Here is a 142,747-nt window from a genome sequence, read left to right as displayed (position 1 = left end):
CTGAACTTTGACTGCCCTTGGGCTGCCTCCTCACTCCATTTTCTCAGGACATGGGGAGTCACTGAAGAACCCACCTTGGGGACCTTTCTTTCTTTTACGTTTTCTAACTGGATTTTGCTAGTGTATTCATTTTTGATTCTGGCCATCTTACTGACCTCTTTCATAGTCTCATTAGTTTTTCAGTTGATTCTCTTGAGTTTTCTGGATAAACAATCATATCATGAAAAAATAATGATAGCAATTTCCCCTCCTTCCCAAACGTTATGCTTTTTATTTTTAAAGTACTATCACGTTGGCTAGAACTTCCAGAACAATGCAAACTAATGGTGGTAATAACAGGCATTCTTGTCCCACTCTGAGTTAAATATGAATACCTCTTGCTGGTGTTTTATTGCCAAGCATGATGTTGACTGTTGGTTGCAGACGGATAGTTTTTATTATGTCAAGGAAGTGTTCTTTTATTTTTATTATACTAAGACTTTTCATCGGAGTGGATGTTCAATTTTATCAAATGCATTTTCGGTGTCTGTTAAGACGGTCACATAACTTGTCCCCTTCTGGTAACTGACATCATTAATTACACGGACTGATGTTCTGATATGTAATCATCTTTACCCCATTGCATTTCTAACGTAGCCATCTGTAGGATGGGGAGGAGATCCATTGCCAGAAAGAAATCTGGCAGAATAGCAGATCTGCATTGTGCCCTGAGTCCCATGGCTGTGAGCATGTTCACGCTTTGGCCCCCCATATCCCCTAGTCCAGGATGCAGATTAATCTAGGCCGGCCCACTGTGATGCCCACGGGCTTGAGCTGGGGCTCTGGAGGGCTGGATAGGGTGTCAGCTGGTCCCCGAGGGATCTTCTAAAGGTCAGTCGGATCAGATGACTCCCCTCAGTGTCTCCTCATTGTCTTCAGCTGAAAACCCAAGCTTCCAGGTGCATTGCCGAGGCCTCTTACAATCGGCCTCTGTCCAACCACCCGCCTCCCCCGCTTATAACTCCATCTCCTCCCCTCCAAGCACACAGAAATCCTGGCAGGTGGCAAACCCATGTCTCCTCCTGGGCCTCTGGGACTTCTCACACGCTGCTCCCTTGCCTGAAATGCTCTTCCCACCTTCCTTCCTCAGGCAGGACTCATCGGTTCCTCCAGGGAGCCTTCCTGCCCGGCAGGCTGGGTTAGGAGCCCCTCCCCCAGTGCCAGTCCCGGCCATGCTCACTGCCTCTTTGGTACTCACCAGGTGGAAGGTAGTCTCTCTGTGCACTGCAAACTTCAGGAGCTCCAGGAGGCCGAGGACAAGCCTATTCCACCCGAGGTCCCATCTCCCAGCCCAGAGCCTGCCCACAAGTGTTGCTCTATCAGCCCTGGAGCGAGCACACCTGTGAACACACTCATGCGCTCACACTCACGAACGCACACCCCTTGAGCCCCCACCCCACCTGTGACCCCCGGGGTTCACTGTCCCGTCTCTGACAGCAGTGAGTGTTGAGAGGCCCTGAACGTTGAGAGGCAGTCAGCCTTGTTTCCTTCTCATAAACAACAACGTAGTGCAGTGTCAGGGCCCCAGGGGAGAGTGCTCTCCCCCCACCCCCAGCCAAAGCTGCTGCCATTGGAGACGCAGGAGGGGGAAGCCAAGTGGGCCCAGGAGGGACCAGATGACTGGGGGTAGATGGGAGGGAGCGGGCGGGAGGGCCTCTGATGGGCCATGTTCCCCTGGGTTTCCTCGCAGCCTAGATGCCGGTGCCTGATCTGGGCCCCTGCAGAAGCGCTACCTCTGCCTCTCCGCTGGGCCTCAGGCTCCTCCTCCCACGGTCTCCTCAGCCCATTCTCCAGAGGATCCATTTTCAACCCTCTGCCTTCCCCCAGCCACCAGGCGGCCAGCTAGAGTTCTAGCCTCTTGGGACAAGCTGACATCAAATGGAGGGCTGCTTGGCTGCTAAGGCCTGGGTACGGTGGGGCAGCCCAGACCTGCCCCCTCTCTTTTGCACCCAACTTCCCCCAACACCCCTCCCCAGCAATCCTGAGTTACACAACATACTCCTGGACAGGAATCTAATGAGAGGTCAGGTGACATGGCTTAAAGCATGTCAGGTCTTTAAGACCTGGGTTCCGATTCCATCTCCACTCTTCACTAGCTGTATGATCTTGGGCATATACTTAACCTCTCTGAGCCTCGGTTTCTTCATCTGAGGAGCAGAGTGCCCACCTGTAGGGCTGTGGTGTGGATTAAATGAAATGACTGACTGATTGGAAAGCACTCAGCCCAGTTTCTGACACATAGTAGGACCTCCATTAATGTTAGCTGATACTATACATTACAGGTCAGAGCAGGCTGGCCCGTAGCTGTGACCTCACAAGATGTGACCTCACTCACATGCGGGTGGAGAAAGGAGTCAGAGCCCACGGAGGAGTAAGATGTCAAGTTGCTGAATCCCCCTCCTCAGCCTGGGCTTGCGTCTTTTGAGGAGCTGTCTGCAAGGAGTAATAATTTCAATCACAAAGACCCTGATGCCTGCAGTCAGGTCTCAGCCTCTGCCCTATGAACATCCTGGCAGGATCTTATTTATTTATTATTAATAAATTTATTTATTTATTTATTTTTGGCTGCATTGGGTCTTTGTTGCTGCACGCGAGCTTTCTCTAGTTGCGGCGAGCGGGGGCTCCTCTTCGTTGCGGTGCGCGGGCCTCTCATTGTGGTGGATTCTCTTGTTGTGGAGCATGGGCTCTAGGCGCGCAGGCTTCAGTAGCTGTGGCACGTGGGCTCAGTAGTTGCAGCTCATGGGCTCTAGAGCGCAGGCTCAGTAGTTGTGGCGCACGGGCTTAGTTCCTCCACGGCACGTGGGATCTTCCCGGACCAGGGCTCGAACCCGTGTGCCCTGCATCGGCAGGCAGACTCTCAACCACTGCGCCACCAGGGAAGCCCAATAATAGCTCTTGAGTCAACCTTCTCTTGAAGAGAAGTGAGAACTGAAAGGATGGCCCTCTCTTTCCTCCCCTCCACCCTCTCCCTCAGAGTACTGTGGATGCAGTTACGAATGATTGAGCGGTTTGGGGGGTTGCAGTGGGAGAAATCGGGGCCCAGCTCACATAATGAACCCAGTTACTCCTCCTCCCTGCAAAGCCTTGCTCTGCTGTTCCTCTGTGGGCCCCTGGAGGCCCCCCACGCCCCTTGCTGTCAGACCCCTGGAGGGAGAGTATGGCTTCCGTCCTCCTAGGCTGAACCAGAGGGCAGAGGCCAGGAGGCTGTGCTCCAGCTGGAGCAAAAGCAAGCTGGGTTCAGCAATCCTTGCCCTCCTGTCCTGAGGACAGAAATGAGTGTATGGGGGCTGTAGGCTGGGACCCCTTGGGGCCCCATCCTCTTCTCTCTTCGTCTAGTGGGGGACACAGTGTAAGAAGTAGCGCCTCCAGAGAGGAACAGAGCCAGGGAGGAAACCTGAACCCTTGCCAGGGGATCGTTTGGCTTGGAGCTCAGAAGACTCCAGGGACCTGAGAACTGCCTTCAAAGAACTGGAGGGAATTGGTTTCTCATCCACAAGTCTTCAGCGAGGCCCTTCTCTGCCAGGTGCTGGGGACATGTGGTCCAGTCTCTATGGAGCTGCCAGTGTGGCAGAGGTGATGGATGGGAACATAACTTATGCCACTGTAAGGCAGTGTTTCAGGGACGGAACCACCAGGTGTGGATAGAAGTTGTAGGAGGCAAGGACTTGATTTGCCTGAATCAAAGCTAGATGGGTTTCCTGGTTCCCAGAGGTGATGGTGCAAAGACTGGCCTCCAGAGTTGAGCTTGGCCCTTGAGTGTTTATTCAAGATGGCGCCCAGGCTCCTGGGCACCCATCATCCTTGACTGTGCTTCCCATATTTGGGCCCCTGTGTGATCTCAGGGTGTGTCAGGTGGCCCACTGGGGCTGACCTCCCAGGAGTCAGAGATCTTTTTCTCCCTTTCTTCTAACTGCCTGACTGCCCAGAGCTGGAGGACCATGGCTGTCCCCACAGCTGTGGGATGAAGGTCTCGGGGCTACACACCAGCATCCTGTCCCCTGTCCCCATCCCCAGGGAGATAACCACCAGCCTCCTCTCCTCTCCTGTCCACCCCTCCACCTGGGTTGAGTCCTAGACTTCCTTAGGTGATTGAAGAGTGCTTTACGACAAACACTGCTGTGGGGTGGTTTCAGACCAGTTGATGTGATACTTGAGCTTTCTTAGTGTGCTAGAGCTGGGTTCCACGTACATGCACACACATGTACTCCTAAACACACACACTCACACGCATGCTGGCTCCCACGGTGAGGGCCCCACTCTTTATTCAAGGAGCGGTCTCGGGTGTCTGAATGGATGCTTGAAGACTCTGTCTTTGCAATTAACACGCTGCTGCAGTATTATTAGCCTCTGATAGGCAGGTCTGCCTTTGCCAGAGACTATAAATATGCGGGGCCAATGACTCAGCAAATCTGTTGCTATTTTTCTTGCAGGTCCGTGTTGGATCTGTGTCTGTGTACACCATGGCCCCATCTCCCAGCAGCTCCCATGGCTTGTATCCATGGAAACGCAGTCGTCCCCAACTACAGGACTCTGGCTGATAAACACTGGGAGTCTCCCCAGCCCCCTACCCACCTTGGAGGGAGGGCATGGACCACGAGGACTCCCACCGAGCCGGAGGGTGGCATTGATGGAGGAGGTGCCACTTTCTCAGTGGCTTCGAAAGGCAAGGCAAAGGCCGAGCCTCCAAACACTTCCCCTGCTGGTCTGTGGTCAAGGCCTTGTCACCTGTTCAAGGCAAGTGGCCTGGTGGGGGGACCCTTACCGAGGCCTGGGCCCTCACGGGAGTGAAGTTGGCAGGGCGGTTCCTGAGAGCTGTGGGCAGTGTGGCACGGGAGGCAGGGAGCAGCTGCTGCCCTTGGCAGTGGGGAGCACCGGTATATGGGAGAGGGGGCCTGGGGAAGTGGGGAAGGGGCAGCGGTGCTGAGAGCAGGGAAGAAGATCAAATCTGGTGTAAGACCTGGGGGCCTGGTCTCCTGACCTTGACTCTGTCAAAAGAAGCTGTGGGACGGAGGAAAGAGCATGGGCTTTGGAATTCCTCCCTCCCCCTTCCCTCCCTCCTTTTCTTCCGCAAAGATTCACGTTCGCTCACTCTGTACCAGGCCCTGTGCTGGGCGTGGGAATGCAGAGATGAATCAGAACCTAACCCTTCTCCTTGAGGGCTCACAGTCTGGGGGAGAAGACAGATCTGGTCAGCGAGCTCAGGGGTCCTGAACGTCAGGATGGACCAGCGAGGCACAGAAGGATGGGCAGAGCCGCTCCCAGGGCCAGGAGAGCCATCCTTGGGGAGCTGCAGCTCATGGAGCTGCCAGGAGGATGAGGCAGGGTGGGGGAGGTGCTGGCAGGAGGCAGAAGACCTTCTGCACAGATGGGCACCTCTGGCCGGTGGGTTGATGAGAAACTCACACACGGAGCTCTGACTCTGGCTCCTATTAGTAGCGTCCCCTTAAGACAGCGACCTAAGCTCTCTGGCCTATAAAACGAGAAACTACAATACCTACCTCACTGTGCTGGATGAGAATTAAATAAAGCAACTGGCCCCAATCGAGTGAACATTGATTGTACGAACTATATACCAGAATGGTCCATGGGCCAGTTACTTTCTTCCCTTTGGAGCCTGTTTCCTCGTGTCAACTGAGGAGGCTGGGCCAGGTGATGTCCAGAGACCCAGCAGCTCTGACTTTCCCTGTCCTCAGTTTCCCCATTTTCCAAAAAGGGAGAAGAAGTTTCCACCAGGTCTCAGAAGTGAAGGAATGGGTCATGGAATCTTTCAAAGGCCATTGACAGATATTTATTCAGCGTGGCTGGCTTCTCCCCCTGCTTAGGGAAAGCAGGGCCAGGCTGATGTCACAGCTGCCACTTCTGTGGGATGTAGGGGAGCAGGAGACCCAGGCTTCCCCTCAGAACATCCAGGGTGGCTGGAGGGACTCACTGGGACCTGCAGCCGTGGGACAGCAAGGCTAGGTCTCAACACTCCCCCCTCAGCTGTTCTCCCTGCTTCTCTGTCTTTGTCTTTGGGGAAAGAGGAGGACTCGAGGTCTGGAATCTGAGTTCTAAGGATGGTCTGGCCCACCTCTGGCCTCCAGACCATTTAGGTCCTTGTTTTTTAAGCCCCAGGGAGGCTGGGGAGCCAAAATGCTTGAACGCCCGCTTTGCCATCCCACAGTGAAGTCATACTGACCCTGTGAGGGAACTACTATCATCATCCCCATTTCATGGAGGAGGAAACTGCGGCTGAGAGTTTAGGGACTGGCGCAAGGTCCCCCAGATGCGGGTGGCAGAGCGGGGATATCCATCCAGGTCAGCGTCACTCCGGGACTCAGGCTCTCTCTGCTGCTCTGCACCCACCCTGCCCGCAGGAACTCTGGTAAAACTCCTCAAATCCTTTGGGAAGCAGAGAAGATATAAATAGCACGTGAGATTGGGAAGTGAAAATAGCAAGTTGCAGAACAATACATACAGGATGATTGCAGTTATGTGAGAAAACAGCCTCGGAATGACACGTGTAGTTATGTATAAATGTGTATGAGAGTAAATGCACAGAAGTAGGCCTGGAAGGAGGTCTTTGCTGCTGTTTGAACTGCGTCCATCTTTGGGTGGGGGAGGGGAGGGGAGGCAGAGGGGCATGATACCCTATCGTTCAGTATATTTCTGAACTTGTTCAGTTTTTACTATTACAATGAGAGTGTATCCACGTATCACTTGCGCGATAAAAACACTGTACACAGGAGGAACGCTTCTGCCCGGGGTGACCCATCTCCCCACGCCAGGAGTGGTGGTGCGTGAAGGCTGGGGCAGGTGGTGACCTGCAGGGGTGGCCGAGGTTAACAGGGGTGAGCCTGACAGCCCAGGTGAGCCAGTTCATGGGCACTTTTCAAACAGACATGGTAGCACAGGAGACTCCATCTGTGCTTCATCTGTCTTTCGACAACTCGGAAAGCAGCCCCTCTACCCATTTTATAGACAGGGACCCTCAAGTTTAGAGTCAGCTTAGCCCGAGATCAGAGAGCTCCACTGCTGTGACTTGGTTGGTTAGCACAGCTCAGAGAATCATGGGCTTTATCTTCAGACAGGCCTGGCTTAGACTTTATAGAGTCCATCCCAGATTCTCTGAGCCTCAGCTTTCCTATCTATAAAATGATACACCTACCTTGAAGAGTTTTTGTGAGGGGAACGAGATCCAATGTGCTAAGTGGCTGTCACCCAACAGGCTCTATTCATGGTGGTTCCCCAGCTCTCTTTTCTCTTCGTCGAAGGGATGCTGTTCTGATCTCAGCATGGTGCAGATAACACACGGGCCTTGGTCTGAATCCTGGTCACGTAGAAACAATCACCGTACAATGAGCACATGCTGGGTGCCAGGGATCATGCCAAGGGCTATACCTACAGCTCCTTTAATCCTAACCCTGCTCCGTACCTCTGAGATCGGCACTAATTTACAGATGTGGGAATTGAGGTATCAAGGTTATGCTGGCCTCATAATGACTTGGAAAGAATTCCCTCTTTTTCTATTATTCGGAAGATTTTGTGTAATAAGGTTATTTTTCTTAAATATAAGGTAGAATTCACCAGGAAAACCATCTGGGCTTAGAGTTTTCTCTGTAAGAAGAGTTTTTGATTACAAACTCCATGTCTTTAGGAATTTTAGAAGCATTCCTCTTTTCTATTTCTTCTCATGTTAGTTTTGGTAAATTTCCTTCTCCTTAAGAAGATAGCAACAATTCCTGCTGGGCGGGATTATTGGGCAGAGTGACTGAGTTACTCACCCCCTGTGTGTAGTAACTGAGCAGCATGCCCATCTAGGTCTGGAACACATTAGGTTTCCTGACATTACACTTGGGCATCCTGATGTCTACCCCTCCCTCCATCAGAGCCTAAGAGGACCAGGATGGGAGCCAGGGCCTCCCCGTTGGGTAGGGGACCTGACATTTTCTAAAATGCCAGAGAGACTTGGGTTAGGGCAGAAAGGCCCTGAAAGGTTGGCACACGAGGCTGGAGGGGTGTCCAAGGCCTCGGACCACCCAGGGAGCCAGCGGAAGCAGAGCACTCAGGACCTCCACATCAATGGACACAGCAGCTCTGGTTTTGAAATGCTGAGTGCCCAATGGTGCTCAGGTACTCAGCTAACGCTTATAGAGGGAGAGAAAGGACATAAGAGAATGACAGCAGTGGTGGGGAGGGGTGCAGGAGCGGTACAGAGGAAGGTTTTTGATCCAGAGGAGGGAGAGGGGTGAGAGTTTTAGGGCCTTCCCTGTCCATCAAGCTTTCAGGGCCAGATGGTTACAACCACAGGGGATGCCCCCTGCCTCTGCCTCCTCCCTGATCCCCAGCTCCCAAATCTGAGTCCTGGAGGAGATGATTAAAATTGCAGGCCCAGCAAGGAACCCCACGACCACCCCTCCAGCTTCAGATCCTGGGCAATGTGGGGGCCTGCATTATACCACCCTCGACACTTTGCCCTTGACTCTCCTTCCTCACTGAACAACAGGGCTGAGTGGGGGTGGGGCAGAATGCCCAGAATGAGAACCTACTTTGCTATCTTGGCTCCAGGCTTATATTCCCTCCCTACTCTGTGAACCTATAAGAAGCTGGGCTTATTGCTGGAAGTACCCATCCCTGAGTCCAGCCTTTTGGGGACTGTCCCCAGGGATCCCCTATGCAAGGATGTTCTAGGCCCAGAGCTGCTCCACGTGGCATCAAGATCATAAGGAGAGCTCAATAAACCCTGAACAAAGGAATGAGCAAAAGAACGATGCCTCCCTGGATGACTGGAACACCTACTATATGTTCTCAGCATGTAAAGGTAAAAAGACACCTGGTCTGGTGAGGGAGGCCAACATACACAAGTAGCATCACATCTTTGGGTGATAAATGCAGTGCTGAATGTGGCTCAGGGTATTGTGAGGGCACAAAGCAAAATGTCTAATCCATCTAGGGGTCCAGTAAAGGTCGGGGGGGGGGCATTGGAAGAGGTAGCATGGGCTGGGTTTTGAAAGATAAATAGGAGTTATCCAGGAGGTTGGTAGAGCTGGGAGAGGGTGCAGGGAGTAGGAAATGCACGTGCAATTACCAAGGGGAGTAAGAGACCACGTGGTCGCTGATCTCAGTCTATTAGTGGAATTACTGACACTCAACACTCAGATTTCCAGGTCATTTCCTGCTCCAGGAGGGTCCTGGACTCACAGTGCATTGGAAGCTCAAGGTCCTGACCTCCCCAGCAAACACTAAGCTCAGACGAAAGACATCCCTTTCTACCTGGGCTCAGCATTTCTAAACTGGAGGAGGGTGGTATAACAATTAAGGATGGCCGTAAGTAAAAGAAAACCTAATAGTGTCCCAACACATAAGGTGTGGGGGGGGCAGGAGGGTATTTGTTCCATATAGCAAGTAGTTCAGGGATGGACAATTCAGGGCCACTGTGAAAGCTCCACTAGGCTGTCCAAGCCCCAGGCTCCTTCCATCATCCCCTCCACTATCCTTAGTGTGAAAACCTGTCTTATAGCTTGTTGACTCATAATAGCAAGATGGCTGTAGCAACGCCAGACCTCTGTCCACGTTCCAGGCAGAAAGAAGATGGAAAGGCTAAAGGGCATGCCAGCTCTGTCCCTTTTAAAAAGAGCACCCGGGAGCCCCACCCAGTGCTTCCCTTACATCTCATTGGCCATAACTGGGTCACACGGCCATCTCTAGACCAATCACTGGAAGGTGTCTGGGGAGAGAGGGGTCGTGGAGGGGCCTGGATCAACTGGCCAACAGTGTCTGCTACAGGTGGGCGTTCACAGCGGCACACACAGCCCTCAGCCCCCAGACATGGGAGCCAGCCGGTTCAGAAATGGCCTCCTTAGAGCAGTCATTCAACCAACATTAATGATTGCCCTGGATCAATTAGCGACTGGGCCCTGGAGCTCAGCGGGAAAATGACATTTCAAATGACGTCGGTGGGTCCTGAGCCTGCAAACATCTTTTTCTTGACTTTGGAGGAAAGGAGTTTGAATAAGGCTAGCCTCAAAACCCCACTTCATCTGACCAATAATGAAGTGGCTTCCTTTAGAGGTTGAAGAAGGCGTGCAGACCAGCAGGGGTAGTAGAGTTACCCATGAATTGGATGTGGCATGATGGAGGGGGCGGGGGGTCACTGTTCTCCCAGCAACGTCAGCCCCCCACAGTGTCAGAGAGCCCAGGCTACCGCCCTGCCTAAGAGCTCCTCTTCCCACCAATGACCTGACACATCCTTACCCCTCAGAGCCCTGAGCCCAGGAGGCTACTTCCGATGTTATAGCATAGCAAGGTCCTTCAGGTCCTCTCCGTGGCTCCCCCACCCAACCTCAGAGGAAGAGCACAGACTCACTCTGGGTCTGGCAAGAAATGCCCAAGGCTGGGCATCAGAAGGCCTGTGTGACCTTGGGCAAGTCAGTCAACCTCTCTGGGCCTTTAGTGACACCTTGTGGTGGCATCTGCTTGAAACCAGAGTGCCTGAGTGAAAAAAAAAAAACCCATATTTTCCTCCCACCGTTCCCTTCCACCATGCCCAGGCCTGTCTCACCACTTCCAGCACATCTGATCCAGCCCTTCCTGTCCACGTTAAAATGAAACGCCCTTCCACAGGGGAGCAATCGCAGCTCAGTCCTTCCATCTGGAGTTATAGATCTCAGAGCTCAGTGCTGCATGGTACTTTCACCAGCTCTGGGACAAGGATGCAGGGGACTTTTGTTGATCACATGAAGTCAGAAAATCTCCCCATTTTCCAGAAAGAAAAATTGAGTCCATAGCCAAGTGAGGCCTTGCTTGAGTTACCAGCCTCAGCTTCCCATTCTCTTTCTTTTCTGTGATGGGCATAGGGTCTCACTCAGCCCAGAAGTAGCCAGGAAGAGTTCCATGCGTGTGTGTGTGTGTGTGTGTGTGTGTGTTGCCACACACCTGGGGAACTTCCTCCTGGGGCTCCTGTAATAAGATAGGTTCAACCCTGTGTGAAGAAGGGGCCCTAGTGTTCAGCCTTTGAGATGAGGCCCCAACCCAGATGGTTATCAGGCTCAGTGTTCTTGGCTTCCGTTCCACCTTGTGAGGCCAACACCCTCTGCTTTGCTCTCCCACCATCCAAACCTGCTCCTGCCCAGAGATCTGCTGGTTAGAAGGGATCTAACAAAATCACTCCTAGAAGCAGCTGTTCATGACTAATAAGGGTGCCCAAAGGGGACTGACGAGTTGAGAAGGGCCTTTTAGGCCTAGAGCCAAGTGCTAATGGTGGAATTTCAAACCAGGTCTCTGTGGCCCAAAACATTTTCTCGTCCAGCCTGCCAGTCTGACCTGCTGACACGAGAAGGCAGTTTTGGGCAGGAGAGAAAAGCTGTCCTGAGCAATCCACATCCACACCCAGTCACCTGGGGACTATAGGAGGGGGTTGGGGGTTAGGTAACTGGTGGACAGGGCTTGGGGACTTGTTTGGGGCCTGCAATGGCCCAGCTCCACATCATCAAGATGAAGGGTAATTGAGTAGCTGCTCTGGGCAAGGTACTCACTACTTGAAAGTTGGAGGTTGGCCTGAAACCCTCCCATTAAATGTGCACATCCCTGAGATTTGAAAGTCCCTCAAAAGGCAGGGAACATGTCCAGGCCTTTCTCTGGCTGGAAAAAACCTGTGGCAACCACAGCAGGTCTGTAAAGGCACAAACATTATGTCACTTAATCCTCTCCAGCCCCGTGAGGTGGACATCATCATTACCTCATTCCACAGGTGAGGAAACTGAGGCTCAGAGAGGTGGGGCTGATTCCTATTGCACCAGGTCAAGAGGCAGGGCAGCTGGCTGCCTGAGGTCATGGCACAGGCCTCCACCTTATCCCTGGTCAGAGTCTCCTGTGCTGGACTTCAGGAACCCCCTCCCTGTCGTAGGAAAGTCAGGAATGTGGGCTTTTGAGGTCAAGGTTCGGCTCCTGGCACTGCTACATACCGGCCCCTTCTCTCCACCCAACAACACCGCTCCTAAGGCCTGTTCCTGAACACTCGGTGGCTCCCTATCAGCTGCAGCCCCTGCCGTCACCCTTCCCTCCGCCTGCTCTCCCCATGTCACTAGGCTCAGCCTGACGGGACACTCCACTGTCTCAGCGCCACTGCGAGCTGCCCTCCCCTCCATCCTCACATTGGCCTTCCTGCCATCCTCCCATCCTTCAAAGGCCACTCCTCCAGGAAGATTTCCTCTGTAATTGGGGCAAATTATTTAACCTCTCCAAGCTTCAGATTGTACCTCTGGAAGAAAATGAGGGAACGACAAGAATCTGCTTCAGAAAGGGCATGGTGCGGCTTTCACTAAAGTAGATACCACCTCCCCGGGCCCAGCACGGTGGGCAGCCCACGCCCGAGGGCTCAAGCTGAAGGAGCTGCTTCAGCCTCTTCATTCATCATTCTGCGGATGGGAATCTGTGGTTCCCCTTTCTGAGCTCCCGGAGCACCCTTGGTCCCTGTCCTGTGCTCTGCTGAATTAGAAGAGTCATTTGGGGGCATCTCCCCCTCCTCCTGGCCTCCTCCGTGGCCTCATCCTGAACCTCAAGGCCCAGGACAACATAGCTTGCCCCCTTGGCCATCAGAACACCCTGGGAGCTTTCCTCCTCAGCCCTGGGCAGCAGACCAGCCTCCTGGATATGTGTGTGTGATGGGGTGGGGGCAGGGCCTGGGCTGGGCTCCAACCCCCTTCCCAGCCCCGGTGAGAACGCTCATTATCTCCCTTCCATGTGAGCTAGGCCTTGGGGTGAAGCCAGCCCTCAGCCTTTGATGGGAGGAAGACTTAATTACCTTCAGAGGATAATGAGGGCAGATGAAAAGCACAGCCAGGCTCTTCCTCCCCAGCGCCTCTCCCCAGCCCTGCCCCAGCCTGCCCCCACTCCCACCTTCAGCTCCCCTCCTTGGACTCAAGTGAAGACCTTGTACGCTGGTCTGCAGTAGGATCCGGGCAGCCATGGTCTTCATGGGATGTCCAGATCACAGGGACCGCTCAGTGCCTGGAATCTTCCGTTAGCACTTCCTGGGGGGCGTATCACAACGAGTGCTCCTACCCAATATGGAAGGAGCGGTCAGGATGTCCTAGATCCTGGGGTCCTTTGGAGGAGGAAGTGACAAAGCCAGACATGAGGGTTTCTGGTTTGTATGATGGAATCCTGTTGGAACAGGAAACAAGGGACAAGTTTCTCAGAGGAGAGACTGGGTGGGTCATGGGCCTGCCTCCCTTGGGGCCTGCAGCTTTCTTCTGTCCAGTGGCCCCAGCACTCATTGTGCTCTTGGCTTGAAGTGGGCAGGGAGGAGGGGAAGGGGAGGGGAAATCGAAGGTGTCAAGCTTGTCGAGTCAAGAATGACGAGAGGGAGGCGGGGACATGAGTAGAGAGCATCCTTGCAGAGCAGACCCAACATCCTGGATTATTTCCCGTGAGTGGCACTGGGTGCTATACCTCGAGCTGGGGGCACTCCTCTGCTCTTCCCTCAGACATGTCACCGAGCTCAGCCCAAAGGAGAGGCCCTAACTGTGTGCTCTGAGCTCCAGTGCTGCATACAAGGTTGGGAGGGTGTTGTTGAGACTGAGGCCAGCCGGTCCTCCTAGCACCGGCACCTCCAGAGCAGGATGGGTGGAGAGGGGCCTGAGGGAGAACTTCTGCCTGAAATTGTGCCCGCTCCCATCCTGGTGCCTGAGCCCCCATCCCTTAGTGCTACTCCATTCCAGAGAGGCAGTTGGAGGAGTGGGGGTTTGGGGCTGCTTGGGTACAGGGCCCATTCTGCCATTGACTGGTTTTATGACCCTGGGCAAGTCACTCTACTCTTAAGCCTTAGTGGCCTCATCACTAAAATGGGGATTGTAACAGTATCACATAGGGGGTCGTGATGAGGATTAAAAAAGATAATATATGGAAACTGCTTAGCATAAAGCCTGGCAAAGTGCAAATGCTCACAAACGTTAGCTATTCTTATGGTTGGCATCATTAATCCCACTGGGCAGTGTTTCTCAACTTTAAAAAAAATTCCAGGCTTCCTTGTAATAAGCATACAAACCTCAAACTCCTCTTGTTAATGGTACAGGACTGAAAATGTCAAAGAAATAAAAGGTTGAGGCAAAAACAAATCAAAGCACTTATTATGTGGAATACGCCTTTTCAAACTAAAAAGCACCGCCCCTCCCCACACACACAACCAAGGCTCACACTGGGGGCAGGGGATGGGGGAGGTGAGAATAGCTTGGGCTGGATTTGTGGGGCCTTCAGGCAAACCAGAGAGAGGCCAGGCAAGGGCCCTGGAAGGGAAGGTGGCAGAGGGCCTGGAGCCCAGGGCAGCTCCCCTCTGGCAGGCGCCTCTCTCCCCTTGCCTGCCCTGCAGTGGCCTCTGGATCCCAGCCCAGCCTCCCAGCTCAGATAGCGATGACTTTGAGGGAACAGAGGGAACGCTTTGGAATACAAATACCTTCGAACCCTCAGATCCCAGCCGGTGCCCCATTCTCATGCTAATGTGAGAGAGTTTAGAAATAGCTTGAAGGGGAAATTGCCCATGGTAGGAAACCCACCCCAAGCCTGGGCCCTGGGCACAGGGCCAGGGTCTCTAGGGTCTTTTCCAGCTTAGCCTCCTAGTACCCAGCTCCGGGATCCAGCCCTGCACCCAGCAAGTCCCCTGGCAGCTGGGTAGCTTCTACAGCTCAGGGTCTGTGAGTGGGACGTCGCCCCTTCCCAATCTCCCCATGCAAATAAATAACAGTCCACTTAAGGGTAACACCTGCCTTTCCCCCACCCCTCCTGTGCCCGAGGTGCTTCCTGCCTCTAGTTATCGCTTGTAGCTAGAGATGAGCCCATGGAAATGAGCTCATAGAAAGTGGCACTTTGCCCCAGATCTTGCAACTGTGGTGCCAGGATCTAAATCCAGGTGCGCGCATCCCAGGACTCCAGCCCCAAGGTCTTTTGCCTCCCCACTGTGTTCATGGGGCTGGTGGCCTTGGTAACCTGGTGAGCCACAAGGTGGCATCAGGGAGACCAGGTAGGTGATGGGGGTGAGGGTTGGCACAGGCTGAGATCCAGGCCCTGGGAGGTACAGGCATAGGCAGGACCCAGGTTCTGAAAGGGACCCAGAGAGGTGGCTCAGGTCCAGGAGGGGGCCTCCTGCAGTGCTAAATCTGAGTTCCCAGCCCAGGCCACGCTGGGGTAAGAGAGCAGACAGAGCTGGGCAGGAACGCTTAAAGGGATTGAAGTGGATTTTAGAAAGGTGATCTGCTGACCTTTTACGGGGTGTGCTGTGGGCAGGCCCTAGACCTAGACAATCCTTGCCTACTTCTCAGCTTGCTGAACTCCTACTTATCCTTCAAGGCCCAATTCAAACACCACCTCCCCCGTGAAGCCCTCCCTGACTCTTCCTAGGTAACTCCCTCCTCTGTACTCCCACTTTCCCAAACCTCTGTGGCATCACTTAGGTTTGGCTCTGCCTCCTCCCCTAGCCTGAGAAGTCCTTGAGGGAAGGATCCGTACCTGATTCATCTCTATGACTCCAGCATCCAGCACAGGGCCTGGCACTCAGTATGCCTCCAGAAATGTTTGTAAAATGAACGAGTGAGTGGGCAGGATGGTTCCAATTGAGGAAGGCTGTCATCTCCACTCTCGTCTCCAACAAAAGGAAGCAGGGAGGCACTGCCCAGCATAGCGGATCTCTCTGTGCCCAGCACGTCTTCTCTGCTCATTTCTGGTTTCAGCCACAGCTGCAGTGCAGGGTTCCGGGTAAGCACAGGCTCACTCTATGCTGGCCATGTTCCCACTAGAGCACACCCCGGAGATGTTCACTTTCTGCCTCAGGGCCTTGTACGATGCCAGGGAAGCCCGCTTGACCTGTGAACAAACACAGGCTGAAAGTGCAGGGGAGCCTAACATGCTCTGATCACCCTCAACCAAGGTAAGACGGGAGCCACCCCGTAACTGCTCCAGCTCCCTGCCTTTCAGGCAGACCGTTCTGAAGACTGTGCACTTCTCAGGGGCCAAGGCACACGGGAGCCTCCTCTCTGCCGTGAGGACCCTGCGGATGGTCCTTACGTCGACTGTGCCTCTTTCCCTGCTTGCTCTCCTGCTCTCAAACTTTCTGCCCCCAAGTTCTTGTCTTCGATTCTATTTTGGAGAAAGCCCTTCTCAAGACAGTGAGCTACCCAGTAGAAATGTCTTGACTGTGGACTCTCACTGTGCTCCGACCCTGATTCCAGGGGCTTCCTGTCCAACAAAATCCATCGTGGGCTTCCAAGGGTTCTCTGGGGTGTGTGTGAGGCTCCATAGAGGAGAGTTACTCAGGGAATTATTTCCTGAAATTAAACTTCACGGTCCCCGAGGGAGGCAGTGAATGGGGCCCGGTGATGCTGGGGTGGGGTGGGGAGGGGGAAGTTGTTGGGGGTTTGATGGGAAAGCCGTTTTGCCTAATTGTATTGTACACATTAAACCAACAACTACAAGAGCAAAGGCGGGGGTGGGGTGGGGGGTAGGGAGAGACTGAGTAGAAATATGGCTGGAATGAGCTGGCAGGGAGGGGAGGGGTCTGAGGATTCAGTGGGAATAAAGTATTGGGGTTTAGGGATCCCTTGGCCAGGCAAGGACATCCCACCCCACCTCCGGCCAACTAGGGCATAGAGAAGATGGTAGGCAGAGGACAGGAACTGGGACTCAGCTGAATTGGCCATCTACTAAGGCCAGGCATGTACCAGGTGCTTTGCTGGATCCCACTCACTTATAAGCTACTTTACATGCACAAATCTGTGAGGTGGGCACTATTGGAATCCTAATTTCCCACGACGGAACTGTACAGAGAGGCAAGTGACTTGCCCAAGGTCACACAGGTGTTTAACAACCCCATCCACCAACAGCTGGGGATGAGCAGTAAAGGGGGAGAGGGGAATAGAGGCCATACCCCTATGGAGGGTGAGGGCTGGAGACAACTTTTGGAGGATCTGTGATGTTGACACAGACCCCATCCATGCAGCAAGCCAGCCACCCAGTAATGAATGCATTCATTTATTTATTCATTCCATCACTTTCTCCAACATCTGGGCCTACGTAGTTCTAAAGACAGAACATGGCTTTGTGAAAGGAGAAGCCTGGGCCCTTGTGCGAGGAGGATGGAGAGTTCTAGGAGGATCAGAGGTATCAGAAAGGCTTCCTGGAGAAGTGGGGTGGGACTTTGAATGGGCTACTTTCCCTCTCTGGACCCAATATGCCTCATCCAGAAAACAGGAAGTGACATCCCTGCCCAGCTCCCTCCTTCTAGGGGCTACTGGCAGGATCTGGGAATATCGGAGGGTGTGCTGGAGAGTTTGGAAGGCTCAGAAAAGCACGAAGCCTGGAAAATGTACTTGGCTTAGCCTGGAGAGGTAAAGGCCACGAACTGTGGGGAGCATAGGAGGGTACCTCTCTCTGCTAGACCTGCCCAGTGTTCCTGGGGAGGGACTCTTGGGACCCTTCTCTCTCTGATCAAGTAGGCTAGGCTCCCAGTTGGCAGGACTCAGTTGGACAGACACAGCCCCCCTCCCCGCCCATGTTCCTGCTGTGCCAGCCACTGCCATGCCAGAAGCCTCAGACTCCGGGCAGCTCTGACCCAACTTCCTGCCAGCCGCCTGCCTGGGGTGCCTCCCAGGGCCTGACTTCCAAGATACAGAGCTTGATGGCTGAAAGGACCCCATCTGGATCCTGAGTCTCCATCCAAACTCCCAAAAGTCCCATCAGCATCTCACATGGCATGAACATCCCCAATCCTTTCTGAGGAGGTTGCGATCTCAGTATAGGTCTCACGGGTCCATTGGCGATGATCTGCTCAACAAATGGTGGTGTTGGCTGTTATTCTGAATGGGGTGGTCATCCATCAGAGCTCAGAGGGTGACCAGGTGTGGGGTGCGGTGTGACCATGTTCAGAATTCAGCCGGCAGCTGCTGTCAAAAACTAATGTTTCCAGAACTTTGACTTTCCTTAGAGCAAGGTTCCAGGGGCTCTGGGACTACCTGCTGGGAACAGTGTAAGGTAATCCTTAAGAGAAGGGGCTGTGGAATCAGACAGGCTGGGTCCAAATCCTGGCTCACCACTTGCCAACTCTCACTTGGGCAACATCCTGGACTCTAAGCTTGAGTTGCTCACCTGTAAATGAGGATAAGGATATGTGCCTCGTAGGCTGGGAAGGCTGAATGAGATGAAAAGCCGCTGGCTCTGAGCCTGGCACACTGTGTCAGGAAACGTTAGCCTCTGTTATACACACGTCCACACACACATGTCCGCATCATTGTACAGGAGTCTCCGGGGCTCACCACTCTACGGCTGGCCCCACCACTGCCCTCCCGATTCAGAGGAGGGTCCGAGAGTCAAAGGGTCAGCCCGCCTGCTCAGCCCTAGCCAAGAGAGCCACCGAGTCCTGGGGACCTTAGCTGGAGGCAGGAAGGCTTGCGGTAAGGAAGGTTTCGGGGCAGGAGTCTCACTCCTTTGACGACCCTCAACTTTTCTCCAAGGCTTGGGGAACTCTGCTTGGCTGTGGCCTGTGCTCTCTGCGGGACACATCAGCCCTGCAGCCCTGGCCCCTTCAGTTGCCAGTTCTGAGCTGAGGACCCCAGGCTTCTAGACGGCAGCTTGCTGGGTCTCCTCCCACATGCCCTCTCCCACTTGCTGCCTGGGCTCCACAAGCCTCTTTCTCGCTTTGCCCCTGGCTGGCTATTCAGCCCCTCCATCACAAGATTCCAGGATTCTTTCGTTCTTTTTGGCTTCCTCTTTCCTCCCCCTCTCCTCCATTTGGATGTTTTCTAAGAGGACAGAATTCCAACCACCAGCCAGCCCTCCCTGCTCCAGCCAACAAAACTGATCTCCTCTCTATTTTCCAAGAGGAGAAAAGGGCTGAAATCCAATGGGGGTGATGGGGATGACACAGGTGGGTTGGCAATAGAGAGCTATGAGAAGCAGGAATGAGCTGGACCTGGGGGGCTCCCTTGGGACCTGGGCCACTGATCTTGGGTGGCTTAGCGGCTATCTTGTCAAAAACAAAGGATATACTCAGTCATCCCAGATCCCCTCTTCCTGTCCCAAGACCCCAGTCTAATCAGAAAAGCATCATGGATTCCAAGCAAGAACACTAGGGACAATCCCAGCCCTGCATCTTCCAGGCTGAGTAGCCTGGAGCGAGTGACTTAACCTCTCTGTGCTCCAGTTTCCTTATTTGTAAGAATGGGCTGCTGTGGGGAGTAAACAAGCACTGGGCACAGGACCTAGAACATGGCAAGTCCCGCATAATTGTTAGCTATTATTATCTGCGCTGGTAGACCCCAAATGTTTCTGACAGCCCACTCCTATCAGTAAAAAATTTAAGGACACCTCCAGTATATATAGATATGAATTCATTCGTAAATTATATGCTTGTATTTCTGTGCTAATGTATTCTGTTTGTTATAAAATGGATACAAAATAGTAATTTTAAAAGGATCAGATTAAAAAAATCAAATATAAATAGAAGTTCTATAACTTTCTTTCCACACTCCAGTGAATCCTCTTGTGCCCCGCCGCCGGGAGCAGGAACAGTACTTTGGAGACCACTTCATGTACTAGCGGCCTGCGTCAATTGTAGTGATTTGGGCAGCAGCCCTTTCAGAAAAGCTTCTGCCAGGGCTGATGTGAGAGGGGTTGCTCCGGGGCCCCCACGTGGGAGCCAGGGAGTGCTAATGTGGGTGATTAAATCATTTGCAAGAATCCATTTAGAACAGCAGCCGTGTCTAACATGGGGTGTGATGACTGCCTACTGCTCCACAAATAGAAAGGTGGCCAGGGAGGCCGTTGGTGGGACATATTCCAAGGGCATGGGGTAGGCACAGGCAGGCTCACCCTTGCTACTCGGTGTCTTCCTGCTGCAGTTAGCCCCCCAGGCTCTGAACCTGCTCGTGCAATGGATCAGTCTGGCCCTTCCCCGCCCAAACGTAAAGTCCTCTCCTGCCTCTGAATCAGTCCCTCCTCTTCCAGGAGGCCATCGCTGACGGCCCTTTTCTCGTTAATCACCCCCTGGAACAAGTTCTCTAGGTTTGAATCTTCCTCCCTCCCTCCCTCTCTTTCTCTTTCCTTCCCTTTCTTTCCTCTAATAACAGCTGTGCCCCCAGCCTGGCTCTGTTCTGTGTATGCCATGTAAAGCGAACCTGTTGTTTTTGCTCTCCCACCACCAGTTCCCCACTTTTCTGGAAACCATAGCCATCTTTTCCTTTTGTGAAACTTCCCTTCTCTCACTTCAGTCTATGAGGTCCGGGTGGAGTTGACCTCACCCCTATGCTTCTAAGAATGGGCATATCACTCAGGCCTAGCCAATTAGAGTCACAGTGGTGGTCACATGATCCATCCTGGTCCAACGAGATCCTGCTCTGGGACTCTTACTGGAACCACTGAGAAAGAGGTGCCCTCCACCACAATTGCTAAGTTAATAAATTGGGAACTACTGGGGACTATTTGACATCACAAGGGGAGGTGGCACAGAGGAAATCATATGGATTCCTGATGACCTCAGCTGAGCCGCTGATTCAACTATTCCTGAAACTTACTCCTTTATGTGAGCCAGTAAAATTTTCATGCATAGACCATTTCGTGTTTTTTTTAAATCAAATATACCTGACAGTTTTGACCAAAACACTCACTACCTCCTGTGATTGTTGTAATCTTTTCCCAACCAGTCTCCCAGCTCCTTCCCTTGCCCTCTCCAGTCTACTCTCCACACTGCAGCAGGCTTAACACCCTGTGTCCTCACTGTGGCCTTTAAGGCCCTTGATGACCCGCCTCTCCTTACCAATCTGACCTCGCCTCTTGTTCCTTTCCTCTTCTCTCATTCTGTTCCAGCCACACCGGTCTCCTTGCTGCTTCTCAGCAAATGCTGGGCACACCCGCATCTCTGGGCCTTTGCATTTGTGGTTTCTTCTGCTTGTTATAGCCCTTATGCCTAGATGACTCTGAAGACTTACTCCATGACTGCTCTTCCATCTCATCTCAAATGGCACGGTTTCTGATCAGCCAGTAGCACAGAGCAACCTTCTCACCCCCTCCTCTCCATCCCTCCCTATTTCCTTAGCCTACTTTATTTCTCTGTAGCACTTGTACTGAATTGCTCAATTGTTTACTGTCTGTCTCTGCCAGCTAGAGTGTATGCTCCAAAAGGGCAGGTCTTTGCTTTATTCACTGAGGCATCCCCAGGCCTAGAACTGAGCCTAACACACAGCAGGTGCTCAGTAAACATTGGTTGAATGAATGTGCTTCTATTACTGTCCCATGAGGCTGAGCCCTGTCTCTCCTTGGCCTCGATCTCCAGGAGAGGGGCTGAGGGCTCCTCCTCCATCTCTCCCGCTGGTCGATCCATCAAGTTATGGCTGGTCCCCTTCCATCCTGCATTCTCCTTCAAAATTTTAGCACATTTGTAATTACTTGTGTCGTGGGGGATGGGATAGGGAGAGTCTTAAGTGCTCAAAACAAGTTTGTTAAGGAGACTCCAGACAGCACTGGTCAAGGCAGTCCCTTCCAAGGTATCCAAGTCAGTTTTGAAAAAGCAGGCAGCTGCTTTGCTCCCTAATTACCAGCCTTACTATGGACATCCTCAGAAGATACCTCTTTCCTAATTAAAACAGCAGGGTGATTGCAGGCTCTGAGCGGCATCCTGTACCTCTCCTGGCAGGAGCTAGAGGCAGGCAAAGGTGTTTCATTAGAAAAGAATTGAGGAAGGGGGGCAGTCGTGGTGCCCGCCACCTCCTAGAAGGGTAATTTGGAGGCCTGCAATTTAGATGCAAAATGAAACAGCAAATACAAGAATGAAATAATTAAGTCTCTGATCTGTCTCCCTATCTCAGGGCCCAGGCCTCACCTGGCCAATCCTCCTCCCACTCTCTCCTGCGTAGCCATAAACTCCAGCTAAGAGGCAGCTCTGCCGAGCACCTGCTCAAGTAACCTTTGGCCTCCCTTTGTGAATAGGCAGGTGGTGGCTCAGGGGTGGCCCTGGGACTATGTGGAGTCCCTCTCCTTCCTGAAAGACATAACACCTTGGCCCACACCAGCCTCAAGGTCTTGGGGCTTATTTGGCTTGTTGGGGTTGCTGGATGTGACACGGCCCACTTATTGCATTCCCAATAACCCATTCTCTCCCTTTTTTCTTAGTAAGAGAACCTTCGTTTTATTCCAGGTAGCAAGATACCCAGCTGGAAGACTACATTTCCCAGCCTCCCTTGCACCTAGAGGTCACCAATGACATATAAGCAGAAGTTGTAGTGTGGACGTTTGGAATATTCCTTAAGCGGAAGATAGACAGATGACACATGCCCTTTTACACTATCTGCCTGATTTCTGCTTCTTGCCTGGAATGTGGATGTGATGGTTGGAGCTCAAGTAGCCATTTTGGACCCTTGAAGATGAATGCTATATGGTAAGGTTAGTGGGTCAAAAGATAGAAGGAACACAGATCCCTGATCATTAGGGACCTACACCACCACCTTGGACTGCTTAAATCCAGACGTCTCATTTGAGAGAATGAAGCTCTAATTTGCTTAAGCCACTGTTTCTGTTATTAGCAGCCGAATGCAAATCCTAACTAATGCACTGACCTCTTTGAGAATGTGATAAAAGATGGGACCCCACTCCACAGGCACATGTATCTGCAAGCAGGCATGGGCACATGTGCACACATACAAACACACATGCACGCACACACACACACACACACACACACATTATTTTGCACAAAATTTCAGTGCGGGAGAAGCAGTCACAGACATTCTTTAAGAAGGGAGTTCAACCATCTCCTTAGTCTACCACCCCAGGTTTTAGTCACTGTGGCTCACTATTTCTGGGGCCTTGAGGGTGCAAACCCATGATCTGGCATCTATAATTTGCTTTATTGACAGCCTTTTTGCTTCTAGTGCTATTAGATCAAATTTCTGCATCATGGAATAGAAGAGAACCTAGGACCTGCCCTTGCCAAGTCCTAGGGGAAAATAGACTCACACAGTCTGGTTTATTACCAGTACAGATGGGATAAAATCTGGGTCCATGGAGGGTCGTAGGCAGGAAGTGCTCTGGATCTTAGAGAAGGCAGCAGCCTGTAGGAACTAGAGGGGATTTCCTGGAGGAAGAGGGAACCCTGGACCTGGAAGGACCAGCTGGGGGCAGCAAGCCTTGAGAAGGAGAGATGCAGGGGGGACAGAGGCCACCTGAAGGCAGAGACTAAGATAACACAATGCTAAAGGGACCTTGATCTCTGTGTCCACAGGGAACTGAATGGGAGGAATGCCCTCATCTGAAAGTACAGAGATCACAGACCAAGCCCTGGCGGGAGACCAAGGAATGTGAATTCAGTCTTTTTCCTAGGAGCATGAGGGAGAACCTCACCCATGGGTCTGGCCAGTGGGACCTAGGACCAGAGAGCATGTGGGCCATTTCAGAGATACCAGAAGTCTTCATACTTCTCACTCGGCACCTGGTGCCTCTCTGTGGGGCTCTGAGCAAGTTAACCTACCTGGTCCCACTTCTTTGCCCTCAGGTCAGGGACTCGAGGAAGCAACCATGAACTCAGGACACCCCAACCTTTACCTCCGGTCCTGGCTCTGCCACCTCTTCCCTTACGTGCGTTTCTTCCACTCTCTCTTCTCTTCCATCCACAGACCCCCGTGCTCTGGGCTCTCAAAGAACTCAGGGACGGTGGCATTCAAGGCCCACAGGTTGATGTCATTCCTTTCAGCTTCGAGGAGAAATCTGCTCCAGTGCAACTTGGGCCAGCTCAGAGGCCCTTCCTCCCGTGGCTAACTGCTCTGAAAAGCCTTCCTCTCTCACCTGTCCTTCCTCCTCCACAGCCCCGCCCCCAGCCAGGTGATGGAGGTCAGAGAGACATAAAGGACCTAAGGATTCCAATTAATTTTTAATTGCAACTTGAAATCCGTAATTGCAGCTGAAACACTATCACTAGTGAAGGCATGATGGTGGGGATGGGGGTGGGGGTGGCCCAGTTAGAGATGCTCGGCCCCTGCTGGGCTGGGCACTCTGACCAGTTACCCGAGGATGCCCTGGCAAAACAGTTCCACCTCAGGCCCTGGCCTGCCCCTTTGGTGGCCAGAGGCCGGCACTTTGGCCTGTCCTCTGGGGAGGGCTGCCTGAAAAGTCCCATTTGTCAGTATCTCATTATGGCCATAGAGGTCCTGACAGGACAGAGCAGCAGGCTCCATCTGGCCAATTATAGCCCTCTACTGGAGCAGGGCCCAGATGCAGGAGCTTTCTGGGGTAAAAGGCCTCTGGGGGCCCTTGCGGGAGAGCAGGGCTCTTTCCAGGGAGGCCCAGGCCCAGCAGAGGTGGCCTAGGTGACTGGTTAGAGATTAGAGCCTAAACTGTACTCAGCTGGGAGGGTGGATGCAGGGCAACCTGGAAGCTGGCTGACCAATTGTCCTGAAACTCAGGGGTTTCCTGGAATGTGGGACTTTTCTTGATAAAACAAGGAGAGCCTCAGGCAAACTATGATGAGTTGGTCACCCTAGTTGGAAGCAATTAGCGCCTTTGACAGCACTAGTTTTGGGGAGTAACTGCCTTGGGGCTCCTTCTGGGTGGTGGGACCTCCTAATTATAGGAAGGAGGGGCTGCCCCTTCTCCCACCTGGCTCCTTGACCTCTAGAGGCCAACACTGTGACCCACAGGGGCTGTCAGTGCCCCTAGTATCCTTGGCTAGACTCACTCGTGCATTCTGCCCAGCCACCTATATCTCATCCACTTGGAGGGGGAGACATACGTGGGCTCTGGCCCCCCGTTCCACAAGCAGCTCGATATTTATCTGGAGTAAGGCATGTGCCTGGTCTGAGCCTCAGTTTCCCCATCTGCCTTTCCCCTCGCCCAGGAGTGGCCTGGACCAGGTGGGGATGTGGCTGGGCCGAGGGACTCCAGACCAGGAGGAGGCTGGGGATGGACTGCGTGGGCCTCCAAGCCTGTCAGAGTATGAAGCTCTCAGAGTGCGGGAGAGAAACCCCCCCCACCCCAGGCTGTGACAGGGCGGGGCGTCCAGGGAAGGAGCCCGCAGTGAGGTCTGCCTGCTGCCCCCTCCCAGGCTGCATTTGCAAACTCTTCAGGGAAGACAGCTGGTTCTCCACAGGAGCTATTACCTGAGACCTGCCAGCTAATGACAGCAGAAAGCCTGCAAGTTGGCTCCCCTCCCTGGGCTTGCCTGGAAGCCTGCTTGGGGCTGTTGGGCAGGAGTGGGGGCTGGGTGGGATGGGGGCGGAGGGGCCTGGGCTGGGCTGGGCTAGAGGTAGCAGCTGGGGTAGGGGCAGGGACTAGAGGGGTGGGAGGATTGGGGAGGGTGGGGCTTTATGGAGAGTTGGAGGAGGGTCCGCCAGGCAAGCTCTGCCTAGGAACCCAACCCCTGCTTCCTTTCACTCACTCATTCGTTCATTCACTCATTTTATTCAGCAGAATCTTGCTGAGCAGCTACCACCCACAGGCCCCGTTCTGGGTGCTGGGAGATCTCAGGAAGGAAACAGACCAAAGCCAGAATACGTGTCCCTGGAGCACCCTTTCTCCAGGTGACAGTCCCCCCTGTAGTGTGGTTCCCAGAGCCCCCTGGCCAGGCCTCCTCCCCAGCAGCACCCCTAACTTCTCCATCTCCAGTCCAGGTCTGCTGTAAGGCAGATGCAGCGGCCTTTGGAGCCTGAGGAGGGAGACGGGGCCTGCCTGTCCCTGCATGTCATTCCCTCAATCTCCCTGGCCCCGAATGAGGCCTGATGCGGCCAAAGCCGCTTCACACTGAGCTGTAGTTCCCACCCGAGGGCTTACCAGGCACCCCAACTACCCAGGAACCCCTCCAGGATGCCTCAGGCTCCACACTCCGTACCGTCAAAACTTACCTGTCCTGGTCCTTTCCCTTCAGGCTGTCCCGGGAGCCCACAGGGCTCAAGGGATTGATGAAACAATCAAATACACGTTCACGATTCAACCATGCACGGTGCACCTTCACGCGCCTCCAAAGCCCTGCTGCCCTTGAGGAAATTGGAGGCAAGTGGGGAGAGGGGCCGGGGTCCTTAGAACAGTACCATTCGAACATTGCACCCGAGTAACATTGAACCCCTATGATATGCCGGGTGCAATACTTGGCACTTTTCGTAGATTACCTATTTATACTCATGAGAATTCTATGGAGTAGGTACCGCCCTATCCCCATTTTACAGATGAGGACCCTGGGATGCAGGGAGGTTCCCTGACTTGCCCGTGATCATCTGGTTGGGGGTGGCGAGCTTTCACACAAGCCCAGGGATCTTACTGCTGAGGCCACACTTCTAAGGCTCACACTGTGCTCTCCCGAGAGGCATAGAGGGCACAGCAGGGCAAGGGTATGACAGGTGAGGAGGAAGGCATGTCAGCTCCTCCGTGCTTGGAGGGCAGGGTTCCTGTGGGCGGGGTACTCCTACAGGAGGGTGCTCCTCAAGGGCACACCCTTGACCCACTCCCTGCCCGTGACCCACTCCCAGTGCAGAGCCCTGCACAGCCTCTGCTCCCTTGGAAGGCTGAATGAAAGAACATGATGTGGATCTGCCGCTGGCCCTCCCAGGACATGTGGTTTGCTCAGAGATGAAGAGCAAGGGCATTATCAGGAAGGGGAACAGTATGAACTAAGGCCTGGAGGTGAGGGTGACTGGTGGGGCACTCCTGGAGAGGAAGAGAGTTCCTGACTTGGTGGGGGAGGGGTGCTCAGCACACACAGGCCAGGGTCAAATCGACCTGGTCTGGCTGAGGCAAAGGGAGATGCTGGAAGTCATGCCGCTAAGTCAGCCAAGAAGTGATCTCTGCCTTGGCCTGAACTTAGCCCATGGACCTGAGAATCTGGGAATAGTTGGGCTAAAAAGGCCTTCACAGATCAGGTGGCCCAACACACCTTGTGCTTGTGGGAAATAGGGGGTCCGGGGAGGGAAGGGCAGCTCGTGGGCCTCCCCACCTCCTTCTGCTGGTGTGTGGTCCTCCCAGGGGAACAGCAGGCAGGAAACATTGTCTGATGTTTCCAACCATCCAGGAGGAACCCTGAAAAGACAGATCCTTGAGAGAGGTATAAACTAAGGCCTAGAAAGGACAGAGGCGGACCTCCTGGCCCCTGACTGCCTGCTTTGGTCCCTCGCAGGCAAAACTCTTTTTCAGTCCACACCTTTGCTCAGCAGCCCCCGTACCAGGAATGACCTCCCCTTTCCTTTCTATCTCTCCAAATCTCCCTTGTATTGGCTGGACCTTTATCTGTGGTTGGACCCAGCCCCAGGCTCTGCTTCCTCCAAGAATTCTTCCAAGATCGCCCCCACCTGCCAACCTCTCACTTCCTTGAGTGCCTCCCAGCCTGAGTCTGTTCTGCTGAAATGATGGGACTGTGTGAAATCGGGATTTCTTCCTCTGTCCTTCCACAGGCCTGTGCGCCTCCCCTGCCATGCTCTGAGCTCCCCCAGGTGAGGAGTCTATCACAGGCTGCTCTTCGATCCTTCCCCCTTCCCCCTCCCCCCGAGCAATCATGCTGGAGAGGAGAAGGCCACTAAGCTCTGGTCTCCAGGGGAAGCCAAAGCAGGGCCCCTCCCTCCGTCCTGCCTGCCTTCGTCACCTGAATGGCAGAGAGATGGCTTCTTCTCCTGGAGTGGGACGACCAGGCTTTAGGCATGAGATTAGTTGCCCCTTAACCTCCATGACTTCATTCACCCCCCAGATCAGCCCCCTCCCCAGCCCTTCGTGGATCATCTCTGGGTCAGACAAGCACATGTGGTTATTAGGCCAGAGTCTTTAACACACCCCTACTGGGGCTGTAGCATCACTCCATATCCTGCCTGGGCTGGTCAGAATCTGTGTCTCTTTAGGTCAGCAGTGCCTGGTGCTAGAGGTTCTGACACCAGGCCTAAAGCTGGGTGAGCAGAACAAAGGCTGGACAGTTCCTCGTCGGCCATATGGACACGGGACCAGCCTTTGCTTTCCACCCTGGCGGCTGAGTCTTTTGTCTGGGGCCCATCGCATCACCCGTGTACCCTCCCTCCCTCCGTGTGATTTTCTTCTCCTCCTTCTCCCCCTCCTCCCCCCACTTCCTTGTATCTCAGGATTGCATGAGTCACTTCACTTTGAGCTGCCAGATGTCGAATGCGTAGAGGCCAATTTTTTCCCTTTATTCAAAGAGAGCCCAGGGCTGATGGAAGCCCCCAACACTGTCCTCCTGGATTTTTTTATGAGGGTGGGGTTGGCTGTGCCAGCTAGCACCACATCTCTGGGGTTCTGGCCAGCGCCCCCTCCATTCCCAGCTTGGGAAGCCACTTGTCCTCCCACTGGCCCCGGGCAGGGGGCCAGGCCAGCTCCTTGCCATCCAGGGCACGCTCAGAGCCAGTGCCATCCCCCAGCCCCTCAGCAGTGCCAGTCTGAGAGGAGCCAGGGCCCGGGACCCACCCCCGCTCCACCCAGGGAGTTTTCAGTGAGAGCCTCCTGTGCACCAACTTCATGCTGGTGCTGTGGAGGAGACAGGAAAAAATAAAGAAGGCCCTCGCCTTCAAGGAATTGGCAGTCTGTTTAGGGAGACAAAATTCGTACAAACAGTGGTTCATGTTTTCCAGTCTGGATCGTGCTTCTTACTTCCACACAATCTCATTTAGTTCTCACAGCTCTTCAATGTGGTGTTATTATCTTCACTTGACAGACGGAAAAAAACGGGGCTGGGGAGGTTAAGCGACTCATCCAAGGTCACAAGGTCACATGGGTGGTGGTGGTGGAGCTGAGCCCCACCCCACATGCATCCATTGGGCCCCCAGCCTCGCTATCATGGTCAGGGTGAAGAGGAGGCAGGGACAGCTTCCGGGAGGCGGGCCCACTGTCCTGTCTGCCCCGGCCGAGGCCGGGCTCTGCTCCTTTGCCCTGAGGATCTATGTGTCTTGAGCAATTCTAGAGGCGCTTGGCAGGCCAGAGAGATTGTATGTTGGGGAGTATGGAAGTGGGAGTTAGAGAGACTTTCTTAGTTTGAGTTCCTTTGAAAGCAAAACTTGAGACCAGGACTTTGGTGCTTGTGGTGTATTTGGGAGGGAATCTCAGGAAGCAGGAGTAGGGGAGTGGGGAGAGAGAGAGTGGGAAAGGCAGAGAAACTGATATAAAGGAGAATTAGCAGAAAAGCCAAGGTGGGGTTTGGGGCTCCACTCCCCTGTGACCTCTCCACTGTCTGCCAAAAAGACGGAAGGCTGGGACAGTTATCCACTGGCTCCCATCCCCCATTGGCTGGGCGGTTGCCTCAAAGGGGTGTTCACTCCTCTGCCTGCCTGGATGGCACTTGCTCAACAGTCCAGCAGGCTCTTGTGGCCTCAGAAAGAAACTGGAAAGACTGACAGCAGGTGCTTGAGGTGGACACTGGGCTGGCATAGAGCTGTCCGCTCCTAAATGCGGCCGAGCCAGAACTGGCTTCTGCTACAGGGGGATTAGGTGTGTTTCGTTCGGAGCCACCAAATTCTGGGCACCGCTGCTGCCAAAGAAGCCCCTGCTTCAGGGATCCAGAGGACAAGCTTTATGGAGCAGTTCCTGGCAGGTGCCTAGCTGGGTGCCTTGGAGTGCAGTGGAGAGAGAAAAAGAAAAGACTTAGGAGGAGGGGAAGGACAAGACATCCACATGCTCTGAACTCACTTTGCCTGTGGTCAGCATCAGTTGTGTACCTATCCTTTTTTCTCTGCTGGCTGGCTTCTCAAGGGTGAGGAGTCGGTCTGATCTGTCTGTGCTCGGCTCCCAGCACCAGGCCTGGCACAGAGGAGCTGCCCAAGGAAGCTGCACTGAAAGAATTAGTGTGGTGTTGACCCAGACTCTTGACTGCCAAAGGTTGACTCTGGGACCCTGGGCTCAGTGCAGACTGCACTGGGCCTCCAGGGGAGTGAGAAATGGAGGGAGAGCCACCTCTTCCTAACTGACTAGGGCCTCTGGCTCATAAAACCCTGGGTTCTCTCTTCCTACCCTGCCCTTCCTCTTCCACTTGATTACTTATCTCTGGAATGAAGTGGTTTCAGGCTGCCAAATGTTTGGGGGAAAACATCCCGTGTAAGAAAGACACATTCCCTCTCTAAACTTGTATTGTGTTTTTGATTGTCTCCCATAAAGGAAGAGATGTATCTTCCAGTTTATGTTTATGACTGTGTAGCTGAAAAAAAAAATCAATTCTCTCACTCTCCATTGTTTCAGCCAAACTTCCCCCAGCAGCCTTTCTGCTGGGCCAACAGGCTGCTGCCCAGAGCTCAGGGCTGGAGGTTCCTCCCTTGCATGCAGGCAACCAGGAGGAGCCACAGTCTCGGGCTGGCCGTGGGCCTGCCATAGACTCTGGCACAGGAGGGATTCTCATCTCTGCCTGCCTCCCAAGCCAAGTTAGCTCTGGAAGGCCGGCCAGGGTTGGGTAGAGAATGTGGCAGGTCGTCCGGGCAGAGGGGAGGCTGGTCGGCAGGGAAACAGAGGCAGCCTCCGCCTGTACCAGCACACCGCCCCCCCTGGCTCAGTGTAGCCTCTGATGGGGACAGCAGGGTCTTCTCCCCTCCAGCCTCAAGTGCTTCCTCCTCCTATGAGAAGCCCTCCTGACTGCACAGAATGAACAGAGCTCCTCAGTCCGTTAGCTTCCTTGCTGGAGCCTCCGTCCAGATAGCTTTCTGTCTGCTCTGGGGTCATTTGGAGTCATGGTTGCCTGGTGGTGTAGAGCAGAACTCCCCCATCAGAACATTCTGGTTTAAATCCTAGCTCCTCCCTTGCTCACTGTCTAACCTTGGGCAAGTTACTTACCTTTTCAGTCTCAGTTTCTTCTGCTGTCAAATGAGGGCTATTTTAAGGAATAAGTTAGACCACCTGATTGAAAACCGAGCCCCCTTTCCTACTTTATCTTTCTCCGTTGCACCTACCACCATCCTATACTTCATTTTGCTTAATGCTTATCTGGCCTCACTTGAATGTAAACTCCAGGAAGGTATGGGTGCCTGTTTCTTCACTGCCACGCTCCGTAGAGAGGAGGCTCTATGGATCCGGAGCCCGAGGACAGGCCCGAGAGAGGAGGACAAGCACGTGCCCCTGAGTCCGTGCACAGAGAAGGTTGGCTCTGTCCTCTAGCATTTCTGGAGTCTCTGATGTGGCAATTCGGGTAGGGGAAGTGCCATCCAATGCTGGTCGTGAAGGTAGCCTGTGAGTCTGTCACCAGCACCAGTCTGGGAGCCCTTGGGAGACAGAGATCATGTCTTACCATCCCAGGGTCTCCAGTGCCCTTGCTCATAATGGGCACTTTTAGGATCTGAGTGGTCAGAATCTTACTGCAAGAGGCCAGAGAACTGATGCCTTTGGGCTTTGATGAGGGTGGTCTTAGCCTAAACCAGCCTGGCAGGTGCCGTGCTGTGGGCTGCCCAGTCTGCCATGGAGATCAGCCCGGGTGAACCAGGCCCAGGTAGCCCACACCAGCTCACCCCACAGCCTCAGCACTCTGGCTCTGACTCTAAGGGGGAGCAGGAGGCCGCTGGCGTCTATGTCTGGCTGACACGGCTTGATTTCCAGAAAGTGACCTTGGGCTACACTCAACCTCCTTGAGCCTCACTTTTGAGGTCTCTAGTCTGGGCGTGAGTGAGTGGGACTGTGAACAGGAAGGGAGGTCTCTGGTGGGATACACCCTACTGGGCAGCACCTTGGCTTGCTACAAGGCCCAGCAATCACCCCTCACAAACCTCTGCCTTTCCTCAAACCCTTTCGCACCCTCCCTTTATTTTGTCTGCTCCTCATGGCATATCTGTGAGAAAGCCACCAGGAGTTATTATGCTCATTTTTTTAATTATTATTTTTAAATTTTTTAGCCATGCCATGTGGCATGTGGGATCCTAATTCCCTGACTAGGGATCAAACCCAGGTCCCCTGCGTTGGGAACACGGAGTCTTAACCACTGGACTGCCAGGTGACTCTCTCCACCTCTTTTTTTTTTTTAAATTATGCTCATTTTAAAGATGAAGAAACTGAGGCCAGTAGGCAAAAACCATGCCCAGAGGTCCCTCGGAGACTGAGGCCAGACAGACCAGGTCTCCTGCCTGCCAGGCCAGCCCCAGCACCAGCTCCAAGGGTCTCGAGGGCTGCAGCAGAGCCCTGGGGTCTGCCCCTGCCGCCTGCTTCCCTCCTGGCCCCGCTGGGGTGGCCCGCCCATCTCTTCTCCCTCTGCCTTTAATTGCTTGGAAACAGAGCCGATGGCAGTGGGAACAGCTCAGCCGTTGCTGGTCTCATGACTGGAGGCTTTTGTTTGTTCACAGAATCATATTTTTACACTCGGGCTTCTGCTAATTTATGCCGCAGACCGAGCTCTCCCTTGCTGAAGATGGAGTTTTGAGGAGCGGGGAGTCAATTCCTGGGTTTATTTAGTCATCTTGGAGCCTAACAGAAGCTAAGCAGGGAATAAATTAAAAACAAAAAAAGTAATAATAGTCGTGCTCAGTGTTTATTTCCTGGCGGTTCCCTCCTCCAATGGGCCAGTCAGGCTCCCTTAGCTCATCCTCAGCGTGTCCACTGAGGGAAGCTTCGCTGGGAAAATTAAACGGCTCCTCGTTTAAGATGGAGCAGTCGGCCTGTGCTGGTTGCTGCTCAGTACCTATGGGGGGTCATCCCAGCTCAGCTCCAAGGGGAGAGCCCTCCAACACTCGCGCGCACACACACACATACACATATACACACACACACACACACACACATGCGGAAACAACAGCCTACTACGTGTCTCTGTGTGATTTGAAGTTCAGAGCTGCAACATCCTGTAGGAGATGGGGCTCAACTGGGAGCAACCAGGGAGGGCTTCCTAGAGGAAAGGACCTGTAGATCTGAGAATGGGAAGGGGAAATCTGAGTCTGACCCCTAATGGGCCAAAGACAGGGATGGATTCAGCACTGCTTTGAAGGAGGGAAGTAGGGGGAAAGACCAGTGAGTGGGCTGGGGACCCATTTTGGAAGCCTAAATTATTACAAAATCCTCTTGAGATGGAGTCTGCTCCTCAAGTAAGGTTTAGGGCAAAAACACTTTGCACCTACTATAAATCAACCAAGGGCTGGAGATGAGAGGGTGTGGGAGGAGACCCCCAGCTCCAGCAAGCCCTCGTAACATAAGAGAATTGTCTCTAAATTAGTAATTGAACCAGAAAGGGCCTGAGTAAGGCCTGTTAAGATCAAGCTCAGGAATACAAGGTCATGAGAACATGGAGAGCGGCAGGGACAGCAAGGGGAGAGGGAACCAGTCCCGTACTCACTGCTGGCACGTGGCAGGTCTTAACACATGTTTGTTCTTGACTCTACCTTTACATCTTGGGGCATATGTGGTTGCCTTGTCACCCTCCATGCCCACGAGGGCCACTCTTTCTGGGTACCTGAATCCAGAAATCTGTGGATTTCATCCATACATCCTCCCACCTACCAGTCTCCCATGCATGACCTACCCCTTCACTCATCCTATCCATCCATCTACCCATCCGCCTCTATCCAGCCACCCATTCCAGCCAGCTACCTGCACAATAGAGAGGCAGACAGTGGAGCACAGCAGAGGCTCCTCACGAGCAACCTGGGTGGCAGCCTGGAGGCTTCTACAGGTGGCATATCTGAGGGCCTGGCCGCAAGCCTTGGAGCCACAGGAATCTGCTTTGGTGAGCTGGGTGCTAAGGAGATTCATCTCTCTGCGACAGACTTACATTTACCAAGCTCACAGGGATTGATTTTTATATACACACCCTGATGCCAACTTATTAATTTATAATAAGAAATGCTACTCAAGTGGAGCAGATATTTGCCCTGGCAGAACAGAGCCTCTCCCAGTAGGCAAGTAACAGGAGAAGTCAAATTATCATGAAAAATGCTGGTTTGGGGCTTCCCTGGTGGTGAAGTTGTTGAGAGTCCGCCTGCCGATGCAGGGGACACGGGTTCGTGCCCCGGTCCGGGAGGATCCCACATGCCGCAGAGCGGCTAGGCCCGTGAGCCATGGCCGCCGAGCCTGTGCATCCGGAGCCTGTGCTCCGCAACGGGAGAAGCCACAACAGTGAGAGGCCTGCGCACCGCAAAAGAAAAAAATGCTGGGTTGGTAATTCACAGTGAGAAATCGAACTTCTGAGGGGTCTGGGTACTCGTAAACTTCCAGGTCTGTCTGCTGTCTCCGAAAGCAAGTTCCAAGAGAAGGTGATCAGAAGCCCCCTGGGTGAATCTGAGTTAGAGAGCTGTGGTGGGGCAGGGGGGTTGGCTGTGTGATTTGCTGTCCAACGGCCTGTTGCTTCTGCCCCACCCTGGCACCTGATCTGTTTCAGGCACCCTCTACCCCAGGGGTCAGCAGACTACGGCCTGCAGGCCAAACACTGCCTGTTTTTGTATGGCCCAAGAGCTAAGAATGCATTTTACATTTCTAAATGATTGAAAATCAAAAGACAAATTATATTTCATGACATGTGAAAATTATATGAAATTCAAATTTCAGCGCCCCCCCAGAGAAAGTTTTAATGACACACAGCCCATGCATTCGTTACCTATGATCTATGGCTACTTCTGTGTTACAACCACAGAAGTGAGTAGTTGCAACAGAGACTGTGTAGCCTGCGAAGCCTAAATTATTAATGATGTGATCCTTTATAGGAAAAGTTTTCGACCCGAGGTCTAGCCCAGTCCCTCACCTTCCTATGGCCTTTGTCTCTTTACTGAATTACTGTCACCTTCCAGTCCTGTTGACCTGAGATTGTTCAGAGATCACCTGGATCATGGAAGCTGCCCAAGTTGACCAATCATGAACGTTTAGGTAACCTCTTGGTTCCCATGCACCCACTGGCACGTCATAACCACGTTGCAAGGTTATCAGCCTAGCCCCCAGTGGGTTTATCAGCACCTCCACGTATAGACAATGCAAAACACTTGTTTGCATCTTTCTGTTCACCAATTTTCTGTTCTCCCAATCACCCCCAGCCTCCCTCCCATCATGCCTTCATTTACCAAGCCAGCCTCATTTGTCCACGCATGGTGGCGCCTACCTTTCCATCTCTTGAGCATCCACCCATACATCCACTTAGCCTCTGGCCCAATGAGGTGGGTGTGATGTGTATGCTTGTGCATGTGTGTGTCTGCGTGTGTGTTTGTATAGAGGATGACTTTACAACTCAACAAACTCCCAGCTATGTTTGAGACTTTAATCAGAAGTTAAAGGCTGATGAGAAAGTCATGTTCCTGCAGGCCAGGGTTCGGATACCCTGAGTTGGGGTGACCATCTCCAGTGAGAATTTTCTCTGACTGAGAACAAACAGCACTTTGACCCTGGGGCCTTCCCTCTGCTTCAAGGCTGTGAAGTGTCGTCTGGAGTTTTTGCGAGGCAGCTGTATGGGAGAGAGAGGGAAAAAAAGAAAAGAGGTGGCGAGGGAGGGAAGAGGAAGCAGAGACAGAACAAGAAGGAGGGCGGGCGGGGGAGGAGAGATTCACGCCCTGCGGGAAGCGATCAGATGCAGTGGCTCAGGGCCCATTGATTCATTCTTCCAGGGCTCCTTTGTCCTGGGCCTGGGTGGTGTGGGCGGGTTTGTCTGGGAGTGCCCAGGGGCGGTGTGGACACAGCTGGGCGCTCAGGCAGCCAGCGCCCTGGGCACTGCCTCCCGTAGCTGCCTGCCCAGCTGGGGACTTGGGTTTCTGCCTCCTGCGGAGGGGCTGGGGAGGATCTGTGTAGGATTCAGCCTGAGTCTTAGGGACATTCAGGACGACAGGCCCCTCAGACATGGGGGTAGAGGGGAGCTGTCTGCAGTCAGCAGTGCCTGTCGTGCGCCCCTGTGGCCAGCTCCGATCTGGCTCAGCTGGCTCCTCTTGTCCTCTGTCACCAGGCCTGGGGCTGGGTGGTGCAGACCACACAGAGTGGGAGCTGGACCCCAGTGTCTGAGGCCCCAGCTCTGGGCTCTGTTCCCTGCTCCAGACTGCTAGAAGGAAACATACCTATTTCACTCAGGTAAGCTTCCAGAGGCCATGGGCAGAAGGTGGTCATTAAACAAACAAAGCAGAGAGAAAAATCTTTTAAAAAAGATGTTGAATTACGGTTTTCTCTGGGTATATGCCCAGTAGTGGGATTGCTGGGTCGTACGGTAGTTCTATGTTTAGTTTTTTAAGGAACCTCCTGCTTGGCTGTATCAGTTTACATTCCCACGAACAGTGCAAGAGGGTTCCCTTTTCTCCACACCCTCTCCAGCATTTATTGTTTGTAGATTTTCTGATGATGGCCATTCTGACTGGTGTGAGGTGATGCCTTATTGTGGTTTTGATTTGCATTTCTCTAATTAGTGATGTTGAGCATCTTTTCATGTATTTGTTGGCCATATATATGTCTTCTTTGAAGAAATGTCTATTTAGGTCTAATGCCCATTTTTGGATTGGGTTGTTTGTTTTTGTGATATTGAGCTGCATGAGCTGCTTGTATATTTTGGAGATAACACGTACCACAATGTTCATTGCAGCACTATTTACAATAGCCAGGACATGGAAGCAACCTAAGTGTCCATTAACAGATGAATGGATAAAGAAGATGTGGCACATATATACAATGGAATATTACTCAGCCATAAAAAGGAATGAAATTGAGTTATTTGTAGTGAGGTGGATGGACCTAGAATCTGTCACACAGCGTGAAATAAGTCAGAGTGAGAAAGACAAATACTATATGCTAATGCATATATATGGAATTTTTAAAAAGCGGTATTGATGAACTTAGTGGCAGGGCAGGAATAAAGATGCAGACGTAGAGAAGCTGGGATGAAGTGAGAGAGTAGCATTGACATATATACACTACCAAATGTAAAATGGATGGCTAGTGGGAAGCAGCCGCATAGCACAGGGAGATCAGCTCAGTGCTTTGTGACCACCTAGAGGGGTGGGATAGGGAGGGTGGGAGGGAGGCGCAAGAGGGAGGGGATATGGGGATATATGTATACATAGAGCTGATTCACTTTGTTGTACAGCAGAAACTAACGACATTGTAAAGCAATTATACTCCAATAAAGATGTGAGAAATAAAATAAAACAAGATGCTGACCCAAATGCACAATTATTGCCTTTCCCACTGACTGGCATAGACCTTCAAAGCTGGAGGCACCTGCTTTTGCATTTTATGGATAGAGAAGCCAAGGTTTCAGATGACAAAGAGCTAAGTGGTGTGGCCAGCATGGACCTCAGGCCTCTGGACCTTGAGTCCAGAACCTCTGTCTGCAGGGGGGCAGCACCACATAACAGCGATGACCTTGGACTCTGATGTCAGAAAGGCATGGCTTCAAGGCCCACCTCCTCTCCCAGACAGTGTGAGTCTCAATGTCCTGTATAAAATGGGGACGCTGGGAAGAGTACTGAACTCATAGGCTGTTTTGAGGAATAAAAGAGGTGCTCTCTGTAAAGTGCCTGGTGCACAGTAGGTGGCCGATATGTGTTAACTTTTAAAAAGTAGCTACTGTGCTAAGGTTAGAGAATTGAACAAAATCCTCTCTGCAAGGAAACCCCGGTTTTATGGGGGTGACATATAGACTCACCATTCAGAGGAATCTGTGCAAAGCAAGATGTAGGTGCTGTGGGAGTGATGGGGGCAAGGGGATCAGACAGCTTCCCAGAGGTGGCAGGTACACCAGTCCCTGAAGACAGAGCAGTTGTTTACATCAGGAGGGCAAGGGCAAGGGAGAACATTCCAGGCAGAGGGCACAGCACAGGCAAAGGCAGAGAAGAGTGAGGCCCTCCTGGGAGTGAGGCTGCTTGCAGAGGGTTCTCCCTGCCAACCAAGTTTCCCCAGTTGGTCTCCCACTGCCCCGGGCTCCTCACCACCCTCCTTCCAGTGTGAGCTCTGGGAAAGCAAACTGGCTTAGTATTTGCTGAAGCCAAACACCATTTTGCTTCAGCAAATTTTCTGATGGAAAAAATAATTCTGTAATGAGGCCCCAAGTTAAATAGCCTCGGCATTTGGAATTATCTGGCCCCACTCTTTGCCAGGAGGGATAGAAATGGGTTATGAGGAAAAAGGGGATTAGCCCAGATGCGTGTTTCAGGAGCCTGCTTCACTGTCTCCCCCTCCAGGAAGCCTCCCCAGCTTTCACCCTCATAGGCACACACATAGACACCCTCCCGCACATACTGTCACCAGCTATTCCACATTCACCTCTGAGCACTCATCTCCAAGCTCAGTCACACACACACACCTTAGGGCACATGAGACTCACAGACTGTTGCCACAAGCCATTGCTTCTACACACACACACACCCCACACACGTGTGCGTGGGGCTATTCAGGGTGTTTCTCCGAGCCATTGCTGTGTCTCATAACCACCTAGATGCTGGGGAACAGAAAGATTGGATGGCCTTGGACCCAAGAGTGACCCCAGCCTGCTAGTTGCCACTGTCTGCAACCTAACAGGGTGGGAGTGCATGCAGATACCCCTCCCCACCCTGGGCCATTCGCTGAGCCCAGAAGGACTGGTAGGCACCCACTCTGATCCTGGCTTACTCCAAGGGAGGCCCTATGGGAGTCAGTGGAGTCCAGCGTACCTGGTTCAGAAGGGCCCAATGACTAAATAATGTCGCTGTCAGGCTCTTGGAGATGTAATTGGGTCTGACAGTCCTTGACTAATCTGTGTTTGTCTTCCTTAAAACTCTGTCACACTGCCCTCTGCCTGCCCAGCCGCCAACAGCCCTAGGTACTCCCGCAGCCGAGACAGACTCAGGAGGGGCGGGGGCAAGGGCAGGAGTAGAGACCCAGTTCCAGAGCCAGGGCAAGACCTCGCATTCATATACAGGGATCCGGAGAGGCTCCAGTTTCCAGAATTAAATTGGAAAATCTGGACTCTGCCTCTGTCTGTCTTCCTGTCTCTCTTGTCTCTCCCAGTCTCAAGAGACCTCCACCGAGGTATGTGTCTCCGCTGCTCTGGGGCCAGAAAGGAAGGGTGTCATCCATTTGGCAGGTGCTGACTCGCACTCATAACCTGTCACCTCCCAGAACAGGCTGTGCCCAGGCTGCTAAGGTGTGCCGGCTATTTTTATGGGTGAAGGTGTGATGTCACAGGTACAGGGACTTCTTGGCTCCCAGCGGGATGGGGACCATGCTTGCTTAGCTCTATTGGCCTCCATCCATGCTGGTCTCCATGGTTGCTAACAGCTTCTTCTTCCCATTGCTGGCCTGTCTTGCAGGAGAGAGGAGTCCAAGCATTTCCTGACACCCCAGTGTGCCTAGATCTGCTACTGAGATGGGGTACACCACAAGAGGGAAACCTGGACCAGTTGGGAAGATGAGTCTTTCCCACAGATGCTCAACCCTGAGTGCCACAGGGATTCTGAGATGAGGAATGTCTGTAATAGTTCAGTGGTCAGGGGAGCCTTAGGATGGGGAGGATTTGGACAAGAGGAGGGGCATCCCAGGTTGGGGATGGCATGAAACTAGGTGCCAGGATAACAGCTAACACTTCCTGACAGCTTACTGTGTGCCAGGCTTTGCTCCAAGTGGTTTTGCATGGCTGAATCTATTTAACCCTCACAATAAATAAGGCACAGAGAAGTTAAGTAACTTGCCCAGAGTCACACAGCTAGTGAGGAACAAGGGTGGGATTTGAATCCAGACAGTGTATGCTTGTAACCGCTCTCCTCTGCTGTGTGTGAAGTTACCTGAGTGGAGGGAGGGTTTGGGCAGGAGGAATTGGAGAGGTAGGGGCGTGGGGGAGGAGATGTTAAGGGACTTAAATGCCAAAAGGAGGTTTGAGAGCCACTCTGATAGGTGACAGGGAAGTAAGAGAAGTGACAACCTCTGGATGTCACCTGTACCCCTTTCCCACCTGTGCCACCCCCTACTTCTGACTCCTGCCAGCTCAGAGAAGCAGGGAACATCATAGGTGATCTAAGATACTCATTGCTTTGTCTGCCCAGCCCCTCTCCTTGCTTCTCAGGGAGCTGCCAATCACAGAACTCCTCACAGAACTCCCACCTTCCACCCCACTTCCCACCCAAAGGGCTGGGTACATGACCAAAGCCTGGCCAATCAGCATCCTTCCCTGGGATTTGAAAATTTCAAACCCAAGAAAGAGAGATCCTTCTTTTCTGCAGATAGCTGTCTGCAGAGGAAACCCTGGAGTAGCCCGCGGGCAAGGTTCCAGCTGTAGAGAGGGGTAGCATGAGAAAAGAAGGCCGGGAGCCTTGACCAGCAGAGAGGAGAAGCCAAGTGGGGGTTCTGTGGTGTAAAAGCCTCACGTATAGTCTCTCCCCAGGCTTCCAGCTCCCCAGCTTTCCTCAACGTTTGGTTTTGTGATCCAGTAATATCCCCTTTGTGCTTAACTGTCTCAAATTGGGTTTCCATCATTTGTTACCAGGAGGGCCCTAAAAGGTATTGCCACCCAGACTCTGTAGGAGAGGGGACCTTTGAGGTCTCCATGCAGAACTCGGGCGCCCCTGATGGCCATCCCCTCACCTCTCCTAAGTTGGGGTCTCACTGGGCATGCTCTGCTCCAAGTCTGGCCTGCGTAATGCTGGGATCAAGGAAGAACTGTCTCAGGCTGGCATGGGGGACAGACCTGTGGACAGTGAGCGCCTAACCTAGCAGAATGGAGACTGGACTGTCTCCAGCCATGGGAGCTGGGGCAAGGCCCCGTGCCCTGACCCAGGCTCTCTCCATACAAGCTTTTTTTTTTTTTTTTTTGCAGTATGCAGGCCTCTCACTGTTGTGGCCTCTCCCATTGCAGAGCACAGCCTCCAGACGCGCAGGCTCAGCGGCCATGGCTCACGGGCCCAGCTGCTCCGCGGCATGTGGGATCTTCCCTGACAGGGGCATGAACCCGTGTCTCCTGCATCGGCAGGCAGACTCTCAATCACTGTGCCACCAGGGAAGCCCCATACAAGCTTTTAAGGAAGGAGGGCAAAACTAGACCTGAGGCCCAGAGTCCACCTGGCCTGGCCTGCTTGCCAGCAGCCCATACCTGTCCCAGCCCCGCGAAAGAGCCTGGTCCATCTCTGAATGGATGTGCCAGTCTGGGTGGGGCACAGCAAACACTGTTTCCGGGTCTTCCCCTGGTGTTGGGCTTGCCTCCAGGCTATTTAGGTGGTCCTTGAAAGATAGCAACAGCACAGCAAAACCTCAACACAGAATCATGGTAACCGTTATTCCTTTCTCTGGTTCCACTCCTTCTGCCCGGGGTTCCAGCAAGTCGCCCCCTGGTCCCTGTAGCCCAGGTGGCTGTCCTGCGTTGGTAGCTGCCTGCTCCAAGCCAAGGGGGCCAGTTACCCGGTTGTGCCCTCACCTTCTGCTGTGTGCCTTGTACTCTCTGCTCTGGTCCATGTTGCTGGGCTGGTTTTCGTGGATATATTTCTCCTGCTCCCCAAGGTAATGGTCTTTCTGAGGTAGATGCTGGAGACATATGACTGGAGGCTCCGGCCTGTGAGGCTCTCTTTCCCAGGTCAGCTGCTCTACTGAGCCCTCTCTTGCCCTCTAAGCTGAAAACTGGTCTCTCCCCTTAAAAATAGTTAGAAAAAAGTGTTTCCTAAATCCTGGAGCATCTGAGTCTGGTGATCACGGGGATTTGGATCTGCCATTTCCTGTGCTGGGGAGCCAGCAGGGTGACGTAAAGGAGGGGAGAGGGAGTCAGGCCCAGGGATGGAGGCTTCTTGGTAGGCCCAGCAGCAGACCACTAAGAGAAGAAGCTGTGTGATTCCCAGCCATGTTGCATCTCACACTGGGGATCTAGGCTAGAGCTGGGATGCCAGGAGAAAGAATCGTGGCAACACGCTCCACTTGGCTTTTGGACTTAAAAGTGTAACCCAAAGGCCAACTGACAAATTATGGCTAGCTCTTTCTGGCTGCCCAGGCTGGGCTCCAGCCGTCGTGTGTGTGTGTGTGTGTGTGTGTGTGTACATGCCTGGGTCCCGTGTGTGCTTCTGAGCACACGTGTGCATGCAGTGTGTATACATGCTAGGGCTTGGCTACATTGCCCACATCTCCTGCTCACTGCAAGTGCTAGTCTCCGGCAAAGCTGAGAAGTTTGAGGATTCTGAGGCTGGCACTCCACCCCCTCATTGGCCCTAGCCCTGACTCTCATTCCCTTCTTAGCCTGCCGCCCCTCTGTCCTCTCCTTCTGCACTGTTTCCCCACCAGATGCCTCTCTTGACTGACAGGTGCCCAATTTTGATGTCTGTCACGGGGTTTACAAATGAAGCCTTTTCCTTAAGGCTTTATAAATCAGATTGGATACTTCTCACAATCTCCGGAAGCTACTTTTTAGTAAGAAAAATCTTGGAACATCTGCACCTTTTATCGATCAGATAAGTTTCCAACTCCAGGATGTGCCGTTCCAGGTTTTTCCCAGCCTGGCCCCAGTCTCACTTTTCTGATTCACCAGAACTTTCTAGCCCCTTCTCCTACCCCACACAGGGGAATAAAGCATGGGAGGAGGTGGCCTAGGGCGATGAGAGGACTCAGAGTTGAGTTTTTGGATTCTAGTCCTGTCTCTGCCAATGACTACTTTTATGACCTTGGACAAGTCCTTGCCTTTCTCTAGACCTCAGTCTTCTCTGTAAATTGGGTGCATTAAATAACAAAAGAAATTCATTGTCACACAGGAGGCCAGAAGTCTGAAATCAGTAACACTGAGCTGAAATCAAGGATTCGGCAGAGATGCACTCCCTCCAGGGGCTCTAGATACTCTCCGCATCTCGAGATCCTTAACTTCATCACAACTACAAAGACCCCTTTTCCAAATAAGGTAATATTTCCAGGTCCCAAGGATTAGGACCTGATATCTTTGGGAGCTTTTACTCAGCCTGCTTCAACCACAGCATTGACTCCATTTGGAAATGTCACCTATCACTAAAGGCAAGTGTGAGGTTTTTAGATTTATCAGAGGGAGCCTGGAGTTAAAGAGGTTGAGAAAAGTGGACAACGTGACCTGCAAGGGTCCTCCCAGTCCGATTGCTGTGCTTTTCTAACTACCATGTGCTGAAGGAAACACAAATTAGTTTAATTTCAACCAAATCAAGCACAATCAAGGAGTGAAATCCATCGCCACTCAACCAAACCGATCTCAGGCACCTGGGGTTGAGGTGCCCTGTGGATAAAATATTGTTTAGATCCATGAGGGTCTTTCATTCAGCTGGGGGACACCCAGTACAGGGCCTTAGATGTCACTGGCTCCTGGTACCACAGTGGACCCCAGACTCAGGACAGATGGAGCCCAGGCCAGGCTGGCAGACTGGCTGCAGAGGCCATGGTCTCAGGCCTCCTGAACACCGCCGGATTCCAAGCCCCTGTCCCAGTGTTCCCAGGTGGTCCAGGTTCAGCTCACTGCCCACCCACACCATGGGAAGATCGTCAACCCTCAGACCTTCCAGACCAGCCTATAGAAGCCCTGGGCCTGTCGGCTCCCATTAGAGCCTATGACAATGGATCTCCTATGCCCACACATCCCTGCCTGCAGCCTCATAGCATCAGGAGCAACAATGGGGGTGGGAGTAGGTGTTTGTGTCACACTCAAATGGGCCCAAATCCTGGCTCTGCCACTTGCCAGCTGAGTTTGCTTGGGCAAGTGGTTTCACCTCTCTGATTTTGGTTTTGTCATCTATGAAGTAGACAGCATGCTCTCAGGGTCACTGTGGGGAGCAGTGAGGCAGGGCCCAGGAAATGGTGACCATGATGCTGCTGGGGAGGGAATTCTTACAGCATGTACTTGTTAGCAGCAAAAGCTGATATAGAAAAGCCAGGAGGAGAACTTCTGCTGCCTGTGTCCTTGTCCCCACGGTGAGCCACAGCCATCCCCCACCTCTGCAGGAGATCCTCCAACACTAGCAGATCCACCAGAGGACAGACAGCAGAAGCAAGAAGAACTACAATCCTGCAGCCTGTGGAACAAAAACCACATTCACAGAAAGATAGACAAGATGGAAAGGCAGAGGGCTATGCACCAGATGAAGGAACAAGATAAAACCCCAGAAAAACAACTAAATGAAGTGGAGATAGGCAACCTTCCAGAAAAAGAACTCAGAATAATGATAGTGAAGATGATACAGGACCTCGGAAAAACAATGGAGCCAAAGATCGAGAAGATGCAAGAAATGTTTAACAAAGACCTAGAAGAATTAAAGAACAAACAAAGAGAGATGAACAATACAATAACTGAAATGAAAACTACACTAGAAGGAATCAATAGCAGAATAACTGAGGCAGAAGAACGGATAAGTGACCTGGAAGACAGAATGGTGGAATTCACTGCTGTGGAACAGAATAAAGAAAAAAGAATGAAAAGAAATGAAGACAGCCTAAGAGAACTCTGGGACAACATTAAACGCAACAATGTTCACATTATAGGGGTTCCAGAAGGAGAAGAGAGAGAGAAAGGACCTGAGAAAATATTTGAAGAGATTATAGTCTAAAACTTCCCTAACATGGGAAAGGAAATAGCCACCCAAGTCCAGGAAGTGCAGCAAGTCCCATACAGGATAAACCCAAGGAGAAACACGCCAAGACACATAGTAATCAAATTGGCAAAAATTAAACACAAAGAAAAATTATTGAAAGCATCAAGGGAAAAACGACAAATAACATAAGGTTAACAGCTGATTTCTCAACAGAAACTCTACAAGCCAGAAGGGAGTAGCATGATATTCTTAAAGTGATGAAAGAGAAGAACCTACAACTAAGATTACTCTACCTGCAGAGGATCTCATTCAGATTTGATGGAGAAATCAAAAGCTTTACAGAGAAGCAAAAGCTAAGAGAATTCAGCACCACCAAACCATCTCTACAACAAATGCTAAAGGAACTTCTCTAAGTGGGAAACACAAGAGAAGGAAAGGACCTACAAAACAAACCAAAAACAATTAAGAAAATGGTCATAGGAACATACATATCGATAATTACCTTAAACGTGAATGGATTAAATGCTCCAACCAAAAGACACAGGCTTGCTGAATGGATACAAAAACAAGACCCAGATATATGCTGTCTACAAGAGACCCACTTCAGACCTAGGGACACATACAGACTGCAAGTGAGGGGATGGAAAAAGATATTCCATGCAAATGGAAATCAAAAGAAAGCTGGAGTAGCAATACTCATATCAGATAAAATAGACTTTAAAAAAGAATGTTACAAGAGATAAGGAAGGACACTACATAATGATCAAGGGATCAATCTGAGAAGAAGATATAACAATTATAAATATATATGCACCCAACATAGGAGTACCTCAATACATAAGGCAACTGCTAACAGCTCTAAAAGAGGAAATCGACAGTAACACAATAATAGTGGGGGACTTTAACACCTCACTTACACCAATGGACAGATCATCCAAAATGAAAATAAATAAGGAAACAGAAGCTTTAAATGACACAATAGATGAGATAGATTTAATCGATATTTATAGGACATTTCATCCCAAAACAGCACATTACACTTTCTTCTCAAGTGCACATGGAACATTCTCCAGGATAGATCATGTCTTGGGTCACAAATCAAGCCTCAGTAAATTTAATAAAATTGAAATCATATCAAGCATCTTTTCTGACCACAATGCTATGAGATTAGAAATGAATTACAGGGGAAAAAACGCAAAAAACACAAACACATGGAGGCTAAACACTACGTTACTAAATAGCCAAGAGATCACTGAAGAAATCAAAGAGGAAATAAAAAAATACCTAGAGACAAATGACAATGAAAACACGACAATCCAAAACCTATGGGATGCAGCAAAAGCAGTTCTAAGAGGGAAGTTTATAGCTATACAAGCCTACCTCAAGAAACAAGAAAAATCTCAAATAAATAATCTAACCTTACACTTAAAGGAACTAGAGAAAGAAGAACAAACAAAACCCAAAGTTAGCAGAAGGAAAGAAATCATAAAGATCAGAGCAGAAATAAATGACATAGAAACAAAGAAAACAAGAGCAAAGATCAATAAAACTAAAAGCTGGTTCTTTCAGAAGAGAAACAAAATTGATAAACCATTAGCCAGACTCATCAAGAAAAAGAGGGAGAGGACTCAAATCAATAAAATTAGAAATGAAAAAGGAGAAGTTACAACAGACATCGCAGAAATACAAATCATCCTAAGACACTACTACAAGCAACTCTATGCCAATAAAATGGACAACCTGGAAGAAATGGACAAATTCTTAGAAAGGTATAACATTCCAAGACTGAACCAGGAAGAAATAGAAAATATGAACAGACCAATCACAAGTAATGAAATTGAAACTGTGATTAAAAATCTTCCAACAAAGAAAAGTCCAGGACCAGATGGCTTCAAGGTGAATTCTATCAAACATTTAAAGAAGAGCTAACACCCATCCTTCTCAAACTCTTCCAAAAAATTGCGGAGGAAGGAACACTGCCAAACTCATTCTATGAGGCCACCATCACCCTGATACCAAAACCAGACAAAGATACTACAAAAAAAGAAAATTACAGACCAATATCACTGATGAATAGAGAGGCAACAATCCTCAACAAAATACTAGCAAACAGAATCCAACAACACATTAAAAGGATCATACACCATGATCAAGTGGGATTTATCCCAGGGATGCAAGGATTCTTCAATATATGCAAATCAATCAATGTGATACACCATATTAACAAATTGAAGAATAAAAACCATATGATAATCTCAATAGATGCAGAAAAAGCTTTTGACAAAATTCAACACCCATTTATGATGAAAACTCTCCAGAAAGTGGGCATAGAGGGAACCTACCTCAACCTAGTAAAGGCCATATATGACAAATCCACAGGAAACATCATTCTCAGTGGTGAAAAACTGAAAACATTTCCTCTAAGATCAGGAACAAGACAGGGATGTCCACTCTCACCGCTATTATTCAACACAGTTTTGGAAGTCCTAGCCACGGCAATCAGAGAAGAAAAAGAAATAAAAGGAATACAAATTGGAAAAAAAGTAAAACTGTCACTGTTTGCAGATGACATGATACTATACATAGAGAATCCTAAAGATGCCACCAGAAAACTACTAGAGCTAATCAATGAATTTGGTAAAGTTGTAGGATATAAAATTAATGCACAGAAATCTCGCATTCCTATACACTAATGATGAAATATCTGAAAGAGAAATTAAGGAAACACTCCCATTTACCACTGCAACAAAAAGAATAAAATACCTAGGAATAAACCTACCTAAGGAGACAAAAGACCTGTATGCAGAAAACTATAAGACACTGATGAAAGAAATTGAAGATGATACCAACAAATGGAGAGATATACCATATTCTTGGATTGGAAGAATCAATATTGTGAAAATGACTATGCTACCCAAAGCAATCTACAGATTCAATGCAATCCCTATCAAATTACCAATGGCATTTTTTACGGAACTAGAACAAAAATCTTAAAATTTGTATGGAGACATTAAGACCCCAAACAGCCAAAGCAGTCTTGAGGGAAAAAAACGGAGCTGGAAGAATCAGACTCCCTGACTTCAGACTATACTACAAAACTACAGTAACCAAGACCATATGGTACTGGTACAAAAACAGGAACAAGATAGAAAGCCCAGAGGTGAACCCACGCACCTATGATCAACTAATCTATGACAAAGGAGGCAAGGATATACAATGGAGAAAAGACAGTCTCTTCAATAAGTGGTGCTGGGAAAACTGGACAGCTGCATGTAAAAGAATGAAATTAGAACACTCCCTAAGACCGTACACAAAAATAAACTCAAAATGTATTAGAGACCTAAATGTAAGACTGGACACTATAAAACTCTTAGAGGAAAACATAGGAAGAACACTCTTTGATATAAATAAATCACAGCAAGATCTTTTTTGATCCACCTCCTAGAGTAATGGAAATAAAAACAAAAATAAACAAATGGGACCTAATGAAACTTAAAGGCTTTTGCAAAGCAAAGGAAACTACAAAAGACGAAAAGACAACCCTCAGAATGGGAGAATATATTTGCAAATGAATCAACGGACAAAGGATTAATCTCCAAAATATATAAACAGCTCATGCAGCTCAATAGTAAAAAAACAAACAACCCAATCCAAAAATGAGCAGAAGACCTAAACAGACATTTCTCCAAAGAAGACATACAGATGGCCAAGAAGCACATGAAAAGCTGCTCAACATCACTAATTATTAGAGAAATGCAAATCAAAACTACAATGAGGTATCACCTCACACCAGTTAGAATGGGCATCATCAGAAAATCTACAAACAGCAAATTCTGGAGAGGGTGTGGAGAAAAGGGAACCCTCTTGCACTGTTGGTGGGAATGTAAATTGATACAGCCACTATGGAGAACAGTATGGAGGTTCCTTAAAAAACTAAAAATAGAATTATCATATGACCCAGCAATCCCACTACTGGGCATATACCCAGAGAAAACCATAATTCAAAAAGACACATGCACCCCCCAATGTTCATTGCAGCACTATTTACAATAGCCAGGTCATGGGAGCAACCTAAATGCCCATCGACAGATGAATGGATAAAGATGTGGTACATATATACAGTGGAATATTACTCAGCCATGAAAAGGAACGAAATTGGGTCATTTGTTGAGACATGGATGGTTCTAGAGACTGTCATACAGAGTGAAGTAAGTCAGAAAGAGAAAAACAAATATTGTATATTAACGCATATATGTGGAACCTAGAATGGTACAGATGAACCAGTTTTCAGGGCAGAAATTGAGACACAGATGAAGAGAACAAACGTATGGACACCAAGGGGGGAAAGCCGTGGTGGGGGTGTGGGGGTGGTGGTGTGATGAATTGGGCAATTGGGATTGACATGTATACACTGATGTGTATAAAATTGATGACTAATAAGAAACTGCTGTATATTAAAAAAAAAAAAAGCCGGGAGACAGAGGCATCCAGAGAGGCTGTGTTGGTTCTGTGCAGCTGAAATTACAGAGAAGCAGAAGCCCTAAGGGAACAGAGACGACTAGTTGGAGGCAGTACAGAAGGAAGCAAGCAGGGTTCAGTCCAAATGGCTTATGGGCTCTACAAGACCCTACATGCCTGCCCTAGCTCCCTTCTCTGACCCTTTCTCCCCTCTCCTCCAAATCTGTGGTGTTCAGCGTCACTGACTCTTTTTTTCATTCCAGGGTCCCAAGCTCCTTCCTATCCCTGGGCCTTTGCATATGCTGTGCTCCCTCACCACCTGGCCAATCCTACTTACCATCTGGATCTTCGCTTAAATGCTACTTTTTCAAGGAAGCTCTCTCACAAGGACAGTTTCCCCAGTTATGTGCTCATTGACGCAGGTTACTGGCTCATTAACGCTGGACGACATGCCTACCTCTGTTCCATCAGTAGCGGCCAGGTGAGAGGGTGGAGCAAAACATGGTGGCCTCTGCCTCAGGGACTGTAGCAGGGAGACCTTCCTTAGAAGAAGCTCTGAGCGGGCAGCCACCATGAGGCATGTTCAAATGCACACAGAGGAGACAAGGAAAGAAAACAGGGTCCAGTTCATAGTGGCCAGTATATCCACATCCCCCCTCTGCCAGGAGAGGTGCCTGAGGTCAGGAGGGGAGTGATTTGCCTACAGCCACTCAGCAGGTCACGGCAGGGCTGCTCTCCTGGCCTCAGCTGAGGGCTTCTTCCAGTGCCCCGGCCTGTGGAGAAAGGAGCTGGGCTAAGGAGAGCAGGGGCCAAAATGGGAGCCCAGGGCTGTGGGCCTGAGGTCAGGGAAGGGGAAGTTGGGCTTGAGTGAGAGCTGGGGGCCGGTCCCTCGGGCAAGCTTGCACCCTGGCTGAGCCAGCCACCCGGGAGCCCTGTGTGTGCCCAGACTTTTAACATCTGGCATTGAAGGATGGCTGCAGTTCTTAGCTGAGGTCACCTTAAACACTCTCTTTTCCCACATCCTTTTTCTTTTGTTTTGTTTTGTTTCCTTGTTAAATGGAAAGGAAACATCTTCGAGCCGGATCTGTGTCTGAGTCACTGCAGGTCCTGGAGGTGGAAGCCAGGCTGCTGGGGGGGATCTAGAAGAGGGGAGGGTATGAGGGCGGCCCTGAGGAAATGTGCAGGACACTCTTTGCTTGGGGAAGCTGCTGGTGTGATATGAGGGGTCTTCAGGGTGCCCTCCCCACTTTGCCTCTGAGCTTCTCACGGATGCCCCCATTCTGCACCATCCCCCATCTGCTTTACCATACACGTCTCTGAGATGGGTCACACCCTCAGTCCTTTTCTGTCTTTGAAGGAAGGACATTTTCTTTACGGTGGGAACATATGGCTCCCGCTGCTGCAGTCGGGGACTCCACAGGTTAGCAGGAGGCGCTGTGGGAGACTTGGAACCTTCCCTACTTGGGGTGACAAGGCGGTGTGTGTGACATGGGCTCTGAGCCAAGACGTCAATGTCCAGCTCACACCCTGCAGCCCACCCTGGAGGCTGTGGGATGACCCCTCCTGTATCTTGGATCTTGGGTTGAGCTGGCATAGGAGAAATTGGCCAAAATAGGGAGTTTTAATATGTATTCTATTTTCTGGCCATTCTGATTGTCCACTCCGCCCCCCGGACTGCTTCGAGGCCCTGCACTAGCCCCACCTCCTCCCTTCCACTGCTGAGAAGGCCCTTCCAGGACTCACCTCACTCTGTCAGGACAAGTGGCCTGGGTAGGAGGCAGGCCTGGCCAGGTTATGCCCTTTATACATAGAGGGGGTCGATATCGAACAGGGAAACTGAGGCCAGGGATGGGAAGGGAACTTGCCAGCACCCCTGAAGTGTGGCAGTGGAAGGCTGGATCTGGGGCCTGACCCCCCTCGACCCAAGCCCAAATTCTTTCTCGGGGTCAGGGATGGGTGGCGATCGCCATTGGCTGTGCAAATCTCCCAAAGCCAGCACAGAAGTAGCTCTTTGAGGAATGGATGGTCCAGAGGGGCCTCGGGCCCAACAGAATAGCCGTAAGGCCGTGCAGGCCAAAGTGCTGCTCCCACCCCACCCCACCAATGCCTTGCCCCCTTGGAGCAGCAGCAGGACTGCTCTGCAAACCTCAGCCAGCAGCCCCAGGCCCAAGCCTGCCTCGCTGCTCCCACCCTCAGCCACAGAGGCAGTGGGCCAGGCTATGGCACATCAGGGGCTGTCTCTCTCCTCTTGAGGACAACGCGTGCAGTCTTGCTCCTGACCACGTGCCGAGCAAACTGAAAGATATCATGTTGTCCCATCCCAGTGCAGTCCTTGTCTCAGCTCCCCTCCCCTTGTCGGGGAGGGCCTGCTCTGAGGGTGAAGTCCGGGAGGCCTGCAGGGGTCTGGGCAGCTGCCTGGGGAAGGCAGGTTGGAGCAGCTGTGAGAGAGGGAAGGAGGGTTGGCAGGAAGAGGTAGTCAGAGGGGGCATCCCAGGCAGGGAGAAGTGCCTGAGGATAGATGAGGAGGTGGGGACACCCCAGCGTGTATGGAGCCCCGGCTGGGCCTTCACTCTAGGGGAGTGAGCAGGAGAGACCCCCTGGCCCAAGGCAGCGCAGTGGGAAGGCAGCTTACCTGTGCAGGGCCTTGAGTGATGGGCCAAGAACTCAGGCTTTATAACTTCAGGGAGGGAGATGATCACGCTGGGGCCTTCCGGAGCTGGTGGGGACGAGGGCTGTGTGTTCCCAGTTCCCCACACACTCGCTCCCTGCTTCTCTCTCTGAGGCTGACAGCCTGGCTCCCTTCCTGGGCCTGGCTCCAGCTCCTTTATACGGGGTACATGAATTCAAGTGGGGACTGCCTGGAAAGCAGGTTCAGAGGTAGACCGGGGCAGGGCGAGGTGAAGAGGCAGGTGCCAGGGCAGGGGTCTGGACTCAAAGTTAATCTCTGTACTTGCTGATCTTCTGTAAGTAAATCAGGTCCCCTCCTGCAGGCCCAGGCCTCTGCTCTGACACCCAGAAGGATGCACACTCCCCCTAGGCTGCACCAGCCTGGCTCTGGAGTGGAGGAATGGGTGCCCACAGCTGGTCCATGCTGCAGTTGCTCCGGAGCATAGGCTCCCCTCCAGCGGCAGGTCCACGTGGTCCCCATCATGATTTCTCCGTGGTTCTCTGCCTCCAGCTCTCTCTCTATTTTTCTCTCTCTCTCTTTTTATTTTATTTATTTATTTTTGGCTGCTTTGGGTCTTCGTTGCTGAGCACAGGGTTTCTCTAGTTGTGGCGAGCGGGGCTACTCTTTGTTGTGGTGCGTGGGCTTCTCATTGCGGTGGCTTCTCTTTTGCAGAGCATGGGCTCTAGGCACGTGGGCTTCAGTAGTTGTGGCGCAGAGGCTCAGTAGTTGTGGCTTGCGGGCTTCGTTGCTCCGTGGCCTGTGGGATCTTCCAGGACCAGGACTCGATCCTGTGTCCCCTGCACTGACAGGCGGATTCTTAACCACTGCGCCACCAGGAAAGTCCCTATTACTCTCTCTCTCTCTCTCTCTCTCTCTCTCGATATCTGCTTTCTGCTTTCTTCTTATCTCCCTCCTGGACCCTTGAAATTCCTATTAACTTGCTGTCAATCTCTCTCCCTTTTTTCTTCTTTTTTTACTCTCTCCCTCAACTCCAGCTGTTCACACCTAGTTAGCTCCACAGCCTCTGCACTTTTCTCAGAAACAATTCTCCTAACCTGACCCCTTTGGACCAGATGCCCATGGCCCTAGTCTTAAACTACTACAGAAATCTCCAAGTGGCTCCTCTTTCACCCTTGATACCACTGCCAAAATATTTTCTCTGAATTCCATTTCCATCTTGTCTTCTTACCAGCGCAGTTCCCTGGCGCTGCAAGTGTAAACCATTCCATTTGTTACTCAGCCCTTCTGTCCTCTGTCTGAGTCCCCCCAGCAAGACTAAGAGCAAAGAAGAGCAGGGGCACATGGCCTGTCAGAGGTAGGGAGCTGTGTACCAATGAAAGGTCTTGGGGCCTGGACTGAGCTAAGGGAGAGGGGTTTTACCCCAGTGTGTGGGAGGAGGCATAGCTGGGACCAGAGGCAGAACTGAAGCTGGGAAGAGCCTGGAAATAATCCAAAAGATGTGCTAAGGCAGAGTGGCTTAGTGGAGGTGCAAAGGTACTGTAGTCACAACCAGGAGAATCTAGCAGAACAAAAAAATTTCTGCATCTACAGCTGTCCTCCAGGGTGGGCAATGAGAACTCAGAAGGCCTCCAATCCACCAGGCACTTTGCTGGGTTTGTCTCTGAGGGTGTGGGAGTAGAAGTCCAGAAGACATAATTGGGGGTGGGAGCGGTTAGACCCTGGAGGAGAAGAGGGAAACCTAAGAGGCTGGGGCTGGAGTGGGGAGGGCTCAAGAGAGAACTCCCTGGTGGGGGCAGTCAAGTAGGGGTTCTGGAGACAGGTCCTGATGTTTCTGAAGTGTGTGATATAGACTCCCCTTTATCTGCCCTATAAACTCTTTAGTAAACTATCCATCTCTCACTAATGCTCAGGTATGAGTGCATTCCTTGGGGGAGTCTGGAGAGGGTTGGGTTTTTGCCTGGGCCAACCTGATAGGGACAGAGATAGGCACGGAGAGTGCAAAGCCAGGAGGAGAAGGGGGCCTGAGATGGCAAGCCCTGGGAATTCCCAGGAACCTTGCAAATTGGACTCCTTTTGTGATTGAGAGACATGAGAACAAAGTAGTGTATAGTTTGCCAATCCTGGCAGAAACGACTGGCTTGGCCCTGGAGGAGGGTACAGGTGTGTATATATATGTGTGCAGGGAGTCAGCGTGCATGTGAGCTGAGAAAACTGCACCATGACTCCGGGCCTATAGAGGTGTAACATGACCTCAAGAACATGTAGGCTCCGCCCACCCCACCCCCCAACCTCCCAGGTACCTGGAGAAAAGGCTGCTGGACCATCAGTGCCAGCACAGCTTTGGCTGCTGACAGGCACTCTGTCAGACCTCCCACAGCACTGCAAGGGCACAGATGTTCAGCTGAAGATCATGGGATGCCTTGGCAGGCCCACAGGCTCTTTCCTCTCCTCAAGGCAATAGCACCACGATCAACCCGTATACTGGATTTCATGTGCACCTCTGAGGTTCTTGGTTTTATCATAGGCAGAAGGCCCTGGAAAACGAAAAAGACAGTCCATCAGAGTAGAAAGAGGGTATCATTTAAATCATTAGTAGAAAGATGCTACTGCATTTTACACTCCTACCTGGGAAAGAGGACATATATGTTATTGATGCCTTAACTCAGATCTCACTTGAGAGATATGCTGCTGGTCTGGGAGAGGCAGTTGGACTCTACTTCCCTGATCCAAGAACCAATGAGGAGGGTCAGAATATTGAATCTAATCTTCCTGCTGTTATCTACAGGTTTCCAGAGCTTTAATGGGGCTTTGTAATGTAAGATTTTCATAGTCCATAAGGCCTGGCCTGGCTTTGCAGAGTTGTACTAGACATGCTGAACCCTTTGGCCAAAGAGACACAAGAATATTCTCATTAGACAATGATCATCTATGGCCATGGTGATGTCACCGGCCTAGGCTTGAGTTGGCGTCCCTCAGCTTCAGAACATGCCCTAGGCCCTGTTGGAGTGTACCTCAGGCTGCGGACAGCTCTAGACTAAGTCAGCCCTGGCAATACCCCTATGCTTCTCACACGTGTGTCAGGCCCAAGAAAAGGCAGAAGCCTGGATCAGATGACCCTAGGAGACCCCTTCCTTATATTCCTTGATTCTATCACCAAAGAGATTTCTGCTGACGTTGACCGTCAGGCATGAAAACTTAAACTGAAGTCGTACTGAGAAACAGTGAGTACATTTGCTGAGTACTCATTGTGTTTTGGACTTTGTGCTGGACACTGGAATACAACAGGTAACAAAACTGTCATGGTCATTGCATTGAGTGGAACCATATGAAGTTTCCCATTTTGTAAGTCAGGATGGTCAAATACTGGACATTTCATGTGTCTCAGTTTAATACTCAGGACACTCAAAGGTAGGTGGGGGAGAGAGATAGGTAAAGAGGCAACTGTTACACAGAGTGACAAGCTTTGATGGGAATAAGCACAGGGAGCTATGAAAACCCCAAGGAGAGAAGTGAGCCTGAGCTGGGGCCCCAAGAAGCCTTCCCAGAGGAAGCAGCATTAGTAAGAGCTGAAGGGTGGGTAGGGACAGCCAGGCAAAATGGGGGTGGGAGAGGAGACAAGGGAAAGTTGTAGGGAATAAAATAGCCTACACAGAAGGGCTCAGAGATGCAAGAGAACATGGCATATTTGAGGCCCTGATGTGGCCAATGCACTGAATTCAAGAAGGGGTCTGGTTTGAGATGAAGCTTGAGAGGTAAGCAAGGCAGGATAATAAAGGGCCTCTTAAGCCACGTTAAGGATGTTGGATTGGACTTTATGTTGCAGGTAATAGGGAGCCATTAAAAGTTCTAAAAAAGAGAGTGATGTGCTAAGATTAGTGCTTTAGAAAGATACTTCTAGCTTTCAGAGTGGAGTCAATAGATAAAAGAGGAAGAACAGGGCTTCCCTGGTGGCGCAGTGGTTGAGAGTCCGCCTGCCGATGCAGGGGACACGGGTTCGTGCCCCGGTCTGGGAGGATCCCACGTGCCGCGGAGCGGCTGGGCCCGTGAGCCATGGCCGCTGAGCCTGCGCGTCCGGAGCCTGTCCTCCGCAACGGGAGGGGCCACAACAGTGAGAGGCCCGCGTAACGCATAAAAAAAAAAAAAAAAAAAAAAAAAAAAAAAGAGGAAGAACAGTTTGGAGGTGGGGAAACAGAGGTGGGCTTTCAGGGTGAGAGTAGGTGGTTGGTTGGATGTGGGCAATGATGGTTTATATGGAGAGAAAGAGCAAGAATTATTGAGTGGGGGGAAGCCTGAATGTATTTTAACATTCAATGACTGGAGGGATAAGCCAACCCAGAGTAGAGGCCATGCCTCCTCTTTCAACAGAGCTCCTTGGTAGAGCCAGCAACATTTCTCCATGCACTTTAGTCTGTTGTCAGAGAAGATGACATCTAAAATAAATGGGTTGCATTGAGCTGGAGTTGGCAAGGAAGCCCATGCCATTAATAGGATGGGCCTGGGGTTAACATAATTTAGCCCTCTAGGAAGCAGGATGTCACCTTGTTTTCCTTGGCCTTGGTCTGTGACCTCCTGCCTTGCTTGTTTTCATCTGAGCCTCCTTCTTGCCTATCTGTCTCTGCAGCTGAGGTTCCTTCTCTTTCCCATGAATAAGTCCAACCCCACATTATGCTTCTGCTGACTCAGTCTGGGTCCCTGATCACCTGATCTAGTTCATCCTATGAGGAAGTTCTGGGCTTCCCCATGGTCCCTCTCATGTCACACCCCTACCCCTAACTCAGCCACGTCCTCAATGGTTTTAAGCACCCACTGGCTCTGAAAGTCTTCTGTTCAAGGAGAGCTGATTTCTGGTGGAGCAAAGAGGGGCTAAGTCATAATTAGTGGCTTCTTTACTCTGGGAGTGAGTTGAACTGTCCACCTCAGACAAACCCATCCCATACCCGAGCTCCTAGATAAACTCTAAGGGGCCCAAACATGGTTCTGTGCTCCTAAGGGAATGGGCCTTAACTCCTGGATCTTCTCAAGCACATACCCCAGGAGCCACAAGTTCCTTCTTCCATTCTTGGTCCAAATCAGAGTAAATATTTCCCTAAAAATGCTCTATCCCTCAACAGTGAGTGGGAGAGGCATGTGAGTGAAGGGGGAAATTCTTTAGGTCTGGGGGTTGTGGGGAGACAAGGACCACGCCTCTTACAACCAGCCCTCTTCCCCACAGTTCCAGCACCCTGCCTCTGAGGATTAATTAAAGATGAGTGCAGGCCTGGGGAGCACATGGCTTGTCAGTTTTGTTTCCAGATGAAGCCCTGAAAAGAAGGTGAGGGGGAAACTGTGAGTAGAGGGAGAGGTTCTGGGAGGAGGTAGGTGCCAGTGAGCATGCAGTGTTCCCTGGTCATCCCCTCATGAGTGGTGATTGCCAGTGAGAATGGCTTTGGCTTACTGGTGATTGCCAGTAAGAGAAAGCTCTGGCCCAACTGGCTCAAACAATAAGGAGTTCTAGTATCTCCCAGAACAAAAGATCCAAAGGTGGGGTGGTGGTCTCCAGGGTCTCCAGGACAAGTTCTGGCTCTGCTTTTCTACTATTGGCTTCACTCTATTACTCTGAGAGGGATCAGCTCTTCCTATGTGTTCCCTTTAATTTTTAAAAAAATCAATGAGGGCTCATTATCCATACCTCCCAGCAGTCTTTCTCTCACATCTCATTGGCCAGAACTGTTCAAATAAATATTCCTAAAACACCCATTGGCAAGGGAAATGGGACCCCTATGACTGCCTTAGGGAAACCCACCACCTTCTAGAGAAGGAGTTTGCCTCTGAACACAGCCTAAGTTCTGTTAGTGGGAGAAATGATTGGTAGGTGGGATGGATGTTGGGTAAGTAACCAGCAATGCCTGCTACACGTAGTAAGGCTGAAACTAGTTTTGATTCTTTCTCTGTATCACTTGGAAAGAAAAGGCACCCTTTTTTTTAATGAAAAGAAAGAAATGGTTGAGAGTCATGGCAGGTCAGAGGCTGAGCTGGACATTTGGACTGAGTTCTTCCCATCTGTACTTTCTGCTGCTCACAGCACTTTTCTGCCCACTGTCTCATTCAGTAATCAGAATGACCCAGTGAAAAAGGCAGGGAAGCGATTATTATCTCTATTTGACAGGTGAGGAAGAGGAGACTCCATGAGCTAAAGTGACTTTCCAAGATTCCTTCCAGGCACCCCTTTCATTCACACCACCTAGATATGCTAGCATGAAGTTGTGGCTTAGTTTTAGCTCATTTAGGAAAAAGATTCATTCTCACTGACTGTACAGTCCCAGGGGTCAGCCTGTGGAGTGAAGCACTGAGATTCTCAGGACACTTCTCAGGATATCCACGCCAATTTTTCCTCCTCCACCTCATGGTAAGAGACGCAAAGGTGTCCTTCTTGAACCCTGATCACAGGCCTTTTCTATTTGTATGGAAACAAGGGGCTTCCCAAACCAATTTGCCCTCCAAGGAGTGGCACTGTCCTTGGTACTGGCCTCTGCTTCTCCAAACCTGTTGTGCTTGATGACTTCTCTTTTCAGCTTTAAGGCTGAATTTTTACACCAAGGTCTAGAGGACTTATGGGAATTACAGTCCACCCTAGCATCATCCTTGCTACTCCACTGAGGAATTCCTCTATGGCAGGCAAGGTAGGGATAAATAGAAAATGATTTGTGAGTTACAGACACGTGCTTTCACATGGCTCTGTTCATAGCACTAAACAATCTATATTCTTTAGTTCAAGGGCCAGCAAACTGTGACTCACAGCCAAATCTGGGGCCTGCCACCTGTTTTTATAAATAAAGTTTTATTGGAACATATCTATGTTCATTTGTTTACTTATTATCTATGGCTGCTTTTGCTCTACAACAGCAGAGCTGAGTAGTTGCAACAGATTTTATGACCCACAAAACCTAAATATTTACTAACTGGACCTTTACAGGAAATAAGTTGCCAAACCCTGCCCTAGTTTATTCCCTTGGGGCAGAAGATTTTTGTTCTGAGCACAATCTTGTATAATTGATAATTCCATTTATCCCCTTTTCTCCCTCTAACTCAGGATGGGGTCTTTCCCTAGCTCCCTCCATTCCTGGATTAACAGGCTTCCCTACCTGTATGACCTAGTCCTAGGTCTATCTCATCTCTTTAAATTCAAACTACTGCCCTCGAATACTAACTCAGTGGTGTTCTCTGGCCTCTCCCCACAGATGTTACCCAAACTTATCCATTTTAGGCACACAACCTTCTGCTTATTTTCCCCAAGCCAAGCCTCTAGTCTAGACAATGCCAGCAGTTAACCCAGTATTCACTCCTAGGAAACTTATACCTCCTTTTAACCTTTCTCAGTGTGCTAGGACTTTTCAAGTTGCAAGTAACAGAAGCCTGATCCAAATCGCCAAAATTTAAAAAATTTCTCTGAAAAGTCCAGAAATACAAGTTACTGCTTCCAGCAGTCAGGTGATGACACCAGAACTTAGCTGCATGTCATCTCTTGGCTCTGCATTCCTCAAAATTGGCTTCATTCAGTCTGGTCTTTACCACGTGGTGGGCAGAGGGCTGCAAATAGCTTCAGCTTCTCATATCCTCTCAACATCCTTAGCAGAAGAGACATCCCCTTCATGCTAACAAAAGAGCCTAGAACTGAGTTCCAGTGGCTTGGGTGGGATTACATGATCATCTCTGAGCCAATCACTGGCCAGGGGAGTGGAATATTGTGACTGGCCAGGTGTGGGCTATGTAGTGGGGTGGATGCCAGGTAGGTAACTCCAATGGATAGATAGATAGAAGGTTAGATATATAGATAGATACATAGATATAGATATATATAGATAGATAGAAGGATAGATAGATAGATAGATAGAAGGATAGGTAGATAGATAGATATAGGTAGATAGAAGGATAGATAGATAGATAGATAGATATAGATATAGATAGATAGATAGAAGGATAGATAGATAGAAGGATAGGTAGATAGATAGATAGATAGATAGGTAGATAGAAGGATAGATAGATAGAAGGATAGATAGATAGATAGGATAGATAGATAGATGGATAGATAGAAGGATAGATAGATAGATAGATAGATAGATAGATAGATAGAAGGATAGATAGAAGGATAGATAGATAGATAGATAGATAGATAGATAGATAGATAGATAGACTTAGGTAGATAAGCAAGGACTATAGGTAAACATCTCACCCCACCTGCTGGGTTCATATTACTTCTCCCACATGGATTTTCATTTTCTCTTTCTCTGCTGTCTTTTCAAGAGGCTGTAAAAATGTTTGAGTCTCTCCCAGCTTATGTGATAAAGCCTGTGCTTCTTAGGCTTTAGGCTACAACATGGCCTCCCTCTCGCCTGCCCCTCCGCCCTCTCTTTTACCTTATAAGCTCTAGCAATGTCGAGCTTTCACCAGAAATTCCCCACATGTCCCAGGTCTTCACTGTGTCTTTGCACGTTCCGTTCCCTCTACCTTTCCCACTTTGTCTTCATGGCACGTTTCTGATTCACTGCCCAGATCAAGAATCCTCTTCTCTGGGGAGTCCTCTTCCCACCTCCAGGACAGAAGAAAGCATCACCTCATCTGTGCTAGTACTGTTCCTGTACCAATGTCCCACTGTCCTTCTGATCCTGCACCTACCCCACAAGGTTTATCTCTCTTTGTTTATCTTTGTCTTCTCCTCCAGACTATGGGCTCCTTGAGGGCAGGGACAGTTTCAGAAAATGTTTGTTGAATGAAAACATCTTCCCAGTGAGTTGGCCTTTGTATGGCTTCTCCAACTCCAGCCTTATGGCAATTCCAGTCCATCTAAAAAATAGGATTAATGAGAGACCACAGGCTTAAAGCAGAATGAAGCCAACTAGATACATTACTGATTAATTCAGTAGACACTTTATGTGCCATGCCCTATGCTAAGCAATGGAACCATGGAGTTGATTCAGGTATGTTCCCAACCTCAAGAAACTCAATGTATGATAGAGAAATGAAAATGTCTAGACTGCTTGTCTTTTCATCACTCTGACTCCAATACCTAGCCTTGTACCTGACACATAGTCAATGTTTAATAAAGAGTTGCTGAACAAATAAATGAATAAATGAGTAGGAGATGAAAGGAATGCTATGGAAGGTATAGATAAGGCTCTGTCAGAGTATGGGATAAGAAACCAGAGCCAGGGAGGTATCGTTTTAATCATCTCTTGTTTACTGAGGGCGACAGGCACTGTGCCAGTTGCTGGGAAATCAGGGAGAAAGGGCATTCATCCCCTATTCTCTGAGGTCCCACAGCCAAGGGGATGAGGCCAGATGAGAAAATCAATGCTTACAGGATGTTGTGAGAATTACGGAGCAGAGATATGTTGAGAGCTCTGATAAGAGAATATGGTGGGGGAGTGCAAGGAGGGGAAGCCAATGAACTCATTGATCGAGCAACCAGTGTCCTTCATAATGAGATCTCTGTGTTCTCAGCCCTTTGCTGTATTTCCTGTGGGAGGCTCAGGAATATACTAATCCATTTGCTCAAGGAGATTATAATCAGTATGGGGAGGAACAAAAACCACTCATAGGGCACTAAATAAAGAGTCGAAATATTGGAAAGTGCCTGGTTACGTGCACGCTTCAAGACAAAGAAAGTCACAGAAGAGAGAACTCAGGTTCACAGTGGGCCCAGGTGGTTGGGAAGGGCTTTCTGGAGGAGGGACCTTCTGGAAGGGAAGCTCTGGGGACTATATATCTCTGAGGGTCTCCAATTCCAGGCTGGGGACCTTTTATACTGTTATAGCTTATTCTGTAGGCAGCAAAGAGTCACTAAAGCATATTGAGCTGGGTAGTGGCATGATTAGATAGAGATTTTAGAAAAATTACTTTGGGACATTATATCGAGAATGGGGAAGGGAGCTGGCCATGCAAGGTAAGATAGCGGGGCCAGCTCTGCCATGGCACCAGTGATAGGTCATGAAGGCCTCAACCACATCCTTCAGGTGAGATACCCTGGCTCCCAGCAGTTGGATTAGGGTTAGGGTTAGGGTTAGCAGTTGGATGGCCAATGCAAACAGCTCCCTTCCCTTGGCAGAAAGTGAAGGTTCCTTGGGAGTTCCAATTCACTTGTTCATTCATTCAGTTATTGTTCTAGGCACAGATCTAGGCCCTTGGGATAGAACTGTGAACAAAACAACAAAATCCCCTGCCTTTGTGAAGCTTCCATCCTATAGTCATCTCTATTGCTGTAGATTGCTCCCAGGGAGAGAAGAAAGCTAGCCCAGAGTTGCCTTTCAGGGCAGTCCATCGGGGAGGTTCTCTCGCAAACAGTCACCTTCCTCCCCACAACTCTCTCCCACAGCTAATAAGCTATGTGCTTCTTCCATTTTATCCCATTTAATCCTGATCCCCAGCAGAGCCTAATGAGGTGGAGGGTGGTGTCCATAATGCAATGATAATGTGTGGGCAAGGACTCCCTGGGATGCCACTGGCAATGGCTTCCCTTAGAGGATACTGAGGCAGGAGGCAGCTGTGGGAAGAAGCTGCCGTTCATCTGGCAGGTAGTTTGTCGGGAGGCCCCATCCAGGGCAGGGGGAGGCTTCCTCAATGCCTGATTTGGTCCATGGATACCTGGGGAGTGTCGCACATCTCACCAAAAGCAACACTGATAGCCACAGAATGTTAATCAGACTCAGACATCAGGATCTAAGACAACTGGGATGCTGAAAACACACAAAATAACCAGGCAGCCTTTGTAATTAACTTGTGCTCCCTTCCAGCAGTCATTTGGAGCCAACGATTTCTTAATTCAGTGCTCCTTTAGTGACTTTAATTTCCAATTAATTTTGCCGGTTTTCCTCCGAGGTGCTCACGGTGTGATACAAATTCCTGAATGGGTAAGAACCCACCAGAGGGACCCAGGGGTCGGGGGAAGGGCTGAGACCAAGCTATCACTAGAAGGGCTGGACCCTGCCTGAGGGCCAGGAGTCAGAGCCTCCTAAGCTCAGGGGTCCTTGGGAGAGCCCTCTGCTAGGAGGGGGCTGGTGGGAGCTGATAAAGTAGTGTGGGGGTTGGGAGTATCCTTGAATTTCTCTAACTTTTGATGAGAGTTTTGATTTCCTGCTGGGGATAGAGTAGGAGAGGAAGCTCAGCCCTGCTGGAGGTACTTGAAGGGAAGGGTCAGGACCAAAGACAGCATCCACCCTTCTGCGGAGCCAAGGAGGATTTGAGAGGTCCTAGTGCTCTAAGCTAGTACCACTGGTGCCCTGCCCAGATCCTTTTTTGCTGGGCCTACACACCCATTGCCCAGCTGCTGCAAACGTCAGCTACTAATGGTTCACAGCCTCCTTCTTCTCTAGAACTGCCTTTGGCAAATAGAATTCACCTCTCCTGGGATGTTCCGCTCTCCCTGCACTCAGAGCACCCTGTAGGCAAGAGCGGAATTGTATAGGCAAAAAGCTGCACCCCTTCCCTTTATCCCCTGCCCCTTGCTGCAGGGTGAGACTGTTTCTGTGAAGCAGGTGCTGTTCCACAGTGGTGCAGACAGACCCCAGGTGAGACCACATCCTTCTTTAAATCTTCCCCATGTTCTTCTGTCTTCCTTCTCTCCCTCCCTCCCTTTCTCTCGCGAGGACCCCTCGATAAATCCCACGCACCTGAATCTCTGTCTTGGGCTGTTTCTAGGGAACATAAATGACAATGGTACTTCCTTGCATTCAACTCTTGTCTAGGTCTTACAATGTGCCAGGCACAGTGCTAAGTCCTTTACAAAAAGAAATTCATTTCATCCTCATAGCAACCCTATGAGGTAGGTATCGTTAGCATCCCTACTCTGAGATAAGAAAACTGAGACACAGAGAGGTTGAGAGCCTTGCCCAAGTCAACCTAGGTATTAAGTTCAAAACAGGAACATAAAGTCAGTCAATCTGGTTCCAGACTCTGTGCCCTTAACCATTATGCTGCCCAAGATGTAATCAGTAACCCCAGCAACTGTTCTAAAAGCATGGGTGATGTAATTCAAGAGCCTGAACCATCCAGAGGCATGAGGAGTGACTTTCCCAAGGTCCTTTGTCAGGAGGATGGAGGAAAAGGAAGATCTGAAACCCTGGAGTACTGGCCCCGTGATGTCAGGACTCTCTTTTAGTCAAATCCTCCCCCACCCCTCTGGGGATGGTACTGAAGATGGATAACATGACTCAGTGAAGCAAGCGCTAGTGTGAAAGTCAGACAACCCAGATTCCACTGCTAACTGTGTCCCTGACTCCTCTGTGACTTGGGGCCGGTAATTTTCCACCACTGGATCCATTTCTTATCTCTATGTGAATGGGAGTTAGTTACAAAGTCTTGAAGAGCCTCAGATCTAACTTTTTGGCTTTAGGAAGTAGCTACGGGGAGCATCCCTGGGGATCCCCCATCAGAGGGTGAGACCAGATGTCCATGGAAAGCAGAGAAGATACATTCCATGACTTGCAGGCATCAATGGCCCTGTCTCCAAGGGATTGAGGGGAGGGGTCCACAGGGTCACAAAAGAACCTGGGTCATAGTGGTCACTCAAGCCAATTTAGGGAACTCAAGCATTTATCAGGTGCCAACATTATGCCAGGGATTTTGCACATGTAATTCTCATCTCCCCAACCTAGGGGCACAATGGAGGCACCTTCACAGCAATTGCCCTACTTGCCATCCAAGGACCAGCCCCATGTAGAGATCCCCCCCCAACACACACACAGTGATATTTGGAGTCTCCATGGGGTATCTGCATTGTACTTGAGAATGAGTATTTTCTCCTATCAGCTGGGGATGTGCCATGTCGCCATAGACCCTCATGGAGGGGACCCCACCGCTGCCTCCATGGCCAATGCCTTTTACAAGAAAGCCACATGGGACTGGGCTCCCAAAGCTGCTGGTCCTCAAGAGGCCATGAGGCACGATATTCTCTGATGCTCCCGAAAGGAAGAGGAGAGACCCCCTCTGTACCTTGAGGCAGGGCAGGGCAGAGTGAAGGCTGTGAGAAAGGGGGAACAGGAGTGGTATAAATATTTGTCCTTTCCTTCTTCACTTCCAACCCTCACACCGCTTCCTCCTTCTCCTGACCTTAATGAGACCATATCCAAGGGCAGCCTCCTCCCTACTGGCCAGGGAAGCAGGGAGGGGCCAGGGCAAGATTCCATCTGTCATCATGCCCTCTGTGAGTCCCTAAACCCATCCAACCTCCCACAAAACAGCAACCCTCACAAATGTCCATGGCAACAGCTGCACCAGATCAAAGCCTCTGCCCAGAAGCTCGGGACCCAAAGCCTGCTGAAGGGTGCCGGAGCTGTCATGGCTGTCATTGTCACAGACCTCAATTCCCTAGAGTCAAAAACAACAGCTCTGTGGAGAAGGACACCAACTTTACTCTTGGAGCCAGGGCCACAGGTGGCGTGCTGTGCAACTTCAGGGCCCGCCTCATGGCTGTGATGGAAGCCCCCTTGCTGTGCTCTCAGCTTCTTGTCTCACCCTCTCCATTCTACACAAGCACAGCTCTGCCGATGGCCCTCTCCTGCTTAAAAACCTCCAGAGGCTTTCAGAAACCAACTGGATGAAATCTGAAGTGTCCTGTGGCATCCAAGGGCCGCGGCACTCTGGCTCTGTAAACCATCTTCGATCATATCCCAGATTCCAACAAATCTGGAAACCCATTCTTTCCCAAACATGCCCCTTGCTGCCAAGCCTCAGGGCCTTTGCACATGACATTTCCTCTTTTTGGTGTGCTCTACCCTCCTCCATCCCGCCTGTGGAAATTTGCATTTTCCTTGGGAAGCCTGTGAATAGAAGGAGGGCCCTGGCCGTGGGACCTGACACCAAGTCAGCCAATATTAGCCCCTCTCCCAGGGCTCATGCTCTCCCTCCCATTCCCTTGGCCCCTGTCTTCCTAGACCCCAGTGAACACAGTAGAATTATAGTTGCAGGGTTGGAAGGGACCTGAGAGCTCCAAGTCCCAGTGATTCTCATATTTTGGGTGCATCAAATCCCCTGGAAGGCCGTTAAAACACAGGTTCCTGGGCCCCCACCCTCAGAGTTTTTGATTCAGGAGATCTGGCGTGGAGTCCAAGAATTTGTGTTTCTAACAAGCTACCAGGTGATGGCAATGCTGCTGGTCCAAGGACCACACTGTGGGAACTGCTGACCTAGATTTTGACTCAGAAATTAACCTTGTATCTGTTTCTCCTGAAGCATCCAAGGCCGGCACACTCCCGCTTCCGAGAGAGAGGCTGGGCTCTCAGTCACCCTCCCTTCTGAGTCCTGGGGAAGGTCTCAGGTGTCATTTTTACAGTGAAGTCAATGACAAGAACGTAATATTCTCTGCGAGGGAAATAATCACAGTGACCCACAAAGTAGCATACTGTAACAATATCAATAGTGGCAGTAATAATAGTAAGAACACGATTATAATATAATGTCATCGGCCCTAATGGGCTAAATCCAGATTGATCTGAGCAATGTAAAAGAATTACTGACATACGCAAATGTTCACAAAGTCTAGCTTAGATGTATTATTTGGGGCCATTTGGATGATGGCGATGGTGATGATGACTATAATAACAAGCCACATTTGTACACAGCTTTAGCATTTCTAAAGCACTTTCACTAGTTTTATTTTAGCGGCAACCCTGGGAAGTAGACTGGCAGGCAAGCTTCTCTGGTTTTATAGATGAGGCTCACATTCACGCGTCCTTTAAGCCTCCATTTGGCAAACATCCTTTGAACACCTGTTTTGTGCAGGTCAAAGTACTGAGCAGGGGCTGGGGTAGGGTTGCAGATAAAATACAGGATGTCCAATTAAATGTGAATTTCAGGTAAACAACGTGTCACTTTGTAGTGTAGCTATGCCCCCAATGTCGTATGGGACGTATTTCTACGAAAAAAATTATTCATCGTTCATCTGAAATTCAAGTTTCACTGGGCATCCTGTATTTTTATTTGCTAAGTCTGGCAACCCTACTGGGGAAGGAAGGAGGGGATAAGAAGAATAAGAAATGTTTCCTACCCTTAGAAGAAGCTCACAGTCGGGTAGGAGATGAAAGACCCCAGTCAGATGATCCCAATCTATATAATCAGCTGGGTGGGAACAGCATTTTCCTAGATTGAATGTGTACAGGAATCACCTGGGGATGTTGTTAAACTGCTTGCTCTGACTCAGGAGGTCTGGGGTGGGGCCTGAGATTCTGTATTTCCAACAAGCTCCCAGGGGATGGGGTCGGCACCCCCGTGGTCCCTGACCACACTCTGAGTAGCAAGGGTGTAGAGGGAAGCTTAGAGGCTGTGGGAGCCTAGAGGAGGCACTTGGTCCATCTTTGGGGGTGAAGGAAAAGATAGAACTACCCATTTAGGAAGGGCTGGGGTTGTATGTGGATGGAGAATAGGGTTTGGGCAAGCAGTGCCGGGCTCTGAGAATCCAGAAAGGAATCAGACAAGGTCCTTGCCAACCCAGACCCCCATCCCATCTTATGGGAGAGGCAGAGACATAAGATGGGACAGACAAGTACAACCGACCGGGACTGGTGCCGAGTTGGAGGTAAGCACTGGAGCGGGTGGGAGCCCAGGGAGGGGTCAACTTAGTCCACCTGGGGCTTGTTGGGTGAATGAATTCAAAGTGACCTTAGCTGCAGGGCAAAAAGCCAGGCCCATAAGGAGGCACAGCTGACACAGTAGCCCAGAGCCTGAACCTCAGGCCTTTATTCATTTCACATCATTTTCCATACCCTGGTCAGAACATCAGTGGCAGAGAAACTGGCTATGTCAGTGGACTTGGATTCATGGATGGGGTTCTGGAATCTGTAGTTATGTGGTTCTGGGGAGCTTTAAAGTTAACAGGCTGGGGCAGTAGCACTCACGAGGCCTGTTCCAGTGTTCTCCGGATTTATCATAGCACCCAAGGCAGATGGCTAGTGTTCCTCTAAGTCCATTCTCTCCCCTTTCCTTTGGTAATAGATAGCCTGTGTTTTAGCTTGGTTAATAGATAGCCTTTGTTTTAGCTTTGTTCGCGGCCTCTCAGAGCAAAGTCTACACTTCCCAGCCTCCCTAGATGTGGCCTGACCAATGGGGTGTGGTGGACGTAACCTGCGAATCAGAATCAGTCTGGGTGCAGAACAGGAAACGGAATGTACTCTAGGTTTTCCATATAAAATGAGATTTAATAAAGGGGTAAGGGCTTTCAAAGTCATTGGCAGGCCTGGAAGCATGGAGGTTGTGGGATGCTGCTAGGATTTCTGATCACGCTATGGCGGGTACAAACCAGAGGTTAGGATGCCCCAGAAACCGCTCCAACGTCACAGCCGCCCACAGACACAAAGTGACCGGACAGTGCCCTGAAGATCCAGCCACTGTTGAAACTCCCATGGGCCAGGGGCTACAGGCCTGCCGTGTCCACTGCCGAAGGAAGAATGGCCTCAGCTCTCCTTCTGCCTTCCAATTTGCACGTGGGTGAAGCTCACAGGCTGGAACTAGTCACAGCCAGAATCCTAGTCTCAAAGGGCTCTGAGAAATTCGGTTAACAAGGTTTCCGGGCGCTGTGATGAAGTGGAAGCATAGTGGTGGGCGTTGGGGGAGGTGCTGAACGCTGACAATACTCACCCTCACCCCTGCTGGCAACTGGGATAAGAACATGATATAAAGGCGACTTCCTAGGATGGCAGAGAATCACAAGAGAGGTCACAGAAATACCAGAGGAGCTGGGACCTTGGCATGGATGAGACATAAACTTCTATCTTGTTTAAGTCACTGTTTCAGCAGCCGAGCCTGTGTCCTGACACAGCACCATGAAGTATAAAATGAGGCCTCAAGAGGTATCGCTTCCAGAGTGTGTGGGTGTTGACGTTACTGGAGTATCAGTTCAAACCTGGCCATTACGAGTGTGGCGGTAAATATGCCATGGGCAGACAAAGCAGTATTCAGGGCTGTGGCAGCTGGCGCCAAACGTGGGCCATTGCGGCCATGCGGAGGGAAGTTCTGGGGCGCTCGGAGGGGATAGGGACAGGGGGGAAGACTTCTTGGAGGAGGTAGAGCTCGAGATGGAGAGCTAGAAAAAGGCTTTCCAATGGAGGCCACTTCTCCCTCCCTTTCCCAGGGCCGCACCAAGCGACGGGCCATCCTGAGAGCGTGAGGGGCAGGAGGAGAGAGGCGTGGTGCCTACGGTTAACCGGGGAGGCTGACTTTTAACCGGCAGCTGGATGGAGACCAGAGGGTGGCCTGGGAGGTGTGCAGGGCAAGGGGCTAGGTGTGGCTCCAAAGGGACGGACCTGTGTCTCTGAGACATTAGCTTCAGGACTCTGAAGACAGGATGGCAATGGATGCGCACTCCAGCGATGGGCTCCAGGTCATGAACTGGGGCCTGGGACTGGCTCCCCCCTCCCCACCCTGCGGCTCCTCCTCAGGAAGGCACACAGCATTCGCCCTTCACACGGGGGTGCCTCGAGTAGGCCTGCAGCCTGGGAGCAAGGAGAGTCACGTGAACCTGCGTGCCAAGCCCTGGGGTTGTACCACAGCCAATCAGCCATTCTCTCTTCACCCAGCTTTGGGAAGAGTACGTGTTTAGATGCCGGATAAGCCCCATCTGGCCAGGGTCAGGGCCCATTTAGAGACCAGGCCAGGACTGTCCAGCGTAGAGGCATAGTCCAGGGCCAGGATCAGAAATTAGACTGGGACAGGGACCAATCTGTGACTAGGGTTGGGCTCAGCCTGGGACCAGGGTCATAGCTTAGCCTGCGACAAGGAAGGACCACAGCTCAGTCTAGGACCAGTCTGGGACTGGAGTCTGGACTTAGATTTTGATGGGGAAAGAGTGTTGAACTAACTGACCCCCCTGGGTATGAGCTCAATTTCATTAATTTCCCAGATAATAAACCATAATTAAAGGCCATCAGAGTATAAGTGTAATTTCTTCATTTCCATCATTCTTAACCTTTAAAACCATTTTACTTTTGGGCCCTCTCTTTACTCTTTCCCCAAACTTGTGGTTTAGAGCCTTTGTCCCCTCTGGTAAAAGAGGGCATACAGGCCAGGGGTAAGATGAGCTGCCTCGCCTCTCACAACAGGGTCAGAAAGAGATGGAGTCAGGCAAGAGGCCAGTTGAGCAGGTACCCAGCCCAGGGCAGTCTGGTGCCCTCACAGCTTCCTGCAGTGCTTTGGAGACAAGCCCCAGGTCACCCTGAAACCCACCGGCAGGCGGCAGGCGGGCAGCTGGCTGGAGGAATTGGCAGCAGGGACGTCCTGGATCAGAGACTTGGGCCACAGCCAAGGCTGTTTAGTTGGGGTGGAGGGTAAGGGTGGTGATTTATTCATCCTGCTCTGCAGTGAGCCCCAGGGCAGGTGCCAGCAATTTGCCAGTCCTCGGTGACAGAACCAGGAACCACCGAGTGGCCAGGAAGGGCAGGGACCCACCCCACCCCCCCACCCAGGTCCTCATGGCCACGCTCAGCTGCTGAAGGAAATAAGAAATGACAGTAAGTGACAAAATTGAAAACGTAATTAAGACAGATGGAAAAAACCGGCGGGGATGACAAAAGCCGTTCCTCAGGCTCTGAGATTTAAAGCGAGGTCACAGATGACCCCATCTTGGCCACACAGCCGGCAAAGAGGAGACGACGAGGGGTCCTTGAGGATAGGGGTCAAGCTCTGTGGAGGACAGTGAGCGAACTGGGCTTCGGCTGCGCTGAGAGTTTTGGGTTGGATACAAGGATGAACTTCCTGGAGGAGAGGGTGGCTAAACATTGGCATAAGTGTGACATCACCTTCTTTCCCCAAGAACATCTACTTCCCTCCTGGACAGACTCGGACACAGGGGCCTGGACAACCTGACCTCTCCAAGATCTGTGGGAATAAGAATGGCTTTATTGTCAAATGAGGAGTCTGCACAGATGGCATTTGGGAAGAGGACAAATGCAAGGCGGCTCAGCACGTAGCAGTTCCCGGAGGCCTTCCTGCAGGCCAGAGTTGGGAGAGTGGGAATCAGACAGGCCCCGTGGAGGTGGATGTCACAGTGCTTGGATGTAACATCCCCGAGTGACCCCTTTTTCCCTCGGTTAGACCAGGAATATAGCGGGTGTGGATTCCACTCCCCAAACCCAGAGGAAGCAGCAGGCCGCCTGGCCCTGGGCTTTCCAGAGGCTCTGATGGACAGAAGCCCAGGGGCCCTGGGTGGGGAGAGCCTGTTTAGGCTTTCACGGAGGGTGGGGTGTCTGGGATCCAGGGGGAGATTCATGTTAGAGTCAAGGGCTCAGCACCAACGTCTGGAACAGGCTTGCTTTGCCAACCACTGCTGAGAGAGCCAGCTTAGCCTCTGTTTTGTGGGACTGAACTGGCCATCTTTGTTGGCCCCCATTCTCCCTGTATCCTTGCCAGTGCTCTGTGACGGGCAACAGGCTGGCAGAGAAGGTGGCTTCTTTATGCTTGGTGACCTCCCAGGCTGGTGGGAGAGAAGAGACTTGTCCTCCAATTCAAGGCAGCCATTCAGTTCCCATTTATTGAACATCTACTCTGTGTGAGGCCTGGGTTGGATGGGGGCCCACTGTGGAGCTTAAGAGGTGTATAGTTTTGTTAGGAATTGAAACCTATGAAGCAATCAGATATAAGTGACTCAAGTCGTAACCCAAAGTGACAGGTGGTTCACATGGTGAGCGCACAGAGACTAGGGGGAGGAAGAATTCCATGCAGGCCAGAGTCATCAATACAGGCTTCTTAGATGAGGCAGAGCATGAACCTGACCTTTGCAGGACAAGGAAGAATGACTTGAAAGGTTAGAGGATGGGAATGCATCCTGGGTGGCTCAGTGTATAGGTAAACGTGTAGAGATGGGAAAGAATATTCAGAAAGAGTTTTTCTGAACTTCAGCACAGAACAAGGTATGGGGTGGGGAGTGTAGAACTCTTGGGAGATCCCAGCCAGTCCAAGGCCACTATGGGCTCAAATGTTTCTCTGTGAGAAGAGCCTGTGCCCAGGGATGCATTATTTTCCCCATGTGGATAGATCTATCGCCAAGTCAGCTCCAGATCCAAGTGGCCAACTACTCAGGCCTCTTACTCTTGGGTCTATGGAACAGGTTCCCTAAGTCCTGACACCCTCCGGAAGCCACAGAAAATGAAACCAGAGAGATTGAAATAAATGTCTCCCCTCTGCTATGCCGATGGTGAGGGATCAAAATCACTCCACCCCCCGACCATGGCCACAGAGTGGTGAGATGCACGTGGTAGGAGAGGAGGCCACTGCCCCAGGCCCACTCCTTCCAGTATGAAATGGACCATGAGCTCCTCTGGCCCCAAGGCCAACCCAGCAGTCCTCCATTGCCAAAGATGTAGTGGAGACAGGTTGATCTTGCCATCATCCCTGGACCATCTTTCATTACAGGACACGTCCTTGTTATAGATACTGAGCATAAAACAGGGCCGGCATCATCCGAGAGACTGGAGAGATGCAGGAGGCGCACTCCATCATTTCAAGCACACCATCCATCCATCCATCAGAGGCCCAGCATTTATGCCTGCGGCTAGAACACTGAAATATCAGATTAGGATTTATCGGGGGATGTTAAGTCATAATTTATGCCACTCTCTCTCCCTTTTAGGGACGGTCTTCCTGAAACATCTCTATCTCCCTGACTAGCCATTCCTAATGACCCAAGAATGTGTCTCTGCCTACTTACAACTCTGTCTGAGGGGTGTTTTCTCCATTATCCCCCCCCAACTCCATGGACCAGCCCCTCACGTTGGGGCAGCCCCTGTCTCTGATCTGGGAGAACTGATCCCCAGAGTACAAACTGTATGATGAAGAGGAGATAAGGCCCCTTTCCTGATTTGCCTGCTGGATCCCCTGGGGATACTGGCATCTCAGGGGAACCCCCTCCCTTCACCCCTGTTGGCTCCAGGGGAACAATGGCAACTCTAGGTCCAAGCTGTGTAGCCTTGGAGAAGTCACTCTCCACACTCTGACCTTCTTCGGATGATTGGATGAACTTTAATGCTTCTCCCCACGCGAAGACTGGGTAAGCACATGGCCTGGAGGCCTCAGCTCATTTAAGGCAAAGTCTGGCAAAAGGTAGGCATTCCAGGGTTCTGGAGAGATGTTAGGTCAAGGATCCAGGCTGGGGCTGTGAGGACAATGCTTAGTCACCCCTCATCTTGGGAGGATCCCAAAGGGAGCTGTTCTTTTTCAGGAGGGTGGTGCTGGGGCTTCAGTGCTGGTTTCCCCCCATCTCGTTCCTCTCTTTTTCTCTCTCTGTCTCTGTCTCTCTTTGCATTCTCCTCTGATTTATGCCTGCCTGGAACTTGCCATCCTGCTTCCCACAAACTACTTATTTCAAACCACATTTTGCCAGACCACAAATAGTCCCAGTGTTGATCCAGATGCCCACCAAGGTCAGAATCCAAAGCCTCAATCCCCCAATTCTGAATGGTCTTATTGACATTTAATGACCTCAGAGGAGCCTGTCTTAGCAAGAGACCCCCTTGGACAGACAAAAATGATAGAGAAACATTCTTTTTTTTTTTTTTTTTTTTTTGGTATGCAGGCCTCTCACTGTTGTGGCCTCTCCCATTGCAGAGCACAGGCTCCGGACGCGCAGGCTCAGTGGCCACGGCTCACGGGCCCAGCCGCTCTGTGGCATGTGGGAGCTTCCCGGACTGGGGCATGAACCCGTGTCCCCTGCATCGGCAGGCAGACTCTCAACCACTGTGCCACCAGGGAAGCCTGAGAAACATTCTTGAACGTGGACATTGAACACTGAATGTTCTGAGAAGCTAGGAAACATTTTTACCCTTATCTCCTCACTCCACTTTGCCACCAGGGTGTAGCTAGTTCTGTCCAAAGCCATGAACTCCAGGGCCCTTTCAGAGGAAGTTGACCTGGGATGGAGTTGTATGAGGTAAGCATTCACACAGAGGAAACACATGTCTTAATAAAACAGGTAACATGGTTGTGACACAGCAGTGTCTTTTGATCAGATATACAGATTAAAAAAAAATTTTTTGAATATGAAATATCGTCACGTGGTTTGGAAAGGAGAAAACGTTAAAGGCATGTAGTGAAAGATTTCCTTTCATTCCTAAGATCCAACCAGTTCCTATCCACACCCCCCCAAACTGCTACTAATTTCTTATGAAGTCTTCCAGAGTTTCTTTATGCCTATTATAAGCAAAACCAAATATGTATTCACATTTCTCCCCCATTTTTCACAAAAGTTAGTATCCTATCCATGCTGTTCTGCTCCTTTCTTTTTTCACCTAATGAAATATCTTGATCCTTTTATTTCTTAATAAGCCCCTTCATTCATTTTCACAGCTGCATAGTATTCCATTGCTGACTTCATATAATTCAAAATCTTCCTACAACCAAACACATTCTGAAGTGGTTTGAAGGAGAACATACCTTCATCAGAGGATGTTTGAGATAAATGATCAATGTGACTCACAGCAGTGAGTCCAAGTCTTCAGTTTACATAAGAATTGACTTGGGATGCAGAAGACACGTCCCCCCTGCCCCCATGCCTCGCCAGGATGCTGATCCGGTAGGGCTGAGATTGGACCAGTAAGCTGTGCTTTAGCAAGTTGATTCTGCTCCAGGCATCTACAGCCCTCTCTGTGAGAAACTCTGGTGAATGGGAAAGAAAGTGAGAACTACATCCTATGCTGGAAATATTGAGCTTGCCACAATTAATCATTAAATTCAGCTCCAAGGTTGCTGGCAGCTCAGACCAAAGCGGAACCAAAAGGATACAGTGTTCTCCCTGCCAGAACAGAAGGCCAGTTTTTCAGGAGACATAAACACATCCCTGACACTAAATTCTAAGCAGAATTTATCATGGGAGCCATCACTTAGGGTACATTGAGCTGCCCAACGGGCATCAACTTCTCCGACAGCCACAGAAAATGTAGGCACATTCTTTAGAGTTCCTCTGCAGAAGTCATGGCCCGGTGCCAAGCTCAGGACAGCTCAGCTCAGGACAGTGTTTCTGTAGGAAGCTCAGCCAACACTGACCAGAAGGTGAAAAAACACAGGCCATCTGACAGTGAATATCCAGACACCTGTGACAAGGTCAGAACATCTGAATGGAGGAGCTCAATGTGACTGAGGAGAGAGAACAGGGAGACACATTCACTGGGCTTCTGAACCCAAGGGTGGGGGGGGAGGTCTCTGTCCTCTGTCCCTAGGCTGTGCCCAGTATAAAGATAGAGGCCTATCACCTTACCCTAAGAAGCTCCTGGAACAATGTGGTGGGAGAGTGAGGTGGATGGACAGCTATTTCCCCATTTTACCCCCTAAAGCTTTGAGCATTTCTCGAGTCTTCAGCAACTGGTGTCGCTTTCTCATTAAGCATACAACTCAGGGACTGGGACATGGTGAACACTCAGTAAATATTGGCGCTGATGACATTGGTTGGAGGAGGAGGGGCAGTAACTAGTGTGTTCCCCATCCTGCCGTCCTTAGGATATCTTGAAAACCTCCAGTGTTTTATGGATTCCAAGGGGGAAAATCAAAGTAGGTATGTCCAATATCCTAAATACGGCCCCTCAACCCCAACTTTTGTCTACTCACACTTAGGCAGGCCCAAACATTGCAAAGCCGTTCTCTCCTCTCTCGTCTAGGCTCACCCTCATTCCAGATTGGACAATGACCTCAGGATTATTGTTGTCATCAGGATGTCCAGGTAATTGAAGCTACGGTTGAGTTGGAATAGATGAGGACATACCTCTGGGGTGTATTTAGCTTATCAGATGAGGCCTGTGATCTGGACAGATCTCATTGTTCCTGTGAGATGGAAGAGAACTAAGGATTTATAGCGGAGATTGCTAGTTATATACCAAAATCCATCTTCCATAATGATAGAGTTGTAGTTAGCCATGTGGCTCTCAGCTTGGGACTACATTTCCCAAGCTCCGTACAACTGAGTGCAGTCGTGGACCAAATTCTCACCAATAGCAGATGTGGTATGTACCGTTTCCAGGCCTGGGCCACGAAACCTTGGAGGTGTGCTCCATCATCCTCCCTGCCCATGAGCCCAAACTTAGACATGCCTGTGACCCAACTGCAACCAAGCAGATAAATGCAGTGCCCTAGAACAATGGTTCTTAATGTTTTAGAGTACCTCAGAATTATCTAGAGGGATTATTAGATCATAGATTGCTGGGCCATACCACAAGAATTTCTGATTCAATGACTCTGGGGGTAGAAACTAAGAATTTGCACTTCTAAAAAGCTCCAGAGGTGATACTGAGCCCCACTGGTAGAGGCTGGGTGTACTACCATGTCTTTACTTGGTGTGCTAGGCAGAATAATCCCCTCAACCCCCACCAAGAGGTCCACATCTTAATCCCTGGAACCCGTGAATATGTTATATTATATGGCAAAGGGGAATTAAAGTTGCAGATGTAATCAAGTTTGTTAATCAGCTGACCTTAAAATAGGGAGCTTATCCTAGATTTTCCAGGTTGGCCCAAAGTAATCACAATGGTCTTTAAAAGTAGAAGCAGGAGGCAAGTGAGTCGATATCAGAGTGCTGCATTAGAAAGACACAACCAGCATTTCTGGCTTTGAAGATGGAGGAAGGGGCCAAGAGGCAAGGAATGCAGACAGCTTCTAGAAGCTGGAAAAGACAAGGAAGCACAGTCTCCCCTAGAGCCTCCAGAAGGGAATACAGCCCTGTCGACATGTTGATTTTAGCCATTGAGACCTGCGCCAGACTTCTGGCCTCCGGAACTGTAAGAAAATTAATTTGTGTTGTTTCAGGCCACCGAATCTGTGGTAATTCATCATGGCAGCCGTAGGAAACTAATGTGCTTGGGAACTGTGCTCTGTGTGAGGCTGATCCGGCCTCCAGAGCCGGGAGTTCCTTGGTGGGAGGGCTTTGCCTCCTCTGCTTCCCCCGCAGCAGCACCTGGCTTGGGGCTGGGTCCTCAGGGAAGAGAAGGACACACAATAAAGCCACGTGGATAGGGCTGTGTGTCCTTTCCTGCTTCCCAAAACCAAAGAGAAAGACCGTGTTTGTGTCACTGTTTGGGACACCCTCTAACCACTAACTCCTATAACTAAGCCCTGCCTATCCAGAGATTGCACTTCATTTTGGGCCCAGCCTAAGGCTTCCTTCCACTACACATTTTAGAAGAAAATATTGACCTCTACTAGAGGCAAGGTTGGAGTGTTACTGGTGCAAACTAGCCCTGCTCCCACAGTCCAGCTTATCACGTCTCATCAAGCCCATTGGGGACTTCTGGGGAGTCTCTGACATAGGATGCTGCTGCCGTTAGAACATGCTCCATGCTGGGGTGGGGGGGTGGAAGGAAGGGAAAGAATGAGGATGGGATCCAGACTCCCTCTGGAGGCCTATCTTTAGAAGTAGCTGTGGGGGCAGCTTGTGGACCTGGGAAGGGCATTTGGCCTCTGGGGATGGAAGCACCAAGCTTGAGTAGGGGCTCTGGGTATCTGGAGGACTCTGCTGAGCAAGGAGTTGTGCGATGGCAAGAGCAAATATCTGCAGGTGGGGAGGATTTATACAGAATCCTCACTGACTCTCCAGCCTCTGTCCCCAAAAGGAGCCCATCACCTCGCTGACACTCCTCTCAAGAAGCTGCCCTGCCCACACAGTGGGCCGCAAGCCCTCAAGCGCTCTCTTCCAGGAAGGCCTCGGGGATCTCCCAGCCCTCTTTGGTCTCCATGCTCTGACCCCTTCAGCCTGCCCCTCCCCCCGCTTGCCGCATCTCCTTGCTCCCTGGGTCACACTCTTGTCTATACACCCGAACATGAGCTTCCTGAAGACAAAGCCCTGTTTCTTCCAGAGAGCAGGCACTCATGTCCAAGCTGGAAGAACTGGAGGTAAAGGATGGTGTTTGCTGGCAGTTGTAAAAAAAGGTAAAACCACTGCAGTTGGTGCTTGCTGGCAGACTGAAAGGTTGGTGAGGACACGAACCCTGAGCCAAGTGCAGGAGCAGAAACTAGGAGCCCTGGGATTTAGAGTCAGCCCTGTAGGGGTCACCCTGTGTGACCTTAGGCAAGTCCCTTTACCGTCACCTGCACAGGCTTCGATTCCTCATCCTTAAAATGGGACTATAAATCCATACATGTTCAACCATGGGGGATGTTTTACGAGAAGGGCCTTGTAAGTGTCAGGAATTCTTTTCAAGCCCTGAAGTTAGGAAGAGGCAGAAGGAATGGAGGCTGCATAACTGAGCCAGAATGAGGGGAATTATGTCAAACCAGGGACATATTGATTAAACCCAATAATCCTATACCAAAGTGGACTCCTGGGGCCAACAGGGAAGTGGGATATTGTAGCCAAGGGGAGAGGGAGCATTAGGGATGTGCTGTCTATCCATCTGGTCAAACAGCCTTGGAAGCAAGAACAGCATGGAATGGCCCCTCAGAGTTCTGTTTGGGACCAGCAGGCCAGGCCTTGATCAGGCAGGGAAGAACCTAGCCTGTCAATCATTTACACTTTAGTGTGAATTCTGTAGCTGCTTTACCTCTCCCCAAGGGGTTTACCTATCGGCCTGAACCCTCCAGGCAAATGCAAGATTCTCTCCCAGGCATCACAGTGAAAAGAATTGGCCATGGAGCCTTCAACTATGCAGCCACTGCTCTCTCAGCTTGCCTCAGGCACCCCTGGATTCCAGAAATTCAGGAATGATCTTTATTGCCCATCCCACCAGCTTGAGCAGTGAATGGCCATGCCCAGGAAGTAGTAAGTCCCCCATCCTTAGTAGTGTCAAGCCTTGGACCAGTTCCTTGGACAGGAATCAACCTTCTGAATCATGCGTTAATGATATGCAAGGTCCCTCACAAGCTTGGATTCCAAGATTCAGTGTGAGGGACAGGCACACAGATGCTCTAAGGCCCTACTGTCTTTTCCCCCAGAAGTGGGTGTTTCACAGTCCTCCCTGGATCCCCTGACCCATTTGTATAGGGTTACTTTGTGGGAGAACTCTGGGGTTGCAGGTCCAACCCTTGGAGCTCACTCTCTAGGCACCCTGGAAAAGACCCCAGAGTGGCCACCACCCAGGTTACTGGTTTGCACAGCCATTCCTGGGGCCTGAGAATGAGTTCCGGGGCAGAGGGAAAACCAGCCCGGGCTTGCCTCCTTCCCATGCCCAAACTCCCCAAACTGCAAGGGGCACATTTTCCTTCCTTTGGGAACAGAAGGGACCGGAAGCTTCTCTACCATTCTGGCAATGGTTGGATGGGAATTCATGCCAGAAAGGGCTGGGGTGGAATGAAGAGGAAAATAGGAAGGAACTAACATTTAGAGAGTTCCTACCCTGTGCTCAAAACTGAGGGAGCACTCTACAAGCATTTGTTCATTCTTTCAATCATTAAATCATTCACCAATTACTTCAGCAAACACATAGTAAACATCCACCACACCTCAGGCCTGGCCCTGCCTTCAAGGAATCCACAGAAAAACAAATGCTATGAAGGTTATTTCATTACCTCTCACAAAATCCCTGTGATGAAGGTATTATTCTTCCCATTTTACAGATAAGGAAACCGAAGAGCAGAGAGGTTAAGCAATTGGCCCAAGTTTACATGATTTGTAGGTGGCAAAGCTGGGAAACAGACAGAACTTGGTTTTCAATTCTGTTACTTCTACCCCTTCCAACAGTGTGTCTGTCCTCATGTGTAAAATGGGGGTGCAGCTCCCTATTTGCAGGGTTGTTATGAAGCTTAGATTAGATACAATGCATGTTAAACACTGTCATGATGTGGATATGCAGTAAGTGGTTCCTGATGCACTGGTTCTTGTGGCTCCAAGTTCAATGTTCTCTCATTTCCTCATATGTTTGTTGGAGACAGGCTGCCACAAAGCTGGACTTAACAGGACCTGTGGAAGGAAGGAGGCAGTGAAGGGCTTGGGAAAGCCTAGGTCCTGTGGGAAGCAGATATTTAGCAGTCTGTCATCAAGGTATAATTGAGCACCAGTTGTGTATCCTCAGGATCTGAGAAGGAGATGAAAGACCCAGAAGATCCAACCCCCAAACCCCACCCTCAGGGAGCTCTCAGGATGGTTGGGAAGGTAAAACAGACACATGAAACCACAGAGGACAGAGCCCTGGCTATGAGTTCACAGCCTAAGTGCTATAAGTGCGCATGGGTAATCGGGAAGCTGCCTGGAGAAGGAAAAACTTGAGCTTGGCCCCCAAAGGATCTAGATGGTGAAGAAGAGGCAGCTGATAAGGGGATCATAAGCAGGCCCAGCCATTGGGCACAATGTGCTTTTTTAATTTTTAAATTTTGAAATAACTATAGACTTCAAGAAGTTGCAAAAAATAGTATAAAAAGGTCCTAAGTACCCATCGCTCAGCTCCCTCAGTGGTATGGGGGAATGTAGGGATAACTATAGTGAGTTCAAAACCAGGAAATTGACGTTAGCACAATACAATTAACTAGATTACAGGTCTTACTCAGCCTTTACCTGTTTTTGCATGGATTCCTTTTTTTTTGTATGTGTATATGTATAGTTCTATAAGTTTATCACATGTATAAATCTGTACTACCACCACTACAATCAAGATACAAAATGGTTCCATTACCAAAAAGGAGCTCCCTTGAGGACACGTCTTTAAATGGCCCACATTATGCTCTACTCATAGGCACCAAGGATGTGGTAGCCCCTGTGCTCTGCTCATCAGATTGGACAGGTCTACTTATCCTGTCCTGCTCTGTCCAATGAAGGGAAGTTAAGGCCTGGGTAATCAGGGGCAGATCTCCTGGTGTTGGCTTCAGCCCCCATACACAAACCCTCTTTGAAGAGGCTCAGCTTGCTTCTTTCTTACAGGAGAAACTGCAGACTTCATCCTCCCCAGGTGAGGCTTGGACAATTGTACCGTGATTCAGCACCACGGACAGATCCAGGGTGCCTGGGAAGGCAAAGAGGGTTTATAAAGATAAAAAAAAGGACCGGGGCTTCCCTGGTGGCGCAGTGGTTGAGAGTCTGCCTGCCAATGCAGGGCACACGTGTTCGTGCCCCAGTCCGGGAGGGCCCCACATACCGCGGAGCGGCTGGGCCCGTGAGCCATGGCTGCTGGGCCTGTGCGTCCGGAGCCTGTGCTCCGCAGCGGGAGAGGCCTGTGTACCGCAAAAAAAAAAGACTGGATGCTTTTCTGGGTCACCTCTTAATCTGGAGATGCACCAGCCCTGGTGAGTATGGACTCCCTTCCCCCAGGCTCGCAGAGCAGGGAAGTGAGAGGACATTTCAGGAGTGCGGATCCCTGCTTGCCTGGCCTGAGTCCTCTCCCTTATTTAAGGCTCATCTAAGTCTCTTCTGGTCTGAGAATCTCTCCTTGACTTTCCCACCTTGCTGGCTCCCTTCTCTGAATTAATTTACCCCCAAATCTGGCAGAACCATCTAAGACAGGCTGGGAGCACACCGTGTGCTGCTCTCTGCCTGCTCCCACATATGAAGCTGTGGGAGCCAGCCAGAATGCGAATGCCTTGAGACAGGACCAACTTGTCCTTTACTTGTCTCTTCCGTTCTCTCCTTCTTATCTTCCTACTCATTTCAGCTCCACACAGGGCTAGGCACTCAGGTTCTTTCTGTATGACATGTTAGCCAGGGAATGATTCTGTCCTCAGCTTTAATTTTCCTTCCAGAATCCCATCCTGGGCACCTTTTCTGTGTGGCATTGTTGGCACAGGGATCAGAGGGGACATATTCAAACTTCAAGTTGCCTTGCAGAACTCCTCAGCCCAGCTTCCTTCTCTTTCTCCCATAGGCTGTAAGACCCTTGCTCCTAGGAAATCCTCACCCATGATCTTTATTATGCTGGATGTCTTCCCCAGCCACCTCTCCCACTGGTATCATTGAGAACTCTTGTCATGGAGGCCGTGCTGCCTCACCCAACTGGCCCTTACAGGACTCACTCTCACAGCTGAAGGGAGGTGGTTGTTTGATAGCTCTCATATGTCCATCCTCTATGGGAATTGCCTCAACAGAAGAAAGTGTCCTTGTCCAAGGTCACATCCCCTTTCCAGGGCAGTCGATACCCAATGACTAGTCAGTGACAGGGTATAAAGGCCCAGCTCCCTCACCCCAACTCGAGACAACTCTGAAGGATGATTCCAGCATCAGGGCTCCTGCAGAATCAGCTGAGGCTTTCACTGAGACTGCCTTGCAGCCCAACCTCTCCCTCTGCCCAATCCTGCTCCCTTTCCTCCCCCACAAGCATTGGCCCTGAGGCCACTCCCCAATAAATTTTGCATATTAGTCATCTCAGAGTCTGCTTCCAGGTGAACCCAACCTAAAGTCTTGGCCCCATGGAATTAGGCTTCCTGCTGACACCCCTGCCCACCATCTAGCTACACAGAACCAGGCCCACCTAGGCAGAGTAGAGCTGCCTTGTATATCAATTTTTCTCCAGTCGCCTAAAGACTGCCCACTCCACTTTCTATGACAGTCCCCAGACTTGCTTCTAGCAGCAGGCCTTCCCTGATGTTCTCTGGGTCAGCTGGCATGGTCAAATAGGCTTTGAACACAAGAAGCTCAGGGTTTGGGCTCCAGCTCCCACACTAACTGGCTGCGTGAACTTGGGCAAATTCCCTAATCTCTTCAAGTCACTATTCCCATGTCTGAAGCAGAAATGATAATAAGAACATCACAGACCTGTCAGGAGGATTAAATGATACAACATAAGGAAGCCTGTTTAGCACAGTGCCTGGCATATAAAAATGTGCTCAACAAATATGAATTCCCTTCCCTTCTTCTTTTGGGTCTGGGGCACTTTCCACATAATTGCCAATTAACACTTTTTAGTTAACCCAATACTGAACATCACAAGCACAGATGTGGCGTAAGTCTATAGGAAAAGTTTGGAATTTTCCATGTGATAGAGCAGGGAGGTGGGTGATGGTCAATCAACTCAACTCTCCCTGTATGCTAGTCTTGATTTTCATGCTGTTGGAAAATTCTTGGCATCCAGTGAAAATTCTTCATGGCACAAGTAATAGCAGGCATTTTCATTTTGTCCTAAGGGGAAATGGAATCCAGCCAGACCTCCTTTTATACCTGGCTGGAGCAGAGGCTGTGTTCCCTTAAGACACAGGACCAGCCCTTCTTCCTAAGCAACAGGGGAATGGGTTGGAGAGGGCGTGGTACCTGAAATTATGGCTGCTGGGGCCACACAACAGGGTGCTGGCTTCTGGAAGAGAGCACGTGAGCAGACAAATCAGCCTGTTAAGATTGTTTTGTGAAAGTACAACTTGTCCCTAAAATAACACACCAAGTATCCAACTTTCCAACCACTGTCTCTTCCCCAAATGCAATAAGCATCCACTCCCCTCCACCATCTCCCTGCTCCTTCAGCCCAATCCCTCTCCCCACTCCTCATGCGAGCAGAAGAGGCTCTGACCTCACCAGAGCTGAGCCACCTTCTCAGAGCAGGATCCACGAGCGAGCTGAGTGTGAATGTCGGGAGCTGGAAAGGGCTTGGGGAGCCTAGGGCAGGAAGCCACACACCCCGTGTACATCCCAGCTCCAGCTGGGCCCTTTTCTGTCAACCTTGGCCCAGTACATGCCGTCCTCAGCGACACTTGCGCTGGGCTCAGAGAATGCTGAATTCAGCCCCAATTAAGGGGCCATCTCGGGGCAGGCTGCCAGAGCCAGCATCTGCTATTTTGGGACCTGCTGAAGACACGATCTTCTCTCTCTCTCCTTCTCCATCTCTGCTCTATTTCTCCTCTCTCTCCTTTCTCCATTTCCATTATTTCTCTAGGTTTTTCTACTTGACTCTGCACGTCTTTTCATCTCTTGGCTTCTTTGTCTGTCTGTCTCCCCCTCTCTGTGATTGTATCTCACTCTATATCTCTCTTATCAAACCAATTTGACAAACACTCCCACCGTTACTGCACCAGCCCCTGTGCTCTGGGGAAAAGACGATGCACAGGCTCCTGCCCTGGAGGAGCCCTGGGTGTGCTCAGCCTTCTTCTGGTTCTCCCCACCCCTCTCTGCATCTTAACCAGCTCTGCTCTCCCTGCCCAGGAACTCCAGGGCTTGCTTCTGAAGGCCAAGAAGCGGATTCACATTCCAGCCACCTCCTGGTGCATGAGCAGTTTCTGTGCTCCAGGCTTCCAATTCCAACAGCAAAAGTGCTGTCATTTCCCAGGTTGGTCTGTGGCAGCAAATGCTCCAGGATGCTCACCATCCTGGGCCCAGGGAGACCTGGCCTAAGGCCTGCAGTGTAGGACTGTTTGACCTCTCTGGGTCAGACCAGTAGGACATGCCCCTTGTCCATCAAGAGACTGAGCATTCATAGACCATAGCCTTTTCCTTCCAGGGGAGAGGGCCCCCTGAAGGGCCCCTGGCCAGCACCACACTGGGTTTAAGAGGATGTCTTATATCCATCCCCGCTGCCTTTCAAAATGCTAGGCCCAGCTCACTTCCCTCCTTCCTGATCACCCAGCCCACAGCACCATCTCCTGCCCCAGTTCCCACAGCCCTGGAAGCCTGACCTATGCTCTCAGCACTGAGCTCTTCTACCCTGGTACCTGTTGGCTGGAATAATCCTGACCTGTGTTCTTTGTCACAGGGTGTGGGGCAGGGATATTTAACAGGACCCACCTGTGAACTCTCCGAGGTCCTTCCCTTCTGGGGCTTCCCCATGTACTAGGAATAGGGGGTACGTGGTAACTTCTTATGTACACTACTGAATTAATGTTTTTTTTTTTAATTACCACCTACTATGTGCCAGGCAGTATTAGACTTTTTCAGATGTATTACCTTATTTGATTCACAGATCAGGCTCTGAAGCTTATTAGCCCCATTCCAGAGCTGAAGGAAATGAAGCCCAAAGAGGTTTCCCAAAGTCAAATGATAGGAACCCAGGTCTCCTGATTCTGCAGCCAGGACTTGTTCCAAAACCCAGCTCCTGCCTATAAATAAAAGAAAGAAAGAAAAGGCTTCAACAGAGCATGGTTCTTCCCCCAAGGAATTCTTAATTTGAGATCCAGAGGCCTCACCGCCCTTAGCAGCTGGTTGAGAGCTAGGCCCAACTCTTCAGGGAAAGCAGGCTGGGCCACCAGCACACTGAGCCAGACTCAGGCTTTGGTAGAGCGGAGAAGCCCCGTCTCTGGGCCAGGGGGCACAAGTAGTGACAAGTTCTCAAAGGGAGCCCAGGGGTGAGAGGACATCGTGGGGTGGAGGGGGAGAAGGGAGGCTTCTTGAGCTGCTGTCAGCCAAAGGTCAGAGGAGAAGGCACCAAAGGTTCCCAGTGGCAGGGGTTCCTCAGACCTCCACTCTTGGTGGGAAACAGGAGGTTGGTCGGTCAGGGCTGTCTTTGAAGTTCCCCAAGGAAGGGACATGCGACTTGGGGCTTCCCTGGTGATCATTCGTTCCCCCTCAGGCCTGTGACGTGAGTGGGGTGTCTGAAGCAGGCTTTGGAGCTGGGGAGAGAGCGCAGGTCTGGGAAGGTGCTTTGATACCTCTTTTCTTCTGCGGCTTTTTCAAGATCGCTCTGCTCTTTGTCAGCTGTGCAGTCATGTCAGGATGTGCCAGTTGAAGAAGAAGCAGGCGGGGGAGTACGGGCTGCGCCAAGCTGCTCCAGAGGGAGGCCAGGGCCCTCCGGCAGGTGCTGCACAGAAGCCTGTCTGCAGCCCAGGCCCAGCCCAGGAGTCTAGAACTCTGACCTCTGCGGGACCCTGGCTCCTGAGCTGCCCTAGTCTATGTCCCGTGACTTCTAACCAGTCTCTCAGAGCCAGCCCTACTAACCCTTAGACTTCAGGGGACCCCCCCATGCCCACAGCTCTGGCCCCTGAATCCTGGGCCCAAGATGTCTCTGCCTTGGGGGCCACATCTTACAGGTCACCAAGTCCTATAGATTCTAAACCACTCCCTCTTCTTTGGTCCCACTACCTCTGCTCGGATCAGACCTTCCTCATCTCCCCCTTGGGCAGAGATGTCACACATGTTCTTCTGGCCTCTGGTCTGTCCCAACCACTCCAGAGCCAGCTTTCCAGCTCAGCTTCATGGCCTCCCTCATCCTGCACTGACATCAACGGTGCGGAGACATGGCCCCTGTCAACCTCTCCAGGCTGATCCCCATTCTCCCCAACACACCCCCCTGGCTTCAGCTTCATGCAGCCATGGCCATTCCTCAAATACGCCCACCTGCTCTCACCACTAGGCCTCTGCTCACGCTATCCCCTCTGCATAGGATAGATTCTCCCAGCCCTGTCTATAAGCACTGGTCCATCCTCTTCCTCTACTCAGTCTAGACTCCATTTAAGCTTTACCTTCTTCAGAAAGCCTTTCCTGGCTGCCAGGCTGGGCCCACTGCTGCCCCTCGTCTCTCTTTGTGCCCCGTGGTCTTTGTGTCCTGGTCCTTGTCATGCTGGGTTGTCACTGCTGGCAGGAGTGTCTCCTTCAGAGAACTGGGCCTCCTGGAGGGCACGGAATGTGTGTGATTCACCTCTGTGCTTCACAGCCCAACGTGGTGGGATGATAAAGAAACAGGCAGCTGCTCACCAGTTCCCACCATCTGCTTGAGGTAATAACACACACACACACCCACGCGCACGCGCGCGCGCACACACACACACACACACACCCCTACCTGAGCCCTCACTGGACCAAGAAGTTGAGCTAAGTTGAGGGCTAAGCCATCAAGGAGGACTCCCCTGAGAAGGCAGAATTTGAACTAGGTCCTGGAGGCTCGCTCTGCACCTATCCAGGGAAGTGGGTGTGGACACTTGTGCCAAGCAAGGCTGGGTGAAAAATGACTATGGTGGATCACATTCATCTCCCCAATGTTTCACCTTCCCTGCCTCCATGCCCCTTACTGTGTGATTCTACATGGCTCTTCCCTGCCCTATCCTGCCCCTTTGGGCCCAGCCATGTGACTTACCTTGGCTAATGGGATGCCAGCAGGCTTGAAATGGGCTTTCACATCAGAACTTGCCTTCTCATGCTCTGCCATCAGCAATGAGAACATGTCCACGCTAGCCTGCTGGAGGATGAGAGACATGTGCAACAGAGCCAAGGCATCTTAGTCACCCCAGCCAAGGCTAGCCTAGGGCAGCCAATGGCCAGCCAACCTGCAGAGATGTGAGTGAGCCCAACTGAGACCTGAAGAGCCACACAGCAGAGCCCAGCCACCCAGCTGACCCACAGAATAGTAAATTAGATGCTTATTATTTCAAGCCACTGAAGTCAGGGAGTTTGTTACACAGCATTATTGAGACAATACACCGACTGAGGCTAAAGAGATCAGCCTCTGGGGAGATGGCCTTATCCACAATGGTGCCCACAGTGGGCTGGTAAATAGGGAGTCTGAACAGAGTTCCCCTTTCCTTCAGCATTTCTCACCACGCCCTCCTTTCCAGCCATCCTGGGCTACGTGAGGCCTCACACATGTTCTGTATCTCTGCACAACCTGTTCCCTCCTCCTGGAATGCCTGTCTCTGTCTTGTCCTCTTTGAATCCTGCTTTCACTTCAAGATCAGATCATACCCTAGAAACCTTTATGGACACACAGCCTCATAGCCACCCTAAACCTTTTGGGAACGACGTAAGGTATAAGTAAGTAATATTCCCTCCTTTCTCCCTCTGCGCCTCCACATGTCCCACTGTGGTCTGCCTTAGCTTTACAGTGGTACATTCTCCTTCACAGTTATTAATCCATGGGGCTGTGCTAGCTCCCTCCCACAGAGGGAGCCGACCTCATGTACTCCTAGATCTCACAGAGCCTCGGCACAGCTTCTGATAGCCAGAAGCATCTGGAAAGTGGGCAATGAATAGCGATGAATACACTTTCCAGCTATTGATTTTAGAACAATGTGACATGATACATTGTAAAAAAAATTGAAATCCAAAGACCTATTTTCAAATGGGCCTAAATAGACATTTCTCTAAAGAAATAGGAGCTAAATAGACATTTCTCCAAAGAAAAGACATACAGATGGGCAATAGGCACATGAAAAAATGCTCATCACTGCTAATTATTAGAGAAATGCAAATCAAAACTACAATGAGGTACCACCTCACCTGAGTCAGAATGGCCGTCATTAAAACGTCTGCAAATAATAAATGCTGAAGAGGGTGTGGAGGAAAGGGAACCTTCCCTACACTGTTGGTTGGAATGTAAATTGATGCAGCCACTATAGAAAACAGTATTAGAGGTTCCTCAAAAAACTAAAAACAGTTGCCAAATGATCCAGCCATCCCACTCCTGGGCATATACCCAGACAAAACTATAATTGGAAAAAATACATGCACCCCTATGTTCATAGCAGCACTATTTACAATAGCCAAGACATGGAAGCAACCTAAATGTCCATCGACGGATGAATGGATAAAGAAGATGAGGTATATATATACAATGGACTATTACTCAGCCATTAAAAAAAATGAAATAATGCCATTTGCAGCAACATGGATGGACCTAGAGATTATCATACTAAGCGAAGTGAGTCAGAAAGAGAAAGACAAATACCATATGATATCACTTGTATGTGGAATCTAAAATATGATGCAAATGAACATACCTACAAAACAAAAACAGACCCAGATATAGAGAACAGACTTGTGGTTGCCAAGGGGGAGGGAGGTGGAGGAGGGAAGGATTGGGAGTTTGGGATTAGCAGAGGAAAACTATTATATACAAGATGGGTAAACAAGGTCCTACTGTACAGCACAGGGAACTATATTCAATATCCTGTGATAAACCATTATGGAAAAGAAGATGAAAAAGAATATATGTATGTATATATAACTGAGTCACTTTGCTGTATAGCAGAAATTAAACACAACATTGTAAATCAACTATAATTCAGTCAAACTAAGAAAAGAAAAACAAACACACAAAACCCAAAGACCTATTTTCAGTCCTTACCTTGCTCTGCGACACTTGGCCGAGCCCTGACCCCTCTGAGCCTCAGATTTCCCATACGTATAATGAGGGGTTGTGCTGACCCTTCTCCACACTCCCTGCCAGTGCTGAGCATATGTGACATTTGCCCATGTGTCTAGTCCTCTGGCTGCCAGCTCTGGCCTGGCTCTTCCCACCACTCCTCACTCGCCCTGAGTTCAGCCTCAGAGCCTCCCGCCTGCTGGCAGCCCCGGCCAAGGCTTTGGATGGTGGCTACTGCGTTGGCGTGGCTTCTTGCGACTGCCAGCATCCTCTACTTCCTGAGCCTGCCAGTGGGCTTGGTGTTGGGATTCATCTCTCCTGCAAGCTCTGCTGGGCAAGGCTGGGTCTCTGCCTGTCTGACAGGGGAGCACCTTCAGGAAACACAGACACACACACACACACACACACACACACACACACACACACACACACACGTGTGAGCTCCTCTCCTGGCAGCTGCTGCTGGACCAGTAGGAAGGAATGTTGACAGGCTGTATTTTCCCCACTAGAGTCAGGTGAAAAGAGGAGAAAGGAAGAAAATGGACCAGGGCAAAATTATCCAGAGAGGGGAAGACCTTTCCACGCCAGCTTACTGAAAACAAGGATAATATTTTAGAGAGCAAAGCTTCCTGAGATACAGTAGACGAAGGGCAGTAAAGGCCTCTGAGCTAGATTGTAGCCTCTAGCCAATATCATTGCTTTCTCTAACCTCACCTCCAGGCTCATTTTTGGAGCTGGGGAAGCTCCAGAGATGCTCAGATCAGGTGCTCCCTGGGATACCAGGAAGGAGCATGGGACAGGAGTTCACAGGGTCTCTGTGTCTGGGGCTGCGGCAGCAGGATGGAGGAATCCCAGGCCTACACTCACATCCACCCTGCCCCCACGGCTTTCAGATACCATCCATCATGTCCATCACAGGTTATGGGGGCTGATCCAAGGCAGAGTCTCCAGCTTTGCTTCTGTGCTCCACCTCCTTCCTTGTCTGCCCCCTCTCCAGCACAGCAGGCTTGAAGGAAGCACAGAAAAGCTGCAGGTAGGTGCTCACTCACTGCTGTTCCCACACCACCTGCCACCTCACCTCCATGAAAGTCAGAGACAGAGATTAAGAAGCTGGAAGTTGAAATCTGAGGTTCTAGCTGGGGTAATTGCCTTGGTACCTCTGCACCCTTGGGAAGTCCGACTCTTCTTTTGCATACCTGGATATCTCTTTTACAGGTATGAGGTAATCAAGTCCACTCTGTCAATGGCTGCAGGGATGAAAAAGACCTTCTGAATCCATGAGGCCCTCCATACGTGGGAGATGTTTTCATTACTGAGACCAGAGAGTGGTCCCCAGGGAGCTTCGGGCCTCATTGTGTGGGATCATGACCCTTTTTGTAGCCTACACTTTGAGGAGCATAGCCAGGACCTGGCCTCTGCCCCTCACCCGATGCCCCACTTCATATTCCCCGACCAGCCAGCAGCCTCAGAACCCCTCTGGGCCCATCCCAGGGGAGGGCTGTCAGGGAGGTAGAGAAGGAGGTGTTCTGGGCCTTCCCTTCTGAGGCTCTCATCTAGAGTGTTGATGAGGTGACACAGCCTCCCAAAGAACAGTGAGAGGCCAGGGCAGACACAGTGTGAGCGGGAGCAGAGGGTGGGGCTCAGACTCTCCAGGAAGGGAGAGGGTGCTGTGGGCTGGAAGAGCCAGGAGGGCTTCCTGGAGGAAGGGAAGGGTTTGGGTTGACTTTGAAGGACATGGCTGCTGCTGCTGCAGTGAGCCTGGGCATGGCTGATTGAGGTGTTAAGGCCCAAAGGCAGGCACGCAAAACTCCAGGGGAGGCCGCCCATGCCAGTGCTAAGGAACAGACCCCCAGGCATCAGAGTTCAGCAGCAGGGGAGCCACCAGTGGCTGAAGGGAGATTCAGGCAGAGGCAGGATGGCACTGATGCCCAGGAGTTCCCCTTCTGCTTTTTCTCTGAAGGAGTGAGCACCAGGCTGATGAATGGGTGACCCAGAACACAGGCCTGCAAGTGGTTGCCCTCAGGCCTGGCCAGAATGGAAGCCAATTATCAGCTCTCAGAAGCACAAGGGTCCAACTTCCTGTCAGAGTGAGAAAGGTCCAGAGAATCCTGCTCTTCCCACAGATCTCCTAGGTCTGTCAGGGCAAACCACCCCTCAGATCTAAGACCTCCACATCCATAGGCCATCTGAGCTGTGTGGGTCCAGTTAGGGCCGAATGGGGATTGTCACACCCAATCTAGAGATGAGAAAACTGAGTCCCGGGGAGAACAGGTTTGACCTAAGTGTCATGGCCCAGGACTAGAACCTAGGCCCCCTGCTCCTCAGTTGAGTCAGTGTAGACAAGATAACCGGATAACCTGGGTCAGCATAGACAACTGGATTACCAGGAGCAAAAGAATCCACTTTGGAATAAAATTTACACAGCGGCGGGCTTCCCTGGTGGCACAGTGGTTGAGAGTCTGCCTGCTGATGCAGGGGACACGGGTTCGTGCCCCGGTCCAGGAAGATCCCACGTGCCGCGGAGCGGCTGGGCCTGTGAGCCATGGCCACTGGGCCTGCACGTCCGGAGCCTGTGCTCCGCAACTGGAGAGGCCACAGCAGTGAGAGGCCAAACGTACCGCAAAAAAAACAAAAAAAAAACTTACACAGTGGAGATAAGAACTGTGTATGCGCACAAGCCTGCCACATGCTAGGCGCTGAGCTGGATACTACACAGGGCCTCGTTTAAGACTCAGATCTATCCAATGGGTTCATTATCCTCAGCTCCATACCATGGGTGGGCAAAGGAATAGAGGTTTGGAGAGTCTGGGCATCTTTTCCAAACCACCCAGGAGGAAGGGCAGAGCTGGGTTCTGAACACAGTTCTCTCTGCAAAGCTCTGCATCTTTCAACCACCGCCTGGCAACACCAAACAACTGTCAGAAGCTTTGGGCCAGGGAGGGAACATCCATGCAGGCAGGACAGGAGTGACGGTCCTACCGCCAGTAGCTGCTTCAGTCTGGTTTTCTCATGCTTCTCCCAGTGCCAGGGCCTGGCACCTCTGGGAATTGGTTCAGAGCATAGCACCACCAGCAACAGTAATAGCTTTACTGCTACTTCTATCTGCTTCTACTCCAACTGCTACAGTTTCTATGCTAAGCACTTTACATATACATACACACACATGCACTTTACATATACCATCTGATTGAATCTTAAAACAAACCTTTGAGGTAGGTTCTTTTTATTCCCATTTTGTGGTTAAGAAAACTGAGTCTCCAAGGAGTAAAGAAACTTGCCAGTCTATCTCTAAAAGCTTGTACAGTCTCCACTACCCAAGGATTTCAGGTAGAAAGAAAGACATCTTTCCAACAGTGAGAGTTGCCTGAGAGTGACATGGTGGTCTCTGGAGGAGGTGAGCCCCATCAATGAAGCTTTTTTGGTGTGTGTGGGGGTGGGGGGCGGTTGTGCCCACAAAAATACTATTTATAGTTGCCTTTTTAAAATTAATATTCACTACTGGGCATATACCCTGAGAAAACCATAATTCAAAAAGAGTCATGTACCACAATGTTCATTGCAGCTCTATTTACAATCGCCAGGACATGGAAGCAACCTAAGTGTCCATCGACAGATGAATGGATAAAGAAGATGTGGCACATATATACAATGGAATATTACTCAGCCATAAAAAGAAATGAAATTGAGTTATTTGTAGTGAGGTGGATGGACTTAGAGTCTGTCATACAGAGTGAAGTAAGTCAGAAAGAGAAAAACAAATACCATATGCTAACACATATATATGGAATCTAAAAAAAAAAAAAAGGTTCTGAAGAACCTAGGGGCAGGACAGGAATAAAGATGCAGACTTAGAGAATGGACTTGAGGACACAGAGAGGGGGAAGGGTAAGCTGGGAAGAAGTGAGAGAGTGGCATGCACATATATACACTACCAAATGTAAAATAGATAGCTAGTGGGAAGCTGCCGCATAGCACAGGGAGATCAGCTCGGTGCTTTGTGTCCACCTAGAGGGGTGGGATAGGGAGGGTGGGAGGGAGATGCAAGAGCGAGGGGATACGGGGATATACGTATACCTATAGCTGATTCACTTTGTTATACAGCAGAAACTAACACACCATTGTAAAGCAATTATACTCCAATAAAGATGTTAAAAAATAATATTCAATTTACTAAGGGCACACATTTGAAAACAAAGCTTTTCTTCAGGATTAAGTTCCACTTACTGATCTTATTGTTCTATTTATAGGTGTAATATAATAAGAATAGGACCTTCACTTTTTCTTCAATTAAAGTTTGATTAACTCAAGTTGAAAAAACTAAACTCTCTTAAACAATCAGTGCCATTTACAATGTAATTAAATTTGCTTAAACAATTTCAACTACATACGAAGTTTAATATATTTGATTTTCCTAAGTAACTTAAATGTCTAATGGAACAAGCAAAACCTTTTATCCGGTATCGGTACAACTGTGTGAGTCTGATAAATTAAATTTGTAAATACAGCGACTTTCACATTCTCTTAAATATTGCAAAACTGTTTTGCACAATTAGTCAAATTCTCCCATACCTTTCAACTTACAATTACACGTCTACAGGCTTCTGGTTACAGCTAAGATGGAGTAAGCACACTTCACCTTCCCCCTCCCGTTGATTATAAATGAAAACCCTGGAACAGATACATAAAACACTGTCTAAGGACTTTGAAAAATATATAATAGCAGGCGGAATTGGGAAGGAAATAAACACTCAAAGAATGACCAATATGGAAGTGAGTTTCCTAGGTATTTTTTCCTCCACTATTTCCCAGCTTAGACTCTAGAAAGCATGAACCCCAGACTGTACAGTGGGAACAAACAGAAAGAGCTCTAGAGAAACCCTCTTTTTCTTGCCAGAGCACTGGGAACAGGGACCCTGCAGGATAGAAAGTTGGGGAAGGGGGATGCAAAATCTCAAGGTTTTCTCTTTCACTGTACAGGGTGTGCTGCAAGGAAGGGCTTCTAGGAGCCAGAGAGTGTGAGGGCAATCATGGAGAGCAGGAGAATAAACCCCCTTAGATCTGTGTATAAAGTCCTGGACTTACCCTTGAGCTGTGAATTCATAGAACTGACCCAAAGCAGAAGGCAGGTCGGGACTTGTGGTCTGAAACAAATAGGATTGATTACATAATATTACATAATATTCAAAATGCCCCAAATTACTCCACATACAAGGAACTAGGAAAATCTCAACTACACTCAAAGGAAAAGACTATTAGCAAATGCGGTCCTCAGGATGATCCAAATGGGCTTCCCTGGTGGTGCAGTGGTTAAGAATCTGCCTGCCAATGCAGGGGACACGGGTTTGAGCCCTGGTCCAAGAAGTCCCCACATGCCACGGAGCAACTACGCCCGTGCACCACAACTACTGAGCCTGTACTCTAGAGCCCGCAAGCCACAACTACTGAGCTCACATGCCACAACTACTGAAGCCCGCATGCCTAAAGCCCACGCTCCACAACAAGAGAAGCCACCACAGTGAGAAGTCCGCGCACCACAACATAGAGTAGCCCTCGCTCGCTGCAACTAGAGAAAGCCTGCAAGCAGCAATGAAGGCCCAACACAGCCAAAAATAAATAAATAAATAATAAAAATAAATAAAAAGATGATTCAGATGATGGTATTATCACATGAAGACTATTATATCACATAACATAAATCATATAAAGCAGCTGTTATAACTATAGTCCATGAAGTAAGAAAGAATGATTTTGAAATAATTGGGAAGATAGAAATTCTTAGGGAAGAAATGAAACCTATAAAAAAGAACCAAATGGAAACATTATAACTGAAAATTCAATAACTGAAATAAAAAATTCAGTCTATAAGCTCAATAGCAAAATGGAGATGAAGAGGAAAGAGTCAGTGAACTTGAAAATAGATTAATAGAAATTATCTAATCTGAAAAACAGAAAAAATCTGGGGAAAAAATGAATGAGTTTTGGGGACTTATGGGATAACAGCAAAAGCTCTAACATTCATGTCTTTGGAGTCCCAGAAAGATCGAAGAAAAGGCTTGGTGCAGAAAATATTGAAGAAATCATGGCTGAACATTTTCCAAATTTGGTGAAAAGACATAAATTTATAGATTTAAGCAGCTCAGCAAACCCTAAAAGAAGGACAAATTCAAAGAAAACCTGATTCAAATACATCTTAATCAAACTGCTAAACACAAGGATAAAGAAAATATTTTTGAAAACAGCCAGAGGAAAGCAATACATTACATATATGGGAACAATAATTAAAATGACTTCAGATTTCTTATCAGAAGACGTGGAGGCCAGAAGACAGTGGAACACCATCTCTAAAGTGCTGAAACAAAAGAACTGTCAACCCAGAATTCTATATCCAGTGAAAATATCTTTTTAAAGGCAAAATAAAGACATTTTTAGTTGAAGGAAACTAAAAGAATTCATTGCTAGCACACCAGCTCTAAAAGAAACATTAAAGGAAGTTCTTTAAGAGAAAGAGAAATGATATCAGAAGGAACCTTGGAATTTTAGGACTAAAAGAAAAGAAACAAAAATGAGAATAACTGGGTGACTATAATAGCCTATTTCCACCCCCCTTAAATCCTTTAAATTGTGTATGACTGTTGAAAGCAAAAATTATAACAGTGCCTGATGTGGTTTTCAGTGTATAATTATGCACTAGTTATAACAACTGCAGCATAAAGGGAGGAGGGAGAAAGGATCTATGTGGCTGCAAGGCTTATATATTTCACTTGAGGTGGTAGAATATTAACTCTAAGTACACCATGAGAAGTTAGGTATATATATTACAATACCTAGAACAACCACTTAAAAAAACTATACAAAAAGATATTTCAAAAAGCCAACAGAGAAATAACAATGGAACGTTAAAACATATTGAAATAATCCAAGAGAAGGCAGAAATGGAGAAACAGAGGAATGAAAAACAGAGGGGACAAATCAAAACCAAACAACAAAATGGTAGAACTAAATCCAACAATATCAATAAATCTATTAAATGTAAATGGTTTAAACATACAATTAAAAGACAGAGATTATCAGGTTAGATTTAAAAAACTAAGACTCAACTATATACTGTCTATAAGAAATTCACTTTAAATACTGAGAGGTTTAAAAGTAAAAGGATGAAAAAATATACCATAAAACATTAATTTTTTTAAAAGCTGGAAAGGCTATATAAATATCAGGCAAAGTAGACTCCTAAAGAAATAAACTTATCAGGGATAAAGAGAAATATTCCATAATGATAAAAAGAGCAATTCACCTAGAAGATGTAATAATCCTAAATGTGTGTGCACCAAACAACAGAATTTCAAAACACAGGAAGCAGAAAACTGAGAGAACTAAAAGGAGAAAATGACAAGTCCAGTTATACTTGGGGACTTTAACACTCATTTTTCAGGAACTGATAGAAAAGTAGAGAGAAAATCAGCAAGGATATAGGAGACTCCACCACCAAAGGCAGAATGCACATCTTTTTCAAGTTGCTCTTCGTTCATTTAATATAGACCATATTCTAGGCCATAAAACAAATCTTAACACATTTTAAAAAATTGAAATCATATAACACATGTTTTCTGACCATAATGGAATTAAGCTGGATATGAATAACAGAAAGATATCTGGAAAATCCCCCAAATCCTAGAAATTAAACAACACACTTCTAAATAATCCATGGGCCAAAATCTAGGAGGTTGAGGAGCTAGCATGCTAGCCCAGGAAGTTTGGTCCAGGAGATGACACTCTTAACCACAGGCCATGTGGCGTCTCACAGTTCTTCAGGGCCTTCAGTGTTAGGCTGAGGAATTTGGAATTTGCACCGTATTTAATGGATAAGACAAGCAATTAAGGATTTTCACACATAAGGCACATATTTGCCGGTAGATGGAGTTAGGTGTGGGTTGGAGATGGGGGCAGGGGGAGCAGGAAAATTCTGCATTCTGTCCCACCAGAGAGGCAAAGTAAAGTTAAAGAATTTAGATTTTCCTAGATGTCTGAAATGAGACATTTTAGAAGTAGGGCCCATCCTTCCTTCCCTTTTCACAGAGGTTATTTTCACAGTCTTCCTGGGGTCTACATGTGCTAGGTGAACCAGTAGCTCCAGAGGCAGAAGCATGCCTCTGCCATCAGATAGGGGACTTTCTGAGGACAAAGCCCCATAAGAATGGAGGTTTCCCAAGGGTTAACTTGCCTGTGGCTCTGGACAAGTTACTTAACCTCTCTATGCCTCAATTTCTCCTCTGTCCAATGAGGACAATACAACTGTACAATAATATGAGTTCCCATAGACTGGGCCATGACCTTGGGCTGAGCTGCTTGGAGAAAAGGTTGAAGGGGGAATTTGGACCCCTGGCTCCTGGTAGCTGCTGTGGGACCCTGGCTGGAAGGGGGTCTGTCTAGTTTGCAGGAAGACTTGGAGGAAGCCCTCAGCATGACAAGGAGTGGTACTCCTGCCTCCACAGGCCTGGAGTGGGGAGGGGAGGGCACGTAAATCATCCTCCGCAGAGACTTTGATCAACAGCCATGACAGGGATGTGGCTTCTATTCTCTCTGAAGCAGCAGAAAGATCAATCCTCCTCCTTATCTCAGCCTCGCTGCGCAGTGGCACCACGTGCTTCTGCAGCCGCTGCTCCTCTCAGAGAAGACCAGAGTAGAAGGCAATGCCTGACCCAGGCCTGCCGCCTCCCCTCAACTCCGTCTCCACCCCCAGGATGAGAGGGATGAGCAGAACGTGGCACTTTCTGGCCTTCGCCTGTCCCAACCTCAGAGCGGAGGAGAAGGAAAAGGAACGCCTACACCCCAGAAAGTAAGAGCTTCCTCGACGCCTCATTAAACTTTCACAAGAGTCGCTCCTCACCTGTGCACCCCCTTCTTTTCTTCAAAGGCTGGCTTTAAAACACCCCATTTTGGGCTTCCCTGGTGGCGCAGTGGTTGAGAGTCCGCCTGCCGATGCAGAGGACATGGGTTCGTGCCACGGTCCGGGAAGATCCCACATGCCGTGGAGCGGCTGGGCCCGTGAGCCATGGCCGCTGAGCCTGCGCGTCCGTAGCCTGTGCTCCGCAACGGGAGAGGCCACAAGAGTGAGAGGCCCGCGTACCGCAAAAAAAAAAAAAAAAAAAAAAAAACACCCCATTTTACTGAGATCTAAAGATACGAGGACAGGAGGCAGGAGACTGGATTTTACTTACAGGTCTGCGTTTGATTTGCTGTGTGACCTTGTGCAAGTTACTGCCCCACTCTGGAGCTTAATTTCTCTATCCATGAAGCAGAGTTGCTGTAAATGTTTTTCAGGGCTCAGTTTACAACTCTGTGATCAAGACTAGCCTGTGCCCAGGTCAGGGTGCAGTGCGGGTTCAGACTGTAGAATTGTCTTTCTCAGAGCCTGTCACAGAAGAATTGCCCCCATGACCCTGACTGCCTCCAAGTCCTTGGTCAAATGCTTTTCTGTATAATCCCATCACTGGAAAGAGCTGCTCTGCCAGCAAAGCGGCATCCTGAGTCTGTGGGCTCTGCCCATAAAGGGGAGGAACAATTCCCATAACAGCACTGTCCCCAGCTGCTCAAGGATTACAGAAGGCAGAGAAGCTTGCAGGTGTTGCCCCTGAAAGGCTGGGGGAAGAAGAGAGTGGGGCACAGGACTGGGGAGGAGTAGGCGGTGGGAGGAGGAATGTCCTGGGAACTTCCACCTCCGGGTGTTGCGTGCTTATGATCAAACTGGATTGGTGAGTTAGGTTAGGGCTGGGAAGCCTCTTCCTCCCTGAATGCTGGCTTAGCCCACGCAGGTGCAGCCCCTCCCCAGCTGGGCAAGTGAAAGACTTGTAGACACAGAGGAATTAAGATCCTCCACTCATGTTCTGCCCCCCAGAGCAGGCCCCAAAGACGGAGAACAGAGGCTGCAGGAGTCTTGATCCTCCAAGCAGAACACTGCTTAGGCATGCCTTTGAGAATCCCAGTAATTAGCTTCCTGTATCTGGTCTCCAGAACAACCATGGACCTACTCATTAGGTCAGGGTCAGCGCTCTCAGAGTCTCCTGGGGTGTGGAGGATAGAATTGTTCCAGAAAAGGGAAAGAATAGGTGGGAAAGGAATATTTCCGGCCTGCCTGCTTTGTGAGGTGCTGGTGTGTGCTGGGACGTCCTCTCTGCCTCTGTAGGACTAGATCTGCAGGATCCTCCTTTACCTCCCCAGGTCCCAGCTCAGCATGTCCCCTTCCGTCACTCCAGGCACCTGGGGTCCTCCTGCTGTGCCCTGTTCCTCGTAAACTCTGCCCTCCAGGAAGTCCCCAGAGTAAGCCCTTTGCCCACCGCCACCCCTCGTTGGCCTCCTCAGCCTGGGCTCTCTCTGGGATGGGAACTGTCTGTGATCTGCTGCCAGGACTGACGAGGTCCCCGGCATCCTGCCCAGGTGTGTTCTCCTGTGGGTGTGGGTGTGTTTGCGTGCACACACATATACACATGCACTTTGCAGTACACACTTTAGATGGCAAGTCTCACAGGGAAGTGAGGTGCCCTGGATTGACTTTGTGCTGTGTTTTGGGGAATGTACGTGTGTGCGGCATATATGGCATGTGGGTTTGCGTGCTCACTGATGGGGCTGTTTGTGTTTCCGTGGGTGTGACTGTGTGGGAGAGTGAATGCTGAAGCCTGGGATGCTGCAGTTTAGGGGTGCTCGTGTACTCCTGGATTTGAGGGGTGTCGTGCGTCATTTGGAGCTGTCGTGTAGGAGAATGAGTGACAAGGGTGTGAGCCCACCGAGGGGTGAGGGTGTGGCTATAGAGCACCGACGCAGGGGTCTGTCTGCCCCGAGGGCAACGTGGACTGGGCACCCATGGGCCTTTGAGCGTCTTGGTCACTTCTCTTTTGCCTGGAGGGGCCTCCTGCTGGCTCGGGACTTGCTGCCTCTTCTGCACCAGAGGGCAAGCTAGGCCTTTGACCAAACAGCCTATCTGAGGTCAAGGGTCAGCAGCAGGCTCAGTGATCCCAGCTGTCCCTGTGGTCCTTGATGCCTGGCCCAGGTGGCCACACCAGGTAAGCGGGGCTGTCTGAGGCTGGGGGTGGGAGTCCCGGAAGAGAGTTTCTTGGGAGGTCCAAGGTTAGCCTGGATGTGCTCTGGAGCAAATAATAACACCACAAACAACTGCTCAGACTGCCGGACACTGTGCTAAGCACTATACAGACATTATTTAAACCTCACAACAATACTGTGAAATAGATCGTGTTTCCCCACTGTACGGGTGAGGAAACAGCCTGGGAAATTAAATAACTTGTCCTGGGTCACACAGCAAGCAGGTTGTAAGGTTGGGATCTGAGCACAGGTCTGCTTGACTCTAAAACTAATGCTTCTCTCCTCCTATTCTCATCTATAGATTATCCTAGCAAGAGGGAAGAACGGGCTCATTTCTCCCCAAACCCACAGATAAGCCTTCACTTCACAAAAGGAGCTTTATACTCCTGGATTTAAGATCCATGACTCCTGATGGGGAGAATGGAAGGGGGTGGGCAGAGGAAATAACAGGTCCTGGCCTAGAGAAGCTCCCCTGGAGCTGCTGGAGAATAACCCCTCTAAGCCTTGACGGGGTGATGGAGTTAGACTTACAGGTCTCAGTCCACACTGCTGTTCCTGGAGCCCTGGGTGTACAAGGTTCCCACGGCTTGTTTTTGTGGCTTCTGCCTGCTTTGCAGGCACCCTAGGGACAAGGATTCTGGGAAGCGACTCAGGTGAAGTGGTCAGAGGCACCACTGGACGCACACAGCGGCTCTTGCCTGCACTGGGAGATGCTGCCCATTCCTTTCTTTCTTGGATTTAAGCTGCAGGGAAAATGCATTATTTTTTCATTCAAAATTCATTTTGGAACAGATAGCCTTCAGAGATATAATCAGCCGCATTATTTCTCTCCATTAGCAGTCCTTGGAGTTTGCTGGAATTCCTTGTCCTTTTTCCTCTCCATCTCACTCTCTCCATCCTCTTTCATGCTAGGTTGTAACACTGCCCCACTGTCTCGTCCAGCCATCACCACACACTCTGTTTTGGATTGAATGACTATTTCAAAGTCTGGACAAGGAGGTAAAGCGAGCTCCCTCCTCCCCACTGGGCTCTGGGCTCACAGTCGCCTGAGCCAGCAAGGTGTTCAAATATGCCCACTTCTGCCCACAGGCCGAGGGAGGCAGCTTGATGTGACGCAGAGCTGGCCTGGCCAGTAGCCAGGCTAGGCAGAGCTAGGAGGTTCCTGGCTCCCCACTTACTAACTGGGTGACCCCAAGCAAGTAACTTCTGTTGCCCTCACAGGGTGGTCAAGGTTGGCACTGACGTATATGAAGCACCTCCCCTGAGGTATATAGCAAGTGCCCTATAAAAGGCAGCTGTGGTCGGGATGTCCAGGGACAAGAGGGGGCTTTTGGAGGCTGAATGAGCAGTGAACGGGGCAGCATGAAAAACGCAGCCTGGTCTCACTGAGAATCAGAGTCCTGTGCTCGGTGGTGCCCCACGGCTTGGGGGCAGGAGTCAGGGAGAACGACGACAAGGACCCCTAAGGAGCAAGACCCCTTCAGAGCAGGAGGGAGCTCGTGGGGACTCAGCTACCCAGGGCTGAGTGCCTCTCTTTTGCTGACTGCAGTGGCTTTTACCCAGAGTTGCTCCTATGGGGTATTCCTGGCATGCATGATAACTGGATTCAAGGTGATAGAGCTGTCATCTTCAACTGACTGAGGGGAAGGGTAGAGCAAGTGAGGGCTTCCCAAGATGATGGTGATGGCCCCAAATGCAGCAAATAACCCCGTGGCACTCCAAGTAGCTCCGGGGACTTCAGGCTGGGCTGGCTATTGCTCTGGGGAATTCCAAAACCACAGGCTCAGAAGACAGCCGTCTCCACCCCCAGCCCCCCAGCCCTCTGCTCGCCTCCCGCTAGTGACACATGACGTGCAGCTGTCTCCAGCACTGTCAGAAATACCGCACTTCGTGGAGGCGAGGGCAGAAAACCTGCTGCCGAAAATCTAAACTTATCCTGGTTCCCCACAGGGAGGGGCAAAGAGAAAAGTATTGCTTTAGCATAAAAGATTGTCGGCACTTTGCAGTGAAATAAAATCAGGATGCATGAAATTTATACCAAGAAGTAGCATGCCCCAGACTAGACAGTCATGGGTAGGTGTCCTTTGAAGGGGGCTACCTGTTAATTGTTACAGGGACCTGGCGCATCACATTTCACAGAGTTGTGTCGTGTTGTGTTGACATGAAGGGAACTGAACTCAGTTTCTAATACTGGCCTCACCCTGCTTTTATAGCAACCGTGGTCCTCAGGTTCCTGGAGAAAGGCAGAGAGACAGAAACTGTCTGGCTCACAGAATCTTTGAACTTTTGAACTGGTGTTCTTGCAAGCCTCCTGGAAGCAATGGCATCTTGACTCAAGTCTAGTTCATAGGGATTTTTACAGACACGTCCTGGGTATTGGTAATACTAATGGTGATGCCAAGGTTCATGACCACTCCTGTGCCCTGGGCTCCCGGCCCATGCCGGGCTCTTTATACACGCTGCTTCACTTACCCTCCTGTTCCATGAGGTATTATCATCCCCCTGCCCCAGGACATATGATGCTGAGACTCAGAAAGAGTAAGAGACGGTGTTAAACAAACGACACCTGTTACTACCTCTAGGGGAGGAGTCCCACTGCGTAGACGAGAACAAACAGCACAGCAATGCCTGCCACCAGCATCCCAGAATGTCAACCCGCTCCGTGGTCTGCAAGTGTCAGGGCCACCAAGAAAGACACAACTCACACAGGCACTGGAGGGAACAGTGCTTTACTCACATGGAGAAGCGACAGCAGAATCAGCTTCAGTAGTAGGCATTGGTGCCCCAGGGCCTCACAAAGAGCCCCCTCCCTCCCTGCCAGGCGGAGATACTGTGCTGGGATTGGCCAGGTGCTGTGCAACGCACACACCCAAACAGAACAAAGGAGCATATGCTGAATCTAGAGCAGGGAAAGACATCTCCACACGAGGTGATAAATCCAGCACAGCCTGAGAGGGCTCCCTACTTCTTGTTTTTTTTTTTGCGGTACGCGGGCCTCTCACTGTTGTGGCCTCTCCCATTGTGGAGCACAAGGCTCCGGACACGCAGGCTCAGCGGCCATGGCTCACGGGCCCAGCTGCTCAGTGGCATGTGGGATCTTCCCGGACCAGGGCACGAACCCGCGTCCCCTGCATCAGCAGGCAGACTCCCAGCCACTGCGCCACCAGGGAAGCCCTTTACTTCTTGACAAGGAAGTGTTCCAGGCTCAAGGCCCACTCATACATGGCCAAGCAGGGGTGGAAAGATGGCATGCACAAGATGGCCTTTCCCAACAGGTGGGACCAAGTTCACATGATGGGCGGGTGGCAGGGTCAGAATTTGAACCTGGGTTTTTCTGGCATCAAAGCCCACGAGCCTTCTCACGCATGAACACTGTATGTCTGAGATGAGACAGTCTTCCCCAGGCACCTCTCACCTCTCAACATTTCTATACAGGAGACTGAAGCATGTTTCAGTAACATTGGGGTTCCCTTGCCTACTTCTTCTGGTTAAGAAACTCAGAAAAACTGTACCACAGATCAGCATTACAACTTGCAAATAAATATGTAATGTAGAGCAGAGCATAGATCAATAGGCTGGTGGGGGAACCAGGAGATTCCCACAGTAGCTCCCTCTTCCAAGTCTGCCCTCCTTCTTTCCGGCAGGCAGCCCATGGACAGCTGGAGTCCTCAGAGAAAAGATGGGCTAGGAGGTTTTCTCCCTCCCAGGACTTTAATGCAAATTCTCAATCTCTCCAACCTTTGCCCACACTCTAATACCACGAAGAATATGTTAAAATCTGGGATTCTTGTGCCCTGAAGAATCCCCATGTACAGAAATTTAAAACAGAAAACTGGGTCCCCATCAGGGAGAGGGAAATGAATGAAAGAAAAGTAATGCAGGAGAAACTAAAGAATTTGGGCAATTATACAAATACAAGGACATGGTAAGGACCATTCGGCCCTGAAGAAAATGAGATTGACACAGGTAAACCCCTTAGAAGAATCAGAAAAAGGAGAAAAAGGGATCAAAACCCTTCTTGCTTCAGCACAGGGTCCTGCAATTCTGTTTGAATATTAAGCCTCCACGTGGTTGTTATGAGGCTTTTGTAATATGACTAAACTCTACCGGCTAATTTGGGGAAGGGTTATTATCTACAATTTGCAGATAGGGAGCCAGAGGTGAAAGGAAATTCAGTAGATGACCTATGCCCATCATGTTCATTTTAGAAGCCTCTTTGGATTTAGCACTCAGATTTTCCAACTCCCCACCTGATCCTCAGCTTCTTAGGGCAACATTACAGTGAATTCTCAGCTGTCGACATTTGTTAATGTGGAAGAACAGAGGCATAGATAATCCCAAATGGTGAGTAATGCCCTCGCCATGCCTGCTGCTCCGGACATTTGCTTTGGAAGACTCAGAAGGAAGACATCCTGCTGTCAGAGGCTGCCCCGTCCTTATTCCACTCCTCCCCTACTCAAAGCCGCCCCACCTCCTGTCCATGCAGACCTAGGGGCAGCAGATCAAGGGGAAGAGGCTGTCACGCTTTCCTAGGTTGGGATGGAGTAGTGGAGAGAGGCAGAGAATAAAGCGTTTCGATTTAAAAGGCCTCCTGCAGTGCCGCAAGCTAACAGAACAGCAACAGTAAATGAGACAGTGAATTGTGTCCACTGAAGACTTCCATATGGACGCTGATTCGGTATGTTAATAAGGATGTGCACGCCAGAGGTTGACTGTATTCTGATTTCATGGCTGGGGGATCCATGGCTCAGAATGGGGGAACATCCAGATTTGAGGTCAGAGTCCAAATTCCAGCTCCAAGCTCCTGATTCCAGTTCGGTTGGTCTAATTACTATCCTCTCCTAATGACTAAGGATGCCAGAGCCAGATGGCTTTAATGGCCGAGACCTGAGTAGAAATGCAAGCGACGCTTAAGGTGGAGAACTGGTGATGCTGAAGCCAAGAGGAGCCAGTTCCTGATTCATTCAACAAATACTGAGCACCTACCAAGTGCCAGGATGTGGGGTTGGCACTGGGAGAGGAAAGCACAAGAATCAGACATTGACCCGGGCCTAAAGGAACTCAGGGTAGGGGGGGAGATGGGGCATGTATAGAAATCTCTCTAATATATACAGAGAGGAAAGTAAGATGAGATTTAAGAGCTTCATTTACTCTTCAATTAACTTATTCATTCAGTCACTTGGGCACTGTATTTTGCATTCTAGATATAAAGGTAAATGAAACTGATCTCTACCCCTTGAAGCTACCATCCAAATACCTAATCCGAGTCACCCAGGGAGTTTTGCAAAATACAGTTCCCCAGGTCCCCAGCCCAGACATTCTGATTCTGAGTCTCTGAAAGTGGCACCCAAGAAATCTGAAGTTCCCATTCTAGGTGTTCTCCAGGTTTCGGTACTAGTCTGGCGGGTTAACAAGGGAAGGGAGCCCAGAGGAGGGAGATACCGAGATAGAGAAAGGTTTCCTGGTTCACATCTTCCAGGAAGCCCTCCCTGACCAGCCCAGCACCCTGATGTCCTCTGATCCCAACCCCCACTGCACATCCTGTAAGGACTATAGTTTTCCTGGGTGACTGGGAGGTTTAGTCCCCTTGGTTCTTGGGTTGTGTCTTAACCTCTAAAGCTGAGTGCTCCCATGTTCCAAGGTCATTGTGATGAGGATTCCAGGGGCTTTGTGACACACAGTGGCTGGCTCTGTTCAAGTATGGGAGGTCGGAATAGGCCCAGTTCCTCCTGGGGATGCAACACATAGGAAGATCACCTTCCCCTGCTTAATTAAAACATCACTTAGGGCTTCAAGTGAGCTCTGGTCAGAGGCTACTTTGAAGACAGCTAGCAGGGGCCATGACCACCCTCTCTCCTGAAAACAGCCTCTCTGCCAGGCAGTCGGCCTCCTTCATCCTGGTGGGTGTTCTTCCTCAGCTCTGAGGCCCTCCCTCCCCAACCTCTGGTTTGCATTAGGGCCATTTTCCCCTGTTGGGTAGGAAGGACCAGAACCCTGAGCTGGCCTCGAAAGTGGAGCAGGGTAGGTTAAACCTTGGTCTCACCATCATTACAGACAACAGGACTGAAAAACACAGGTTTGTTTTTACCCTTCTATCTAAGCCAGTGTTACTTTTTCCCCGTATGTGACATTCTAACTTTAATGAGTCTAGGTCTGCAAGTTGTCTCAAAGATGCCGATGAATTTTCCATGGTGCTTTTGCCAACAATTTTGGTATGCTGCCACCAGGTGGCAGTAATGCTTTTGTTAGTAGGCGGTTCCATGTCCGGTTAATGATACGCTATTCATTTGAATTCAGCCTCAGTCATAAAATTTTCTACACAGTATATTTTTCAAAATCATAGTAACTAATTATAATGACCTTAACCAATCTCAAGTCTCATTAATCATAGTGATTTAGAGAGTGACACATAAAAAAGCAGCAATGAAAAACAGGCCTCTCTCTCCCGGAGTTTTAAATGTTATTGCTCTATTGCAGATTACCACGAAGCCTTGAGTCGAATTTTCTTTATACCTCTCTTCATTTATCTGAAGTTAGAGAAGGATAAAAATAAAATAACAAACTGTCATATAGCATTTATTAGGTACAATGACTGTTCTAAATGCCCTATTTATAGTCAGTCTCATAATAACTCTATGAGGTGGGTGAAGCTATTAGCTTCACTTTGAGAAAATTGAGGCCGAGGGACTAAGCAACCTGCCTACAGACCCACAGCTAGTAAGTGGCAGAGCTGGGATTTAAACCCAAACTGCGGAGTCCATCTTCTAAATCAGTGATTCTCCAAGAGTGGTGCCTGAGTCTGCAGTATCAACATCAAATGGGGACTTGTAAGAAATGCAGATTCTTGAGCCCCAGATCTTCTGAACCAGAAACTCTGGGGATGGGGCCCATCAATCTGTGGTTTAACAAGCCCTCTGGGTGATTCTGACTTGCAGCTGACTTTGGGAACCACTGTTGCTTTAAGCTATTTTTAAGATAACTATGCTATACTGATGATATACCCTCCACACCTGGGTTGCTAATAATCACCCAGATAATTTTCAAGTTGCACACATCCTCCCCAAGCTTTCTACTATTAATATGCCTGCCCTCCTTGGGCCACACCCTCTCCCCTTGGTAAGAATCACTGACATGGTTACTGTTGGGAGTATGTCTTATCCCTCAGATGAACTCAGGCTTTATTGAGGGCTCTGTTGCTATGAGTATTCAGAGGAACACGGCATCAAAAACCCTCATAGAAAGTTTTCCTTATCCTCCAGTGGCTTTCTTATTTTACTAACAAATACTGGAGAAAATTCTTAAACCCAGTGATGCAGAGGGGGAAGGAGAGTAGAAAGATGTATGCCTGTAGCCAAGGCTGCTAGCAGCTGTTAGAGAGGCTGAACCATTTAAGGCTCCCACTTCTGGACCCCTTTTCCAGAGGAAGCATGGCCAAGCTTTCCCCAGGTTTGCCCGTGGAGAGCTTTAACATGCTTAGGCACACCACAAAGGTGGGAGGAGATTTCCACACCTGCCCTACCTAGCAGTACCCTTCCCAGGGGACTAGGAAAGGCGCTACTGCAGAGCTGAAGAGTACCCAGCACCTCAAGGACTACCAGGGTCTCCTCCTGGATGACTAGGTCATTGTACCCAGATTGTGGGCAGGGTGTTAATAGGTTGGCGGAGCAAGGAATGGAGGAATATAGGAGGATGAAGACGGATTTGAGTGGCCATTGAGATGACCACCTCCTTTACTTTGAAGGACCCCAGATACAGATTCTATTCACTTTATTATTTTTTTTTTAGTTTTTTTGGCCGCGCTGCACTGCATGACGGATCTTAGGCATAGACAGGAGGTGTGGATGTACTGGTGAAGAGAGGAAGGGGACTTCCTGTGGAAATTCCTACACACACACACCACTGTAGCCCTCTGCAGGTGGTCAGGCTTTTTGTGCTTGTCCTTTGCTTGCTAGCAAATGTCTTAAATGCTCTGGTGGGTGGCCCGTAGATTGCTCGGGTATGGGGAGATTCAGGGAAGTGGCTGGGCAGAGAGAAGCGGAGTTTGCTGGAAGGAGAAGTCAGTGGCTTTTTATAAACAAATTCAGCCATGGCAAAGTAGGCAGGTGGCCAATTGTTGCAGGTAGAGGTTTAGTAATGCAAATTGTCCGAGCACTCAGCAGATGCCTTCTTGCGATGTTTCCGATTAGCTCTGCCTTATTATGTTGATGCCATATCGTTTATTATAGTGTTCTGTGCATAGTACTTTGATTACTTTGCCACTTTCATTGTGTTCAACCCTTTTTTCATAACTTTGTTCATCATTTATTTTTAATCTTTCCATGGCATTTCATTTTAAGGTATACCTTTTGTTAACAGCGTATGTAGGGCGTATATTTTTTATTCAAACTGAAATTTCTTGTCTTTTACACTCCCTGGTGGCATGGCGTTGGGGTTAAGCTCCCTGACTCTTGCAACAAACAGCTCAGGGTTCAAATCTCAGCTCTGATATTTACTGTACGACTTCAAATATACTAATTAACCCTCTAGGGCTCTGGTTCCCTAATACATAAAACAGTGTAACAACCTCTCCTACCTCATAGGTGGCTGTGAAGATTAGAAGGTTGGTAAATATAAAGTGCTTAGACTATCATCAGTGCTTTTTAAATGTTTACAACTAATAAGAGAATTTAAGCATTTATTTCCATAATCGATTTCTTTGGATTTCTATCATTTTTATGCTTTATGCGTTTATTGATTCCTTGTTGTTTCCTGTATGGTTTGTTTTTATTTTTTAAAGTAAATTTGAGGGACTTTCCTCGTGGTCCAGCGGTTAAGACTCCGCGCTTCCACTGCAGGGGGCATGGTTCGATCCCTGGTCGGGGAATTAAGATCCTGCCTGCCTAAGATCCATCATGCAGTGCAGCACAGCCAAAAAAATAAAATAAAAAATAATAAAGTGAATTAAAAGGATAATGTCCTATTCCTATACATCTCTAATTTTAAAAGTAAAAAATAAAACAATTTCTTCTGACACTATCCTTCAATCTAATAACAAATTGAATTTGTAGTTAATAATCTTTCCACAAAGAATACTCCAGGCCTAGATGGCTTCACTGGTGAGTTATACCAAATTCTGAAGAAAGAAATAATACTAACTCTATACAAACTATTCTAAGAAATTGAAAAGCCGGAATACATCTCTACTTCTTCTATGAGGCCAACATTACCCTGATGCCAAAATCAAAGACATTACAAGAAAACAAAATTATAGGCCAATATCTCTCATGAACAATGATGCAAAAATCCTAAATAAAACTGTGGTAAATAATAGCCAATGATGTCTAAAAAGGATAATACAGGGGCTTCCCTGGTGGCACAGTGGATAAGAATCTGCCTTCCAATGCAGGGGACACAGGTTCGAATCCTGGTTCGGAAGATCCCACATGCCACAGAGCAACTAAGCCCGTGAGCCACAACTACTGAGCCTGTGCTCGAGAGCCCGTGCTCCGCAACAAGAGAAGCCACCGCAATGAGAAGCCCACGTACCACAACGAAGAGTAGCCCCCGCTCGCCACAACTAGAGAAAGCCCACGCTCAGCAACAAAGACCCAACACAGCAAAAAATAAATTAAATTAAAATTTAAAAAATTAAAAGGATAATACATCACCAGCGCGGTTTATCCAAGGAATGATTTACCATTCAGAATAATTCAATATAATTTACCATTTTAGCAAACTACAGAAAGAAAAACCATATGATCATCTCAGTAAATGCAGAACATCCATCCCTGATAAAAACTCTCAGCAAATTAGGAAGAGAAGGGAACTTCCTCAACCTGATAAAGGGCATCTACAAAAAGCCTATGGTTAACATCATACAGAATCATGAAAGCCTGAATGCTTTTCCTCTAAGATTAGGAACAAAGCAAAGATGTCTGCTCTCACCACTTTTATTCGACATTGCCCTTGAAGTTCTTGCCAGTGCATAAAACATGAAAAAGAAATAAAAGGCATCCAGCCTGGAAAGGAAGAAGTGAAACTGCCTTTATTCACAGATAACATGATCATCTATGTCAGGGTTAGCAAACTTTTTCTGTAAAGGTCAAGATAGTAAGTACTTTAGTCTTTGTGTGCCATACATCTCTGTTGTAACTACTTAACTCTGCCATTGTAGCATGAAAGCAGCCATAGACAACAAATGAGTGAATGGGCATGGCTGTGTGCCAATAAAACTTTATTTAAAAAAACAGATTAGAGGCCTGATTTGGCCCATGCGTTGTAGATTGCTGATCATTGGCCTATGTAACAAATCCTATGGATACACCCAAAAAGCTACTAGGACTAATAAATGAGGTTAGCAAGGTTGTAGGATACAAGATCAATACATAAAAATCCACTGTATCTGTATATACTAGCAATGAAGAGTTGGAAGTTGAAAGTTTAAAAATAACACTTTTACAGTAGCATCCCCCAAAATGAGACATTTAGGGATAAATCTGACAAAATACATGAATAACCTACACGCCAAAAACCACAAAACATTGCTGAAAGAAATTAAAGAAGACCTAAATAAATGCAGAAATATACTGTGTTCATGGGTCAGAAGATTCAATAGTGTTATCAATTTTCCCAAATTGATCTATAGGTTCAATGCAATCCCCATCAAAATCACAACTGTCTTTATTGTAGAAATTGATCAATTGACTAAAATTCATAAGGAAATGTATTCCTAAAGTTCATGCATTCCCTTTTACAATTAAGGATCCCAGGACACAGCCCCGCCCTGCCTGTTCCCTTCTACTTCCTGCTGAGTGTTGCAGTCTCTGAGTATAGGTTGGGAGATCATGATGGCTGTCAGTGGGGCAGAAGCTTGGCTCTGCTCAGCTCAGGTGACAGTGCCTATGCAGTCGGGACATGGCACAAGGGCAGACCCTGCTTCCCAAGGTTAGGCGAAGGCCAAGATTTTTTGTACGTTCTAGGGCCCATATGTCCTATTTTGGTTCAGAAGATGGAGCATGTATGAGTCATTAAAGTGTATTGCTCAGTCCATCCCAATAGAACATGGAGTTAATGGAAATTATCCCCAATTTGGGCCTGTGGGCTCGAATTTTTAATTTCCAGTGCTGTTTTACTTCTAACACCTTTCTACACGTGTGGTCAGTGGACCAGCCTCAGCAATGCCCTGGGAGCTTGTTAGAAATGTGTCATCTTGGGCCCCACTCCAAACCTTCTCAGTTAAAATCTGCGTTTAAAGAAGATCCTCAGGTGACTCGTATGCAAATTTAAATTTGAGTCACACATGTGCACATTCAGGTATATATTAATGGGAAGTTGGGAGTTATATACATCAGATATGTCTAGTCACCTGCCAAGCTCTGTCCATCAGCACACTTTCAAGTCTGCTATGTGGCATTTCAAGATATTCTCTCCAATACAAGACTCCTAGGAATCTTCCCCTGTTCCAACAGGAATTCAACCCCTAATTATTGTTTTATGAGCATTTTAAATTACTTTGTATGCATTGCACTCACTTTCCCCTGACACACACACACACACACACACACACACACACCCCTGATGTAAACCAGAAACCATTCCTTGTGATGCATTGTTCTACTCTTTTAGGAAAGCTAAAATGGAGCTCATGGATGTGTTTAATTAGTGCTTGTTTTATATTTTTCCATTATCAAAGCAGTATATATTATTATAGAAAAGTTTGAAAATATAAGAAAAAAGGGAAAATTACTTATAATCCTATCACTCAAAGATAATCACTGTTTTGTTTTTAGGTGGGTTTTTTCAGGGGTTTTTTCTAACAAGATTTTTTTTTTTTTTTTTTTTCCCGGTACGCGGGCCTCTCACTGTTGTGGTGTCTCCCGCTGCAGAGCACAGGCTCTGGACACGCAGGCTCAGCGGCCATGGCTCACGCGCCCAGCCGCTCTGCGGCATGTGGGATCCTCCCGGACCGGGGCACGAACCCGCGTCCCCTGCATCGGCAGGCGGACCCTCAACCACTGCGCCACCAGGGAAGCCCCCTAACAGGATTTTTATAGTGGTTAATTCACTCTAAGAGTATATAATGTGAAGCTTTTATAATATGTAACAGATGTATGGAGTATAGTACACAGAGAGAGTAGATACTGAATACACAGCTTTGTTTTCTGCTTTTTGTCCGTTAACGTTTGTATTTTCCCGGATTATTATTCTTTCCTTGTAAGCATCAATTTAAATACCTCACAATAGTCCATTAAGCCTATAAGCCATAGTTGACTTAACTATTCCCTTATTGCACAACAGTTAGAGAGTGCTTGCATTTTTCATTTTGGTAAGTGGTGTGCAATGAAAATGACCGTGCATGCAGCATTCTTCTATATATTTTCAGTAATTTCCTCAGGATAAATTTCCAGAAGTGAGTCAGAGGCTGTGAACTTTGATTCACATTGCAAAATCCAGAGTATATCACTTAAAAATCACACTTAAAGGAAAGCCAAAGGTTCCTAACAGAGGGCTGAGGTGGTTGTCCTTGGCAGGTGAAGAGAAAACCACCCATTGACAAGACGGAATGGGATGGCTTCTTTGACGAGAACGGTCACTTGGCCAAGTCACGAGACTTCATTTGTGTTAACATCCTGGAAAGGGTATGGTCCTCAGCTACCCTTGGCCTCACCCTGGAACTGGGGGACATGGGCAGGCAAGGGGACAAGCATGGCATTGGGAGGGGCCCTTTTGGCAAGCATCTGGAAGGCCCACGACCTCTCACCTCCACCCCTCTCCAGGGTCTGCACCCCTTCGTGAGGCCGGAAGCCTGGAAATTCCTTACGGGCTACTACTCATGGCAGAGTTCCCAGGATGAGCGGCTCATGGTAGACAGCACAAGGAGGTAGAACGTTTCAGATCCTGTCAGGGGAGGGTGGCTGGCGGTGCAGGTGGGAGGGGGTGCCCACCCCAGCCTGGTAGGTTCAAGCTTCTTCCTTCAAATGGACTTCTCTTTCCAAGAGACAAAATCCCCACGGCTCTGCCGACTCGGGGCCCACATACAGGGGGCATCGGTACCTTCCCCCATCCCCACTCCCGACCCCGCACCCCAGCCCGGCCATGTTTACCAGTCCTCACTCTACTGACTTGAGCTGGATCCCAGCACCTCCTAGCTGTCCTCCCCCCACCGCCCAGCTCAGCCCAGCCCAGCCCAGCCATCCCTAGGCCTGTGCAGCCTTCTTGAGGTGGAGAAGATTCACAGTTAAAGATTTAACTTTAACACAGTATTTAACTGAAGATCCTTCAGTTAAATACACCTGCAAAGACCCTTTTCCCAAATAAGGTCATATTCACAGGTTCCAGGGGTTAGGGCATGGACTTATCTTTGGGGGTCACCATTCAACCCACGACACCACCTAAGCTCGTTCTAATGATGGGCACAAAACATTGCTTCATCCAGTCCTTCTAATTCTGAGGCATAGGTGCTAGCGTTAGCCCCATTCTACAGACAAGGAAACTGAGGCTTAGAGAGGGCTGGTGATATCCCCAAGTCTTGACCCTAGTGGCAGACACCCAGTACTTAAGTTGTGGATCCAGGATCCAGGTGCAGTGGTCAGACTGCAGAGCCAGAGGTTAAACCTGTCATCCCGCTGCACTCCAGGCAGACATCAGATGATGGTTAGGGCTGGCAGAGGCGGGGAGAGGGGAGGCAGCACAGGTAGCAGGCACTGCCTGGGTGAGGGCACTGCTCAGGGTTACCCCGACTGGCCTGGAAGGGAAGGCTGCCTCGTTCAGCCTCAGTTCTGTTCTCACAGGAAGAACTACGAGGCCTTATGCCAGATGTACGAGAAGATTCAGCCCCTTCTGGAAAACCTGCACCGGAACTTCATAGAGACTCGGAATAACATCGGTGAGCCAAGGAGGGTGGGCTGTGCTGGGCAGAGGGGAGGGTTGGAGGTCATCCCTGCACCACCACAGTCACATCTGTGCGCTGGTTCCTGGGAGCTGCCTTGACACGTGCCAGGAATTTTGCCAGCTAAACCTCGGTTAGTCTGTCCGCCTGGCTCTACTGGCTGCCCCTAGACGCCCAGCACTGTGTATCCCTGGGTGTATGTTGTTTCTGCTGTTTGTCTACATCTCTTCTCCCCTTGGCCTCGAACTAGGTTGAATTATAGGTGGTGCTGGGGGTGGGACATCCCTGGCAAAGGGTGCAGCCTGGTCAAAGATTCGGAGGTGGGAAAAAGCCCAGGCAGCTCAGGTTGTGGTGAGAGGCAAAGCCTGGTGGGCTGATGTACCTTTTTCATGGCCCCCTTCCCAGGATGTCCTGGGTCCTAGCCTCTTGGAGTGAGGGGAATAAACTCACCCATGGACCTTCTGCTGGAGGTGATCTGGTGCCTCACCATCCCTTGCCCCCCTCCTAGCTTACGACATCCAGAAACTCTATGACAAAGACCCCCTGGGCAATGTCCTTATTGATAAGAAGAGGCTGGAGAAGCTCCTGCTCCTGAGTTACGTCTGCAACACCCAGGCAGGTGCGCCAGAGGGCTGGGTCTCCCTTCAGCCCCCTCTTCTCAACCCCTTCCCGGGATAGGGCCTGTCCAAGCCCAGGCTCTGCCCCTCCTCACTAGCTCCCCTCCACCCCAGAGTACCAGCAGGGCTTCCATGAGATGGTGATGCTTTTCCAGCTGATGGTGGAACATGACCATGAGACCTTCTGGCTTTTCCAGTTCTTCCTGCAGAAAACGGTGAGAGCGGAGCCTGGCTTAGGGACCACCCCCATTCCTCAAACCACCCCTTGAGGTTCGGAAGGCACTGGCAGCCCCAGCCATTTCCTCCAGTCCTGAAGCAGCCCTCTGAGTCCCAGAGGAGCTTTTCCCACGGGAAGACAATGCCAACCCCGGTGGGGTGTGTTCTGGTTGTGGGGTGGCAAGCATTGGAACTGAGAAGGTGGGTAATGATGCTCTGGGTCCAGCTCTTGTCAAACCTTGAGAGGTTTGGCAAGGCCCAGTGAGGCCCACCCACCTTTCTCCTGGCATTACCCTCCCAAAACATGGCTCTGCTCCTGCAAATCCTCCACGGCTCCCCACAGCCTCCAGAATAAAATCCAGAAACCGCAGCCAGACATTCAAGGCTCTGTCTTCAGTCTTGTCTCCCACAGTTACCTTCACATGACCTGCATCCGGCCCCCCAGGGCGCCCCCCACACTGTGAGGTGGAGGGCTTTTGAAGGTACTGCCCCCCATTACTCCCTTTCTGGAAAGCCTTTCTTCATGAGCTGTGAGAGGCTACCCAGAACCCACCCCCATTCCTCTCTCCATCCCTGCAACAATGTGCAAACTGCTCTTTCCTTGTCCTGATTGGTCCAGACCCATGGCATGTGTCTGGAGGAATAACTGGTCTCACTGCATTGTGAGCCACCCCTGAGACATCTCCACATGCCCACCACACACACACACACACACACACACACACACACCACAGACACAGACATGATGTGTGTTTGCAAACACACATACACTGACACTCAGACTCATACAGAGACACGTGCCCGGTCCAGAGCCAGACACGCACAGGGCCTCCAGAATTGGGGAGTTGATGAAGCAAGACGGACTCTTCTGACGCTTTCAAGGGTTTCCCTCCCTCCCACCCGTCTTTCCCAGGAGCACAGCTGTGTCATCAGCATTGGGGTGGGCAAGAACCTCGGCATGCTCAACAATGTGATCAACGTCCTGGACCCCGTGTTTGCTGAGCACCTAAGTGAGTGCACCCCTCTGCCATCTTACATGTCCTCCCACCAGGGCAGGCGTGGGAGGGGGCCGGGACCCAGTCCAAGGCAGTGGCGCCCAATCATGTGAGAGGAAGCAAGGTCATTTGGTCTTTTCTTTGGGCCCCAGCGAGAGGGTTCATCTGGATGGGGTTGAAATCTGGACAGTTGAAAATCCACCCCAAACAGTCTCCAAGGGCAGATGGAAAAGTGACAGCCCAGGTTTTTGTATTTCCCAGTGTGTTTATGTGCTCAGTTGTTTGGCCTCATCTGTCTGTCTTTGCTTTATCTCCTGTTCCCCTGACCATGGCCCCCTGGCTGGCACCCTGCTTCTCTCCCCACAGAAGGGAAGGGTGCGGGGGCCGTGCAGTCCCTCTTCCCCTGGTTCTGCCTCTACTTTCAACGTGCCTTCAAGTCCTTCGACGACGTCTGGAGGCTCTGGGAGGTGAGGCGCTCCTCTGGGGCAGAGGATAGACCCTACCCCTAGGGCAGGTGGCAGGGAAGCCCTTTTCCTTGCCTCCATTGATTGCTGGCTTTGGATGGAGTTCACTGGGATTTATTGGGCCACTGAGCCTGCTTCCGCCCTGTTGGGAGATGACAGAGCATCAGTTGGTCCATCTGTCCATCTAATCCCACCACTGTACCTTCTCAGGGCAGCGCAGGCAAGAGGGGCCTCGTGGCCTGTGCAGTGGAAGCCTGGCCTGCGTTCAGCTTCCCTGCCACCCTGCCTGTGCAAGGGGCCTCACTCTGCTCTCACTTTCCCAGCCACCTCTTCCTCGGCCTTCCCCTCCACCTGAGCACACACTTCTTCTGAGCCCTGACTTCTGGAGAAGGAGGGGCCCCTAAGGACAGGTCGCACCTGCAGTTATTTGACCCTAGTCTCCGGGGCATCAGCAGATGAACCTCCCCGGGAACAGGCCCACCGCCCATCACTGCCCTGCCCAGTGGCTGCCACTGCCTGCAGGATCCAGCCCACCGCTCAGCCTGACATTCAGTGCCTCAGAAATCAACTCCCCCCACCTCACCCCTCCCTCCTGGCCTGCTGGTCTCCATGCTCAAGTCCATGACCACTGCCAGGCCTTTGGTGACACCCCTGGATTGTTGACTTTCCATCAACTGTTGCTTTGCCAAAGCTCCATTCAAATGCTACAGAGAGGGCTTCCCTGGTGGCGCAGTGGTTGAGAGTCCGCCTGCCGATGCAGGGGACATGGGTTCGTGTCCCGGTCCGGGAAGATCCCACATGCCGCAGAGCGGCTGGGCCCGTGAGCCATGGCCGCTGAGCCTGCACGTCCGGAGCCTGTGCTCCACAACTGGAGAGGCCACAACAGTGAGAGGCCCACGTACCGCAAAAAAAAAAAAAAAAAAGCTACAGAGAGTTACCCAGTCATTCTTGGCATTCTCCCTCTCTCTCTCTCCCTCTCCCGCCTTCTGTCTTGCTCCCTCCCTCCTTCCCTTCTTCCCTCTCTCATTCTCTCTCCTTCCTCCCTCCCTCTCTCTAGTGAATTCCCTGAAGGCTTTTTCTCTGAGTCCCCCAACAGCAAGCACCATGCCTAGAACCCCAGAGGTTGAATGAACGAATGACCGAATGAATGAGCACGTCGGCAGCAAGGCCCAGACGTGATGGACGGGGCCACGTGGTTGGTGGGTACCGCACTACCCCACAGGCGTCTGCAGTGTCATGCCACAGGCCAGGCTGAGGCTCGCCCACCTCTGCAGGTCCTGCTGACGGGGAAGCCCTGCAGGAACTTCCAGGTGCTGGTGGCCTACAGCATGCTGCAGATGGTACGCAAGCAGGTGCTGCAGGAGAGCATGACAGGCGACGACATCCTCCTGGTGAGAGCACCCTCGGGCCCGGCCCGGCCCCACCGGCTCCTGGAGGCCCCCGACACCCACACCATCCCTGGTGAAGGCCCCTGGGTCGGGGGCCCTGGACTCCAGTGGCCCCTTTGCCCCTGGGCAGGAATAGTGACGAGACTGACATACCCCGAACACTGTGCTGTGTGCTTTTAGAGACCAGCTTGTTTAAGCCTCATGACAAGCCTGACACAGAGGGGCCATAACGCTCATCATCGTCATCACCCGTGTTCAGCAAATGGGGAAACTGAGGCCCTGAACAGTTCTTAAGCTTTAGGTTTGACAGACTGACAGTTAACTCTTTGGCCCTAGGGTCCTCCTGTGACAAAAGACCTGGAATTTTCCAACAATTCTAAAAAGCAGCTGAAGGCTTTGTCAAAAACATCTTGGAGAGCACCCCAATCATAAAATGAGTCCTCCTAGAAGCCCATGAAACGCTCGGTGGAACCCCAGGACTCCCTAGAGCCCAGAATGAAAACTGCATATACCATCTTCCCAATAGAGAAAATTCCATTGGTACAATTTCAGGCAGTGTGCCAAGCTGGTGGTGGGGGAGATCAGCTGGCCCCAGTGACTGCCGTGAGCAGCGGTCTTGTCCCCTTGAAGCGTCAGGTCGCTGCCTGTGCCCGGGGAGACCTGATTCCGCCCCACCTTCTCCCGGCACACAGGCGTGCAACAACCTCATAGACCTTGATGTTGCTGAGCTGGTCTCCGCTGCCTGCACAGCCTACGCGGAGCTCGTCCAAAAGGATGTAAGTTACCCCGATTACTTGTCCTCCTTCCCTTCCTCCTCCAAGAAGCCCTCCCCAGTCTCCCAAGCCCAGCCCATGGCAGGTGTATTCAACTTCAGGGACACAGCTTGTGCTATGTTCTCTGCCACCAACCCGCAGGGCTTGCTCTGCATGGACTTCTCACAGGTTTGCCTGTGTAACTCCTGCCTCCCCAAGTAGATAGACTGTGCTTCCCGAGAACATGGCCCTCTTCCCTCGTTCCCTGCGTCCATCCCGGCCGACCTGGGCACAGGGCGGGGCACCCAGCGGCTCAGGAGAATGTCACTGGCTGAATGAAGCGAAGAATGAGAGCGACAGACCAATGTCTGTCTGCCTCTACCTGCCGGAACCTTCCTCTCCCCCAGGTTCCTCAGCCATTAAAGGATTTCTTTCTCTGAGGATACTCACAAGGGACAGACGCCCTCAACAGACAGAATGAGGTGGTGCTTCAGCCGCGAGGTCAGGATCAAGTCCGATGGGGCGTTCGGGTGAGGGTGTAGGTAATACAGCTGTGACAGCAACAGCCTCCTGGAGTCATGGTTCATGGTAAGCAGTGTGTTTCCCGGGGGGGGGGGGGGGGGGGGCGCATAAGAGCAGAGACAGGATTGTTTAACGAGATGAGAGATTGCGAGGGCTAGAGAGAGGGCACACACTGGGAGGAGATTGTGCTGGTCAGCCATCCCTCAGTGGCTGAGGGCTTTCCAAGGCTGCAGTGGTTCTGCACCAGGAAACAAATGGTTGAGGGTATAACCGACCTTGAGAGCCGGCTGCCTCCTGTGGAAGGAATGGACGTGTCTAACAGGCTTGCTCTATCCCTGGTCCGGAGAGGAGGGTCCGACCCCATGGCTCCCCTTACTCCCAAGGTACCAGTCTCACGTGACATTGTTTTTCCAGAGCCTCCCCAGCAATCTGTGGAAGGTCACAGCCCAAATCTCTGGCTAGCAAGCGACTCCCCTCCTGGTTTCAAAGCCCCCTCACAATTGCACCTTCATTTCTCAGCCTGGATGCCGCCTCAAACTAAACCCTCTTTTGCAGACTTAATCTCTCCAGAGAATGCCATCTTTTCCCTGACTCGGGCAGTGCAGACTCTCCCTGGAGCAGCGGTGCCTGCCACCCGCTCTCCCCAGACTGTGCCCCAGCCCCGGGCCCCCCGCCCTGCCTGCCCATGCTCTGAGGGGTACCCTGAAGACAGACATGAAGGTTGGCCAGAAGGGGCTGAACCAACAGAGAGACAGGGGGCTGGCCAGGTGCCTCCATCCCCATAGCTGCTTGGCAAGTGTGTATACACGCGCACACACACACACACACACACACACATGCAGAGCCCTGCCCAGTGGCTACACTTTTTCAGAGGGGGCTGATGGATGCGGGGGAGGGATCTGTTGTTTTGCTGTGGACCTGGCCCTTGGGGGTGAGGCCCAACCATCCTTCTCACTCTCCTGCTCCCGCCCTGTCACTCTCAGTGACCATCACTGGAAAGGCACTATGTCCCCAATTAGTGTCTGGTCTCCTTCCCCTCAGGTGACAATCTCCCATCCCTGGCTGACTCTGAGTCTCTTGGCTGCTGTGTTTCTGCTGGAGGGGGTCACTCGGAAGAATGGGGTCCTGTTCCCCCAACCAGGGTCTTTTCTGCATGGCTAGAGAGCCAGCGTTTGCTGGGCAGGAAGGCACATGGGTAAATTCATATACTGCACTCCTCCTTAGGCTTCTGTTCCCAAGACAGTTTATTTAAACAAGGGTTCCTGCATGGAATCCAGTTCTCTAAGAACAAAACTGTGTTTCCAGTTTACCGAAGAACCAGAATAAAAGACATCTCGATGAGCTGTGGCCTTGGGAGGAGAAGCGTCCATAGAAACATCGGTGTGCGTTTTCTGAAGCTTCTTTTGGCCTGGTGGCATTAGTTAGCTTATGACTTTTCGTTGGGACATACACGCAATGCCAAACATCTATTCCAGAACTAAACAATTCAAACACTCACCTTCTAGGCCAAAGGTTTTCAAACCTGATTTTAAAATCACTGGAGCCTCATTGTTACAAAATCTATACCAGGAGCCCAATGGTTGAAGTTTGGGTGGGAAGCCCAGAGTCCTCCTCTCTGTGACCCCCCTCAGACCCCTTCTTGAAGGTCATCATTTCCTCCAAGGTACCTCCAAGGAAGCTCTGGCCTACTGGGAGCATGTTTGCAAACCTCTGTTGCTCTTAAAGATGAACTGGATTAAGTCTTGACACTGAATCGATCCAGGTTCAGATAAATTCCAGGTGACATAGTGATGGAAATAAAGATCTCAGAGGAGCCGAACATCTCTCAACTCATCTGCTGTGCTCCCAGCTGGTGGACTGTAGATTAGGATCTTCCCACACTGCTGGGTGTATCACGGAGCCAGCACAGACTTCTCCCCTCTTAGTTGATCACTTTTATCACCCAGTGTTATTTTTCTCTAGTAAGGTCCAGTCCTGAGATAGAACTATGGGAAACATTCAAATCCTAGAGACTAGGTTCCCTTCAGTGTAGAGACTGTGCTGGTCTAAATAATTTGTTAATTCGATAGACACTTACGGAGTCCTTACTGTGAAGTTACCCACTGCGCAGGCACAGAGAATTCCACAGTGGGGGAGAGGGACGCAGTCCCTGCTTCCATGACACGTACAGTTGAGTGGGGACCAGGTAATCAGCTTAAAGAATGTATAATTGCACATTCCTTTTGTGCTCTGAAGGAAAGGAACATGGTTCTAGGAGAGAAGATAGAAATTAGTGGTGGTGGTGGTGATGCCAGTGACAATGGCGGGGATTCAAGCATGATGGCTGTGAGGACGATGGTGGGCGGGAGTTGTGATGTTGCTAATGATGGTGGTGAATGATTGTGGTCATGATGTCAGTGAGGGCAACAGTGACGGGGTGGTGGTGGTGGTGAAGGTGATATCAACGGTGCTGTAGTGTTGGTGGCAGAGGTGACAATATCAGTTTTGGTGATGATGGTGGGGATGTTGATGATAACGGTGGTTGTTAGTGATGTTATTGGTGTCAGTGGTGGGGGGGTTGGTGGTAGACGTGCGATGTCACTGACGATGGTGGAGGTGGTGGTAGTGGTGATTCAATTCCAGCAGTGGTGGAGATGAAGATGTCAGTGGTGGTGACAGTAGTGCTGGCTTTCATTCAGTTAACAAAAACTGCCTACAATGGCCATCTCTGTATTGATATGGGTGATGGGGTTGGTGGTGACGGCAGTCATGGTGGAGATGAAAATAGAGATAAATTCATTCTGGAAAGACTAGTGTCTACACGCTTCCAATGAGCAAAACCTAAACATAATATTTTTAACTGAGCCATGGTGGTCATGAGCATAGAGATAAAGTAAATGGAAGTGCCCAGGCCCTATCCAAGCTTTCCAAAACTTGGTCCTCAGCCTGATATGAAAGTTTAGATTGGCTATATCTATTCTATGACCTCATCCCATCTCTCCTCCTTTCACTCTTGTTCCAAGCCTTTTCCCTGGAGGTCATTGATTTCCCTTCTCTGGCTACCTTGAATGACCCCAAGACAACTCTTTGTTCCTGGAGCCAGGATAATGGCTCTCTATCCACCTACAGCTTCACAGAGGTGGCATGTATAAAGACCCAAGTTCTCTGGGCCCGAGAGTCTGTGTTTCTGACTCAGAGAGGGATAAAGGAAATGGGCTCTGCACCCACCCTCCAGCTGGCCAGCAGAGCCCAACCCTGGGCTGAAGCCCCTGACCTCTGTCCAGTGAGGGGGAAGGGCTACACCTACTGCAGGGGGAAGGACATAACTAGTGGGACATAGTGAGAGGGGCCTCCACTGCCCAGGACTCAACCCCATTGCTGTGATCAGACTTGAGTTTGGAACACTGGCCTCTCAAGGGTACAAGGGAGGAAGAAAGAGAATGAGTAGGAATTGAAGGAAGACAAAAGAGAAATTCTAGAAAATTGGGGGAGGTAGTGAAATAGGAGGGAATGTGGGGCTTCTTTCTCAACTAACTAAAGGTCATCTTAGTGACCATCAGCAGTGTTCAGTGTCGGCTGAACATAGCAAAGTGACAAATGGTACTTGTGTGCTGATCTCCAAGGCTGATGCTTTCATGGATGTGCTTCCCAGGCCACTGCCCCATCCCAACCACAACCACAACACACACACACACACACACACACACACACACACACACACACACACACACCCGCAGCCTTGCGGGTATCACTGGTGGTTTTGTTTTTCAATCTGATTGACATGTAACTATGTCGGAAACGTCTTTTTTGCCTGTCTTTCAGAGAAAGGATGTTCAGGTCCATTTAGACCAAAGGAACGCTCTAGTCCTTCTCCCTTACTGCACTTGCCACCCTCCCCTCCACACGCACACATACACACTTCAATCCATCACCAAGTCCTGCCAGTTCTACTCCTACATAGACCAGTTGCTCAGTTCTGTCACTGCTGGGGAAGGAATGTGGCTTGACTGTGCTCTCTGACCCCTTTTCCTCTGGGTGGACTCCGACCAGGGTCTGCAAGTCCAGAGCTCATTAGTGCTGGGGCCTGAGCTGCCTCCTTAGTGCCGTCGCCAGCTCATAGTCAGGAGGGGCTGCCCCAGCTCTGGGGCTCCTGGTCCGGTCACCACCAACCCCAATGCGAAGCCTCAGGCCCCAGAATGTGGAGCTGCAGCCCCCTTCCCAAAGGGCAAGGCAGCCAGTCCTCCCTAATCCCACCCTCCCACTAACCCCTTAGGGGCCTGAAGCCCCAGGGGGAGGGAACTGTGACGAGGGGAAATGGGCTGGAGCGCCAGGAGGTCAGGAAGGAGGGCACAATAATCATGGCTGCACTTGCTGAGCAATTCCTATGTCCCAGGCCCTGTGCTAAACATGTCACAGGCTTCCTCTCCCATAATCCTCAAATTCAGAAGACAGATGCCGTCATCACCCTCATCATCACGGCAAAGTTAGAATGTGAACGCTGACAGCGAACACCAGAGCCCCCACTGTTGGCACCCCAGCCTTGGTCCTGGGGCAGGTCCCCATGTTCATGTCTTCGCCTGCCCACAGCCTTACTCAGGGTCTGCCCTCTCCCCCAAGGTGCACACCCGAGTCTCCTGTCTGGTCCTCCTCCAGGCAGACCCCCATCTCACAGGCCACCCTTCCCCTGGCAACCGAGGACCCACAGGCGGGCCAGGACGTTCTGGGGCTGCACTACCTGGGGGGACGTGCAGGGGCTCTGTCCCACTTCCCTTATCCTGCCCTGGGCAGGATATGCCTGTTATGACCCCAGAAAGTTCGGGGAAGGCCAGATTACAGCCGCGTTTACTACAGCTTGTTTGAAACAACATTCCTTCTCCAGGATGGGGGCTGGGCTGGGGCTCTGGGGTTGCAAGGACATCAGTGCGCAGGGCTTGAGGGTAAGGAGCCAGGAGGGGCTGCCGGGCCTCTCTGCCAGGCGTGGAAATGGCGACAGCAAAGCCCGGGAGTCTGGAATGACCCGACGGGTGAGTCTGGGAGAGGAGGGGTGGAGCAGAGCTGCATAGGAGCAGCCCCCTCCCCTTCCTGGTCCCTGCAGACTCCTCCCTGGATCAGCCACAGGCAGGGAGATGCCACTGGGCAAGACCAAGGTGGAGACGGGGGGAATTTCCAGCCACTGCCAAGTGCTATCCTGCCACGCGTGAGCCATCAGCCACGTGGCCCAGGAGGGAAGGATTTATTTCAGAGGCCTGCAGCAAAAGCACGAGAATCCAAATTGTCCTGCCAGACCCTGGGGCTGGGTGAGCCTTTAGCGAGGGAGGGTCAGCGGCAGCTGGAAATGAGGGAGGGAGGTCTCGGGAGGCCGCGGAGGCTGGGGGCAGGGTGGGAGGGTGGAGCCACGAGCAGCCCTTTTAACCTCGGCTGCACATTAAAGTCACCAGGCAGCTTTTAATAATAACCGTGCCCAGGGCCCACCGGGGGGGCGGGGCTGGGGGGCGGGGCCAGGGCGCTGGTATTTTTAAAGAGCTCCTCAATGTGCAGTCAGGAGGAGAACCCCCCCACCCCCCCCACCCCCCACCCCCCGCCCAGCACTCAGAGCAGGCATTGGATGGAGTGGGCTTAGTGGCTTAACGCCTTCCACACAGGATGGGGGAGGGACTTGCCCAAGGTCACACAGTGAAGGGATTACAGTGTGGGGTGGGGGGACAGGAGTGGCTGTGCTGGGTGCTGTCCTGAACTAAGAACCAGAGCTTGTCTCTGCAGCCAACCCACCCCCACCCTCACCCCACCAGTTCCACCCTGGACCACACCAAAGCCTTCGGCTGCCCTCTCCCCTCTGGCTCTTAACTGGACCACCCCACCTCCCCACCTCAGAGCCCTGCAGGTGACTGACTCTAGAATTAGGCATTCCAAGTTCTTTTCTGAACCAGCACATAAAAGAATAGGGAATTAATAAGTGCCCACGTCTCAAAGGCCTGACCGTCACCTGCAGTGATATGCAAATGACACCTAAACACCCACAGGGCCGCACTCAGAAGCTGGGAGCAAATGGCACGCAAATGTATGCAGTCATTATGCAAACAAGGGCAGCCCCTGATTAATGGCCTTGATCCCTCATCCAGACAGCAGCTGTCTCTTTAGGTACAGGCATGGCTGACAGGGAGGGCTGAGCTGTCTCCTGTCAGAAGCATCCCGTGGAAGGGTCAAGAGGAGGGATTGTTCTGACACCCAGCTTGCTGAGGGTCTTCTCTGAGAAATCTGGGAGGGGGTGTTGGTCAGGCAGGAAGGTGTTCTTCTCTGCCAGGGCAAAGTCCTTGGTTCAATGTCAGGCACTCTCTCTGGGAGAGAGTGGGGTGGTGACAGGGATGGTGGAGGTGGCAGAGGTGATGGGAGAGATGGTGGTGGAAGGGATAGGGCTGGAAATAGCTGAGAAGACGACAGAGGTGGAGGGGAGGGTGGAGTTCCTGGTAATGGTGGGGATGACAGAGGTGAAGATGGGCCTGGAGGAGATGGTGGCCATGGCACTGGTGACAGTAAATATGATGGAGGTAATGGTAGTGGTTTCGGCGGTGACAGTAACGGTGGAGGCGATACAGGATGTGATGCTGTGGATGAAATGGAGATGCTAGAGGTAATGATGATGGTCGTGGTGGAAAGGATGGCAACAAGGAGGTGAGGGTGGTGCAAGCCACAAGGAGGAAGAGAATAGTGATAATGGCAATGCTGGCAATGGCAGGTGGTGGTGGTGATAGTGAAGATGTTGGTGGAGGTGCAGGTAACAGAGGCTGTGGGAGAGGGGTGGATGTGGTGAAAGTCACTGCAATGAGCAGCATGAGATGAGGGTGATGGAGAAGTGACACAGAAGGTGATGAGGGGGACTTGGAGAAGATGGGTTCTCAAAACTCTTAAGTTCAGTAGAGGAGGATGTTAGAGAACCTATCAGACCAAAGGCAGGAGGAAGGAGGGAAGGAATCTGAAGAAGAGACACAAGATCTGTTGTGATCAGGAGAGAAGGGGCGAGGCCCCCAAGCATAGACGTAGAGAGAGCTCAGAGACAACTCCTGACTTCTCTCTGCTTGGCAGACTCAGCTACACCACGCAGTCCCACTCAGTGAGGGTGGCAGGCCTGAGGTCTGCAAGTGACCAGTGGGGTGACCTGTGGTTGGAGAAAGCACAGCCCCCCACAGCTGAGCCTCAGTTTCCCCCTCTGTGAAATGGGAGGAAGTATGAAAACCAAGTGAATGGGTGAGTTTGTTCTCTCCTTCCACAGGGACACTGTGGTGACCACAGAGGCACGTGGAGCGGAATGAAGCTGCCTTGTTGAGGGGTGGGGAAGGAGCAGGGGTGGGGCAGGACAGCACATGTAGCTGGGGCTTGGGAGATTGACAAGTTCTTCTTAGGAGAACTCAGAAACGGCCTGGTGTCACTCCTACCCCAGGGCCCAGGTCCTCTCTGCTTCTCCATCACCCTTACCTCATCTTGGTCACTGCAATGACGGTCACCAGAGCTGTCTGCTCTATTTCCTTCCTGGGAGTCCACACCCTAAGCAGGATGCAGAGTGAACTGGTTTAGTCCATGAGCTCTGGAGTTAGACTCCAGGTAACAGTTGTGTGGCCCTGGACACTATACATAACCTCTTTGAGCCTCTGTTTTCTCATCTATAAATTAGGAATAAAAAGACCTACCTTACAGATTGAAACATGAATGACTATAAATGTGTTTAGCCCAGCAAACGTCAACTCAGAGAACTGGTAGCTGTTGGGCAGACACTGCAGGAGTCAGGTGCACTGTGATCATTTATTCTTTAACCCAAGAAGCAGTAGCCACAAGAGAGAAGGCCTCTCCAGGACCTGTGTCTTCCTACAGCCCCAAGGTACAGCCTCTAGAATGAGCCACCTCCTCCTTCCGGTGGAACCTGCACCTGCACGTTAGTCCTGAAGAGGGCGCACATCCTCCACAAGCCAGGACTCCCCTGGAAGGCCAGGCTGCCCCAGGGAAGAGGCACCCTACCTGACCAGAGTCACTCTGCAGTCCCTGTGCTCTGGCTGGGGTGGAGGGGTGGCAGGGGAGGAAGCCTAGCCCCCCTGGGCCAGAGCTGTTTTGGGGGGCTGGAAGGGGGCGGCGGAAGGAATCTGTGGTTCATGGTTCTCAGAAGTCCTAAGCCTTCCCCTCCGGCTGCAGATTTGCCAGGAAGTGGTAATTAGCTTGGGACAGGAGAGCCATCGGGGTCCCCCTGGAAGCATCTCTTGACAGCTCCAGAGCCCCGCGGGTGGATGCAGTAAGCACCATGTCCTCCTCCACGCCCCCTCTCTTGGCTGGGAATCCCCCCACACACCGTGGCTCAGCGTGATTCGCTGTGAGTGGCGACAATCATCCCAATGGCCCAGATGACGGCCTGCGTGTATGCAGGGTGGCCTGAGGAGAGCGGGATCTGGATGAGTCACCTCCTGGAATAGTGATGAGGGCTGCCTGGAGAGGATCTGTCTGGCAGCCTCCTCCCCAGGCCCACAGGTCTTCATCTGCGCACACCACGTGCTCAAACACCTGGGACTCTGCCATTCCCACCAGCAGAAGCTCTGTTCTGAGATGCACCCGGCACAGGGAGCAGCTGCACCAGCCATGCTCCCCGGCCGCAAGGCAGCTTCGGGGCCAGCACTCGGCACCTGCCGCGGTCAGGGCTCCATGTGTCAGAGACCCCCTCTGTTTTCTCTAGCCCACATCCAGACATCACCTGTTTCACAGTGTGACCGACCATTCGAGGACCTCGCCTATGTTTTCTACCCCCAAGACCAGCAGTGTCCAATAGAAATATAATGTGACCCACAAATGTATTTTTTAATATTTTAATAGCCACGTTAAAAAAGTAAAAAAGAGGGCTTCCCTGGTGGCGCCGTGGTTGAGAGTCCGCCTGCCGATGCAGGGGACACGGGTTCGTGCCCCGGTCCGGGAAGATCCCACATGCCGCGGAGCGGCTGGGCCCGTGAGCCATGGCCGCTGAGCCTGCGCGTCCGGAGCCTGTGCTCCGCAACGGGAGAGGCCACAACAGTGAGAGGCCCGCGTACCGCAAAAAAAAAAAAAAAAAAAAGTAAAAAAGAAACAGGTGAAAAGATTTACCTAACCCAGTACAACCATAAGATTATTATGTGCTATATAATACACTTGCAGCACATCTTAATTGGAATGAGCCACATTTCAAGCGCTCAGTAGCCACACGTGGCCACTGAGTGGCTCCTGTGAGGGGCAGCGTGTGTTCGACGGTCATTGCACGTGTCACCTTCTGATGCCTGGTCTTGGTAAGTGCCGACTGCCTGGCTTACAGGCTGGTGGTCTCCTGGGGATCCTGCAGCAGCAGGGGCCGGGGCCCCATGAAGTGCAGGTTCTCCACCTTTGATCCTCTCAGTTAGGAGGCCCCTGGGAGCCTCTGGGGGACCTGGAACCCACTCACAGCTGGGTTGGGCCGCCAAGTCCTGCCCGGGGAGCCCCCATTGCACAGGAAGCTGCTGTCCGGTACAGGCCCCTCAGAGCACCTGCTTCAAACCCAGTCCTCAGGGCCCTCGAGGCACCAAGCTGCACCCCCAGAGCTGCTTGCCTTGCCCACAGCCTCACCTGGGGTCAATAGCCCTCTGCCCTGCCTGAGGGGGGCTTTGTGCAGCCCGTAGGGGAAGTCATTATTTAAAGAGTGAAAAGGAGAGGGTGAGGATAGTGGTCCAGGAGGCAAAGGTCTGAAGGTGGGATCTGGGGACAGGAGATGACAGAAGACCAAAGGGAAATTAGGGAAGAGCAAGGAGCAGCTGTCAGCCTTGGAGGGATGTGTGTGTGTGGTGTGTGTGCATGAGAGAGATCATGTGCGCTGAATGCCAGTCTGGACAGGGTGGAACCATGGAAGTTTCTGAGCCAGGGAAGGAAGGAATGCAGTGAAGTCTGGGTTTGAGGCACGTTAATCTAGAGCCCATACAGAACGGACTGGGAAGGGAGAGATGAGTAAGGAAGTAACCACTCTGGGACAATTAAAAACGTGGACTGTGACCGTCTGTGGTTGTCTCCAGCCTGGGATGGGGGCCTCCATGCAGAGGTCCGCAGAGAGAAGTGGGCCAAAAGCTTTAAGACTCCCTCTGCGTGTGTCTGGGAGGTTGGGCAGCTCCCACAGAGGGATCCCAGTGGCTTCTGGCACTGCAACTGTGAGTTAGGTGGGGTTTGCTTCACTCCCCTTCTCTACTCTGGATTCCAGGGTGTGAGGGCTGAGCTGCAAGCCCTGGGCTCCTGAAAAGCCAACACATTCCCAGCCCACTGCGATCCAATGTGTGGCTTTCTTAAGAATTTTAAAAGGCTATCCCCTCAGGGCAGATGCAGCCCCTTGGCAGATGGTACCTTTGAGCCAAGCAAGAGGTGCCCAGTGTGGGCTGCACTTCAACCACCATCTCCTCCTTGGCCAAGCCCCAGCACATAAACCACATGACCATTCCCAGCGGTCCTGCATAACTCCCAGCATTAAGGGAAACTACAAAGGTGACAAGTCAATCTTGAAACCCACAAGCAGCCAGAGATGAGTCTCCCTCCTGCATCCCCCTCCTCTTCTGGATCAGGGGCCCAGAGCTACCAGGGACTGGATGGTGACGGGGAGGCACGGGGCGGGGGCAAGCTTGCCGGGCCTAGGGAGTCACAGCAGCTGGCTCACGGGCCCAGGCACAAAGCCTGCTACATCTCGTATCCTTGGAAGCCAGGTGAAAGCAACCCTAGGAGGGAGGCACAACAGAGAGTAGAATTCGTTTTCAAAAAAACTGAGGGCAAAAGAGGTTAAGTGACCTGCTCAAGATGACACAGCTAATAAGAAAATGGTGGATAGTGAGAGGCAATGTCACAGGGCAGTGAAGGTACCAGGCAGACCTAGGGTTCATCCTGGCCCTGACCTTGGCCATTCATTTCACCTTTCTATCTGTTCATCCATAAAATAAATAATAGCTACTGCTCCTCCTAGGATTAAAGTCGGCAGCACATGTAAAGTACTTAGTAACAGTTCTAGAAACTGGGACTAAAACCCCCATTTCTTGCTCAGGGAGAGATGTGGACACACTGCGGAGCTCCTCAATAGATGAAAAAGCTCAGGATGTTAGAAAGTTGTCCAAGTACCGGGCCCGCAGGCCTTAGGAAGAAGGCTCAGAGAGGCATGCCTTCCACAGCTGTAGGAGCCCTGCAGGACCAGAGTGAGTATGGCCTGTGGGGCTCCCAGACCCTCCCCATGAGCTGCTCTCAGCCAAGGCCACATCCGCTGCCCAGGGCAGCACCATCCAAGAACTGCTCAGCACGGGTCATGGGCCAGCTCTCTGCCACATGGGGCGGCTCTGCCACATGGAATCATCTGTGACTCCATAGCGGTTTGGCTGCCTGGTCTGCCCACCTCTGCTGCCTTCACTCCCTACAGGTGAGGGGCACTCCCCACTCAAACCCCTACATGCAAACCTTTATCGCTAAGTCTGCTTCCCAGGTGTATTCATTTCCTCTGGCCGCTGTAACAAATCACCGCAAACTTCGTGGCTTAAAACGACATCCATTTATTCTCCTACAGCTCGGGAGGCCAGAGGTCCAAAATCAAGTCTCACTGGGCTGAAGTCAAGGTGTCAGCAGTGTTGGTTCCTCTTGGAGACTCCAGGGGAGAATCTGTTTCCTTGTCTTTTCTAGCTTCTGGAGGCTGCCTGAATTCCTTGGCTGGTGGCCCCTTTCGCACATCACTCCAACCTCTGCGTCCATTGTCATGTTTCCTACTTCCTCCTTTGACCTGCTTACCTCCCTCTCATAAGGACCCTTGGGATTACATCTGGGGTCCACTGGATGATCCAGGGTAATCTCTCCATCTCAAGAGCCCTAACTTAATCACAGCTGCAAAGTCCCTTTTGCCATGTAAGGTAACATTCACAGGTTCTGGGGATTAGGACGTAGATATCTTTCTTTGGCGCGGAGTGGCGGGTGATGCTCTTCGGCCTACGACACCAAGGAACCGAACCTAAGAAAGCAGCCTTCCTCCCTTAAGCTGGAGGCCCACTGTGACACTCTTCCTCTCCTTCCAAGCATCCTCTGTGACACTCCCCAGCAAGGGCAGTCTGACCCACCAAAGGATGCTGGCAGGGGTCTGGCTATGAAAGGATTGCTTCTGGTGGCAGTGGATCCCTAGTCTCGAGGGTGTGTGATATCCAGTTACCAGGAAGGTGAAAGCAGGCTAGGAAGGCTTTGAAGTCCAGGAATGCCTGCCCCCTCTTTCCTCTACCTCTAAACATCCCTCATCGTTCCAGGCTTGGCTGCCTCAGCCCCGGCACAGCAGAGCCCTGTCTGCCTCCAATCAATCAAATAAATGCTTGCAGAACTGGTCACGGCGAGCCAATCCGTGATGCCCAAGGAGAAATATGGAAGCGCAAGGTGTCGGCTAGGGCTCGGGCTGTTCAGTCTGAGTTGGTGCAGGCTGGGCGGGCTGCTTCTGCTCCTGTAGACCCACCTGCTTGCTCTCCTGGGCTCTGAGCAACTCCACAGTCTGCATGTAGCTCACCTTATCCCCAGCCCCAGGGGCCTTGCAACAGTTCCCCTGTTGTCCCCATACTTTTTGTAATAATTTATATTCTCTGTATCGTCTCTCATTCTTCCCATAAGTCAGTCCTCTCTGGCTTCTGCCCCTTTATTCCTCTGAAACTGCCCTCCCCAGAGTCACCAACGACCCCCGTGCTGCCCAATGCAAAGGCAGCCGTCAAAAGGCACTGGCCACATGGGCTTCTCTGCCACTTCCCAGCCTGGGACCCAGGTCCTAGGCATCTTGGTTTCTCTTCATAAGGGCATTTTCTGACCCTGGACTGAACTTGGCACCCACGTGAGTCAGATTGGAATGCCAGGGGCATTGACACCAGAAGAGCAGCCCTCCGCCAACAAGGAATGAACTGTGGTGGATGAATAACCCTGCTTCCCACCCTTGATTGGACAGTTCTGAAGCGTGTTCCATATGTCAGAGGGGCCCCACCGGGCCGGGGCTCCAAATGCCCACAGCAGTAGCCTGATCATTAACACATGCTTTCTCTGCTTATCCCCATCCTGTCCCGTTCCCTACTCCCTCACCTGCTTCCTGGAATCACCTGGCAAACAAATGACTTCACCCAAATCCTTGTCAAGAGGCCTGTTTTCATGGAAACCGAACTAAGGCAACAGATCACATTACCCTCCTCACTGCCTTCCAGAAAAGACCGGGCTCCTTCAAAGCCCTCCAGGACCCGGGCTCGTGTCTGCCTGTTCTGCGCCACTCTCACCTTCCCCAGCCTCAAACTTCACACTCTGGTAACACTGAACTGCTCGTGGTCACCAGCACCACCCACAGCAGCTATGTCCCCCGTGACCCCATCCCCACACGTGGTCTGGCTCCTGCCCTCTGCTGGGAATGCCCTTCCGCCCTCTCTTGTACCTCGGCCTTCTGCTCAACGCAGGTATTTCATCTTGGAAGGCTTCCTTAGCGACTATGGAAGTCAGTCCTCCGGCTCCCTGCCCCACCCTAAGGTGAGCGTACTGTGAAGCCAGCTTCAAGGAAGTAGTAGCCAGGATGGAGGGAGGTGTTGGCCCAGAGCCGAGCCCCATCATGCCCAGTGAGACCTTGCCCTGGGGAGGCTGCAGTGGGCTGCTCTGTGGTCAGCCCTGTCAGCAGCCCCCTCCTAGGTCCTGTAGGCAGGAAGGAAGCCCCTTGCACCCCCTTGCCTGGAGGTGTGCTGAAATCAGCTGGCACTGACTCAGAAGAACCAAACTTGTGCATCTCTTCCCAATTCTGCATTCAGTGACATTGTGCTGGTAGCTTGGAATCAGCCATGGTGAGAGAATTAACACCATGGAAATTGGAAATGCTACAAGGCAAGGATTTCGTTTTCTTCAGAGAGCTACCACTGCCTTTGCCCCATCCCCACCCCCTGCCACCTGTGGCTCCCAGGTGTAATGGAATCCTGAGTGTGTTTGTGGGTTCGTAGCACAGGTTCTGACTCTGATTTCCCTCAAGAGGCAGGACAGAGTCAGCTAGATGGAGGGAGGTCAACTGGGCAGCATGGTGCCAAGGAGCCAGGGACCAGCGTACAGCTGGGAAAGCAGAGCAGGGAGCAACTGGGGCTGGAAGACAAGGCCAGGGGTGTGTGTGTGTGTGTGTGTGTGTGTAAGTGTGAGAGAGAGAGAGAGACTCCAAGAGGAACAGAGACAGCAAAGGAGAGACAAGGAGGGGAGAGACATGGAGAGATAAAGCAAACACAGACAAAACAAACAAAAAACACAAAAGAAGGGAAGAAGACAGAGTGGGACTAGGCGAATGGAGACAGAGGCAGAAAGGCAAGGAAGACAAACCAAAATGGAGAAAGCCAGGGGCCGAAATGGAAGAATCTAGGGACAGAGGTGAAAATTGGGAAGTGATGAGCAAAGACAGCAGCACGAGAGGACCCAGAAGGGCAAGCAGGCCCAGGCCTAGCTGACGATGACAACTGCTCCCACCGTGTTGGGCTCCTGGTGCACCGTAGGGGGTGGGGGTGGGGCAGCTTGCTACCGAGGCCCGGAGAACCAGGTTCCCACGCCGCCCACCCCAGCCAGGTATGAATACCTCCTCAGGTGTCAATCAGCTCCTCGATTCAAAGATGCAAACGTTTGGACTTCGTTGGTGGTGCAGTAGTTGAGAGTCCGCCTGCCGATGCATGGGACACGGGTTCGTGCCCCGGTCCGGGAAGATCCCACATGCCGCGGAGCAGCTGGGCCCGTGAGCCACGGCCGCTGAGCCTGCGCGTCTGGAGCCTGTGCTCCGCAACGGGAAAGGCCACAACAGTGAGAGGTCCGCGTGCTGCAAAAAAAAAAGATGCAAATCTTTGATTGCTTCTTCAATTTAGGCATTAAATCCCTCAGTAATTCAATAATACATTGCCCAATTACAGGACACAGGACGGGACGAGCGATTTTTAAATTAGGTAAAAAAAAATATTTAGGCAATCAAATTGCTAAGTGATCTGATTGTTGCTGAAAGAAATTCCCTCAGAAATGCACCCTTGAGTTTTTTATTCTGCCCTGTTAAATTGACCTGTGGATGGGACACGCAGATTTAGGAGTCTGCTTGCCGGCTCTTCCCAGCTGAAACCAGCACATCCTTGAGGTTAGGGTCCCTGGATTCATGCCCTTCCCCTTGCTGGGTGGTGTGCTGAAGTCAGCTGGTGCTGGCTCAAAACAACAAATTTGTGCACCTCTTCCCAGTTCTACATCCTGTGCAGCATGTTGAGAGGCTGACATTGGTCATGGGGCCGGGGGGGGTGCGGGGGCAGTGGTACCATGGAAGTTGGCAGCTGCTACAGGCCAGGGCTTCCTTTTCTCCTCAGAAAGCCACCACTGCCTTCACCCACCTGCTCCACGCCCAGCAATCTATGGCTCCCAAGTGAGCTGAACTGCGAGCCCTCCTGTGGATTTATAGCATTTGCCCCAGGTCCTGGCTGTGAGCCCCCTCGGGGGCAGAGCAGAAGCCCTGTGGAGGTGGTCAAAGCGGGCAGCTTGGTGTCTATGTGGACCTGCTGGGGCCTGTCCCGGGGCAGGCCTGTCCTTGAGCCTCCCCTCAAGGCAGTGCGGTCTAGAGGGAAGAGAACTCAGACAAGGAAATCCAGGCCCAGCAAGGGAAGTCACTGGCCATGTGTCACGTGCAATGTGGCTGGGTGTGGGTGGGGCACAGGCAGGTCTCCTGTGCTCCAGCTTCGGGGCCTCTCTTGCAGCCTCAGCTGCTCAGACTCAGAGTCCCAGAAGGTTCGTGGTGCTACTTCTACATAGAAAAGTATTGTTGTTGTTTATATCAGGAAGGTGTGCCCTGGTGCCTGGTGGCCCTTTGTGCTGCCCACCTTGAAGGATGTGGTGGGTAGGTGAACGGGGGGACCTAAGTGGGGAGAAGGGTGGAGAGAAATGTCAGAAAAGCATCTCAAGTGTTGCACTGGGGTGAGAGACCCTCCCTCTTCTAGGTCTTTCCACCCACGTTGTCAGTAAACTCCAACTTGTTCTCTGAGTGAGTGAAACCTGAGGGGGAGGGGCAGTTTGAAGAGAAGGATGAGGGACCAGCCGCATCGGTTACACAAGGACGGGACAAAGTGGTTGAGGAGGAGGGCAGATGGGGACAGAACCACAGACATGTGAGAAGAAGGCAGGAACTTCTCTCTCTATTCCTCTGGGAAGCAGAGTGCTTGGGAAAACCAAGCCCAAGGCACATCCACAGCAAGTGCCTCAATCTTCCCTTGTGAGAAAGAAGAGGGATGTCTGGGCCCATGAGGAGGGGCAACTGAGGTCACGTAACTCAAAGGGGCCTAACCCCAACCCTCCAGCAGGTGGCTGCAGTGCTTTGGGTCTGAGCTTTGCCAAACGTTGGTCTACAGATCCCCCGCCTCACCCCCAAGCTGGAATGGCTCATAGGCCAATATCATGTATGTGGAGAAGACAATCGGAAAGGCCTGGAAGATTCTCTTCTGCAAGCCCTATTCTCTGTCCCACCAGCCGTGATATAGTAGGGACTCCCCTTCAGAGAGAGACCCCCAACCAGCCATGGTTCCATGCAAAGCTGGCCACAGAGACCCAACCCTGAGGGCGAGAAGCCAGGCCAGTCAGGTGGGCACCTCATTCCCATTCATTCATATTCTCTCTCTCTCTCTCCCTCCTCCCAGCCAATCTGGGTCCTCACTCTCCATCAGCTAACTAGCCCATAGCAAACAGCTAAATATAGTCCCTTATTCCCTGAATCCCAGAAACCGCCACTGTCCATCAACATTCATTTCTCAGTCATTCCAGCCACGAGCCAGCTGCTGCTCCTGGAACCTCACTGGCTGCTCTCAAGCCCATTTTTTTGCGGGGGTAGGGGGGTGTCTGCATGTAACGAAAACACAAGTTTGAGAGGGCAGATTTAGAAGATGTGAAACCGGCATGGACTTTGGAATCAGGGAGACAAGGGTTCGAATCTTACCTTCACCACTTCCTAGCTGTGTGACCTCAGGCAAGTTACTTAACCTCCCTGAGCTGCTCATCCTCATCTGTATAATGGGACTAATACTGCCTGGCTCACATGACTAGGACAGAAACTAGAATTATAATGCCTGCCCAGAAAATGGTGTTATTGAGGTCTGTAAAATCAGTTGCTTTGTTATGGACAGAGTATCTCTCCCTATGCCCTGACCCGGGACTTCCTCTTTGACACTGGGAGGACCAGACACACACACATACACACACACGAAGGCATGTGCACATTTATCGGCTCCGAGTACAGGCGCACAGAGGACGGGCTGACTGAGGCAAGAGGAATGGTCAGGGAATATGCGGTACCCACCACCCTGCCAACCTGCCTCTGCTCTTCCCTCCAGGGCCGGGCCTGGGCCCTGGATGTGTGAAGAAGCTTTGGCGCCCTCTGCTGACGACGGTGCTACCTGCAGCCCACATCTGACCTAGCTAGAGACTGTGTAACAGGCCCTGGGTGCCTGGGGGAACTCCCCTCCCTCTAGTGCAGGAAGAGGGAAAACCAGAAGGGAGAAGAAAGAAAGGCGATTCAGGACAAAAGGAGAAGGGAAGAGTGGAGCCTGGGCCCCTTCTGTCCCCAGAGCCATCAGGATGGAGGATCAAGCTATGCAGCCCCTCCATCAACCACAGCAGTTGCTCATAGCAGAGTCACCTCTTCAGATGCTCATCACGACCTTCTGGAGACCTCATGGTGACACAACAAGTCCCCAGAGAGTTTCTCAGGCTCTGTCTGTGATGCCCGAAAGTCTATAACGGGCCAGGAAGACTTTGCTACTTTCTCTGGAAATGCCAAGGCTCAGACCTTCAGTCTTAGAGGCAGGAGAGCTGAATGGTAAAAACTTGTGGACTTGGGAGCCAGACAGACCTGGGCAGAGGGCCAGTACTGGCCCTCACTAGCCACGTGCCCTTGGGTTCCTAATCTTTCCAACTTAACCTCTGCACCCTCATCCTCTAAATGGATGGAAATAATACAGCTGCTGTGATGATTCAATGAAAACTCATATAGAGCACAGCCCACGGCCTGGCACATAGTAAGTGGACAATAAATGCGAGCTATTATGATTTCTGTGATTGTTCCCCTTGCCGTGGGCTTCCTGAGGGGTGAAGGCCACAGTGTCATCAGAACTTCTGCAGCTTGTGTGGCACCCTGGCAGGTGGAGGGATGGTGGGGTCGTCAGAGCCCCATCCTTACACAAGACCACAGTGTCGAAAGGTCAGATGCCTGCCGGGAACACCAGCTGTGAATGCCTGATGGCACCGATCCTCTTCTTTCTGGGATGGGCCTTCCCTACTCCTCTGCGGAGCTGCCCTCCCCAACCAGGCTGACTGTCCAGGGTGTGAATCTGGCCTGACCCGACCAGTGGAGCCGTCCTCTGGGATTTTTAGACTTGGAACCACTGAGAGTCAGTTCTCTCTTGGGACACAACCTGGAAGCCGTCAGTGGCCATATTTTCTGTCTTCTGGACAAAACCTGTGTATAGTGAGAGGAAAGAACGAGGCTGACCTGCAGCAGGAAGGAAAAACGAGGGCTGGGAGAGGGCTGGTTCCAGATGTCACCCGTGCCCACCTGCATCACCAGCACTCCCCTGACTCAACTACTGAACACTTACTTAGATTCTGTGAGATGCTCCGGGATCCCTCCAGTAAGTCCCCACTTCTACATAAGCTAACATGAGTTGGGCTCCTGTCCCTTGCAAGCAAAAGGACAAGACATGCTCCTTGACCCCCTCGGTCCCCGGCCGATGGGCCTCCCCTCTCTGTCTCCACTCACAGAAGCTCCCATCCCCTTTTATACATTCCTTACCCCCAAAATGTTCCAAAGCTGTTTTTTTCCCCTTTGGCTTTTAAGAAAGAGTTTTTCAAGTGAAACACATTCATTGCAGAGTCTCGATTTGTTGGAGTATAAACATGAAATTGTTTTCTAACAACTAACCCCCCCCATCACCCAGCTGTGTCCTGCTGAAAGCCCCTTTCCCGCTGGGTGGCAGGGCTCTTAATGACATCTTGGTTGCATCGCACAACTCCCCTACCATTTTCATCTATTGGAACAGTCTCGTTTCAGCAATCAACACTCAGTCCTGTTCATCTCCCCCGGCAGAGCTGAGACCCCAGAGTGAGAGGGAATCCGGCTCTAGAGCCATCTTCCTCCTCTCTGTTCTAGGGATCTCTGGGACTGGGGGGCCAGGAGAGGGGTGTGGAAGCAAATCTCACAAGCCTGTCCTCTCCTGGCTGCATTGCCACTGCTTCTCTGGCTACTCCGACCCATCCTCTGTTCAAAAGCTGGCTCTCTAGGAGGGCCCGTGCATTTCTTGAAGCCTTAGAGCAAGGCCCTCCTGGGTGAGGCACCAGCATGTCAGCTTGAGCCCAGCTACCTCCCACAGTGCTCTGTCTCCCCGCCCTGCCATCTGTCTCCTATTTCCCTTTCCCCTCCCCAGGCAGTCCGGAGGTATATCACAGAGTCCACAGATGAAGCAGACACCCACCTGGGGATGACAAGCTTGTCTCGCCTTACAAGAAATTCCCTGTGGCTTCAGGGAGGAAAAGCACCTGGCCATCACCCCCCAAGAGGGGAGAGAGTAGCCTCGGCCACATGCACTGCACTCCCCACGTGGCAAATGACTCTCTCCCACCTGGCTCCTCTTCCAGTCACTGTGGGCCATTATGATGCCGAGGAGAGAAGAGCCAGTCCAACCCCCTTGCGAGCCCCACGGAAGAGAGATGGTGTGAGCTCCCGGCACTCACTGGTGACTCTCTGAATGTAGGGACACAGGGTCCCTGGTGTCTTTTGTTCTCAGTTTGGGGTCTTAGCTTCATCTGGAATAAGATAAGTCCCACACAGCGGCAGGTCATGCTGTTGCAGGGCTCTCCTCCCTCCCAGAGCCCAGCTGAATTGATCAAAAGAATATAAAAGAAGGGAAAGCCCAAATAAATAAATATATAAATACATTATTTTAAATTGAATTTTAAAAAAGAAGGGCAAGGCTGAGTCAGCTTGGAAGCCAGGGGAAGCACATTCCCATGGCAGGAATGCTGAGGATGTGCGGAAAATATGCACGATCCGGATTGAAGGGAGACCCCGAGGGCCGCTTCACAACTGCAGTTTCTGAGAAATTGGAGAAACTGCCTTCATGAGAAATAAGTAGATGAGATCCTGGCAGCATTTGTCAACTGCTTCTGAATTTGGAGGGCAGGTGGTGGGACGTGGGGCTTGCGGAGAATATGTCATTCGGAAGAACTTTCATTGCTGCGGATCAACGGCGTTTGGGAGGAGCTGACTGGGAGGCCTTGGGGTGCATGTGGGCACACACACACACACACACACACACACTACAGCCAACAAGACCCACAGGTCAACTCTGGAGATGAGTGGGGGACATAGGACACGGGCAATTTGTGTTCACAGCCAGTTGGTGACATGAGTTTGCATTTACCAGTCCTTCAGCCTAAAAGATGACCGGACAGCTGGAAAAACATCCAGGTGGATGGTGAGCTAAAGAGAATCCATTTCTTTCCCTCTTGTTTTGGGGAAAATAATAAGATTTGACAAAACATTCATTTTTTAAGGAGGAGTAAAAGCAAACACCCACCCACACGCGCACACATACGCTTGCAAACACACAGAGTCTTTGAAAAGATTCTGTATCATGAAGGGAAAAGAACGAGTCCCTCAAAGGGCAGAGGAAAATAATTCCTTTGAAAAAGATTTATCACAGACACATAAATAACTTTCAGACCACATCTGCTTTGTGTGCGCTTCATTTAAATAAAATGTGAACTCTAAGAAAGGAGAGTGGAAAAACAAGACGGAAAGAATGAAATGAGAAGGCTGCTGGCTGAGAGGTAGGTGCAAATCAGAAGCAAACCATATAGGAGAAAGAAAGAAAGGCTGTAAAGAGACTACAAAGGCAGCAGCAGGATTTAAAATTGCATTACGATGGTAAAGAACAGAACCGAAACTACAGAAGATTGAATCTGTAAACGTGGAGACAGACATAAGTCCTCTGACAAGGCAGAGGAAAAGCCCAAAGGGATAAAAACAAAGGGAGAGACCACAGTAGACATGGAGACCAAAAGAAGAAACCAAACAGATGAAACAAAAGCAAGAATCGCAAAAGAAGAGGATAGTCCTGAGCTGACGGGAAGCCTGAGCCTATACATTCAAACGGTTCCTTTTTAACTAAGTCAAATTAATTTTAAAAAACAAAACAAAACTTAGAAATACCATGCAGGATTTGGTCCATTTTAAGGGTAAAGAAATAATCCTATAAGCACCCATGCAGAGGGGAAAATGGGAGAAACATCTACAACATTCCTGAATAATGTTTAATTGGAAGAGAGTTTCCATTCCATGGAATGTTGGGAAGTACTTATGCTGGAGAAAAAAACTTCTGTCATAAAACAAACTTGGGAGATGCAGAGAGAAGCAAAACAAGACAAGATCCTATACTGAAGCTTTCTCAGAGCTTTTAAAGCATTTGTGAAATTAGTGATATTAGCAAGCACAGTTTTCCAAGCTTATTTAACGATAAAACCCGTTTCCATTGACTCTGTGGAAAGACAGGTGCTCTGTGGAACACACTTTGGGAACCGCGCTTCTACAGAATTTTGAGAGATCACAATGTTGTAACCTAAAATTCCAAAACTCTGCCAGGGGCACTCATGCACGAAGACAACAGAAAAAGACTTTCCTGCACTCCAGAGCTTAGGATACATGCCACGTGTTGTTCTACCTTTCACGGGGGAGAACCCTCAGGGATGCCCTCTTAGCAAGCAGGAAAGAATCAAAATAAGCAAAATCATAGTAAACAAACAAACAAAAAATCAGTAATGGGGAAGCTGTTGTATAAAGATGTGGAAGTGAATATTAAAAACTTGTCAGACATATGATTATGTATGTATCTGTCAGAGGCCAGTCACGAGACAGAAACCACAGCAGAAGCCACATCCTTCCCTGTCTAGTCCCAGGCCCCAGGGGGCTGACCCCACAAACCACATTCATCCCCCAGGCTTCCTGATCCTCCAGCTTCTGGTTGGATTCTGACAACAGGGTGCAGGGCAGGAGCCTGGAAGGCGGAAGGCGAGAAGCATTGCTATATTCTTCTTGCTCCCTCCCCACTTTAGTGCCCTCTCTCTGGCAATAGCAGTGTCCCCAACCTCAGCTCTTGCCTGGACCTATTCCCCAAGGTGCCAGCTCTCTCTGGGTTCCTCCCTCGTCCCCGCAGCCCTGGGGATGGTGGTGTCTCCCCACTAGTGCTAATTTGTGGGTGCCTCACTGTCCCTTGTTTGTTCCCTTCACCTTATCCACACTTCTATAGGGAGTCCCTTCATTAAAGTCTCTCTCTTTAAACCATTTGGGGGGAATGTTTCTTGCCAGGACCCTGACTCACACACTTCGCAACTCTTTTGTAAACCCGGAATAACCCTAATACTAAAACCTGACAAATGGCACAAAGAAAAACAGAATTAATGAATGAGTCATACACTAGTCTCTTTTATATAGATATAAAGTCCTAATAAAAATTTAATCAAAGTCCAAAGCAGTCCAAGAATGTATCAAAAGAGTGTGTCCAATGCTTTCACCATAAGCATCTTTGTCACAGAAATCTTTGCCAAAAGCATTTTTGCTGTATAACTAATGGGCCGTAAGGCGATTTTGCTGAGAAAGATCAAATAACTGGTTGACAGTTTTTGGTTTGACAGTTTGCTTTCCACGGGTTGAAATGTGTTAGCATTTCTTCCACTTAGCAACGTTATTGACAGCTTTATGGAGCTGACAGATGACGATGATTTGCACCAAGAGTTGGTTTCTTATTCTGAAACACACTACACTGGAGGAGAAAGAGGGCTCGAGGGCCTTTGAAGGTGCAGAGTTGAGCCCACTTTTCCCCACACAAGCCTGGAAGGATGATCAACGGACAGGGGACATTATGGCAAGAACTAACGACAGTGTAGAGGCTTTCACGGCTCAATACAGGGCTCAGGTACAAATATGACTTGGAAACAGATACCTCTCCTAGTGAAGGAAGAAATTTTAGCCAGAAGGAAAAAGAGCAATGCCAAATGAGAAGTCAATAAGTGAAAGTATAAAATATTATGAATGAGGGCTTCCCTGGTGGCGCAGTGGTTGAGAGTCCGCCTGCCGATGCAGGGGACATAGGTTTGTGCCCCAGTCCGGGAGGATCCCACGTGCCGCGGAGCGGCTGGGCCCGTGAGCCATGGCCGCTGAGCCTGCACGTCCGGAGCCTGTGCTCCGCAACGGGAGAGATCACAACAGTGAGAGGCCCGCGTACTGCCAAAAAAAAAAAAAAAAAAAAAAAGCTTAGTGGTTTAAAACAACAGCATTTATTATCTCACAGTTTCTGTGGGTCGGGAATCTGGGTACGGCTGAGCTGAGTTCTCTATCTCAGGGTCTGTCACAAAGCTATGAATCAAATAGTTAGCCAAGACTGTGGTCTCATCTGAAGGTTCAAATGGGTGAGCTCACTCACATGGCTGTTGGGCTGAGGGCCTCAGTTCCTTGTTGCACGGGCTTCCCATAAGGCAGCTCACAACATGGCAGCTGGTTTTATTAGAGCAGGCAAGTGAGAGAGCCCGAGAGAGAAAGAGAGCTCCAGCAGGACAGAAGTCACAGTCTTTCACAACCTAATCTCAGAATTAACATCCCATCACCTTTTTTTTTTTTTTTTTTTTTTTTGTGGTACGCGGGCCTCTCACTGTTGTGGCCCCTCCCATTGCGGAGCACAGGCTCCGGACGCGCAGGCTTAGTGGCCATGGCTCACGGGCCCAGCCGCTCCGCGGCATGTGGGATCTTCCCAGACCAGGGCACGAACCCGTGTCCCCTGCGTCGGCAGGCAGACTCTCAACCACTGCACCACCAGGGAAGCCCCCCATCACCTTTTTCCACATTCTATTCACTAGAAGCGAGTCATTAGGTCCAACCCACACATAAAGGGAGGGGATTATACAAGGGAGTGACTACCAGGGATCATTGGGAACCATTTTAGAAGCTGCCTACGACAGATGCCATTGCCATGTTTCATGAAAAGAAGCACCAAACACATATATTCATCTATAAAACTTGACTGAAGAACAATTAAAAAGAACTTAATAATAGAAAGATACACCATGTTACTGAATGGAAACACTCAGTGTTGCGAAGAAGTTGATTACCACTACATTAATCTATAAATTTAATCCAATTCCAATTCCCAGAGGGATATTTTGTTTTATTTTTGTTTAACTTGGCAACAAAAAAAAATCTAGAATTCATCTAAATGACAAGTGCAAAAAGTAATTTTTGGCAGTCCAGTGGTTAAGATACCGTGCTTCCATTGCACGGGGCATGGGTTCAATCCCTGGTCTGGAAACTAAGATCCCACGTGCTGAACGGTGCGGCCAATAAATAAATAAATAAATAAATGGGACTTGTACTCTCAATGACTTAACTCTCAAGGGTTAATAACCCTTGTTCAAAAGTCACAATTACTAATATAGGGCATATCAGTGTAAAAATGATCTGATAAGCCAATGGAACGGAAT

General features: G+C 50.4%; 1 protein-coding gene and 2 long non-coding RNA genes across 5 annotated transcripts; 1 reads left to right on the top strand and 2 right to left on the bottom strand.

The window, feature by feature from the left end:
• Positions 1-78,784: 78,784 nt before the first annotated feature.
• On the bottom strand, positions 78,785-86,398 carry LOC116749924. The gene is made up of 4 exons (XR_004348733.1): positions 86,298-86,398; positions 84,877-85,833; positions 84,176-84,327; positions 78,785-79,285 (listed from the first exon to the last, which is right to left on the bottom strand). It is a non-coding gene; the product is annotated as an uncharacterized LOC116749924 (long non-coding RNA).
• A 6,472-nt stretch (positions 86,399-92,870) lies between these two features.
• LOC116749925 lies at positions 92,871-132,933 on the bottom strand. The gene is made up of 3 exons (XR_004348734.1): positions 132,789-132,933; positions 93,384-93,442; positions 92,871-92,969 (listed from the first exon to the last, which is right to left on the bottom strand). It is a non-coding gene; the product is annotated as an uncharacterized LOC116749925 (long non-coding RNA).
• TBC1D21 (TBC1 domain family member 21) lies at positions 105,071-118,259 on the top strand. Of its 3 annotated transcripts, XM_032624769.1 has the most exons (11): positions 105,071-105,295; positions 111,905-112,012; positions 112,151-112,254; positions 113,165-113,259; positions 113,771-113,881; positions 113,994-114,094; positions 115,009-115,105; positions 115,457-115,557; positions 116,829-116,945; positions 117,635-117,718; positions 118,102-118,163. In XM_032624769.1, exons 1-11 carry the CDS (start codon positions 105,236-105,238, stop codon positions 118,132-118,134), a joined length of 1,011 nt encoding a protein of 336 aa, XP_032480660.1. In that variant the 5' UTR covers positions 105,071-105,235; the 3' UTR covers positions 118,135-118,163. The 3 variants fall into 3 exon arrangements, with proteins under 3 accessions (XP_032480660.1, XP_032480661.1, XP_032480662.1); XM_032624770.1 differs by lacking the exon at positions 111,905-112,012; XM_032624771.1 differs by lacking the exon at positions 113,771-113,881 and having other exon boundaries at positions 105,117-105,295; positions 118,102-118,259.
• Positions 132,934-142,747: the final 9,814 nt, after the last annotated feature.

This window comes from Phocoena sinus, chromosome 2, assembly GCF_008692025.1.
Source record: "Phocoena sinus isolate mPhoSin1 chromosome 2, mPhoSin1.pri, whole genome shotgun sequence".
Taxonomy (NCBI): domain Eukaryota; kingdom Metazoa; phylum Chordata; class Mammalia; order Artiodactyla; family Phocoenidae; genus Phocoena; species Phocoena sinus.
The sequence above is the reverse complement of the archived record's forward strand: the minus strand, read 5'-3'. Positions and strand labels throughout refer to the sequence as shown.

Coding starts and splice junctions, on each gene's coding strand:
- TBC1D21 (XM_032624769.1), top strand. CDS start 105,236: ATGACCACCCTCTCTCCTGAAAACAGCCTCTCTGCCAGGCAGTCGGCC. Junction 116,946..117,634: donor CAGGCGACGACATCCTCCTG/GTGAGAGCACCC, acceptor CCCGGCACACAG/GCGTGCAACAACCTCATAGA. Junction 117,719..118,101: donor CGGAGCTCGTCCAAAAGGAT/GTAAGTTACCCC, acceptor CCTCTCCCCCAG/GTTCCTCAGCCATTAAAGGA.